The sequence below is a fragment of the Cucumis melo genome, chromosome 7 (assembly GCF_025177605.1).
Source record: "Cucumis melo cultivar AY chromosome 7, USDA_Cmelo_AY_1.0, whole genome shotgun sequence".
Lineage (NCBI taxonomy): Eukaryota > Viridiplantae > Streptophyta > Magnoliopsida > Cucurbitales > Cucurbitaceae > Cucumis > Cucumis melo.
In genome coordinates this window covers 8,915,664-9,059,842 of record NC_066863.1, presented here as the reverse complement: position 1 = coordinate 9,059,842, position 144,179 = coordinate 8,915,664, and the positions used below count along the sequence as shown (strand labels likewise).

Genomic DNA, 144,179 nt, shown 5'->3' with positions numbered 1-144,179 from the left:
TAACTGTACTGAATGGATTGATGCATGTTTGACTATTAAGTATCGTTGTTATGCTCTTGTCTGATGTAAAGGTAACGTGACCGCTAGTTGTAGCTTGTGTGCCATCGGGTGTAAGGAGTTGTTTGCGGATAGACACCGATGCCCATATGTTCGGTATATTGTAGTTATGTCAATGGGCTATGTTGTGGACTGGAATTGTATGTTGATGGACTTTACAAATCTTAAGGTTAGGTATGTGGTAGTCTATTGTCTGGATGTTGTTCATGGAGTGTTGTCGTGGAAGGACTATGAGTTCGATTCTGATTTGACTAGTTGACTGGACCTAAGAAATATCACAAAGGATGTGTAAATTGGAAACGCATATAGCAACTGAGGATGTAATTGTTTAAACCTATACTATCTGGTTGGCATAAATTAGTAATATGAATGTTGTCGGAGTGTGACTGTTGTAGACGGTGTAATATGGACTGGGGGTAACGGTTAGCTTCATCTATGGGGTAGTGTACCTTGTTAGATGCATCCTACGGGATCACTGGACTGACACGTGCATCCTTCGGGATCACTAGACTGATATGTGCATCCTTCGGGATCACTAGACTGATATGTGCATCCTTCGGGATCACTAGGCTGATAGGTGTATCCTTCGGGGTCACTAGACTGATACGTGCATCCTTCGAGATCACGAGACTGATGTGTGCGTTCTACGGAACTACTAGACTGTTTATGTAGGGTACCCCTACATAGGAAGTTAACTGTTGTTCCCTAACGGGCCCGGTAGTGGGTCCCTTACTGGGTATATTTATACTCACCCCTTTTCTCTTCTTTAACTTTTCAGGTAAGGGTACAGCGAGGGGCAGACCGACGAGAGGCAGGAAGGATGCGTGAAGGCCATATGGACGCGTCTGGTTTTCTTTATGCTTCCGCTGATGTATTTTGTTAGAATATTTGGTTTTCTGATTTTGAGTTGATGACCTGAGTATTTTATTTGAAACTTTTGTGACTATGATTTAAAATAGGGCCCGAAACTGTTTTTGTAATATTTCTAACGTTTTAATGAATCGTAACCGGTCCGTTATAAATTTTGTGTTTTGTGGTCGAGTCTTAGCATTGAGTAGTGACCTCAGCTTAGTCCGAAAAGTTGGGTCGTTACAGGTTTTTAGGTGAGCTATCGTTTACAAAGGTGAGCGATCGTTTAAGCGCTAGCAATACTCTTACCTTACGCGATCGCTTAACGGGTATACAATTGTTTCAGCGCTTAGTGTTACGCATACCTTACGTGATCGCTTAGTGGGTATACGATCGCTTCAGCGCTTAGCGTTATGTGTACCTTACGCGATCGTTTAGCGAATGAGTAATCGTTTAAGAGGTAAACGGTCGTTTAAATGCTATCACTGCACGTACCTTACGCAATCACTTAGCAGGTATACGATCGTTTCTTATGCAAAGGATACGCGTACCCTACGCGATCGTTTAGCATAAATGATGGAGTCACCTTCAAATGATAGGCGTACCATACGCGATCCTTTAGCTAGTAAGAGTGATGTTCACCGGCCCAAGCGATGCACATACCATATGCGATCGTTGAGTGGGGTGAACGATAGGCTTGATACATCTTCTTCTGAGCTTCAAAACAGCATCTTCTTCTTCCCGAATAAATTATTTACAGCCTTTTACGCAACTCTAATGACTCCAATAAATTACAGAATCTTTGTGAAAATAAATTAAGCCACCAAAAGGGCTAATTACAAAGATTAAAGCAAATAAACAACTTAATTTAGAGCCAAATCCAAAACTAATCCATTTTAGCTCAACCATAGCAATTTATCACATAAATTGTAAGAACCCACCATATGCATATGAGTAAAGCTATGCATGCTTTGATACCACATGATGGAAAAAAACAACAAGAGACATGTTGCAGCAGAAGGAAAAAGATCATGCTTTACTCTATATGCATCTAAAGAATTTAGAAATCAACATGCACATGCTATGCGATGGACCTAAACGAAGAGCCTAAAAGGTAAACGATGAACATACCTTTTATTGTTCTGTACTTCTTCTTCGATCCTTTTTTCTTCTTTGCCTGAATGTCATGAGCAAGGACAACCACTAAGTTGACCTACTAAGCTCAAGACCAAAAACGGAGTTGTGGGACTCGGTTTTGCGAAGTAAAGAAGAAGAAAGTAGTATATCGTTTAGGTGATTTTTCAGAAAACATCATCTTTTCTCATTCTGTAATGAGAAATGTTTTATATGAAATTTATATTCAAATTGCATGCAAATTATTTCATACATTTTCAACACCTAATTAATCCATTAATTCTTAATGGAATTAGTGGCTTCAAATTCACAATAACCTGCCACATTTCCTATTAACTGTTAATTAACAAAATAATTAGTCAAAGGGGCATTTTGATCTTTTAACCAATTAAGTCAAAGTTAAACTTTGACTTTTCATAGTCAAAAGACAACTTTTTGATTTTTTACTATTTTTCCCATCTTGACTAATTCTGACCTCCCGAGTATGAATCCTCATTTATTTTTCTAAAATTCCAAGCATATTTGAATATAAACCTGGTCAAAGTTTTCTTTCTCAAAGTTAAAAGTCAACATCTTGACTTTTACAACTTTGACCGTTTCAAAACATTTCAAGCTTTTATATATGAATCTATATTCATATTTATTTAAATCATATTTAAACACAAAGCTTTAAAGTTTATTTCTACCGACTTATATCTTATATATTTGTCGGTTTCTCTCTTGTTTTTCTTAATTCGAACAAGTCGAGTTACTTCAACATTTTGTTCTTAGTTGAATCCATATGAGCTAGTAGGGGAACCTAATGGACCTATAGATCATGGGCTTCAACGATTCGAGAGTAACTGGCTAAACTTTTTTAGACCAACCTTAATCAACATTCGTTAACTAAAGAGTCATACCACTAAAGACTCTTAGTTGCACTTCCCTCACTATAGATATATTTCTGTCCACCTGATATAACCTTGATGAGTAAGTTGATCATTCACAGGTTGTTCGTAATCTTGGCTGGGTCAAAATACCGTTTTACCCTTGAGATTACATCTTGCTCCTTAAGACCCACTGATCCACTATTGAACAATTGGTTTAAGATCCAACCTATAAACTTGAATCCTTCTCGAGCCAATGAGAAGGTGGGGCCCCTTGTTCAAGACTTGGATTCAATCCTTAAGGGAACAACCTATCTACTATCCCAGAAATGGATAGGAGTGAATTCCATCTTGCACTCTATGTCTCTAGCTATCCACTCAGTCTTATCCCTGAAATGGGAGGCTTATTGGGCCAGCGATGATGAACTGCCCTCACCTATGCAAATCTAAGGATACTACCGAATGAACAGAAGTTCATAGTTAGCTCAGGATTAAGATCAAGTTACCTAGGTCATTATAAATGAAATAGTCAGTTTATAGTTTACCGTGTTATAATAAAAAGTGACTATTTCATGGTTCCAGTCTTATGCAAACCATTTATATAGGATTACATCGTTTGTACTAACTACGGAGCAGGCCACATCCATAGTGTTTATCCAGAATAAGGCGCCCAACCTTATTCATACACTATAGACTATTTGGGCTATTAACTTGAACTTAATCCATGTTTATGTCTCTACATAAAGTTCAAGTGTATTTGACAAACTCAGTAAAATAGTCTAGGGACCTAAATTTATTTGTTTTAAGATTATAGCATTCAATAATAAAATTTATTGAATCAAATAACAAAGTACGAGTTTTAGGACACAAATTCCAACACTGTCAGCGAAAAATCTAGGAAAAAATTGAAGACAACAAGCACCAATAAAGACCAAGTCCAAGAGCTAAAATAAAATTATGTATTTCATAGAGTGTTCGACTACGTTTGATGGTCCCGATCGTAAGTCGCAATTATGAAGCGCGGTGAGTTCGTTAGTCAGTCAGTAATCTGTCGTAGAGAATACAATTAATGGATACATGATTTATTACTTGCAAGAAAGGACAACAAATATGGAAAAAGCTTCAATTTCTCAATGGATCAATGTCCGAAATTTTTTTAATTTAACATGTTTCTTCCAATTTATTATAAAGCTAATAATAATGATAATAATAAATGTATGAAAATAATAAATAGGTTAGTTGTTAATTAAGGACAATAATGTAATTATTAGGTTGTATATTAGGTGGAAGAAATTTCCACACTTTAGTTTAGTACGAAGATGGATTCTTATCCATCATTTATTAATTTTCTACTCTTATAAATAAATTTAGCTTTTAGGATTTGAAAATAAACGAGTATCTTATCAGATAAGGGGTCCTGTCCTGTCTGCTTCAATCTTATCTTCTTTTTAAAATGCTATCAGATAAGGGATCCTGTCCACCTAATATTCTTTATGATTTATGAGATTGTTTATGTTTATGATCTATAGTAAATTTCTTTATTATAGTTTTACCACGACAAGACTTACTAAATTAGAATTTCTAGATCTTGATATCAATGGTGATAATTATTTATTATGGGTGTTTGATGCTGAAATTCATTTGGATGCCATTAATCTTGGTGAAACTATTAAAGAAGGAAACACGATTTCAAGTCAAGAAAAGGCAAAGCCATAATTTTCCTTCGACATTATCTCCATGAGGGACCAAAGACTGAATATATTACGGTAAAAGATCCGTATGAATTATGACAAAGTTTAAACGAAAGTTACAATCATAAAAAAAGTGTGATTCTTCCTAAAGCTCGATATGATTGGATGCACTTAAGGCTACAAGATTTTAAATTAGTAAGTGATTATAATTTCACATTATTTAAAATGTGTTCAAAATTATTGTTATGCGGAGAAAAAATTACTAATGAAGATATGATAGAGAAAAAAGTTTCCACATTTTATGTATCGAATATGCTCTTTAGCAGCAATATTGAGAAAGAGATTTTAAAAGTATTATGAACTCATATCATGCCTTCTTGTGGCTGAACAAAATAATGAGTTATTAATGAAAAACCATGAATCTCGACCAACTGAAGCCAACACCATTCCTTGAAGCGAATGCTATATTTTCAAACAATAATGGTCCAGGTTGAGGTCGTGGTCGTCATCAAGATCGTGACCATGGTAGAGAAAGAAGTAATTATACTTTTAGTGGTAATAATTATTCAGATTTCAAGAAAACCACAAATGATAATCATAGAGGGAAGACTCCACAAAATAAGAAATTTAAAAGTGGTGAAAATCAATGCTTTCATTATGGTATGAATGGCTATTGGACTCGTACTTGTTGTACATCCAAACACTTAGTCAAACTCTATCAAGCCTCATTGCAGGAAAAAAAAAGAATGTGAAAGTAAACTTTGCCTATCAAGATGATGTATTTGACCCTTCCGACATGACACATTTGAATGTTGCTGACTTCTTTGAGTCTTCTGAAGAGAGAATTGATGTTAATGAAGAAGAATTAGCAAATACTTCCTTTCATTATGATAATGTCCAAAACCAATATTTGCATTATGTGTTAGTTTTTTTCCTCTATTCAACATTTACAAGTTTATTTAAATTATTTATATTTCAGGGTTAGTTTTATTTTTTTTAACCGAGAAACTTATTGTAATCGTTTTTTTTAATGAAGAGTTATGAGCATTTCTCATATTTTGGTTAACTAAAAAATGAATAATCAAGACTTATATGTTTGGAAAATAGTGCAACTACGCACACAATACTTAAAAATAAAAAATATTTTTCTACATCGACAATGCTTGAAACAAATGTGAATACAATATCAGATTCTACAAACTTGATTGAAGGTTTTGGAAAAGCAAACCTTATTTTTCCTAGAGGTTGAACAAAATTCACAATTAATAATGCTTTGTTCTTTAGTAAGTCAAAAAAAAAAAATTATTGAATTTAAAAAATATAAGTCAAAATGGTTATCATGTTGAAACTAACAATAATAATAATATAGAATATCTTTATATTATACTTATTGTTTCACATGAAAAGCATATATTGAAAACACGATCTGATTTTCTTCTGGATTATATTATACTCATATTCCAGTAATTGAAACATATGCAACCATGAACCCGAAGTTCATAAATTTAAATATATTTATTGTTTGGCATGAATCATTGAGTAATCCTGGGTCAATAATGATGAGAAGAATTATTCAAATTCTCATGGACATCTACTAAAGAACGAGAAGATTCTTCAATCCAATGAATTATCATGTGTTACTTGCTCAATTGATTATTAGGCCATCACCAACTAAAGTGGGAGTTGAGTCACCTATATTTTTTGAAGGAATTCATGGTAACGTATGTGGACACATTTGAGAAAACACACACTTAGTAATTGTTGTACTGTTTGTTGTGCCAAGAGTTAATAACTGAAGGAACAACTATGGAAGCACATAAAAGCATAGAGAACACAGCAAACTTTGGTAACCCAGTTTGATGACGAAACATCTACATTTGGAAGGTCTTACACCCATGATAAGAGAATATCTTGCTCGTGTAGTAATTGATAATTACATTGTTATGACTGAGGGTACAACAATCTAAACATGAACCATCGTGCTGCATAGATTGACTCAACAATTAGAACTATATTGTACAAAAACAATAATCAAAACATTAATAGGATTACTCCCCTTAATCAATGACCACTTGTAAGCCTAGCTTGAAGCATCCTTGAATACCTGATCGATCTCTTATGTTCAGTATGTTGTATCATCACACATTAGTTCTCAAAAGTACAGTCTGAACGTTTACCACTCATCATAATATATTTTCCAATAATGTAGAATCACACAAGAACTCTATTTTTTTTAATCACCATGCAACCATATATAAGATTTGAACAAAATTGAATGTGGTACTCCAAACCTCCCCAGAATAGTGGGATATCATAACAAACATCCAAACAATCTCAACAACCAAATCTCAACCAAATTAAATTAATTAAAACAAATAAAGAAAGTATGGTCACATAACTAACACCATTAATCCCCAAAGTGGACCATTTAGATACTTCATGGTTTTAATTGAAACATCAAGTAGATGGTCACATGCTTGTTCATTATCAAGTTGAGACCTTACATTTGTAAGATTACTTGCTCAAATAATCAAATTAAGAGCACAAATTTCCTGATTATACAATAAAAAGCATTCGACTTGATACTGCTAGTGAGTTTACATCTCAAGCATTTAATAATTATTGCATTTCAATTGGGATAAATATTGAACATCCTGTAGCTCGTGTTCATACACAAAATGGTTTAACATAATCATTTATAAAGCGTTTACAATTGATTGCCAAACCATTACTTATGAGAGCAAAACTTCCATTATCTATATGGGGTCATGCTATTTTGCATACAATGTCACTTATACGTAGAAGACGACATCTTATCATAAGTACTCTCCGGTACAATTAGCTTATGCCAGGAGTGAAATATTTCTCATTTACAAACTTTTGGTTGTGCAGTATATGTTTCAATTTTTCCACCACAACGTACTAAAATGGGACCTCAAAGAAGGTTAGGAATATATGTCAAATTTGGATCCTCATCAATTATTAGATATCTTGACCTTTGATGGGTGATGTACTGCACGATTTACTGGTTGTCATTTTAATGAGACAACTTTCCAACATTAGGGAGAGGAATTAAGAAGTTGAAAAATGAAATTGTCTGGAACGTGTCGTTATTGTCTTATTTAGATCTTCGTACAAAGCAATATGAACTCGAGGTTCAAAAGGTAATTCATTTACAAAGTGTAGCAAACCAAATGCAAGATCCATATATAGATATTAAGAAAGTGACCAAGTCATATATTCTAGCTGCAAATGTTCCATCTAGAATTAAAATCTCAACTCAACAAGTTGCTACAATTAATGAATCAGCGTTGTGCTAAAAGCGTGGTAGACCAATAGGTTCAAAGGATAAAAATCTTCGAAAAAGAAAAGTGATTAATATTCGAAATGACTTAATTGATAATAGGACCATTCAAGAAGAAGTCTTGGACACAACTAATGGTCAAAATGTTGAAGAGACTCAAGTATATGAAGATAACAATGAGCTCTCGATAAATTATACCATGACAGAAAAAGATGGAATAGAATTGATGTAATTGTGAACAACATTTTTGCTTATAATGTTGCAGATAATATCAGTCATGAAACGGAGGATTATGAACCTAAATCTGTTGACGAATGTCATAATAGAAAGGACCGTCCCAAGTGGAAAGAAGCCATCCAAGCAGAACTAAACTTACTTACGAAACGTGAAGTTTTTGGACCTGTAGTTCATACACCTAAAGGTGTAAAACTTGTGGGATTTAAATTGGTATTTGTGCATAAAAGAAATGAAAATAATGAGGTCACTAGATATAAAGTACGACTTGTTGCACAAGGATTTTCTTAAAGACCAGGTATTGATTATGAGAAAACATATTCTTCTTTGATGGATGCTATTACATTAAGATGTTTAATTAGTCTAACTGTGTGTGGAAAGCTTGATATGCATCTTATGAATGTAGTTACAACATATCTGTATGGATCTTTGGAAAATGAAATTTATATGAAAATCTCTGAATGATTTAAGATACGTGAATCATATAATTCAAAGTATTATGTTCAATCAAATATCAAAGTTCATTATCTGGATTGAAACAATAAGGACGAATGTGGTACAATCGCTTAAGTGAATATTTATTGAAATAAGGTTATCAAAATAATCCAATTTGTCCATGTGTTTTTATTAAGAAATCACAATCAAGATTTCCTATTATAGCTGTATATGTTGATGATTTAAATATAATTGGAACGCTTGAATAGCTTTCAAAGGCAATAGAATATCTCAAAAAAAGAATTTGAGATGAAATATCTTGGCAAAATAAAAATTTTTCTTGGCTTGCAAATCGAGCATTTAGCAGATGAAATTTTTATTCATCAATCAACATATATAGAAAAGATTTTTAAAAGATTCTACATGAACAAAGCTCACCCAATGAGCATTCCAATGGTGGTTTGATCATTAGATGTGAAAAATGATATCTTTCGACCTTGAAAAAATAATGAATAATTACTTGGTCTTGAAGTACCATACCTTAGTGCAATAGGTGCACTAATGTATCTTGCTAATAACACGAGACCAAATATAGTATTTTCAGTAAATTTATTATCAAGATACAGTTCTTCTCCAACAAAAAGTCATTGGAATGGAGTTAAGCAAGTACTTCATTATCTTTGAGGGATGATTGAGATATGAGTTTGTTTTATTCAAACAAATCAAACTTTGATCTAGTCGGTTATGCAGTTGCTGGACATTTATCTGACCCACAAAAAGCAAGATCTTAAACAGGTTATCTGTTTACATGTAGGGAAACTGTTATATCTTGCCGATGTAAGCAAACGATTACGACCACTTCATCGAATTATACATAAATTCTTACAATTCATGAAGCTAGTAGAAAATGTGTATGGTTGAGGTCAATGACTCATCATATTCAAGAAACATGTGGTTTGTCTTTTAATAAAAATTTAATAATATTATTACTTGAAGACAATACGCATGTATAGCACAAATCAAATGAGAGATATAAAAGGAGATAGAACAAAGCATATCTCATCAAAACTCTTCTATATACATGACTTTGAAGAAAATGGTGACATCAACGTTCAATAAATTTCTTCAAAAGACAACTTGGCAGACTCATTCACATAGGCAATACCCACATCAACATTTGAAAAGCTGGGGCACAGCATTGAAATGCGATGACTCATAGAACTCAAGTAATGTATTCATAAGGGAGAGAAGAAATATTGCCATCAAGGAATAAAAATATTACACTCTTTTTTCCTTGACTATGGTTTTCCCCATTGGGTTTTCTTAGCGAGGTTTTTAATGAGGTAGTTATTAATGTATAAAAATGATGTACTCTTTTTCTTTCACTAGGATTTTTTCCATCGGATTTTTTTGAGTTAAAGGTTTTAACGAGACATTTATTTATATAATATGGATATCTAGGGGGGTATTGTAAATATAATTATATATGTAGATATACATAGCCTACATACGTTACCAATCTTCATATAACTCTCCTTAGATTCCATGTTGTAAAATTCATCCTATTGAATTTCATAATGTAATTCATATCATGACATGTCCTATAAATAGAGGTGTGTGGTGCCTTTGTAAGATACACCAGAATTGAGTTCAATTGTTCTCTATTTCCTCTCTTCTCTAATCTTCTTTCGTGTTGTTTCATTGTTCTTATTTAGCTTCTTTGTTCTTTATTTTATAACATTTTTGGATTTTTGTTTTTATAACTTTTAAGAAATATCTATCGAAATAGAAAATTAAATCGATATTTTAATCAAAATTATATTTATGTAAAATCAAGGCTTTAATATATCTATCGAGATTGATATTTTAAACCTTGGTTAAAATGTAATATTCCATAAAATCTCACAAATTTCTAAACTAAAAATTCTCCTTAAAACATACTAAATTTGATTAGTTAAATAAAAAAATGTATCTGGCTATTAAACACAAACTAAACTATTAACATAAAACTTCATTAAAACATTTAAATCCTAAAATTCTTTGGTGTGTTTCAAATATTTTCTTTATTCTTATTAGAGTCGATATATACATTCACTAAAATGTGCAAATTTGTTTATTTATTTGTGCTGGAGTTATTTTGTCAAAAATAATTAAATAGATTTTTTTTATTTAAAAAGGAGATAAAAGTTTTTTAGTTAATTAAAGGAAAGATAAAAAGATCTTTTAATTAATTAAAGAAAAGATAAAAGATCTTTTAGTTAATTAAAGGAAAGATAAAAGATTTTCCTCATGTTTAGGAATCTTTTATTGTAAAAAAGGGGTTCTTCTATTTTTCTTCAAAGAAAAGGCTTTCTTGGCTCTTTAAAAGTAGAAGTTCTCTGAACGTAAAATCCATTTTTCGTAGCGGCTGTTTAGAAGTTTATATTTTTGTTGGTGAAGAATCTATATGAAGGTAAACTGGTTACCTTCTTTATTTTATGAAGAATTCTTGATATCTTCATTAGTGGTTCTATTGTATTCGGGATAAGAGATTTAAAGAAGACTTTTCTATAGGGAGAGCATGTCCATCTTCATTAGATTTAAATACAATTCAAGGGAGCTTGATTATTTTCAATTTCTATTTATAACTAAAAAGAGTACTAGATTTTAGGGGGAGTGTCTTCTAAATTGTTAAAGTGTTATACTCATTTGAATCTTAATAAAATTTGCTTATCTAAGCTAGAAAAGCTCTCCAGACATAGGTGAATACATCAAACTGGGTTAACAAAGCCTTTTGTGCTCTCTATGTTTTTTTTTTTTTTTTTTTTTTTTTTTATCTTTTTACTCCTCTAGCTATTCCTCTAGTTATTATAACTACAGTAACAACTATAGAAAAATTATTTAACTTTCTCAATTTGTATCGGTGCAAGTTAACTGTTGGTCCATTGAGTCTTCAATGGCGTTGATTAGGGAAGGTGGGTCAATAACTCGTCTTCCAGTATTAGATGGCACAAATTATGGTTCCAACAGCAGAGATCAGAACAACTTCAGAAAAAAGGATTAAACCTAATTTCAAATTAGGCAGGTCCTTCAAGTGTAGAGATTGTGAAGGCTATGGTCACTATCAAGCTGAATGTCCAAGTTATTTAAAAAGACATAAAAGAAGTAGTGCAAACATATCAGACGATGAATTAGATAATAACAGCAGTGAAGGTGAAAATAATCGAGCTTTTATCAGTATCCTCACTAAAAGCAACTCAGAGTCAAATGTTGAAGATTCTTCTGTCATCAATCAAGAAAATACTATAACGACCCAAACTTTTAAATTAAGTTAAGGTCATCACTTAAAGACAAATAACAATTTACACTTTCTTGAAAAGACGGATGAGTAAAATTCTTATAAAATCAATACCAAATAAATGTTCATCGAACATAAGATTATCAAAACCAACAAAAATAATTTAAAAACGTGACCTGCAGGTTCTTGACACTTTTTAAGGAAATAAAGATAAATAAACTAGACAAAACTTTAAATAAAATGTCTAGAAAATAAAAATACTGCAAAACTAAAAAAATAGACGTGGAAGCAGAATGTGGTCTCCATATGACATGTCACAGGTCTTTCTTATCACTCGCCAGCTTTCTAGATCCTCTACCCTTGCCTGAAATATTAAACATAGAAAAGAGTGAGTATATAAATATACCCAATAAAGGACCCACTACTGGTCCCACTAGGTGATCTATTAACTTCCCATTTGGAACATAATCATAACATCTTGTGTCCAATGAAGCACACCTGGGTGAGTGAGACCGTATAAAAACCCATAAATTGTTTGAGTGATACCGTGGGGATTGTTTACGTTTTTTACACGATAGTTTACATTTGGCTACTTCAATCTAAATGATTTTTTTTCAAGATTCTTTCTACACGATCTTTTAGATTTTGCTATTTTTTGTACAAGAGGTAAAAAAAAGGAAAGAAGAAAGACGATGGAAAGAAATCGTAGCGAAAAAAAGAAGAGGAAAAGTAGAAAGACGATGGAAAATGAAAAAAAAAAGAAGAAGTGGAAAAGAAGAAAAACGATGGAAGATGAAACGACGTAAATAAAGAATTGAAAAATAACAAAGATGATGGAAAGAAATTGCAGAAAAAAATAGGAAAGAAGAAAGACGAAATCGTAGGAGGAAGACGATGACAGAAATAGCAAGAGGAAGACGAATCGTGAGGAAAAAAAGAAAGATGGAAGGGCAAACCTGAAATATTTGAAAAATGGCTAACTTTATGTGCTTTGTTATACGGGCCGTAAATAGTTTGGTATTTTGTTACATTTACAAAATTATTATTATTATTTTCTTTTCTTATTTTCCTTATTTCAGAACAAAAGCCAAATCTTCTCTCCTTTCATTTAATACCAATCCAATCTCCTATTTATCTTTTTTTTTCTTAATCCTAAAAATAATATCAAATCTTTCTCTCTCCTCGATCACATCACTTTTATCTTTTCAAAATAATAAACCAATCTTTAATAATTATATTATACTTAATATAATTATTCCATCATTCCCTTTATATTAATTATATATATATCTATACATAATTACCCCCAAATCCACCAAAATTAAATCTACCAATAACATTCACTTAAATCAAATCTTTCCACCGAGAGTTCCAAATTTCAAACAATTAATTAAATATTTTCTCAAAAATATCTAATTAATTCTAATTTCTCCAAAATAAAATAATTTCAACAATTAATTCAAATAACACCCAAAATACATTCAACATGGTCAAAATTAAACTTAAAATTACCTTATTTTGGCGTTTTACATACCTATACTGACTAACTACATGAGTAGCTGATCTAGTTACACAAAATCGGTCTCTCCATCTGTATTAATAAAGTAAATTTCTGATTTTGATTTGATTATATCACTTATCTAGTATTAAATTATTTTTTGATATAAATTAAAATAAAATAGCATATCGTGAATCAAGTGCTTGTCCAGGTAGTAGATGAACGTTTGCATGTCTAAGTTGTGGAGCTATTGTGGGAAATCATTCCTAAGCCCATATTTGAAGAAGTATTACCAGCAATGTCACGAATATCTCGCTTTGATGCTTTGCATAGTTGTCTATACAACCATGCCAAGCATGCTCCACCCAATGAATATCGCACTGCCTCATGTAAATCACCAATAATGGCAGGAACAACAGATACACAAAACTACCTGATTTATCATAAAATAGACTTCTACCCATTAATTGTAAAATGTATGCTCTTGCATATCTGATCATGATTTCCTCTTCTGCATCATCATCAAATCCTAGAAATTGTGACACTAACCACGTGAGACTTAATTAGTAGGTGGGACACACTAAGTAACATCTGATATAAATTTATCCAGTCTTCATGCACTTGATTGATAACAGGTTCTCCATCGACCAGTATCCCTAATAATACTTCTACATCTTGCAAGGTGAAAGTGCACTTTTCAGTGGTCATATGAAACATATGTGTCTCTGATCTCCATCTCTCAACGAGTAGTAATAAGGTGCCAATTTAACTGATGAAACCCAATCTAGCCACCACATAAAATCAAGATGCTTGGAGTAGAGGCAACATGTTACGGTGAAGTGGGATATTGCATTAAACTACTGACTCTCTACGTATACAACCGAACTCACCCACCATTCTATTGTCTCACACGATTGAGGATCGATGAAAAGATTGATCATACAGAACATTAGAATCAAACGATCCTGGGTTTAAAGCCATAATCCACACAGAAAATATTAATTAGAAAGTAAACAAGTAGGTACAATAAAAAATGCTACATAATGGATTATATAAAATAAGTTTATCGAACCACTTAGTACACATAGAAAAAAATTAAGTATACAATTTCTTAATTATTGGGTGCTCGTCTCTATAGCAAAGGACATTTCCTTCGATTGTGACCTTGTTGACCACAAAATCCATATTGTACTTGAGAACTCATTCACTCAATTCCATCTCATTATGATATCATGAACTCTTCGATTGATCGAGTTTTCTCAACAATGATGGGTCAAGAGGTAAGACGGTCATAACATGTGTGATCTAGTAATCTTTATATGGTATAGGCTGAAATTGAGGAGAGTAACATGAAGCATACATGGAAAGTTTGTAGTAGTCCTCAATGAAATCTTCATAGTTCATGTTAAATCACGAACAAACTGTCATAAAATGCGAACTCTATATGCCAAAAGCTTGCCATTTGTTACATGAACAGTATTGTTCTGAAGCATTCAACCTCATTTTGCAGGTATGCACTTCATAAAATCTTGAAATGGGCTACATATCTAGTTAACATAAGATACAGTTTTATGATCGACACGAAGACGTGTTTCATGTGAAAACTGGACATCATAGCCTTAATGCGAAAGGAGAAATCCGATTTTCACATGAAACACGCCTTCATGTCTATCATAAGATTGTATCTTATGTTTACTAGATCCGTAGCCCATTTCAAGATTTTATAAAGTGCATACCTACAAAATGACTTCACTTAGTACCGTAAACTTATTTAAAACTAATTGCATGTTATATATTATTACCGTATGTATTTATCTCAGCTTTCCAATTTATAACTAATTTCATGTCATAAATTATTACCGAATGTATTTATCTCGACGTTCCAATGAAACTTTGATTTCTTCTCTTCTTTTCTCAAAATAATTAACGCATTTATAGAATGTTGCTTGAGCAAGCGCATTTATTGGCAATATTCGAGCTCCTTTTAGGACTCCATTCATGCACTTTAATAGATTTATCGTCATCTATTCATGTGCTTGAGTCCATTGTTCAATATCAACGTCGTCGAAAAGCTCAAACAGTTGCTGTTAATTTGTCTGATGTCTTCAATTGCTTTATTTAATTTTCAAATTTAGAATTGACATTCGGTACGATATATATAATTTTTCAATGTATTAAACTTAAACCTTTTATTGAAGTTGCTGACAAAACAGAACGTCCAATGGTGACATTGAGGTTCTGTCCATCCATTTGTTGGATTGTTTACGATCGATATAATGCCAGCATGTCGATCTGAAAGTAAACATACCTCTTCATGGAATACGATTTTTTTAAGGTGTTGCAAAAACCACCCCTAGGAATCTGCAGACTCCTCATCTACAATGGAAAACGCAAGTGTGAGAAGATGTTCGTTTGAGTCAATGGATGTGGCGATTAGCAACTTGTCCCAATATTTACCATATAGTGAGTGCCATCTATCTGAATAATCAACGGACATAGGCTGAAGACTTCGATACAAAGACCAAATGCCCAAAATACAGAAGTGAGAACGACATGCTCTTCAATGTTTGTGTCACACACTCTCCATTCCACACATATTCCAGGATTAGAGTGCTTAATTAACCATATACAGCCACTTGGGCAAAAGTTTATATGATTCGTCCTAATCACCGAACACTTTTGCCACCACTTTTCTTTTACCATCCCATGCTCTGTGATGCGGAACATGATATCCAAATTTTATTTTGATGTCAGATTATAGTTGTGTGATGTTGATCGATGCTTTTTCTTTTACAGCATCACAAAATTCTTCGACCATCATTGAAGAATCAAATTGCACATGACTCTGACTGAGTTTAGAATAAAAACACATATGTTGCTAAGGTAATTTAGTAATCTCGAACGTACCATGTGCTTTTTTTTTAATGCACGAAGCCTCCACGTGCAACCTTTTGCCCACTTCTTACATTAAATTGTCCAAATAATCGATGTCGATTCTACTACCTCATATGGTGCATGATTCTTAATGGCAAAACATTTTACCATATGTTGAAGTGTTTCTTTATCTTGACATATTATTCTCTTATGCAGTTCTGAATTGTCAACAACCACGGGGGCTACAATTGAGTCGTGCTCACAAATACTATCTATTACATCCATATCTATCTGAGTGAATGTATTTGATGGTAATTCATGTTCACGACCACCAAAGTCAAACTCTTTAAACTCATCATCTGTTTCTGTTCAGAAGTCCCTATATTCATTGTTAGCCACCATTTCTTCATCGTCATATACCAGCGATGCAACTAATTCAGGGTCAGGGGCAATAACTTGAGTTCGATCTTCGATCTTACCAAAAGGTTATAAATTCAGGTTTATAGCCAAACTCACTCTACTCACATTGACATATAGATGCACTATGTTCGGGATTAGCATTGCAATTGAAAACATAGTTTTCATTGCTTGTTCATTTGTATAGGGAATGGTGTAAACCTTATTAGTCCTAGGGGAGTTAGATTTGAATGTCTATATATAATTTCTATATGACTTATGCGTATATCTATACCAACTGATGATCCTACGATTTCAATAAATTGTTCAAAGACAATTCCACTATTCACACTTATCGTAAAACCTCCACAATCTGGTTGGTCATAATCGATTCCATCAATACCATCAATCATATTACCATTCATAAACAACATAAATCTCAAAATTTTGTCCGCTTTTTTCTAAAAAAAGAAAAACAACGAACAATATATTATAAAAATATAAAACAATCTTAGCTAATATTTATTTAGATAACTTTAGACATAAATTAAAATGTATTTTATATTTTCATTTCATACACAATAAGTTTATGCATAATAGAATAATAGATTATTTAGTTCAATTTTCAAATATTTAAGATTTGTAAAATCATTTATACTATTTAACATACAATAGTACATTCAAATGTAATAGTATAAAAAATTTTAAATTCTGATATTTGGGATTTTTTTAATAGTTATATAGATCTAATTTTAAAATTTGACTTAATATTAGCGTCTCTTTCTAACATTTACATAACCATAAATAATGTAGTAATATGCATATAACATAATCTTAGTATCAAAATTAAACCATAGATCACTAATAATATAGCTCCTTAATAATTTTCTTATAATAAAATTATAGATCAATATTAAATGAAAATAAACTTACAAATTGAAGAACGATTATACTTTTTCTTCAAGTTGACGATGATTCTTCCTTTTTTTGATATTAATCCAACCCAACAAAGCTATATATAAAAAAATATATATGTATATGTATATACACACACACACACTAGTTAACAACATGTGGTATGCACGTGAAAATGACACACAAAAAAATTATAATTTTAACTTAACTTTATAAAATTGAAACAATCATTCCAATATTCTCCAAATTTATCATCTTCTTCTCCTATATCTCTTTGTTTTTCAATGATCAAATGTTGAATTTGATTTGTTTGCACAGTTCAAATTCCATTTCTTAACATCTTGAGCATACACATTACAAACTTAACCATTTAATCTATATATATCCAAATAAGGTGGAAGATGGAAAGGTTGTTAGGTTGTGTAATAACATATAGCATTATATAATATCAGTTACGTTGTGGAAGATGGAAAAGTATATTATAACCCTAATAACATAGAACATTAACTAATAGCGGTTATGGAATCAAAACTTTTTTTTTTTAATAAGGAGATGAAAAGTTAACGAAGTTTAATTTCTATCTTGTTGAATGTGAAATGACTACAAACATTAAATCTATGTAAATGCGAAAATTGCCACTAAAGTAAGAATAAAAAAACGTTATAGTGAAATGGTAAAAACATCCACCAAAATCACATTACTTTAATATTTCCTGCTTTACACATTTTATTACTTTTATGTATATACTTTATAAATTCCAACAATATTTATATTGTCTTAACGAAATAAAAGTATAAGTCACTCAACCATTTCATTAATAAAATAGCTTTGATAAAAAAAAATTAAATGAAGAAAAAAACATGAGCAAGATTTCCATGGTTACATTAAAAAAGAGATTCTCAATATTATATGACTTAAACATAAAGAGCATATTAGACATATGTACATGCCCACCACGAAGTTGGTGGTTCAAGTTTCCCTAACTCCTATTGTGTACTAAAAAGAAACCTATAAATGAAGGAATATACAAACATAGGCTTATATATACAAAAAGAATAGGCAACAAAATAAAAAAATAAAAAAAAGAATTAGAAGAGAATAGAAAAGCATGATTTGATTTCTTCTTCACCCTTAGCATTTTGTTGTGACTTGTGAACATGATTGAAAAAAAACTGGGGTATTTATATCCAAAGATTTGAAAATGAAGAATTTGAAAGATTGCATACAAAAGAGTTAAATATGAGTGTAACAACCCAACTTTTCAGACTAAGCTGAGGTCGTTACGTTACCACCAAAACACATCATCAAAACTAAAAGTAATTTCATAAATTGCGTTTAAATTCCAACAACATCCAACTATAGAAAAAAACTGTTTTCGAGCCCTGTTTAAAACAAATTTCAAACGTTCATATAAACGTCTAGGAGACTATCAAACAAAACAAAACAAATAAATATCCTAAACTTGACTCACTTCCAACTTTTAAAACAATTTAAGATAACAAAACAAAATAAAAAACACCTAGCGGAAGCATTAAATTAGGCATTCCTATATGGCATTCACGAATCCTTCTTGCCCCTCGTCGGTCTGCCTCACCATGTTACCTTTACCTGAATAAGTTAAACATGAAAGGGTGAGTATAAAATATATCCAATAAAGGACCCACTACTAGTCCTAATAGGGGAAAAAAATAATGGTTAGCTTCCTATTAAAGGGTACCCTACAACATAACAGTCTAGTGATCCCGTAGGATGCACACATCAATCAATCTATTTATCCCAAAGGATACACATATCAATCTAGTGATCCCAAAAGATACATATATCAGTCTAGTGATCCTGAAGAATACACAACATATGGTGATCCCGTAGGACACCATGCCTGCAAGGTATGCTACCCCATAGATAAAGCTAACAGTTACCCCTACGTCCAGTCTAAGCAGTCCATGTCAGTCATATACAAAACATCTCAACTATTTGTTCAATCTCTATGCATAATCAGTCAAGCAAATCTAAGTTTAGTCACAGTACCCTTAATCAGTATATGCAACTAAACTATACCTCACAGTTACACCATCTAATTCCATTCCATAGTGTAAACCATCAATACGTAAGTACACCTGACAGTCAGATCATTATCTATATTCAACTAACAGTACGACCCACCAATATATCTATGTTACATATAACAATCGAATCCTCAACAGCACGACTCATCAATCAAAACAAATTACACATAACAGCCCAAACATCCATACTCCATCAACAACACAACCCTTCAATAATATGCATAAGACTACATATAACATCTCAAACACAAAATGTGAATTATACATAACAGTCAGATCGTCTGTAATCAGTCAAAGTGTATACTAGTAATGCTTTCTATATAAATGCACAACATTCAGTCCAATACAATCAATATAATGTAACTTTCATATCAGTCATTGTGTTCTACATCTCAAATGGAGTCCAGTAGTAGGAATTTCCTTACCTCGAGATTTAGCTACATTCCCTACTCAAACTAAAATCCAATGAACCACCTAAACATAAACAGAAAATCAATTACTTTTGCAAATACATTCATCCATTCACATAATGGAATTTTCATAGACTTACCCAATCCATGGAGACTTAAACCCCCTCCAACCTCAACGTGAACTCCAAGAACTTAAACATTACTCCTCTAGTAGAACAAAAGGATAATTAACCAATTAGATCCAACATTTACATTAAGCATCCAAAAATTTTCACTTAGAATGGTTATGAAAACAACTACCAAAATTCACAAATTTATCCTTATCAACACACCACAACGATTCACAAAAAGGGAGGTAGCGAGCACGAACGAAACTCGACGACGGTTACAGTTGGGCTTCGAACACAACTGACCAAGCGTGGCGGTGCACAAATAAAAAACAGAGTTAGCTATGATTTATTGGAATGGAGAAGATGAAAGGAAACAGGCGATCACTTGAGACGCGACGGCACCGGGTTATGCAGACGTTCTAAATTCGAACGACATAGCATGAAGGATGGATGACGACATTTGGTTGAAGGCTGAGGCGATCGACGACTAGGCTTCGTGTGAGTGTGGTGGACAAAGAAAGTGGCAGAGAAGGAGACCTATGGTTGGGCTTCGACGGACGGCGAAACGCGACAGCTGGAACGAAGAAGAAGGAAGAAGATTGAAATGGCGGCGACGACGGTCTGCTGGAACGAAGAAGAAGAATATGAAGATTGCGATGGGGGAGGGCACACCCAATGTTATAAAAATATATAATAATAATAATAATAATAATAATAATAATATATAATATATAATTTATATTATATTATATTATACTATTGTAAAACTTATATTCTTTTTTTTTTTCTTTTCTTTTCCTTTTCAAACTTGAATGACTTAACATCTAACAAAACTAAATTCTCAATATCATAAAGTAACTATGTTAAGAACATACCTCGAAACTTTGGGGTGTTACATTCTTCCCTCCTTAGGGAACTTTTGTCCTCGAAAGTTCAAATCCTCGAACAACTCTAGGAAACGAGCTCTCATGTCATCTTCTCTTTCCCACATAGCCTCTTCAACTTTGTGATTTCGCCATAAAACCTTGACTAAAGCAATTCTTCTGTTACGCAACATTTTTACTTCTCTAGCCAGAATCTGAACTGGTTGTTCTGCATAGCTAAAATTCTCATCAATTTCTAGTGGCTTGTAATCCACCACATGAGATGGATCTGTCACGTACTTTCTCAACATTGAAACATGAAACACATCATGGATAGCAGAGAGTGATGGTGGCAATGTAAACGATACACCACAGGGTCAATTGGCTTCAAAATCTCAAACGACCCAACAAAACGAGGACTCAACTTTCCTTTCTTTTCAAATCGTAAAACACCTTTCATAGGTGCTACTTTCAAGAACACTTTGTCTCCCACATGAAACACAAGATCTTTTTGTCGCACATCATCATAACTTTTCTGCCTACTCTGTGCTGCTTGCATACATGCTCTAATTTTCTGTATCGCTTCATTAGTAGACTAAACTAACCTCTGTTCACTAACCTCGTCCCAACAAACAGTGGATCTGCAATGTTTGCCATGCAGAGCCTCAAATGGTGGCATGCCAATGGTAGCCTGAAAACTGTTGTTATAAGAAAACTCCATCAATTACAAGTGAGAATCCCAGCTACCTGGAAACTCTAATGCACAAGCTCGCAACATATCCTCTAAAACTTGGTTTAAACGCTTAGTTTGACCATCAGGCTGAGGGTGAAAAGCTGTACTGAAATCTAACCTTGTGTCCATGGCAGTCTGAAGTCTCTTCTAGAACTTGGAAATGAAACGAGCATCTCTATTAGAAACAATCGATACTGGCACCGCATGCGGTCTCACAATTTCAATCAAGTATAATTGTGCCTACTTACTGGCAGTATAAGTGGATTTCCCTAGGAGGAAGTGTGCTGATTTTGTAAGTCTATCAACAACAACCCAAATCATTATAAAACCCTTCAGAGTTCTAGGCAGTCTTGTAATGAAATCCATAGACAAATTCTCCCAGTTTCATTCTGGCACACTCAAAGGTTGTAATAAACCTATTGGTTTCTATCTTGGTGCCTTAACCTGCTGGCACACCAAGTATTTATTGACCAATTCTGCCACCTCTCTCTTTATATTACGCCACCAATAAACTCGTTTCAAATCTTGATACATTTTTGTACTACCTAGGTGCATGGAAAATGGGAACTTTGAGCCTTAGTCAATAATTCTATTTTAACTGCTCTATCTGCTGGCACACACAAATGCCTCTCAAACAAAAGTCCATCAGCAGAGGATATGGAGAACTCATCAACTTGCCTTGTTTCAACTATGCGACACTTCTCAACTAGTTAAGGATCAATACGCTTAGCAACAACCCACATCAAAATCTAACAATAATTAAAATAATAATAGTAGCAAAATTATGTCTAATTATTTAACAACAAACTTTACCAAAATTATGTTTAACAGAACTAAAAAAAATTATCTTTAATTAATTAAACATAAATCTAAGCCCTTTAAATTTAACAAAATCTAACAACAATCAAAGTAATAATAACAAAATGATCTTTAATAGTTTAAAGAAAAAATCTAACAAAATTATATTTAACAAAACTAAAAAATTATGTTTAATTATTGAATAACAAAATCTAACATAATTAAGTTTAATGAAACTAACAAAATTTAACAAAATTATGTTTAATTAATTAAACATAAATTTAAACCCTTTAAATTTAACAAAATCTAACAAAAATTAAAATAATAATAAAAAAAACTAATTTTAATTATTTAACAAAAAAATCTAACAAACTTATGTTTAACAAAACTATGCTTAATTAATTAAATATAAATCTAAATCATGTAATGCCCCAAAAAATAAGATAATTTTGCAGTTAATTATCTTAGTTTTGTTTAATCAGATTTAATTTATTGGGGGTTATTTTAAATTCATTTAATAAGAAGTATTTGATTTTGTGGGAATTGAAATTAATTAAATATTTGTTGGATGAATATTTAATTAATTTAGAGGTTTTGGCATGTGCTGTTTATTGAGATTTTGATTAAATAGTAGGTTAAGAGGATTAAGTAAAGTTGTGGATTTTTAGTGTTGTTGAAATTGAATTAAATAATTATGGATATTATTTAATTAAATTGTAGAGTGTTTGTTGGAGATTTGATAATTATATGTATATATGGAAATATATATATATATATATATATAATTATTATGTTGAAGAAAAAGATAATTATATTTATTGAAATATAATTATTTAAGGAAAAGATAATTTGATTTTAGAGAAAATATATTTTTAAGGGAGAAAAAGGAAAATAATTATATTTTGGGTAAATATAATTATTTATAAAATGATTAATTATTGTGGAAGATAATTAATTATTTGGAAGAAAAATAAATAATAATTAATTATCTTCATTATCGTGGAAGATAATTAATTATTTTGGAGGAAAATAAATGATAATTAATTATTGTGGAAGATAATTAATTATTTTGGAAAAAATAAATAATAATTAATTATTGTGGAAGATAATTAATTATTTTGAAAGAAGATAAATAATAATTAAATATTGTGGAAGATAATTAATTATTTTGAAAAAAGATAAATAATAATTAATTATTGTAAAAGATAATTAATTATTTTGGGAAAAGATAATGGGAATAAAGATATATGTATATTTTGGTATTATATATATATATATATATATATATTCTAAAAGGAAAAGGAAATAATAATAATAATAAATATTATTATTATTATTTAGGTTTATAAATAGCATTGGAATGCTTAAGCTGAAAAGAAAAGGAAAAAAAATAAAGGTTCTTCATCTTCTTCACTAATATAACCTTCTGCCGCTGTCGTCTCACCAGTTTTAGTTATGATCGGTCCCTTTGGCAAAGCTTGAAGATTTAAGTGATGAATTTTCTCATCAAGGTTTAGATGATTTTTCAACCTCCATTTTGTTAAGCTTGGTAAGCCAAGGTAATTAAATTAATAAATTGTTAATTTAATTTTGGATCTAAATGGGATTTCTTTAAATGTTCAATCGGCTAATTTTTTTAGATTTAATCTTGGATTTTTTCCCAATCAAGGTTGAATTGGTTTCAACTTTAAAATTTTGGATAAGTTAAATTGGGAAATTTTATTAATTAAGTCATTGATTTTCCTTTTATGATTAGGATCAAATTAATTGGAGAATTTTTACTGTCAGCTAGGGAGTATCTTGTTTGGCTAAAATATCCAGGTAAGAGATTATACTACTGGACCTTCGAACTGAATTTAAGAGACTGCATCTATTTACGATTATGCATTGATGGTAGCTAAGACGAATAATGCGATGTTATAGATGATGATTGATATTTTGTTATTGATGATGACTGATATTATAATTGATCATAATGACTGATATTATGATTGTCGATGATGGCTGATATGATTATGATGTTTATGATACATGATATATTAATCACATGAATAAGAACGTTATGATTAATATTCATGATGATGTTACATGCTTTGGATTGTGGTATGTTTGTTAACTTTGTTTGTTAAGCTTTTTACCCCACCTGTATTGTGGTCCTATCTATGGGATCACTCGCACGACTAGGGTTGTTCGTATGGTCTCACTCACTCAGGTGTGCTCTATTGAACACACGACGTTATGATTATGTTTCTAACGAAAGTAAACAGATCACCTAGCGGGACTAGTAGTGGGTCCCTTACTGAGTATATTTATATACTCACTTTTTCCTATGTTTAATATTTCAGGCTAAGGTAAGGAACTTAAGAAGCTCGCGAGTGACAGCGAGGAATCTGTGGCATGCCATTTGGGGACACAGTTCAGCTTCTGCACTCATTTATATGTCTTTCAGTATTTTTAAATTTTAACCATTTTACTTAAGACTTTGTCCTATTTATTTGTTTTTAGTTCTTTAAAATTGTTAGAACCCGCGGGTCATGTTTTTAAATTATTTTTGTTAACTTTGATAATCTTATGTTTTTGTGAATGTTTTGATATTAATTTTATAAAGATTTTAGTTATCCTCTTTTCAAAAAGGTGTCTTTTGATGTTTATCTTTTGAGTAATAACCTTAACTTAGTTTAAAAGTTCGGGTCGTTACAAATCCTTTAAACTTAATAAAATCTACTAACAATTAAAATAATAATAACAAAGTTATCTTTAATTATTTAACAACAAAATCTAACAAAACTAAGTTTAATAAAACTAATAAAATTTAACAAAATTATTCTTAATAATTAAACACAAATTTAAACTCCTTAAATTTAATAAAATCTAATAACAATTAAAAGAATTATTACAAAATTATCTTTAATTATTTAACAACAAAACTAACCAAATTTAACAAAATTACATTTAATTAAACATAAATCTAAAACCATTCAATTTAACAAAAGACAACAATAATTAAAATAATAACGATAATAAAATTGGCCTTCTACGCTTTATTCTGCTTCGCTCCTGCACAGAACCTTTTGCTCGACTGAATCAATGAACAAAGGAAGCGACTGTTAAGGAGCAAAGAATTTGCGAACCTCCTTCGGGGTCGAAGGACGTAATCGCCGGCCAAGGAAAGAAAGAAGCCTAGGCTTGATTCTTTTTAGTAGGTTTCTTACTCTGATTTGGAAGACTCTTGAAATAGGATAAAAAAAAGGATCAAAGTCAAACTGGAATTTCTCATACTCACTTCTTTTGGAACAACTACAGCTACAACATTCTTCTGCGATAGCTGAAACCGTCATATTTCATTGATCCTCGTTCATGGAACTCAAACTTTTTCTTTCCGATTTCAGAAGTCATTTGTCCTTGTGGATCTGAGATTCATCCTCTCATACCTACTAATTCATTGGTCACCTCGTCAAAAATTCAGTCGCTTTGATCATTCTTTGAGCCTCTTTGAGTCGACAGAAGAAATGCTCTCTCAACACGCAATAACTCGGGACTGAACCGATCTGATGAAGGGCTAATAGATTTGACGAGGGCTCGTAGATAAATTCAGGTGCGAAGCCCTACCTAAACCAATCATCATATTGGTCCCTAAGCCCCATTGTTGGAAAGGCCCTTTTTTCGGGAATTTCCGATGTTAGCCCAAGTAAGTAAAAGCCATTCAGGCAGGGGTCATTGCCTTAGATTTTAGGTTCGATTTCAAAAGATATATTAGCTCGAGTTCTAGAACAGCGAGATCAATCGTCGTTCCAGATCGAAAGAGAAAGATCAAGCTTTCATAGTGGCTCTTGGCCCTAAGCCGAGAAAAAAGCCCACTCCTAGGTTTCATCCGTGCGTGGTCTGAGATCAGCGAATGAAAATAATAACGATAATAAAATTAGAAAAAACATACTTCGTTCATCGATGAGGTAGATCTAGTACTTCACTAGAAGGAAAAAGAAGAAAAAATTTTGTGGGGAAGAAGAAAATTTATGGGGAAGAAGAAGATTTGAAGGGGGATTTAAAAGGAAAGAAAAGGTTCATGGGCAACACATTATTTTTTATGGAACGACGGTGAAAGACTCTTTAGGTGGCGTGATATTCTCTGTATATGTTTGGTTTTGAAAACCAGACATTCATCCTTCTTTTTTTCTTTTTTTTAATAGGTCTGATTTTCAAGACCAGACATTTTTTTTTTATTTTTTTAAACATAGGTCGGGTGTTGAACACTCTACCTATTAAAATGTACAATATTATAATAAATATTTTTAAAACTACCATAGATTTCTAAATATTTTTTTCATTTACTATATTTAAATAAAACATCCGTAATTATACATATATGTATATATAATTATTTGAATTATTGAAGGTTAAGAATTATATTATGGGTTTTTTTATAGATAAAATAATTGATTTGATAGGAAGAGTTAATGAGGAGAGAAATTATTTGATTTTATTTTTGGACGAAGGAAATAAGATTTGATTTTTATTAAATGAAGAGAGAGAAGGGGTGATTGGTTTATTTAGAAAAAATTGAGGAAAAAGGAAAAAGGAAAAAAATTATTAATTTTATTTAAATAGGCATGCTCGGGAAACGTGCACTTTATCCTCTTCATTGAGAAACTCTAGCTTCATTTTTTCTTCAACAACACTACTACAAAATCTACTTTACTTGACACTAGGCACTTTTACATACTTGACGCTTTTGTTAAAAAAACGTCAAGTATTGACAATTTTAAAGGAAAAACGTCAAGTATAATCACAAAAAAGCGGAGATTTCACAGAGTTTTTTGGATAATTTTACGCTAACCTTTATTTGACGTTTTTTTCGCGTCAAGTATAAAGGACATTTTACTAGACATTGTATTCGTGTCAAGTATTGTGAAACGTTACTTGACACGAAAACAACGTCAAGTATAGTTTAAAGAAGACAAAATTTTCACCAAAATTTTCGAATTATTTTTACTTGACGTTTTGTGTCTCGTCAAGTATAGTTGAGATTGTACTTGACGGTTTTGTCGCGTCAAGTATAGTGCAGATTTTACCTGACGTTGATTCCACGTCAAGTATAGTTGACATTTACTTGACGTGGAAATAACGTCAAGTATAGTTAAAAATTTTATTTGATACTTTGAAAATTAATATTTTAAAAATGTCAACTATAAAAATATAAAAATATTTTTTATTTCTCTCATTTCATTAAATAAATTTATTAAAATAAAATTACTAAAATAAAATTATTACAATGTTATTAAAATAATCTTATTAAAACAAACTTATTAAAATAAATTCTCCAAAAGAAACTTATTAAAAATTAATTTAGTAGAAGAAATATATTAAACTAAATTTAATAAAAAGAAATGTATTAAAATAAATTTATTAAAAAGAAATTTATTAAAATAATAAAAAAATTTATTAAAAAATTCCCTCCAAAACAACTTTTCATTTTCCCCCTTTTCTCTCCCAAAACCCTTCGATCTCTCTATCTCCATCTCTTATCTCCACATCTCTCCAGCCTGCCGCCCGCCGCCCATATCCCAGCCGACGCAATCCCGAACACCCACCCGTGCGAAGCCTCCCGCCGCCCGAAAATACCCGTGCGAAGCCCCAGTCGTCGAAGACCACAAAGCTCGAACACCTAGCCGCTCGAACGCCCGCCGCCCGAACACCCGCCACCCGAAACGCCACCGCCCGAACACGCCGCCGCGCGAAACGTCTCTGCCCGAACCCGCCCACCGCTCGAACTCGCCTACCGCGCGAAGACCCGCGCTGACGACCTGTGAAGACCCGTGTCGACGTCCCGTTTTCACCCTCGTTATCTTGCAGCAACTTTTCGGTCACCAATCAGCAAGGTTTCAAGCCTTTTCGGTAAGAGTTGGTAAGGATTATTGCTATACTTTCTTTTTCGAATTGGATTTAAGTATTTGAATATTCATATGAGCCATTGGAATTCGTTTGTTGTTCTGTTTGGATATATTACTAACTGTCTGACTAAGATTCAGCAAGGTTTAACACATTTTGGACTAATTCGCACTTGATTAAAATGTCTTAGATTAGTTTTTGAACCGGAAAAGTTTGTTGGGCTTAGTTCTGAATTAATTTGGAGTGATTAATTAAGGTTTATGGTGGATTTTGGATAAGTATATTACTTTTTAAAATCCCATGGTGTTGATTAAGGTTGAGATTTATCATTTAGGCTTTCTAAAAGTTGGTATTTCTTCAAGTAAGTGGAATTTTGGATTGAGAATTATATGATGTTGAGCTAAATAGTTTCCACATCCCTTCTACAATGTAAATTTTGATAAAGATATGTTTTAGTTAGGTGTAGAGCACTTTTATGATTGCATCGGACGTGACTATTTTATTTTTTGGATCATCTTGAATTTCTGATAATTGGTGGGTATTGTAAACTTTTCTAGATTTAAAATATATCAATAGTTATATAATACCAACTTAAAAGTAGACATAAATGCCTTGTTTAACGAATCTTGCATTAGAAACTTAGATTAATAGGTGGTGTTGGAAGTAATAAGGATGAATTGGTTCTTGGCTTTTGATATGTTTATTTTTATAATTTCGTTTTTATTTTTATCTCCACTTTTGGTTTGAATTGGTTCTTTTTGTTTATTTAATTGGAACTTATTTTCTTAAGAAAATAAACCAAACCATTACAACACTTGTTAATTTGAGCTTGATTTCGAGTAGTAGAACACTTAGGCTAGATTAGGATTTGTTTGTTGATATGATAGTAAGTTGCATGAGTTACCTGATTTTGAATATTATAATTTTTTTTTGTAGATCCAAGATCATCATAGTATAAGTATGGATAAATCATGGATGTCAAAGAGTAGATTATCTAAAGAGTTTGAGTTGGGTGTAGAGAACTTCATCAGATTTGGATTTTCCAATACAACTAATACTTCTATACGTTGCCCTTGTTTAAAGTGTGGAAATTGTCAAAAACATAAAGCCAATGATATAAGAGATCATTTATATTTTAATGGCATTGATGAAAGTTATAAGACTTGGTTTTGGCATGGTGAAGATCTTCCTAATTCATCCTTTCATGGAGAATCCTCTAAGTGTATGTATGAGGAGAGTGATGTTGGAAATATCAAAGAAATGGTTGAAATTGCTCATGAGCAATATTCAAAGGATCCAAGTGGTTTTGAGAAATTGCTTAATGATGTTGAAAAGCCGTTATACGAAGATGCAAAAAATTCACCAAGTTGTCTACATTAGTGAAGTTATATAACTTAAAAGTTAGACATGGATGGAGTAACATTAGTTTCTTAGAACTACTGAAAGCGTTAAAATATATCTTACCTTCTCCTAATGACCTCCCTACATCAATGTATGAAGCAAATAAAATGTTAGGTGCATTGGGAATGGAATATGAAAAGATTCATGCATGCCCTAATGATTGTTGCTTGTATCGAAAGGAATATGCCAACGCAATTGTGTGTCCTGAATGCGGTGAGTCTAGGTGGAAATATGGTATAGTACTTTCCACCTATTCCACGATTTCAACAGATGTTTAGAAGTGTTGAATGTGCTAAAAACTAAACTTGGCATGCTACTGAAAGAGAAATTGATGATAAATTAAGGCACCCTGTGTCACACCCCCTCCCGGACTACCTGCTACCTTAGACCGAAAGATGGTGTGAAGCCGACGAACAACGTTATTCTGTACCTGTATCTGTCGACTCTGCTTAAAACTTTCATGTGATGAACTTGCCAATCTAGTATATAAACTATTGTACATGCCACAAAACACATCTGATCCTAGGCTAGTCAAACACAGCTAGTCAAAAACATACATGAAGTGTACCTCAAAATTTACCAATTTCACGAGTAAACCTAAAGACACCTTAATCAAAATATAACCAACAAAATTTACACAACTACAGCTCCTAAAGCTTATACAAACTGTGGAGTATCTATAACATACAAGGGTGTGAATACATCACAACACAACAGACTTTATGCCCAACTCAAAACACGTACTGGCAATCGATAATGAAGCTTCCGCAGACTAAGGCAGTCTATCAGGCACCGGGAAGTCGATCTCTACCTGGAAAATGGGTAAAACATTTTGGAAAGGGTGAGCTATGAAGCTCAGTGAGTGACTCAGTTTAAAACTATGAATTTAAAGATAAGAGCACGTGAAAACTTTACACATATAAATCTGTTTATACAAGTCGTAAATGTAAATGTGTAATAGTAAGAATAGCTTCCTTAAATACTCAGCATGTTCATCATTGAAATCTAGCAAGGCATATCAAGTATATCGAAGCATTTTAACTAACATGACGAATCTACGTTGTGTAGGGTACACCTAGTACCACAACGTTTACAAGCACTACGATGTAGTGGGGCCCGCCCAGCACTCCCATCGTCTTTGTCGTAGTGGGGCCCGCCCAGCACTCACGACAGCATCGTTGTTACGGAGTACACTCAACGTCAACAACGAAATCTAACCAGTGTGCACACGGTAATCTCTAGCCTCAGGCTCAAGATCTCAGTCATGTAGTTAATGAAAATTTCATAAATCATCATAAAATATTAAAACATGCCTGCTTATAAATTTTACACAAAGCTCGAACTTTACTCAGCTCTTTCGTGGAAAATTGTAGTTCTTAAAACAAAACTTCATACTAATTCATGCTTTGCTTAAAATATTGTGGTTTAAATACTTTCCAAACATTTAATATCTACGTGCTAGCATAAATTTCTTTAAGAAATCTAGTCTCCAAATGTATATTTGAAAATAGTCATGAAATTCAAATACCTTTCATGGCTTCTTAAATAAACATTTATCGCATTCAATCATAATAACAGTTATGGAAAATATTTCAAAGTTGGTTTTGTCACTCACAGTCTTGGGCTAGATCCTTGGTCTATAAGCTCGGTTTAATTCTTCTCGGCCTGCCAACAACCCAACCGAGTATTAAAACCTTAAACATTCTGGTTTCCTAAAGATATACATAACATGTCGCACCAAAGATGACGCTCACGAAAACAAAGCTTAAGAAATAAAATCCTATTTCAACAATTCTCTAAAATTTCCAGATTTCTAACATAAATTTCAAAGAACTATAAATTTCTCAATACTTAACCAAAATGAGTGTTCTTTATATCAAACTCTTCATTTTGAGATCCTCTAAAACTTACCTGAAGACATATAAATCTGATTCCCCGTGCATAAACACATATAACCCTCAAAACAGAACCACTTCCAGAATCGCGCGCACACGACCTCTTTAACTTGTTCCTTCAATTTAACCAAGTTTTAGTCATTTTTGGTTTACAGTGTCTTCATGAGAGTTGTAGTAAATTGAATAAGCTTTCCAACCATACCAAATAGAGATTCTAACTCCACCGATACACTCTGAAATACAAGAAAAACCAGAGACCTCCTGATTTCGAGTGAAAACCAACTGCCCTGTTTTCTTCATCAAAAAGCACCAAATGAATATCCGAATTTGCTCCAACATTCTTCATAAAGTTTGTTTAAAAATGAGTTAACTTTCAGTAAATGTAAATCGCACCTCTTAATTCCTTTTGAAGAGTTCAAACCGAATTAAAAACCAGTGATGTGCAGAATGAACTAAAATTCAGCCATTGATACACTTTGCTTGAGTTCTTCTCCTCTTCTTCAACCTAAAAATTCTAGTAAAATTTCTCTTCTTCTTCCAAACTCTCTCTTAGAAGTTCTCTGCAAATTGAAGAAGGAAAAAGAAAAGAAAAAAAATAAAGGAAACTTGGATGTCTTCAAACTTGGCGGTGAAGGGAAGAGAAGAAGAAGAAGAAAAGAGAAAATGAAATTTTCTTCTCCTTTTCTTCTTTTTGTCCTTTCTTTTCTTTCTTTTCTTTAATTAATTTAATAAAACTATTTAATATATAAATATATATATTTATATTTACACTTAATTTCCATTTTTTTTCCACATTTAAAGAAATTAAACCAAGAAAATATCGGGTTTACAACTTACCTTCCCTTTAGAAAATTTCGTCCTCGAAATTTAGAATGTCCTTAACTGAAAAGTATCGGATAGCTCTTCTTCATCTGATATTCTGGTTCCCAAGTTGCCTCCTCCGCTCCATGATGTCTCCACAAAACTTTTATGAGTGGAATCGTTTTGTTTCTCAAAACTTGTTCCTTTCTGTCGAGAATCTGAACTGGTTCTTCAACATAACTCAAATCTTCTTTTAATTCAACTGGTTGATCTTGCAACACATGCGATGGATCTGGTATATATTTTCTTAACATGGATACATGGAAAACATCATGTATTCGTGCAAGTTCTATTGGCAACTCAAGTCTATACGCTGCTGGTCCCACTCGTTCCGTTATCTGATATGGCCCAATATATCTAGGACTTAACTTACCTTTTCTTCCGAAACGAATAACACCTCGCCATGGAGATAATTTCAAGAAAACTTGATCTCCAACTTGGAATTCTAGGTTTCTTCGTCGCTTATCCGCATAACTTTTCTGTCGATCTTGGGTTTCCTCAGATTTTCTCTGATCAACTTAATATTGTTTGTCGTAATCTGAACCAACTCAGGACCTACTAACTTCCGCTCTCCCACTTCATTCCAGCACACAGGAGTTCTGCATGGTCTCCCGTATAAGGCTTCATATGGTGCCATACCGATACTAGACTGATAGTTATTATTATAAGCAAACTCCATAAGTGGCAAGTGGGTATCCCAACTTCCTTTAAGTTGTAGGACACATGCTCTCAACATGTCCTCTAAAGTTTGGATGGTCCTCTCGGACTGACCATCTGCTTGGGGATGAAATGATGTACTAAACTTTAGCCCTGTTCCCATTGCTTTCTGTAAACTAGGCCAAAATTTAGAAGTAAACCTCGGATCCCTATCTGAAACTATGGACACTGGTACTCCATACTGACTCACAATCTTATCAACATATAATCTCGCTAGATGGTCTAACGTAGATGTCATTTTAATCGGTATAAATCGTGTCGTCTTGGTGAGTCTGTCTACTATTACCCATATACCATCATGTCCACTGGATGTACGAGGTAATCCAAATAGAAAATCCATAGTAATATGCTCCCATTTCCACTCTGGCACTGGCAAAGAATTAAGAAATCCTCCTGGCCTCTGTCTTACTGGTTTAACCTGTTGACAAATCAAACATCTATCAACATATTCAGCTATCTCTTGCTTCATTCCAGACCACCAATAAGTCTTCTTTAAAGTTCTGTACATCTTGGTGCTACCTGGATGCATAGCGTAAGCTGAACTGTGAGCTTCTTCTAGAATAGCATTCTTAAGCTCACTGATATTCGGAACACATAATCTTCCTTGTTTAACAATGGCTCCATCTGTTCTCAGCTCAAACTCCACCTCTAAGCCTTTCTTGGATTTCTCAAACTTCTTCTGTAAATTACTGTCTTCTGACTGTCTTCTTACAATCTCAGTTACTAGAGAAGACCGAACCTGAAATTGAGCTAAGAGACTTCCTGAATCCTCTGTAGTTACTACTGCCTTGGAACCTCTTAACTCATTCAACAAAGCTACTCGAATACCACACAAGACACTCTTCGGAAATCTTGACTTCCTGCTTAATGCATCTGCTACTACGTTGGCCTTACCTGGATGATACTCTATAGTACAATCATAATCTTTAATCAGTTCTAGCCATCGCCTTTGTCTCAGATTTAGCTCTTTTTGATCAAAAATATACTTCAGACTTTTATGATCTGTGAAAATATGGCACTTTTCCCCGAACAAATAGTGTCTCCAGATTTTTAGTGCTAAAACAACTGCTGCTAGCTCAAGATCATGGGTAGGGTAATTACACTCATGCTCCTTCAACTGCCTTGAAGCATAAGCTATTACATTCCCATCTTGCATAAGCACACAACCTAATCCTAGCCTTGAAGCATCACAATAAATCACATAGTCCTTCCCTGTTACAGGAAGTGCCAAAATAGGTGCTGTAACTAGTCTTTTCTTCAATTCCTGAAAACTTTGCTCGCATTTATCTGACCACTCAAACTTAACATTCTTCCTTGTCAAAGCGGTCAAAGGCAATGCCAATCGAGAGAAATCCTCAATAAAACGCCTATAGTATCCTGCCAAACCCAGGAAACTACGTACTTCTGTCGCACTAATTGGTCTTTCCCAATTGACAACCGCTTCTACTTTTTGTGGATTGACACTAACTCCTTTTGCTGTAACTACATGCCCCAAAAATACTACTTGTTCCAACCAAAACTCACATTTGCTGAACTTAGCGTATAACTGTTTTTCACGTAGAGTCTGTAGAACAATCCTCAGATGTTCCTCATGAGATTCTCTGTCAACTGAGTAAACTAATATATCATCAATGAACACAATCACAAACTGATCTAAATACCGATGGAAGATCCTATTCATGAGATCCATGAAAACCGCTGGCGCATTCGTTAAACCGAATGGCATAACTCGAAACTCATAATGCCCATACCTCGTTCTAAATGCTGTCTTAGCAATATCTGATTCTCTAACCTTTAGCTGGTGGTATCCTGACCTTAAGTCAATCTTAGAGAACAACGTTACTCCCCTTAGTTGATCAAATAAGTCATCGATGCGTGGTAAAGGATACTTGTTACGTATTGTAACCTTGTTTAACTGTCTATAGTCAATACATAATCTGAGGGTACCATCTTTCTTTTTCACAAAAAGCACTGATGCTCCCCACGGCAAAACACTAGGCCTGATGTATCCCTTGTCAACTAGTTCTTGTAACTGCATCTTCAATTCTTTTAGCTCGCTTGGAGCCATTCTATACGGGGCCTGTGAAATAGGTGCTGTTCCTGGTAATAATTCAATGGTGAACTCAATCTCTCTATCAGGTGGCAAACCTGACAGATCATCTGGAAATACATCAAGAAACTCTTTCACCACAGGAACATCTTCTGGCTTTAGTTTTTCTCTCTGCACTACTACGATGTGTGCAAGAAACGCTGTGCAACCCTTCCTCAGTAATTTCTCAGCTTTCAAAACTGAGATTAGACTTCTAGAAACGGCCTTCCTCATACCTCTAAAAACAACTTCAGCAAAGCCTGGTTTTCTGAAAACCACTTCCTTCCTATGGCAATCCATAGATGCATAATGAGCAAATAAGAAATCCATTCCCAAAATTACATCTAACCTCTGCAACTCTAGTGGTAGCAAGTCCACTAGCAAACTGATACCTTATACTAAAACTTCACAATTACGTAACACCTCATTAACAAGTAAAACGTCACCAACTGGAGTAATATAGCTAACCCCTCAGATAAAGGCTCTAGCATCCTATTCAACTTAGTCAGAAATATACTAGAAACAAAGGAATGCGTAGCACCTGGATCAAATAAAACATCTGCAGGTACATTACAAATAAGAATCGTACCAGTAATAACGTCTGGTGCATCCTCTACTTCTTGTTGAGTCATAGCATAGACTTTTCCCTGTTGCCTCGGTCTTCCAACAACTCCCTTTTGCCTTGCACCACTGGTGCCCTCTGTTGGAACCACTGAAACTCTCGATTGCTCAATTGTCTGGGACCCAACTCCCTGATCTCTCTGAACTGTCATGTTCAACTGCGGACAATCTTTCTTGAAATGTCCTGGCTGTCCGCACTGGTAACATACACCGGCACCTACCAAACACTGACCCCGATGGTTCCTGCCACAACTCGTGCATGGTATTCGCCTGACGGTACTAGCAATGGACTCCTGACCTGGTTGCGATCTTACTGTTGATCTAATGGGTTGACTAGGTATTCTCTGGCTCTGTCTCTGAAAAACACTACCATAACTCACGTTCCTCGATGCTTGGCCTCCAGAGCGATTCTTAAAATCTTGACGGCTTGAAATATTTATCCCAGGCATGAACCTCCGCTGCTCACGGCCTCTAAATCCACTAGCTGTTGAAGTCCCACGACTAAGCTCCACTGCCGATTTCTCTTCTGTTATACTCTGCTCCACACGAAGGGCAGTCTCCACTAACTGAGAGAAATTCGTCCACTTAGCAATGGCTGTAACTGGGGTACGTATTTCAAAACGCAACCCTCTTTCAAACCTTCGGCACCTGTCACTCTCAGAAGCTATAATAACGTCAGCATACCGTGAAAGCTCGGTATACTTCCTCTCATACTCAGCCACTGAAAGTGATCCTTGTTTCAACCCCAGAAATTCATCCCTCTTGGCTTCGCAGTATGTGTTGGGATAATACTTATCTTCGAATATGCCTCTAAAAGTCTGCCAGTCTAAAGCACGTGCATCACTGCGTCTTGCTAATATAGATTTCCACCATCCTTCAGCCTCTTTTTGCAACAAAAATGTGGCCAATCTAACCTTTCGCTCCTCAGGACAATTCATCACATCAAAACACTTTTCAAGCATATTCAACCAGTTCTCTGCATCAGCTGGATCTGTGGAACCTTCAAACACTGTAGCCCCTAACTTCTTCAGCCGTTCAATTCCGTATGCCTTTTCTGGATCACTAGGCTCTGCTCTATTTGTCCTTCCTATTTCCTGTGTTGTTCTCGCAAACTGCTCGTTTCCTGCACCACCTCGAACTCCTAGGGTACTAGATTCCCCTACAGATGGACCTTCGGTAGGACCTTGCATCCCGTCCTGATTCTGCCGGCGTCGTCTACCAGTACGTGGTGGCATGACTCCTATAATATGTCAACACATTAGACATACTATAAATACTTAACTCAAATGCATGATACTAAATGTCTACTCACGTATTAATAATAATTGGACTCACTTCTACCCTTACCTAGACCATACTCCACTAGTTCCCTTTAAGCTAACTTGACGTTCAATTATTTACTTTCCAGTTTCTTCTTAGAGCTAACCGCTCTACCTAAATTCCCATGGAGCAAACTGCTCTGATACCAAGTTGTCACACCCCCTCCCGGACTACCTGCTACCTTAGACCGAAAGATGGTGTGAAGCCGACGAACAACGTTATTCTGTACCTGTATCTGTCGACTCTGCTTAAAACTTTCATGTGATGAACTTGCCAATCTAGTATATAAACTATTGTACATGCCACAAAACACATCGGATCCTAGGCTAGTCAAACACAGCTAGTCAAAAACATACATGAAGTGTACCTCAAAATTTACCAATTTCACGAGTAAACCTAAAGACACCTTAATCAAAATATAACCAACAAAATTTACACAACTACAGCTCCTAAAGCTTATACAAACTGTGGAGTATCTATAACATACAAGGGTGTGAATACATCACAACACAACAGACTTTATGCCCAACTCAAAACACGTACTGGCAATCGATAATGAAGCTTCCGCAGACTAAGGCAGTCTATCAGGCACCGGGAAGTCGATCTCTACCTGGAAAATGGGTAAAACATTTTGGAAAGGGTGAGCTATGAAGCTCAGTGAGTGACTCAGTTTAAAACTATGAATTTAAAGATAAGAGCACGTGAAAACTTTACACATATAAATCTGTTTATACAAGTCGTAAATGTAAATGTGTAATAGTAAGAATAGCTTCCTTAAATACTCAGCATGTTCATCATTGAAATCTAGCAAGGCATATCAAGTATATCGAAGCATTTTAACTAACATGACGAATCTACGTTGTGTAGGGTACACCTAGTACCACAACGTTTACAAGCACTACGATGTAGTGGGGCCCGCCCAGCACTCCCATCGTCTTTGTCGTAGTGGGGCCCGCCCAGCACTCACGACAGCATCGTTGTTACGGAGTACACTCAACGTCAACAACGAAATCTAACCAGTGTGCACACGGTAATCTCTAGCCTCAGGCTCAAGATCTCAGTCATGTAGTTAATGAAAATTTCATAAATCATCATAAAATATTAAAACATGCCTGCTTATAAATTTTACACAAAGCTCGAACTTTACTCAGCTCTTTCGTGGAAAATTGTAGTTCTTAAAACAAAACTTCATACTAATTCATGCTTTGCTTAAAATATTGTGGTTTAAATACTTTCCAAACATTTAATATCTACGTGCTAGCATAAATTTCTTTAAGAAATCTAGTCTCCAAATGTATATTTGAAAATAGTCATGAAATTCAAATACCTTTCATGGCTTCTTAAATAAACATTTATCGCATTCAATCATAATAACAGTTATGGAAAATATTTCAAAGTTGGTTTTGTCACTCACAGTCTTGGGCTAGATCCTTGGTCTATAAGCTTGGTTTAATTCTTCTCGGCCTGCCAACAACCCATCCGAGTATTAAAACCTTAAACATTCTGGTTTCCTAAAGATATACATAACATGTCGCACCAAAGATGACGCTCACGAAAACAAAGCTTAAGAAATAAAATCCTATTTCAACAATTCTCTAAACACTACAAGAATTTTGGCCTTTAATGTCGGTTTAAAACCGACATTAAAGGCCTTTAATGTCACTTGGCAACCGACATCTTTGTGAGCGTTATTAAAGGTCTTTAATGTCGGTTGGGCTTTAATGTCGGTTTAAAAACGACATTAAAGGCCTCTTTAATGTCGGTTTAAAAACGACATTAAAGGCCTTTAATGTCAGTTTTCAACCGACATCTTTGATGGTGTTATTGAAGCCCTTTAATGTCGGTTGGACTTTAATGTCGGTTTAAAAACGACATTAAAGCCCTCTTTAATGTCGGTTTGTCAGTTTTCAACCGACATCTTTGATAGTGTTATTGAAGCTCTTTAATGTCGGTTGAACTCTGATATGTCGGTTTAAAACCGACATTAAAGCCTAGTTTTTTTATTCATTTACAAATTTATTTTTATTTAATTGTTACATTATTGTCCTATAGACCGACATTGGGTCAATGTAGATAAATATGTTTTTCACACGCCAACAAATCAATGAAATTCATATTATGTTAGAAACTATAACATTTGTCTTTTACATTTGAATACACAAAATAAAATATTAATATTATGTTTATATATACATTCTACAATAGTACATGAAAAAAGATTCTAATACAAGAATTAAATAATTAAAAATCCTAAATGCCTTCTCAGTCTTCAATTTTCAACGGTCGCTTGACCATTTCTACACAATTGCTTAGCTTTCAACCCGATATCACTTCAATTATCTACAAACAATATCCAAATAAACCATTTATATGAATAACAAAGCTGTTTGAAGTACTGAAATTGCAGAAAAGGATGAAAAGTAAGAACAAAATAATTGGAAGAAAAAATGCATACCAAGACCAGAAGCACTGATTGCACAAGATAGGTAAACAAATATATCCCTGATTCAGTGAAAGTGAATAACAGATCCAGTTATGGTGCCTTCAACTGTTAGATCTTCAACTCGACAAATCTGCAGAAACAAGCCAAGCAAACAAATATCAGATTAGACAATGAAAAGCATGTTCAGTGTAATGAATAAATCTCAAAAATAATATTCTCCACACAAGATAACTACTTAGTGGTCAATCTGGCTAATGAGACACCTGAAGAGTGAAGGGCAATGTGGAATTCACGTTACAATCTTCAGGGGGGTGAAGTAGTTCCGCTGGACAATCAGAAAGTTCACAGTAGAGTCGTGGTCTCCTGCAAATTTATAGAAAAGTTAGGGAAACAAAAACGAAATTACTGATCTACGATCATACATTAGAAAACTTACGTCTTATTGGCTTTTGAATCGTCCAAAGGTCCTCGGAGGAATGACTTAGGCCCAACCTTAATATTATCAAGTAGATATTCAACACTTGGTACAAACAAACAATAAAAAAAATGTGCATGCTCTTATATGTACGGTTTAAGCGAATTCTAAACAGTAAAGAAAGTTAATTCAGCTTACATAGATACTGAAAAACAATGATAGTATAAGACGTTGTGCTTCAATAAGATTTCCTGGTCCAGTAAGATTCAAGTATCCTTGTCCATGAACACCTAAATTTGCATTCGAATGTATAGAAGATGACTCCTGACAAAAACAAACAGATAAATGAGCATGATTTACTACATCATAAATTTTAGTCAATAAGAAGTCTGTGAAGTATGAAATACCTTGAGAACCAATAAATTACTGGCCTCAAGCAGAGATGTTGCCACAACATATTAATCTATCAGACTCTATGTGATGAATAGATCATGCATACAGCAATGTCAACTCTCTCAATCTCTAATTCTACCTCAAATTTAAAGGAGGCTATTGACAACCCATTTCCTATAGAAACACAACCCTTACCAGAGATCGAACTAAAATTTCAAAATGTACAGCTTTCACCTAAGAGAAGACCCTTTAATGGGTCACGACTGAACAAGGAGCTCAAAGAAAGAGGTGCCTGCATTTTTAAATGTATTAGTAGTACAATAACAATGTTGAAAATGGATTATGATCAAAAATGGATTATGATCAAAAATGGACTTCAGAACAGTTTTAAATGTATTAGTAGTACAATAACAATGTTGAGCAGCTGATAGAAATGCTTTCTTGAGGAGCTGCTTACACTCAGCTGTTCTTCGTTGATGAAAACATCCTTTCCAGATGTTACAGAAACATTTACGGACGACGAACCTGTAAAACAGCAGTTGTCTTGATTCAGAAATGATTTGGAGGGAAATACTTCATGCATTACAACTTGGTCAAACTTACAGTCATAATTCGCCCATCCTATCCTTTGTCGAGCTAAGTCATAGACAATGATTTTATCTTTCAAAACAAGATCTACAAAATGAAAGGGTGGTCGTCATTGAAAATGAAGATGAAGTTCATTGAAAATGATGGTATGTTCGATTGTGGTTACTATTTCATTATCATTTCATGGCACAAAACCACAACTTAGTCAATTTCATTTGGTGGTGGTGATTTTTTAGTTTGAAATTAAATTTGAGAAAAATAATAGAAATCTGAGGCTATTGAGACTCTTTATTATTTTTTGTTACAGGAAATTTGAGATTAAATTCAGAATTTAACCTCCCAAAATGTTCAATCCATCCTCAGCTTTCTGAAAACCGATGCACCATAAAGCTGGTTCCTGCAAGATAAATTGTTTTGCATTATACAAATGCCATAATTCAACATACAAGTCTCAAAGAAGACAGGATGCATGAATGAAAATATTTGGCATGATGTGCAAGCAAAATTATAGCAGCTTACTATGGAGTCAAACTGAAGATATTCTTCAGGAGTCACCACCATGGATGCAATGCCCTCAAAATTAAAACTGAGGACAGGAAATATTTCTGCTACACTAAAGATAAAAACACGTAATCAGTTAGTTCCTGAAAAAATAAAAGAACAAAGGCTCATTTCTCATCGAAAATAAATCATAGTTTCCAACATTATTTGGTTCAGTCACACACCTCGTAGAGACATTCTTCCAATAATCATATATTACAATAAAAATGAAATAAAAAAAAAAAAAGGACTCCGCAGCACTGGACATGAAAGAACGACCTAAACAGAAATATAACTGGAGTTGCAACCAGCTATCATGACAAAATCATATTAATCGGCAGAATATCACCTTTCCACAAACTATTGCAAAAAGGGTAATCATGTTGAATCAACGCCAACTGATATCAGTTTAGTTGAATCATCCTTCCAATAATCATATATTACAATCATGAAGTTTATTGCAAGCAAGCATGGAACCCCAACCACTCCAAAGAAATCAAACCTAACCCTAAGAGACATACAGGAACACAAACAAACTTACCACACTGACAATCCAATCGTAAACTTCTTCCACAAGGTATGCCAAAGTTGTCCCAGAGTCGATAATAGTTTCTCCTGCATTTGATATTGGAAACATGGTGGGGTTTGGAAACAGTTGCCCACTGAGTGCAATACTCTGTAAATTTAATGTATAGTGCGGCCTGATTTCAATTAAGAAATAAATAAGTTGTGAATAAATGATAAAATTATAAACATATTTCTAACAAAAGAATAAATGAGGAAGGAAACAGGCAAAAGCAAAAATTAGTTGCCAGAGACGAACAACAACTTGTTGAAAGAGTGACACAATAGGCAAGAAGGGTTAAGAACAGTGCAATATTTCTATACAAGTTTCCTTGTTAAAGTAGAATTCATCCCCTGATGAAGGAAGAACAGCCATGAACCATGGAGTTCAAATACAAAATATGGCACAAATAATTAGAATGAAAAGAAAAAACTTTCATATTTTTGAGAATTAAGACAAACTTGGCATAACTCTTCTTTTCATGGAGGCTATCCCTCTTTTGATGTATAATGCCAGTCTTAAAATCTCAAATTATGGTTGGGTCACATAATTTGAGATTTTAAAGTCGTGGTTCCAAACTAGAGATTTTCAGGTGATCTTAAAAATACTGATCGTGAGAAAATAAAAGAACAAAGGCTCATTTCTCATTGAAAATAAATCATAGTTTCCAACATTATTTGGTTCAGTCACACACCTCGTAGAGACTCTGAAGCATTGGCTACCCCTCGAAATTGTGGGAGTGGCTGATTGAGAAACAGCAGAAGTTATCTGCAAGTAAGTGAGATTAGAATCAGAACCAGTTCATATAGATGAAAGCATTATCAAAATTTCCACGGCCACTACACAGCTTGCAAACAGTAGATCAGAAGGAGAGATATATAGCTAATAATGTTATGACAGAAACAAGAACAAGCAAAGAGAGTGAAAAACCGTAAAGATCGACACAAAGATTTACGTGTCATTAACAGTGTGTTAGCTATGTCCACGAGCAAAGAGAGCTAACAATTTTACTACTAGAGAGAAATATCAAACAGTGCAGATACAGAGGTGCCAGATAATAGACTAAAGGCATTCCTACAAATGAAATAAAAAAAAAAAAAAAAGAAAGAAAAGGACTCCGCAGCACTGGACATGAAAGAACGGCCTAAACAGAAATATAACTGGAGTTGCAACTAGCTTCTTATCTTACAAAAAAAGTGAAGGAAACTCACTAGAATTTTTCACAACCCAAAGAATTTTTCTACTGTACTTCACATTTCAACTACTCTGAATCTGACAAAGAGTTAAATACAATATGCAGTTAGCTAAAACAATCCCTTGAGCAAAAAACCCCCCAAAATTTCAAACCATACAAAGTAAATAAAACTAAAAAGAGAGACAAATGGGAAATCAGAAACTTCACCAAATTAAACTTTAGGTCAGCGATGCTCTTTCGAGGAAAATGTGAAATTAGATGGATCTCTGAATCTGGTGTCGGAAATGAAGCGGAAGATTTAGAGAAAGATGAAAAGGACAACGACGGAAGAGATAGAGATGTGGTTTATGCGTCGTCTTCCATGCCATCGTCGCCAAAAAATGCTCTCATTCCGACAAGGTGTAGATTTACACCAAATCATTCGTCGTTTAACGATAACCGGTACCAGAGTTCTTCGATTACAAGTGACAGAACTATCGAAGAAGAAGAGAAAATAGAGCGGTGATTCGACCCTAAACCCTAATGTGAGATTGAGAAGAGAGGGAAGAAAGGCGTGAGAGAGTGAACTAAGGGCTGAGAAGAAATCGAGAAATAGGAAGAGCAAATGAGTTTTAATTTGACTTCTAATTTTATTGATTTAATTTAACAAAATTAAAAAATAATTAAAGAAATTAACTATAGCTTTAATGTCGGTTTAAAACCGACATTAAAGCTCTTTCTTTGATGTCGGTTTAAAACCGACATTAAACATCCGCGTTTTGAAAAACGACATTAAAGATCCGTTTTCATTTTTTCCAACCGACATCAAAGCCCATATTTCTTGTAGTGAAAATTTCCAGATTTCTAACATAAACTTCAAAGAACTATAACTTTCTCAATACTTAACCAAAATGAGTGTTCTTTATATCAAACTCTTCATTTTGAGATCCTCTAAAACTTACCTGAAGACATATAAATCTGATTCCCCGTGCATAAACACATATAACCCTCAAAACAGAACCACTTCCAGAATCGCGCGCACACGACCTCTTTAACTTGTTCCTACAATTTAACCAACTTTTAGTCATTTTTGGTTTACAGTGTCTTCATGAAAGTTGTAGTAAATTGAATAAGATTTCCAACCATACCAAATAGAGATTCTAACTCCACCGATACACTCTGAAATACAAGAAAAATCAGAGACCTCCTGATTTCGAGTGAAAACCAACTGCCCTGTTTTCTTCATCAAAAAGCACCAAATGAATATCCGAATTTGCTCCAACATTCTTCATAAAGTTTGTTTAAAAATGAGTTGACTTTCAGTAAATGTAAATCTCACCTCTTAATTCCTTTTGAAGAGTTCAAACCGAATTAAAAACCAGTGATGTGCAGAATGAACTAAAATTCAGCCATTGATACACTTTGCTTGAGTTCTTCTCCTCTTCTTCAACCTAAAAATTCTAGTAAAATTTCTCTTCTTCTTCCAAACTCTCTCTTAGAAGTTCTCTGCAAATTGAAGAAGGAAAAAGAAAAAAAAAATTAAAGGAAACTTGGATGTCTTCAAACTTGGCGGTGAAGGGAAGAGAAGAAGAAGAAGAAAAGAGAAAATGAAATTTTCTTCTCCTTTTCTTCTTTTTGTCCTTTCTTTTCTTTCTTTTCTTTAATTAATTTAATAAAACTATTTAATATATAAATATATATATTTATATTTACACTTAATTTCCATTTTTTTTCCACATTTAAAGAAATTAAACCAAGAAAATATCGGGTTTACACCCTGCTAACTCTCCAGCTTGGAAGTTAGTCGACACCATGTGACCAAATTGTAGTTCTGAACTCAGGAATCTTCATTTAGCATTGTCAACTGATGGAATAAATCCTTATAGTGATATGAGCTCCAAGTACAATTGTTGGCCAGTTGTGATGGTGATTTATAATCTTCCCCCATGGTTATGTATGAAACGAAAGTTCATGATGTTATCAATTTTGATTTCAGGTCCAAAGCAACCAGGAGATGACATTGGGATATACTTAGAACCATTGATTGATGATTTAAAACTTTTGTGGGAAAGTGGTGTGCAATGTTATGATATCTATAATGAGGAACTATTCAACCTAAGAACAGTTTTACTATGGACGATTAATGATTTTCCAGCCTATGGAAACCTTAGTGGATGTAGTGTGAAAGGGTATAAGGCATGTCCAATTTGTAAAGATAACACATCTTCAATACGATTGAAATATGGAAAAAAAATGACATACCTTGGGCATCGAAAATTTCTACAACATAATCATCCTTTTCGTCGTCAAAAGAAATCGTTTAATGGTCAGCGAGAACTTGGAAGTATTCCTGAACCTTTTTCTGGGGAGGTTGTATTTGAAAAAACTAAAGATCTTGACTTTCAAAGAGGAAAAATAAACAAAAAAAAAAAAACACTCTAAAGGAAGCACCAAGAGTTGTTGGAATAGGAAGTCTGCTTTTTTTGAGCTCCCCTATTGGAAGCATCTTCATGTTAGACATTGTTTAGATGTGATGCATATTGAGAAAAATGTTTGTATGAATATTTTAGGTACACTTCTCGATATTCCAGGAAAAACTAAGGACGGTTTGAATGTTAGACGTGATTTAGCTGATTTGAAGATTCGACCTGAGCTTACTCCTATTAATGGGGAGAAAAAAATTTTCATTCCCCCTGCTTGTTATACACTTACTAAGAAAGAAAAGCGGTTTCTTTTGAAGTCGTTATCAAAAATGAAAGTTCCTCGGGGTTACTCATCCAATGTCACGAATCTTATGTCAATAGAAGATTCAAAACTGATTGGTCTAAAATCTCATGATTGTCATGTCCTCTTACAACAATTTCTCCCTGTTGCCATCAGATCTGTGCTTCCAAAACATGTTCGATATGCTATAACTTGTTTGTGTCTTTTTTTTAATTCTATATGTAACAAAGTTATAGATGTTACACAAGTAGAGAAGCTGCAAGAAGACATTGTGATTACATTATGTTTACTAGAGAAGTACTTCCCTCCTTCATTCTTCACGATAATGGTCCATCTCATTGTACACCTTGTTAGAGAAGTAAAACTTTGTGGGCCCATTTATTTGCGATGGATGTATCCATTTGAAAGGTTCATGAAGGTTATAAAAAATGCTGTGAGAAATCGAAATTGTCTAGAGGGTTGTATTGCTGAAGGTTATATATTAGAAGAAGCTGTTGAATTTTGTTCAGAATTTTTATGTGGAGTAGATCCTATTGGACTTGGTTGTCAAAAGTTAAGAGACAATTCTGACTATTCAGAACTTGGTAGACCATTGTCAAGTGGAGTTACTAGCATACCTGAACGAGAGCTGTTATATCAAGCTCATCGATATGTTTTGGAGAATACCGTTGATGTGCAACCATATATAGAGTAAGTTCTTCTGTCTATAATCCATTTATTTCATTGAAATTCATGAAACTAAAAGTAATTACATTCTTGTTGTACTTCATAAGGAAACATTTGATTGCATTGCAACAACAACACTGAAGTAGATCAAAAAAATCAGAAATGGATTCAAGATGAACACAATCGAACCTTCATATCTTGGTTACGAGAGAAGGTATAACTTGAAATTAGTTATTTAACATTATCCGTTCTCATTTATATTCTAATTCTTTCAGTCGCTGTCACTCAGGTTGAAACAGAACTTGCAACAGAAGATGTTGAGGTTTCAGATAACTTGCGGTGAATTGCTCATGGCCCTCATCCAGTTGTTACTACTTACAATAGTTATGCTATTAATGGATGCCACTACCACACAAAGTCGCATGACAAGAATAAAATTGTACAAAATAGTAGAGTTAGTTTAGTTGCAAAAACAATGCAAGTATGTAGCTCGAAAGATAAAAATCCTATAATCGGAGAAATGTCCTTTTATGGTGTGATAGAAGAGATTTGGGAACTTAATTATAATTCATTTAAGGTTGCCATTTTTAAATGTGATTGGGTTGAAAATAGTGGTGGTATCAAAACTGATGATCTTGGGTTTGTGTTAGTTGACTTAAGTAGAGTAGGGCATAAGAATGATTCTTTTATATTCGCAACTCAAGCAAAACAAGTGTTTTTTGTTGAGGATCCAAGTGATAGTCGGTGGTCTATTGTTCTTACTCCACCACAAAGAGATTTTGCGGATCAATATAATGATGACGAACTTGGAGATACAGTTTTAAATTGTCAAGGAATGCCTAAAACTACAATAGATATTGAATCTAGACTTGATTTTGATGAAAATACTCCAACATATGTACGAGCTAATTGTGAAGGCACATGGATTGCTAATGAGTAAATGTTTGGGTAGGTTTTTACTTATTAGTTTGTATGAATATGTTGCATCTTATACTTGGCTAACTAAACTTTATTTTTTTTCTCAGATTCATTCTTATACAATGGAGCTACCAACTGGTGAGGACTTAACACTTAGATTGGACGAGGTTGAAATAGGTTTGGATAATGCACATACGGATCACTTAGAACAAGTTGATGCATCAAAGAACAAGAAGAAGAAAACAAGAGGACTAACATTGATGCATGATGTTACAAGAATTAAGAGTACGAGGGAGAAAACAGTAGTTGAATACAATGAAAATGGAATACCTATTGGGGAGAATGGGCACAAGCTTCAATCTTTCATTGGATCTTGTGTGCGTCATCATATATCCCCATCACACATGCATCTTGGAAGGTAGTGCCGACTGAATTAAAAGAAAAAATATGCAGCATGGTTGAGGTATGTAATAATCCTTTCTCTTTTTAAAATCGTGCAAATATTACACTATGTTGTGGCTATCCTGCAGCTATGGTAGCCAATCATGTATAGATTGATACACTTATTGTATAGTTTAAGTTGTAGTATGTTGTGGCTATAATGCAGCTATGGTAGCCAATCATGCATTGACACACTTATTGTATAGTTTAAGTTGTACTATGTTGTGGCTATCCTGCAGCTATGGTAGCCAATCATGCATAGATTGATACAATTATTGTATAGTTTAAGTCGTAGTATGTTGTGGCTATCCTGTAGCTATGGTAGCCAATCATGCATTGACACACTTATTGTATAGTTTAAGTTGTACTATGTTGTGGCTATCCTGCAGCTATGGTAGCCAATCATGCATACATTGACACACTTGTAGTTGTGCTATGGTAGCCAATCATGCATATATTAGTTGTAGTTGTTCTAAATGAACGCATTGTTTGGTTTGTCTAGGGAGCATTCATAGTTGATGGTCGAAGTAAGAAGGTCATTATGAAAACGGCTGGAGTTTCATTTCGTCAATTCAAGAGTTGGTTGACAACTCAATATATTATCCCTTTTATGGATGAACTACAACTCTTGATAGATCCACCTTCGTTGTATGCTCACATAATTGATAAACCTGTTTGGCAAGAGTTTGTTAGGTCAAGAATGTCTTCAGAATTTCAGGTATTAACCTTTTGTCTTGTAATCAAATCAATCATAGTATAAAGCACATGTTTTTTATTTTAATCTTTTTACGTAAAATTTGTATAGAAACTGAGAAGAGAACAGCAAGATCGAAGAAAGAGGAGTAAATATACTCATAATATGTCAAGACGTGGCTATGCTAATCTTGCCAAGAATATGGTAATTAAGAATGTTATTGTATTTTACAAATATATCCTAAAATTTAACTATGGTGTGCTTAATGATATACAGAAAAAGGGTTCTTTCGAAGAACAAGATTTTGGACGAGCTAATATGTGGAAAAAAGCTCGGACAAAAAAAGATGGAGGATACATAAACGAAGATGTACAACAAGTTGCCAATGAAATAGTAAGATTCTCAATGCTACATTTGCACCAAATCACATGAATATATACTTCTAACGTATTACTGGTCATATTTAATCTTTTTTAGGATGAGATTTTGGATAAAGCACCCAATGAGGAATCACCTAATGATGCATTGACTCAAGCGTTGGGTACTCCAGAATATGGCGGACGAGAACGTGGTGTGGGTGGTTTCATTACACCTACTGTTTATTTTCATCAAGCAAAGCCAAGAAAGTCAAAGAAGGTGGATACAACCCAACAAATTATTGATGAAAATGAAGCACTTCGTAAACGTATTCGAGAGTTAGAACAAAAAGTTCAAAGCATCCCAACATCGGAACATGGTAGTTGCTCCAAGAGCAAAATCCAAGAGAAGGTAAAATGTTTGTTTCTAAAGTAAAGTTACAATATTAATTATTTATGAAAGTGAAGCTATCATTTACTTGTGCTTTGAAAATATCGATGGTTTTAGGAGAAAGTTTTAGAAAATGTAGTAAAAGAGAAGAAAGGGATTGCTACTAGTGTACCACTGGTATCTCTTACATCAAAGAAGAAGGTCGTAGAGAAAGAGGAAGTGAAAGAGGAGGAAGTGATTGCTACAACGCCGATGACAAAGAATGAGGTAAATGTGAAGGTGGATTGTAAGCAAACAATTTTATGTATATGAGTTCTTAGATTGTTACTTACTTGTGTTAGGTAAAATCTTCAAGGCCGATGACAAAGGAGGTGGAAGTTACTAGTGAACCATCAAATCTACCAATACAATTGAAGTATATTCTTAGATATGCTGAAAGGGTAATGGTTGATGGGTCTAGTTTTTCATTTCAACTACCTCTTGAGTTATTTGGTATATCTCGAAAGAGTTATGTTTTGCGAGAAGATGTTATTGATTTTTGCAACATGCAAAAAGTTAAGACTTTATCAATGGTGGCTTATATTACGTAAGTAAATGTTACTTCTTCATGATATATATATATTCACACTTTTTAGTTAGTAGTAAGTTGATGTATGCAATTAAATGTTACTTCTTCATGATATATATATTCACAATTTATTGTAGGTACTTATACTCACTCATTATTGATTTAAAGAAGGTTACAAAGTACGTTTTTGTAGATCCATCTCTTATTTCAGCTGGCCATAGTACTCGAGAGACTAGAGCTCGAAACCTTTGTAGTAGATTAATGACTTCCAAACAAGATCAATTGGTTGCTGCTCCTTATAATCCTGAATAAGTATAATTTTTATCAATTTAAACTTGCATTAGTATGAAAATACTAATTACTTGCATATTTATTTCATTTAGGGATCATTGGTCATTAGTAATTATTAATCCATAGGATGATGTGGTGTACCATCTTGATTCCTTGAGAACGAGCTCCCGATATGATATTAAATACGTAACGAATATGTAAGCTAACTATATTTATGTTTCTTTATTTTTAATCACTAAAGAAATTAGTTCATTTTAATTTATACTATACTTTGGGAAATGTAGGGCCTTGACGATTTTCCAATCTCAGAAGAATTTGAAAAAGACCAGAAAAACAACATTCTGGAAAGCGGTAAAGGTAAATATATTTATAAATTTATTTACAATTTAATTTAGCACATAATCTAATATGCATTGTTATTTGGTTTTGTGTTATAGTGTCATTTACAGGTAGGAACTGTTGAATGTGGATATTATGTCATGAGATACATGCACGAAATCTTGAGCAAGGACACAAGCATTATTACTGATGCGGTATGTTTTTAAACTACTTACATTGTAACGTTATAAATACTATAATATGACTATTTTTTTAACAAAGTGTCTACTTGACTTTTTATGTTTTATAGATTGATACAAGAAACTCGTACTCACAGCTTGAATTGGATGAAGTACGAGTGGAGTGGGCTAAATTTTTATCCCGGTACATATGATAGATACACCTAGATATGATCTTATTCTTAATTTTGTAAATGGCTAACATAGGAGAATGCCCATGACATTTTTTGCGTAAACGTTTTGTTCATAGCCATTATACTTATAGATGATGCAATAGATGCAAGGGGATAGAGACTTTAGTTTTGGTATACAAGATAGCTATTATTATTGGTTATATAAGAGGTAGCTATATTATTGTTGATTTTGGAATAGGCCACAAATAGGAAATTTTAGTTGGCTATATTTGGATAGGAATTATGTAATCGTTTATGACACTAGTGAGAACAAATGAAATTATTGTTGGTTTACTTAATTATTTTGTCATTTTCTTGTTGCGTAACTATACTGATTCTGAAAATTTTATTTTATTGATGAATATGTTTTATTCAAACAAATGACCTAATGCAAGAACCAGAAAATGAAAAATTTGTATATTTAATATATATTAATAAACAGTACTATACATAACGTTAAATATATGTCAAGTATATGATATTCCTTTACATGTAAAAACGTCAAGTATATGTTTACCTGACATGTATAAGGCGTCAACTATACAACATTACTTGACACATAAAAGGTGAACTTTAATGGATTACTTGACGTTAATACAGTGTCAAGTAAACGTATACTTGATGGTTTTTTAGTGTCAAGTAAATGGATACTTGACGGTAGTTTAGTGTCAAGTAAACGTATACTTGACGATGTTTTAGTGTCACGTAGACGTATACTTGATGGTTTTTAAGGGTCAAGTATACTTATACTTGACGGTGTTGTAGTGTCAAGTATACGTATACTTGACGGTTTTTTTTGTGTCAAGTAATCAGACTATACTTGACAGTTGATTACTTGTTGCTTTTAAAAACGTCAAGTAAACGTTTACTTGACACCGTCTTAAAGTCAAGTAATCCGATTTTTGTAGTAGTGCAAACTGAAGGCGCCACCACTACCGCCTTTGTAAATCCCTCTGTCCTCGGCGTCTGTGTCTCCGTCCACCTCTTCGTCGAGCCGATTATTCCAACACCATCGTCCACGTTGTCTTCCCTTTGTTAGCCCATCAGAAAAGTCATCGCAAGCATTCGTCGGGCTTCTTTGTCTTCCTCCGTCAATGCCACCGATCGCATCTCCTCTATCATCGTCGATTATTCGCTTGAGTCTAAGCCAATTCTTCGTAAGCACTGCAACTCGAGTTGCACATGTCTCTTACGAGCCACACACGAACTCCAAGCCATCTTCAAGCCACATGCCCAAGTCGGCCTTCCTTCCAAACTATGCATCCAGCCATCCAAGTCGTGACCCAAATTTAAGCCTATTGTCGAGCCGTGTGAGCCACCTTCTTCCTAGTGAGCCAAGTTGAGCCACTTTCCTAATTTTGGGTAAGTTTTGGTGAGTATTTGATTGGGTTTTAGGTATGCCAAACAAATATTAATTTTGGACTCTAAATAATTTAATTTTGGATTAAATTGGGTTTTTTTTTAATGAAGGCTTGGTTGGATCTAATTGGAAGAACTGAAAGCTTTGATTTTTCCCCAATTAAGGTTGAATTGGAATTCAACCTCAACTTTGCGTAAGTTGAATTAATTGAATTTTTGGGATTTTAGTCAGCTAAAAAGTTTATTAATTTAGTTTCATTTATGTTTAGGACTTGTTTGTTTGGAAAGCTTGACTGTGCTGTTAGGAATATTTTTGGTTAAGCTAATCTCGAGGTAAAAGATTCTTCTACTAGATCCTCGTACTGAAGTTAAGAGTTTGCATGTGATTTCTTGATTATGCATTGATGTAGCTAAAATGCATAATGTATTCATGAGGTATATTGATGACTGATAGTTATGACTGAGTTATGTTGACGATGATGACTGATTTATGTTAATGATGATGCATGAAATATTAATCTCATGATTGAGAGCGTTATGATTAATATTCATGCCATGTTTATGATGTTATGATGTGCTACATGCTATGGATTGAGTATTCTGTTAACTTTATCTATTAGGGTCATCTCATATGGGTATCCCTTGGGATCACCACCTTTTTTGATTGTGTGGTTCGACGGGATCACCAGTCTATCATGAGATGTTATGTATATAAGTGGTCCGACGGGGTCACTTACAACCTAATTGTCTTAAGTGTTCCTTCGAGTTTACTGAAGACCAGTTAGTCCTAGGTGTTCTTTTGGGTTCACCGAAGACCAGAGGTGTTCCTACGGAATCATTAGATTGCGTGTGTTCGAGAACGTGCCAGTTTAGGTGTACTTCTTTACAGGCAGGAATCTAATGGAAAGTTAACAGACACCTAGCGGGACTAGTAGTAGGTCTCTTATTGAGTATATGTTTATACTGACTTTTTCTATATTTAATTTTTCAAGTAAAGGTAGAGGAAGAGGTAGAAAGAAGCTAGCAAATGACAAGAAATGACCGCAACTAGCCATAAGGGAACGTTTTGCTTCTACCTTTATGTTATCGTCTTGATTTTAGCATTTTTTATTCTTTGACTATTTTTCTATAAAAGTAGAGAGGGTCCAAATTAGGAGTTTATTTTAGATCTTATTTTTACATACTTTTATTTATTTATAATTTTCATGAGCATTTGAGGTTTTCAGTTAAAGTTAGTGTTATTTTCTCATTTTGGTAAGAAAGTTTTATTATTTTCTTTTAGTAATAATGACCTCAGCTTAGTATCAAGAGTTGGGTCATTATAGTTTAAGTCAATCTTTAATTATTAAAAGAAACTTATGAAAAAACCACAACATTTGTCAAAGTAATAAAACCTAACACTAAACATCAATGACCTTAACAACTAAACTCTAGAAAATGCTTAAAGGCCATACACATCATCAAAGTTTAAAATCTTAAAGAATCAGCTCAAAGCAATCAAAGCATTCAAAAAAAAAATAACTACATAATATAGAAGTACTGTCACAAAATTATTCAGAGTACTTTACTTATACTTGTACATCTTCAAGCTTCAACCATATAAATAACAGAATCAAAACTAGAAAATGGCAATAAATAAATTAGTTACCTTCTTCCCTCTCTCAATGTACTTGACTACAACAAGTTTTCAAATTCAATTTATGTCAACCATAACCAACCCAAATAAAATTATTGTATGTGCTAGGATCAAGATCAATGCTTCAACTTTTCATGTCTAAGTTTTGTATCCATTATCCAATACCGATCCTAAAATTTATTATGAGAGACACAACTTGCTTTAGAGCATAAGATTCTTTTAAAAAATAATTACAAACCTACAAATAACAAAGCAGAGGTTTGTTAGAACTTCCAAGATAGAAACTAACTAACCAAACTTAAACGAGTTTGAAAGTCATGAAAACAAATCCTTACCCGTTGATTAATGTAAAAAAAGCTTAACTACCTGTTGGTTTGTGTTTGAATGGGTTCCAAACTGATACGAATGCGCAACCAATGTGCTTAATCTTGCTAGATAGAATGCTAAGCACATTTGAACTCTTGATTCAAAAAAAAAAAAACAAAGTGGGAAACCCAAATAGAAACCACTTAGATCTTGGGTAATAAGAACAAACAATATAAACATGAAGAAACCATTGTTCCTTATCTGCTTGTCGCAAAAACATTTTCAGACAAGGGCACGACAATCACAACTGGGCTGCGTCGAAGATCAAGTTAAGATTAAGGGTGAACGGTGGATGAGGGAATCTCGCACTTAAAAGAGAAAAAGATGGAGACGCTCACCTGTGTTTACTGATGCTTAAAGAACAATGGCAGACATGCGGCGGTATATATCGACAAGGGCAGAACAATGGCACACGAGCTAGTGGAAACAAGATCGAATAATTACTCTAATTGTAATTAATTAACAAAATAACCCTAAACCGAAAATGTTAAAAATAGGGTTTTTAGGAAAAACTTACGTTCGAAGCTCCGATTGATGCTTGAACCACCAATAGGGTTGACCTACTATCCTTTAGAGAATCGGGTTGTAGAACCTATTAGATAAAGGAAATCGAGAGAGAGAGAAAAATGGAAAAATATGGAAATGGGTTGTGTTTGATTTTTTTTGGAAAAATCAGCCCAATTTTGTTCTTTAGAAAATAAGCCAACCTTTTTCCTTAAGGCCCTAAGAGCCCAATTTACAGAGGCTTTTCATGCAAGGTTGCAGATTTGAACCTGAGTTGAAAGGGGGGCTGACAGTCAGAATAACCACTAAGTTAACTATAAATATTAAAAATTAAGTAGTTTTCTTTATATATATTATATAAAGACAATAAAGTTGAGGGGGGGCTCGAGCCCCCTCTGGGCGTATGCTAAATCCGTCGGTGCCAACAACACATAACCCACTAACCATTAGTGAGCTTAATGTCTTTATAGTTTGCTAACATCTAGCCCATTATAGTTAGTGGGATTATCCAACAAAATATTGGATTTTCCCACTAACTTTAGTCAAAGGGTAAAATTGTCATTTGGTCAAAGTCAAACTTTGACTTTTCAAACCAAAAAGTCAACATTTTGACTTTTTACAACTTTGTCCGTCTTGACTAATTTTGACCTTCCGAGCATGAATCCGCATTTATTTTCTCAAGATTCAAATCCATCTTTTTCGAGCTTCTGGGGATGAATCAACATTCATATATTTAGTATTTAAATCCCATTTAAACATAAAGCTCTATTACTAATCTAAAACGGATGGCTATATCACATATACTTTTCAGTTTCTCTCCCCTCTCCTAGTTCAAACAATTCGACTCATTTCATCATACTGTTCTAAATTTATTCCATATGAGCTAGCAGGGGAACCTAATGAACCTATAGATCATGGGCTCCAACGATTTGAGATTAACAGGCTAAACTCTTTTATACCGAGCTAATCAACATTCGTTAACTAACGGGTCTTTCCACTAAAGTCTCGTAGTTACACTCCCTTCACTATAGATATATTTGTGTTCATTTGATATAACCATGATCAATAAGTTAATCCTTCACAGGTTGTTCATAACCTCGGTTGGGTCAAAATATCGTTTTACCCCCAAGGCTACATCTTGTTCCTTAAGTTCCACTGATCCATTATTGAACAATTGGTTTAAGGTCCAACCTGTAAACCAAATCCCTCTTGGGCCAATAAGAGGGTGAGGCCCATTTGTTCAAGACTTGGATTCAGTCTTTAAGGGAACAATCTACCTACTAACCCTAAAGCGGTAAGAGTGGATTTCGCCTTGCACCTTATGTTTCCAACTATCCACCCAATCTTACCCCTGAAATGGAAGGCTTATTGGACCAACGCTAATGAGTTGCCCTCACCTATGCAGATCTAAGGATAATCTCGTGTGAACAGGAGTTCACAGTTAGCTCATGATTAAGATTAAGTTACCTAGGTCATCAGTAATCAAGATAGTCAGTTTTAAACAGCAAACGACGTTATAACGTAAAAGTGACTATCTCATGGTTTTGTCTTATGTAAACCTTTTACATAGGATGCCCCCACTTTCATGTCTCTACATGAACGATTCAGGATTACATCATTTGTATTAACTACAAAGCGGGCCACATCCATAGTATCTCTAAATAAGGGGCCCAACCTTTATTTATATACTATAGACTATTTAGGCTATTTACTCGAACTTAATCCATATTTATGTCTCTACATAAAGTTCAAGTTTACTCAAAATAGCCTTGGAACTTAGTTTATTGGATTTAAGATTATAGTATTCAATTTCTCAATGACGACTTTATTGAATAGAATATGATTACAAACTACGAATTTTAGGACATAAATTCCAACAATCGGCACATCATATCTTTGTCCACATTTTTTTTTCGTCTCTAGAAAAAACTGTCGGCAGAGCCCAAATGTAACGCCCCAAAAATTAAGATAATTTATTGGGCGTTATTTTGAATCCATTTAATGAGAATTATTTGTTTTAGGTGGGAATCGAAATTAATTAAATATTTCTTGGATGAATATTTAATTAATTAGAGGTTTTGGCACGTGGTGTTTGTTAAGTTTTTGTTTAAATGGTGGGTTAAGAGAATTAAGTAAAGTTGTGGATTTTTAGTGTTGTTGAAGTTGAATTTAATTAAATAATTATGGATGTTATTTAATTAAATTGTGGGGTGGAAAGTTTGTTGGAGATTGAATAATTATATGTATATGTGGAAATATATATATATAATTATTATGTTAAAGGAAACGATAATTATATTTGTTGAAATATAATTATTTAAGGAAAAAATAGTTGTGTTTTGGAGAAAGGATATTTATTAAAGGAGAAAAAGTAAAATAATTATATTTTGGGAAAATATAATTATTTGTAAAAGGATAATTAATTACTTTGGAGAAAGATAAAGAATAATTAATTATTTGTAAAAGGATAATTACTTTGGAGAAAGATAAACAATAATTAATTATTGTGGAAGATAATTAATTATTTTGGAGAAAGATAAATAATAATTAATTATGGTGGAAGATAATTAATTATTTTGGAGAAAGATAAATAATAATTAATTTTTTTTGTGGAAGATAATTAATTATTTTGTAGAAAGATAAATAATAATTAATTATTGTAGAAGATAATTAATTATTTTGGAAGAAAGGTAAATAATAATTAATTATTGTGGATGATAATTAATTATTCTGCAGAAAGATAAATCTTGATTATGGAGTGAAGTTGTTATGGTTGGTTTAAGACAATTCATGTTGTGGAAGTTATAAGTGATTTATTGGAAAAGATTTGATTGATTAAATTAATTGAGGACTTAAGTTAATTTGAGATTTTGGAGGGAAAAGTTAGTTTTGGTGGAATTGTAATTAATTGAGTATACATATATGGATATATATATTTAATTAATAGTATGGAAAAGTGAAGTTAATTATATGATGGAATATAATTATATTTGTTTGGAAAAGAAGATAATCCATAAGGAGAGAGATGGTTGATTTGATTGGACAAAAAAGATATATATTTATTTGCAAGAGAGAATAATGGTTTAAATAAATATATATTTATTGTAGATTTTGGTGAGAGAAAAATAATAATAATAAAGAAGTATTATTATTATTACTAATAGTTGTAAATGCCTAAGATTAAGGCATTGATTTAGGAAAGATAATGGGAATAAAGATATATGTATATTTTTTGGTATTATATATATATCCTAAAAGGAAAAGGAAAAGAAAATAATAATAATAAATATTATTGTTATTATATATATCCTAAAAGGAAAAGGAAAAGGAAATAATAATTATTATTATTATTGTTATTATGTGAGTCTATAAATAGCATTAGAATGCTTAAGATGGAAATAAAGGAAAAAGAAAAAGGTTCTTTATCTTCTTCTCTAAGATAACCCTCTGCTGTCGCCGCCTCAGTTGAAGTTAAGATTGGTCTCTTTGGAAGCTTGAGGATTTAAAGTGATGAATTTTTCATCAAGGATAAGAGGATTTTTCAACCTCCATTTGAGTAACCTTGGTAAGCAAATAAAATTAAATTAATATTTTATTAATTTAATTTTGGATCTATTTGAGGTTTCTTTAAAGGTTCAATTGGCTAAACTTTTTAAGATTTAAATCTTGGATTTTTCCCAATGAAGGTTGAATTGGTTTCAACCCTTTTTTTTAGAAAGTTAATTAATTTGGGAGAATTTTTGGATGTTAGCCAATTGCTAATTTCATTAATTAAGATACTAAGTTTTCCTTTTATGATTAGGATCAAGTTAATTGGAGAATTTTACTGTCAACTAGGGAGTACCTTGTTTGGCTAAAATCTCCAGGTAAGAGATTCTCCTACTAGACCTTCGAACTGAATTCAAGAGACCGCATGTAATTATGATTATGCATTGATGGTAGCTAAAATGCATAATTTGATGATAATGATTATACTGAGATTATGATGATAGTTGATGTTGATGATGATGACTGAGATTATTATGTTGATGATTGATGATGATGACCGATGTTATGTTAATGACCGGTAGTATGCTGTTGATGACTGTTGATGATTGTTAATGCATGATATATTAATCACATGATTAAGGACGTTAAGATTAATACTCATGCCATGTTATGATGTTATGTTATGCTACATGCTATGGATAGGGTGTTCTGTTAACTTTGTCTATTAGAGTCGTACCTGCATGGGTGTCCTTCGGGATCACCACCTATTTAGGACTGAGTGGTCCGACGGGACGCCAGTCTAGCATGGATATAGATATGATTCGAGTGATTCGACGGGGTCCTCGCATCCCGATTGTCTTAGTGTTACCCCCGGGTTCACTACAGACCAGCATGTCCTAGGTGCTCCCTCGGGACACCGAAGACCAGATTTTCGTTCCTATGGGAGCGCATGTTGCACGTGTTCGGGAACGTGCCAGAGATTGGGTACCATTTTCAGGACTCTAATGGGAAGTTAACAGACACCTAGCGGGACTAGTAGTAGGTCCCTTACTGAGTATATGTTTATACTCACTCTTTCTATGTTTAACATTTCAGGCGAAGGTAAAGGTAGAGGAAAGCTGGCGAGCGACAGAGAAGGATCTGTGACATGCCATATGGGGACTCAATTTTGCTTCCGCGTTTATGTTTCAGTGTTTTAATATTCCGTTTTTAATGAAAAATTTATTCTTCCCTCGTTTCAAAAGTGTCTCTTGTTGTCGTTCCGTTTTAGTAACGACCTCAGCTTAGTATAAAGAGTTGGGTCGTTACAGTTGGTATCAGAGCGTCAGCTTTTAGGTTCTGTAGACTAACTTACGATGTGAGTCTCTGATTTTGTCTCTATATATGGCTATTACGGTCCTTCGTCACTCGCCAGGTATGTATTTTATGATACATGATTATGAATATGCACGTGACCTTGCCTGTATTAAACTAGAACTGCATGAATGTTATGATTTAAATGGTGATGGTTTTGGTGTTGAAGTTTAAGAAAAATGTTGCCACGTAGAGGTGCTCAATGAGGTGGTTGAGTAGGCAAAAGAGTAGAACGTGTTCAGCCTGATGAACTGCTTTGTGACTGGATATCTAAGACATTAGTTATGTTGGTGGTTTTAAAGGAAACTAAAGGCATGGTTAAGTTCAAGTATATCAAACACATTTGACGGTGTTTAGAATTGAGTTGCTGGAGAAGGAACAAAGTAAACTTTAGTGCATAGTTATTTTGGTGAGATTTCAAGAAATTGTTTTGAGTTTACCATGAAGGATAAGTTACATCTAGTTTAAAGTACAAGTGATGAAATAACGAATTTCTTTAGAATAACTAGTTAAGTTGATGTCATTAAAGAAAGCAATAGTTGGACATGAGTTTGAACTTTATCAAACAAGAAAAGAGAAATTAGTGACTTCTAAAGATTGCTAAATGGTGGAGAATGCCTTACTAAGGGTGGAAGTCCGAAGTTGGAAAATAGAATGTAGTTTTTGAAGAGTTGTGAATTAAGTTTTACTTGGATAAGTGTAAAGAGAAGAAAAGTATTTGAGAAAAGTAATATTTTGTCAAGTAAGGTAGAGCATTGCGCAACATGAGTGTTGCACTTAAGAAAATTTTATGGCAGAGTTACCAAGTTGAGAAGGCTACTTAGGAACAAGAGTATGACAAGGGAGCTCGATACTCGAAATTGTTCGAGGACTAAAACTTTCGAGGACGAAAGTTTCTTAGCGAGGGAAGATTGTAACACACCATAAGTTTAAGGAACTTATTATGGGTGTTACATTAAGTGGAATTAGAAGTTAAGGAATGTATTTGGTGTTTTGTGTTAGATTAATTAAATATATATACATGGGTGTGTATATTTAATTAAAGATTTTGGAATTTGGTAGAATTTGTTATTAATTAAGACGTGAGAGCCAAGTATCCCAAGCTGTTCAAAGATTAGAACTTTCGAGGACGAAAGTTGTTAAAGGAGGGAAGATTGTAACGCCCCAAAAATTAAGATAATTTATTGGGCGTTATTTTGAATCCATTTAATGAGAATTATTTGTTTTAGGTGGGAATCGAAATTAATTAAATATTTCTTGGATGAATATTTAATTAATTAGAGGTTTTGGCACGTGGTGTTTGTTAAGTTTTTGTTTAAATGGTGGGTTAAGAGAATTAAGTAAAGTTGTGGATTTTTAGTGTTGTTGAAGTTGAATTTAATTAAATAATTATGGATGTTATTTAATTAAATTGTGGGGTGGAAAGTTTGTTGGAGATTGAATAATTATATGTATATGTGGAAATATATATATATAATTATTATGTTAAAGGAAACGATAATTATATTTGTTGAAATATAATTATTTAAGGAAAAAATAGTTGTGTTTTGGAGAAAGGATATTTATTAAAGGAGAAAAAGTAAAATAATTATATTTTGGGAAAATATAATTATTTGTAAAAGGATAATTAATTACTTTGGAGAAAGATAAAGAATAATTAATTATTTGTAAAAGGATAATTACTTTGGAGAAAGATAAACAATAATTAATTATTGTGGAAGATAATTAATTATTTTGGAGAAAGATAAATAATAATTAATTATGGTGGAAGATAATTAATTATTTTGGAGAAAGATAAATAATAATTAATTTTTTTTGTGGAAGATAATTAATTATTTTGTAGAAAGATAAATAATAATTAATTATTGTAGAAGATAATTAATTATTTTGGAAGAAAGGTAAATAATAATTAATTATTGTGGATGATAATTAATTATTCTGCAGAAAGATAAATCTTGATTATGGAGTGAAGTTGTTATGGTTGGTTTAAGACAATTCATGTTGTGGAAGTTATAAGTGATTTATTGGAAAAGATTTGATTGATTAAATTAATTGAGGACTTAAGTTAATTTGAGATTTTGGAGGGAAAAGTTAGTTTTGGTGGAATTGTAATTAATTGAGTATACATATATGGATATATATATTTAATTAATAGTATGGAAAAGTGAAGTTAATTATATGATGGAATATAATTATATTTGTTTGGAAAAGAAGATAATCCATAAGGAGAGAGATGGTTGATTTGATTGGACAAAAAAGATATATATTTATTTGCAAGAGAGAATAATGGTTTAAATAAATATATATTTATTGTAGATTTTGGTGAGAGAAAAATAATAATAATAAAGAAGTATTATTATTATTACTAATAGTTGTAAATGCCTAAGATTAAGGCATTGATTTAGGAAAGATAATGGGAATAAAGATATATGTATATTTTTTGGTATTATATATATATCCTAAAAGGAAAAGGAAAAGAAAATAATAATAATAAATATTATTGTTATTATATATATCCTAAAAGGAAAAGGAAAAGGAAATAATAATTATTATTATTATTGTTATTATGTGAGTCTATAAATAGCATTAGAATGCTTAAGATGGAAATAAAGGAAAAAGAAAAAGGTTCTTTATCTTCTTCTCTAAGATAACCCTCTGCTGTCGCCGCCTCAGTTGAAGTTAAGATTGGTCTCTTTGGAAGCTTGAGGATTTAAAGTGATGAATTTTTCATCAAGGATAAGAGGATTTTTCAACCTCCATTTGAGTAACCTTGGTAAGCAAATAAAATTAAATTAATATTTTATTAATTTAATTTTGGATCTATTTGAGGTTTCTTTAAAGGTTCAATTGGCTAAACTTTTTAAGATTTAAATCTTGGATTTTTCCCAATGAAGGTTGAATTGGTTTCAACCCTTTTTTTTAGAAAGTTAATTAATTTGGGAGAATTTTTGGATGTTAGCCAATTGCTAATTTCATTAATTAAGATACTAAGTTTTCCTTTTATGATTAGGATCAAGTTAATTGGAGAATTTTACTGTCAACTAGGGAGTACCTTGTTTGGCTAAAATCTCCAGGTAAGAGATTCTCCTACTAGACCTTCGAACTGAATTCAAGAGACCGCATGTAATTATGATTATGCATTGATGGTAGCTAAAATGCATAATTTGATGATAATGATTATACTGAGATTATGATGATAGTTGATGTTGATGATGATGACTGAGATTATTATGTTGATGATTGATGATGATGACCGATGTTATGTTAATGACCGGTAGTATGCTGTTGATGACTGTTGATGATTGTTAATGCATGATATATTAATCACATGATTAAGGACGTTAAGATTAATACTCATGCCATGTTATGATGTTATGTTATGCTACATGCTATGGATAGGGTGTTCTGTTAACTTTGTCTATTAGAGTCGTACCTGCATGGGTGTCCTTCGGGATCACCACCTATTTAGGACTGAGTGGTCCGACGGGACGCCAGTCTAGCATGGATATAGATATGATTCGAGTGATTCGACGGGGTCCTCGCATCCCGATTGTCTTAGTGTTACCCCCGGGTTCACTACAGACCAGCATGTCCTAGGTGCTCCCTCGGGACACCGAAGACCAGATTTTCGTTCCTATGGGAGCGCATGTTGCACGTGTTCGGGAACGTGCCAGAGATTGGGTACCATTTTCAGGACTCTAATGGGAAGTTAACAGACACCTAGCGGGACTAGTAGTAGGTCCCTTACTGAGTATATGTTTATACTCACTCTTTCTATGTTTAACATTTCAGGCGAAGGTAAAGGTAGAGGAAAGCTGGCGAGCGACAGAGAAGGATCTGTGACATGCCATATGGGGACTCAATTTTGCTTCCGCGTTTATGTTTCAGTGTTTTAATATTCCGTTTTTAATGAAAAATTTATTCTTCCCTCGTTTCAAAAGTGTCTCTTGTCATTGTTCCTTTTAGTAACGACTTCAGCTTAGTATAAAGAGTTGGGTCGTTACACCAAAATTCTTGTAGTGTATCTTTCATCTTCTTTCCACAATGCAATATTTATTCTTTAAATAATTATATTTTAACAAATATAATTAAAAAAAATTCTATAATAATTATATGTATATATGTCCATTTATACATATAATTATCAAATCTCCAACAAAATTTTCACTCTACAGTTTAATTAAATAATATCCAAAGTATTTAATTAAATATAATTTCCATAAAACCATAAATTCCATTAGATGAAAATTGAAAATGACGCCCAACAAATTAAACCTAATTAAACAAAACTAAAATAGTTAACTCCAAAATTATCTTAATTTTGGAGGCATTATAAATACTTTGTCTTATGATCAGCTTTACCAACAATGACAGGAAGACTACGAAAAAACAATGTGAGATATTCAAATAAATGTTTAGTTAATTCTCAAGTTAATAACTGTTGTAATAACTAGAGGGACATCAGAAGTGAATAACACAAGAGAAACTTTGGTAACCCAGTTCAGCCAATGTTGCCTATGTTTTGGGAGTTACGCATAGCCCTTGAATGCATGAGTAATCCCTTTGAATGCATATGATCTCTGTTCAACTATATGACTAATTAACATGCTCATTAGCTTCGGACTTTAGGCTCCCCTTGAATGCATGAGTAATCCTTCTCAATGATTGTTACGCCCCAAAAATTAAGATAATTAACTCCAAAATTATCTTAATTTTTTAGGACGTTACAATAAGAGTTGGGTCGTTACAATTGGTATAAGAGCGTCAGCTTTTAGGTTCTGTAGACTAACTTACGATGTGAGTCTTTGATTTTCTCCCTATGGCTATTAGGTCCTTCGTCACTCGCCAGATATGTATTTTATGATGCATGATTATGAATATGCACGTGACCTTGCCTGTATTAAACTAGAACTACATGAATGCTATGATTTAATGATGATGGATTTGGTGGTGAAATTTAAGAAAAATGTCGCCACGTAGAGGTGCTCAACGGGGTGGTTGAGTAGGTAAAAGAGTAGAACGTGATCAGCGTGATGAACTGTTTTGTGGCTGAAAATTCAAGAAATAAGTTATGTTGCTTGTTTTAAAGGGAACTAAATGCATGGTTAAGTTCAAGTATATGAAGCACATTGAATTGTGTTTAGAATTGAGATACTGGAGGAGGAACAAAGCAAACTTTTGTTCATAGTTATTTTGATGAGACTTCAAGAAACTGTTTTGAGTTTACCATGAAAGATAAGTTACAACTAGTTTAAAGTATAAGAGATGAAATAATGAACTCCTTTAGAATAACTAGCTAAGTTGATGTCATTAAAGAAAGCCAATTGTTGGACATGAGTTTGGACTTTAACAAGAAAAAGTAAAACTAGTGAGTTCTAAAGAATGCTAAATGGTGGAAAATACCTTATTAAGGGTGGAAGTTCGAAGTTGGAAAATAGAACGTAGTTTTTGAAGGGTTATGAATTAAGTTTCACTTGGATGAGTGAAAAAAAAAAGGAGAGAAGGAATTTTCCATGGATTTAGTGGTTCCACAAAATTAAGTGTAAAGGAAAGAAAAGTATTTGAGAAAAGTAATATCTTGTCAAGTGAAGTGAAGCGTTATGCAACATGAGAGTTGCACTTAGGAAAATTTCATGATAGAATTACCAAGTTGAGAAGGCTACTTAGAAACAAGAGGATGATAAGAGAGCTCGATACCCAAAATTGTTCAAGAACTAAAACTTTCAAGGACGAAAGTTTCTTAGCGAGGGAAGATTGTAACATCCCATAAATTTAAGGAACTTATTATGGGTATTACATTAAGTGGAATTGGAAGTTAAGGAATGTATTCGGTTGTTTTGTGTTGGATTAATTAAATAGATATACGTGGGTGTGTATATTTAATTAAAGATTATGGAGTTTGATAGAAATTGTTGTTATTAATTAAGACATGAGAGCCTAGTATCCCAAGTTGTTGAAAGATTAGAACTTTCGAGGATGAAAGTTTCTTAAAGGAGGGAAGATTGTAACGCCCCAAAAAAATTATCTTAATTTTGGGATGTTACAATAAGAGTTGGGTCGTTACAATGATGTCTAACTTCAGGCTCCCCCTAAATGCATGGATGAATCTCTTCGACGATGTCTTCATCCTCTACTGGAGTTTACTATGACCACTTGAATCACGCTTCGTCATTTTCCTTACTCATCATCACAATCATCTTAGATCAACGCGTTGAGACCATAAATAGATAATCGCACTACCTTCTTTTGCTCATAGTTATTGCAATACAGATTCAACTAACAGCTCCAAAAAGCTTTCTTCGTTCGTCAATCGTACCATAACCCACAAGTTCCGTAGTGTGTATATATATTTTCTCAAGGATAATCTAAAAAATATAATAATATAAGATTCCTAAGATAAAGGAGGATCTTTTATCTTTTTGGAATTAAAATAACTCATTAATAAAATATAATCTCATAAAATCTTTTTGACAAAATCGCAACAGACTAGCCAGTAACTGTAATTCAAAAGAAAGGATTCAAGAGTTAATTGAAGATAATCAACGTCTATTATCTATTATATCTTCATTAAAACATGGTCGGAAGGAAACAAAGACTAAGTATGAAAATATATCTAAATCAGTTAGAATGTTAAACTCTGGTATTGATAATTTCCATCAAATTCTTAGAATAGGAAATTCCAGACCAAACAAAGAAGGTATTTGATATAATTATCAAGATAAAAGGGTAAGCAGAACAATTTGACTATGTCTATTTCTGCCAAGAACAAGAAAGAAAATGAGTTATCAAGAAATGTTGTTTTGTTTGTTCCGACCATAAATAAGAAAGAAAGTGAGTTACCAAGGAAGATGGTTACTGCTAAAGGAAATCAAGCCCAAAATAAACTTGTTCACAGAAAGTTAAAAGTCTGGGTTTGTCACTATTGTGGTAAACATGGACATATCATATCATTCTGTTATAAATTACAAAAGAATATATTCTCTCGTCAAAAGGTCTCTTCCAAGCAAATATCTACCTCTTCTTATCAAAAACTAAATATTCCTAGTTACAAGTCAAAACAATAAAAGATGGAGTGGAGGATAAAACATTCTTCTATTAAAATCAAAGTTTACCTTAAAGGCTATCCTTCCTTCATCAAGTTTAGCACCTGAAGGCCAAGATTGATTCTTTTATGTTCAAAAGAGGAGAAACTGTGGTTGATGACGACTGTGGTTGATGATGATTATTTTTTTGAAGGATTGGCGTATTATATTCTTAGAGAATTTATGTGAAGTTTTTATTGCCTTATATTTTTTGGCTATGCTATTCTGGATGAACTGTGATTTATTCATTATCTTTTCTAGAAGATACGTGATTAAGTTGAACATAAAAAGAGATCTATTTATTTTGATAAAAAGGGAGAGTTTGTTAGAGTTAATTTGTCAAAAAGAATTAAATAGATTCTTTTTATTTAAAAAGAAGATAAAAGTTTTTTTAGTTAATTAAAGGAAAGATAAAAGATCTTTATTTAAAGAAGAAGATAAAAGATTTTCCTCATATTTAGGAATCTTTTATTGTAACGAAGGGGTTCTTTCGTTTTTATTCAAAGAGAAGGCTTTCTTGGCTCTTTAAAAGCAGAAGTTTGAATGTAAAATCCATTCTTCGTAGCTGGTTTTTAGAAGTTTATATTTTTGTTGGTGAAGAATTTGTATGAAGGTAAACTGGTTACCATCTTTATTTTATGAAGAATTCTTGATATCTTCAATAGTGGTTCTATTGTATTCGGGATAAGAGATTTAAAGAAGACTTTTTTTACAGGGGGAGCCTGGTCATCTTCATTAGATTCAAATATAATTCAAGGGAACCTGATATTTGTAGTTTCTGTTTATAACTAAAAAGAGCACCTGATCTAGGGGAGTGTTTTTTAGATTGTTAAAGTATTTTACTTATTTGAATCTTAATCAAATCTGCTTATCTGAGCTAGAAAAGCTCTCTAGACGTAGGGACGTAGGTGGGTTCATCGAACTGGGTTAACAAAAACTTCTATGCTTTGTATGCTTTTTTTAAAAATCTTTTTGCTCCTCTACCAATTCCTCTAGGTATTATAACTACAGTAACAACTACAGAAAAATTATTTCACTTTCTCAATTTGTATGGAAGAAGAAAGGGGAGGAAACTAGAAATACAGAAGTAAGATGGTATAAATAGCTTGTGCAATACTAAAGTGTGACATATTTATTTATTTATTTGATTAGTTACTGTTTTAGTGTGTTTTAAGGAGAAATTTTTATTTTATAATCTTTTGATATTTTGGAAAATTTTATGTTTTAACTTAAATTTTTTGGTTTTTTTACTTTAGTTAGTTAGAAAAATTGGCGTCACACTTTAGTATTGCACAAGAGTATTTTTGAACTTTTTAAACTGTATTTATGAAACTTCTCAATAGTTCAAACATATTTTGGAAACTTTAAGGGGGCGTTTGGGGGAAGGAAAGGAATAAAGAGAGGGGGGCATTATGAAAAGGAAAGGATTATAATAATCCTTGTTTAAGGGAAGGAATAAGTGAAAGGATTATGAGGGATTATTTATAATCCATGTTTGGGGGAAGAAATAAGTGGGAGATTATGGGAGATTATTTATAATCCTTGTTTGACAGAAGAAATAAGTGGGAAGGAATATAACAATTTTTTTTTTTAAATTAGTACAAATGTTATTTTTTAAAATTCATATTGTAAATCCAATATACAAATATTCGTATTTTATTTACCAAAATTTAAATTTTTTTATCGCAAAATATGTTTCATTAGCGTTCGTAAATACGATGTCAATTTTGAACATTTTGTACGCAAATTTTCCGTGCAAAAAAATTAATTGATGTGTTACATGTGAAAGAAATTACATGTATTTTCTTTAAATTGATGTAGTAAGTGCAATATCGGGAAGTTGTGTATCGTTAACAATCGATTTAAAAAATTTTATTATTTTTTTTAATTCATACAAATGTATATTTTTTAAATTCGTATTGTAAATCAAATACACTAATATTCATATTGTAACCAAATAAAACGATAGAATTGAAAAGATAAATTGTAACAATATCTAAACGATCGCGTATAAATTGTAGCCATATTTGACTGGTTGCAAATATATTATGTGTGCGATATTAATGGCGTGATTGATGGGGCATTTTTTGTATTTTACACGGTGGGCCTCTGAGCTTTTTCCGTTTTTGTCGCTTTTTTATATTTTTGAAAAGACCCTTATTTTTAATTTCCATTTTTAGAAAAAATTGAATTTATGTTTGTTCAGCATGTGACGTGAATTTTTTTTTAAATGTGTAATTGGTAGCATAATGCACGTGCAATTACTATAATTCACTAAGGACATTATTTTCAACCGTATATTGATATGTGTTATGCGATAATTCCATAAACTCTTTGTTACATTTACAAGAGTTTCTTTATAATAATAATAATAATGATGATGATGATGATGATGATGACGACGACGACGACGACGAGGATGATGATGTCACACCTTTTGAGGAAGAAAGAGAATGAATAAGAGGGGATTTAGAGGAAGAAAGAGAATGATTAAGAAGGAATAACGGGAATTGAATATATTCCTTTCCCTCCCCTTATTCTTTGTTCCAAACATGGAAAGGACTATAGTCTTTTCCTTTTCTTTTCCTTTCCTTCCTCGAAACAGCCCATGATGGTTTTCATCTAAAACTAAGGTCAAATGTATTTTTGAATTTTTTTGAATGCTTAAGGATATTTTTTAAACTTTTGAAAGTTTAGGAGTATTTTTAACTAAAAATACAAAGTTAAGAGATATTTTTATGATTAACCATTATATAATCTAAACTTTTATAAATGAATCAATTTAGAATTTGAATTAGATTACTTTTAAACTTGTCTATGTAAATTACGTTTTATTAAATCAATATTTGAAGAAGCCTACCTATGATTTTGAAATTAGATTGATTTTTAAAAGTTTAGATGTTTTGCATGATTATTTCAAACTAAACCTGAAAAAGAAGATAATTGATAACTATCTTGAAATTTCACCAACAGTTATTTAAACATGAAAATGTTCAAAATTCTAAACATTTATGAAATCAAGTTTGGAAAAGGTTCTTTTTTTTAGCTAAACATCTCTGGAAAATAACAACAACAACATAGTTTAGGTTTTACATTTCAAAAGTAGTGCACTTTTAAAAAACTTACATTTTTGTTTTTCTCAGACAATCTCGGTTGGAATCGACCTCGAGATATAATGTAATTTTGTGTGCCAGAGATTTTTCCAAGTTTTGTGAACATAGTAAAATTCATCTCGGGATTAACATTTTAGTTGTGACAAAAATGGCCTCATAATCGAAAATATTATTATTTTATTAAAAGATGAAATGACATGCTCAAGAAGTTTCAACACCAACTCCCGAGAAACCTTTTACAATTGTTTGGGCTTTCTCTAGTTTTTTTCCTCCCATGTTTCATATCTTTCGAAGCCATCAAGAAAAATAAGGCATAGCTTATTGTTGTTTACAAATTACGTTTTTATTGTTATTTGCATACTTATTAGGCTAGTAATACTTTCGTTTAGGTATTTTTGTACGTAATTGATTCTTATTTAAGGATCTCAGTTAAGTTGTTTTATATTTGCCCCCAAATTAGTATAGGGTTTCAAATCTCGATCGAGTTTTAATGATTTCACCCCCAAGATTTTAGTTGTATTTTTAATTTTTCTTTGCATATTTGTAAGATGCCTAGTGTATTTGTTTTTTTTGGTGGGGAATGGAAAGAGACTGAGAAAGAATACGTAGGAGGTTAAATGAAAGGGTTGAATGTCGACGTTAGTACAAAATTTGAGGAGTTTTTCGGAGAATTTATATAATTAATGGGATAAATTTTGCTGAGTATGAGATGCTTATGAGGTGCTTGTATAACGTGAAATCCCTTATATCTGCTTTTGTTATTAGTAATCAAGAAGATCTTTAATTTTTTTAACTGGTGAAGATGTGTCTCAAGCAGCGGTTTTAGTTTCGAAGGTATTAATACCATCCTGTCAATCTAGGAGTACTTCAACGTCATTTACTATTCCAATGGCCCTAAATAACATTAAATTATCGTCACCTAAGCCCAACGTTCAATTAATCCCAGAGTATAATGGTGTCTTGAATGAGGTCCAGGATTTAAGTCCATTGACTACTAACATACGTCCCTTAGAGTTGGAAGATAATACGAATGGATTAGTTAGCAAGGTACATGTAGACATGTCGAAAAATTATTATGCTGATGTGGATATTGAGGCGTTTGAAGTATCTGAGGTGGATGTCAGTACTTATTCTGCAAATCATATTCAACTGATAAATGATCATATACCGATTGCAATAGAGGTTGGATGTACATTTAGTATAGAATCACGTGAAGAAAGATGACATGTAGGTGATAGAAACCCGACACGTGATGAGAAGTCAGAGTGTCTAATGGACAGTGACAACAAACAACCAGTCAGTGTTAAGAAGCGAAAGCGTCTGAAAAGATTGATGGATCAAACTATTTTTGTCTCAGGCGAGTCATACCTTGAAGATATTCAGGTTGGTTATTTGAGTAAGAAAGACTTAGTGAAGAAACTGTTGGTATTTGCCATTAGGAAAAAGTTTCAGTATCATATTCATAGATTAATAAGAAATTATATGTTATAAGATGCATTGATTCACCTTGTTTGTGGATACTAAGGGCCATTAAAATGAAAGATTTTGATATGTTTTAAGTTTCTAAGTATGCTAGTACTCATACATGTTAAAAGATTTTACAAAAGCAGAATTACAAGCAAGCCAAGAGTTGGGTAATAACAAAATAATTAAGTAGAAGTACCAAGATGTTAGTTGTAGTTATAGGCCGAAGAAAATAATTTAAGATTTTTGGAAAGAATACGAGGTAGACATTACTTATGTGAAGGCATGAAGGGCTCGAGAAGTTGCATTGTCCATGGTCAGAGGTTCCCATAGAGAATCTTACACTTTATTAGCTCAATATGGAAAAGTGTTGAACGTTTGTTTGTAACCTTGGCACTTATTACACTTTGGAGACGAAACCCGATAGTAATTTTAAGTACGTGTATATGGAACTTGGGGCATCTATTGGAGGTTTTTAAAATTGAATTAGGCTAGTCATCGTGGTTGACGTTGCACGTTGCAAGGGAAAGTATAAGGATATCATGCTCGTAGCGGTGTCCATTAACGTTAATAAGCAAGTATATCCGGTGGATTTTGGGTTGGGTCATAAGGAAAATAATGAATGATAGATGCAGTTCATGAGAAGATTATGAACAACTATCGACACTATCTTTTCAAATAATTTCCATGCAATATGTATCCATTATTTGAGCTTGAACCCGATGATGAAATTCAACAATGAAAACATGTGTGAGAATTTTAAGTTAGTCACTAAAGCATGTCGTGTGTCGGTGTTGCAGTATTATTGGAACAAGCTGGCATCGTATAGGGGAGTTTAAAGATATCTTACCGAAGTAGAGTTGTCGAGGTGGACCCGTATATACCAGGGTGGTATTGATAAGTGTCCATTATGATTTTTAGATATAAAGATAGAAGTCTTTCTAGGATCCTTGCAAACACCCACAAAGAAAGCTACTGAGATAAAGGCTAGAATCTATGATGGCCACTCTTAGATCCTAAGGCAACTTACTCCAGGAATAGTTTGATCAAAACTAATCCAATGAATTGATTTTTAACATCAAATCTAAAGCAAGTTTTGAAAAGATAACAACAAAAAGGTTAAATAAGCACAAACTTTTCAATATTGATATTTTGCCTTTTCAAGTGCATTACAAGCCATTTTATAGGCTAAATGGTCATGCATGGGGTGGAAACCCAATAGTCATCCAAATACACCTAAATGCTAATTGACAAAAAACATGCATAGGGTGGAAGCCTAATAGTCATCCAAATGCACTTAAATGTCATTCGAAAAAAAAATAAGACCTAGGAATTTAAAATAAGATTGCATATTAAATTAAAGGTCAAATTAAAAAACTCAAAAAATGTAGAAGGTCTTCAAAATGCCTTAAATAACACCTCTAGAAAGTGTCAACATTCATATGCATGTTTAACATGGTTTGACATCACGTTTTACCATGTAGTGCACAATTGAACTTTTTCCATGCCATCTTTAATCCTTTCTCATCTTGAATCATTGAACTAACATTGTATATAATTTTTGGCTCAAAATTATTTGTCGCTTGATATGAATTTGCTAGGTTTTGAAGGTGTAGTGTAAATCTCTCTTGAAACTTCTTCGCCTTGCTTTTTGTAATTGGTCCTTTGAGCACATGGAATGGTTATATTGTTGAATTCACATCATCCCCCCTTTCTTTTAGTGGATTTGTCCCCGAATCAAAGTCTTCATCCCCTACATCAAAAAGAGTTAAATAAACCTCATTAAAAGTAGAACTTACATTATACTTACCTCAAAGATCAAGTTTGTAAGCATTGTCATTGATCTACTCTATCACTTGAAATGGTCCATCTCCCTTTGGGTAAAGCTTAGACTTTCGTTGATCTGAAAATTTTTCTTTTCTTAGATGAACCCAAACACAATCGTAGAGTTTAAGAATCAATTTTTTCTCCCTTGGTTCTTTCTTTGGACAAACTTTGGATTCTTCTTCACTTCTTTCTTTGATTTCCTTATGCATGGTGTTTATGTATTCCGCCCTTCAAACACTACATCACTGGTAAGCATATTAGGTGGCAAAGGCGTCAATTCAAAAGGTAAAGTATTTTCCCAAGACTTGAGAGTTTTAGAAATTAATGTCCTAAGAAAAGCCCCTAATGTTCTATTAACCACTTCAGTTTGTCTATTAGTTTGTGAGTGGTAACTTTTTGAAAACAAAAGCTTAGTTCCCAATTTTTCCCACAAAACATTCCAGAAATAACTTAAAAACTTAGAATCTCTATCACTAATAATAGCTTTTAGAATACCATGCATTCTAACCACTTCTCTAAAGAATAGATTAGCTATGCTAGTTGTAACGCCCCAAAAATTAAGATAATTTTGAAGTTAATTATCTTAATGTTGTTTAATTAGATTTAATTTATTCGGCGTTATTTTGAATTCATTTAATGAGAATTATTTGATTTATGTAGGAATTGAAATTAATTAAATATTTGTTGGATGAATAATTAATTAATTAGAGGTTTTGGCATGTGGTGTTTGTTGAGTTTTTGATTAAATGGTAGGTTAAGAGGATTAAGTAAAATTCTGGATTTTTAGTGTTGTTGAAGTTGAATTTAATTGAATAATTATGGATGTTATTTAATTAAATTGTGGGGTGGAAAAATTGTTGGAGATTTAATAATTATATGTATATGTGGAAATATATATAATTATTATGTTAAAGGAAAACATAATTATATTTGTTGGAATATAATTATTTAAAGAAAAAATAATTGTATTTTGAAGAAAGATAAATAATAATAATTTATTGTAGAAGATAATTAATTATTCTGCAGAAAGATAAATATTGATTATGGAGTGGAGTTGTTATGGTTGGGTTAAGATAATCCATGTTGGAAGTTATAAGTGATTTATTGGAAAAGATTTGATTGATTAAATTAATTGAGGATTTAAGTTAATTTGAGATTTTGGAGAGAAAAGTTAGTTTTGGTGGAATTGGATTTAATTGATTATATATATATATATAATTAATAATTTGGAAAATTGAAGTTAATTATATGATGAAATATAATTATATTTGTTTGGAAAAGAAGATAATCCATGAAGAGAGAGATGGTTGATTTGATTGGATGAAAAAGATATATATTTATTTAAAAGAGATAATAATGGTTTAAATAAATATATATGTTTATTGTAGATTTTGGTGAGAGAAAATACTAATAATAAAGAAGTATTATTATTATTAATGGTTATAAATGCCTAAGATTTTATGCATTTAAGGCATTTATTTGGGAAAGATAATGGAAATAAAGATATATGTATATATTTGGTATTATATATATATATCATAAAAGGAAAAGAAAATAATAATAATAAATATTATTGTTATTATTTGGGTTTATAAATAGCATTGGAATGCTTAAGTTAAAAAGTAAAGGAAAAAAAAAAAAGGTTCTTCATCTTCTTCTCTAAGATAACCTTCTGCCGCCGTCGCTTCACCAATTTTAGTTGGTCCCTTTGGCAAAGCTTGAAGAATAATTGATGAATTTTCTCATCAAGGTTTAGATAATTTTTTCAACCTCAATTTGGTCAAGTTTGGTAAGTCAAGGTAGTTAAATTAATAATTTATTAATTTAATTTTGGATCTAATTGGAGTTTCTTTAAAGGTTCAGTTGGTTAAATATTTAGATTTAATCTTGGATTTTTCCCAATCAAGGTTGAATTGGTTTCAACCTTAAATTTTGGATAAGTTAAATTGAAAAATTTGAGATACTAACCATTGGCAAATTTTATTAATTAAGTTATTGATTTTCCCTTATTGTTTAGGATCTACTTTAATTGAGAAATTACTGTCAGCAAAGAAATATTTTTAGACAATCTCAAGGTAAGAGATTTTACTACTAGACCTTCGAACTAAATTTAAGAGACTGCATGTATTTACGATTATGCATTGATGGTACCTAAGATGCATAATGTGATGCTATAGATGATTATTGATATTATGTTGATGATGATTGATATTGTAATTAATGATGATGACTGATACTATGATTGAGGATGATGACTGTTATGTTTATGATGTTTATGATACATGATATATTAATCACATGAATAAGGATGTTATGATTAATATTCATGTCATGTTATGATGATGATGTTACATGCCTGGGATTGTGGCGTGTCCGTTAACTTTGTCTGTTAAGCTTTTTACCCCGCCTGTATTGTGGTCCTATCTATGGGGTCACTCGCACGACTAGAGGTGTTCCTACGGGATCACTCGCACTATTTAGGGGTGTACCTACGGATCACATGCACGGTTAGGGGATAGTCATATTGTGTATACGGGGTCGCTCGCACGACTAGGGGTGTTCCGACGGGACCACTCACACGATTAGGGGTGTACCTACGTATTTGATATATGTTTATGGAGTGTATACGGGGTCACTCGCACGACTAAGGGTGTTCCGATGGGACCACTCGCACGATTAGGAGTGTACCTACGTATTACATATATGTTTATGTTGTGTGTACCTACGATCACTCGCACGACTAGGGGTGTTCCTTCGAGATCACTCGCACGATTTAGGGGTGTTCGTACGGTCTCACTCACTCAGGTATTCTCTATTGGACACACAACCTTATGATTATGTTTCTAACGGAAAGTTAATAGATCACCTAGCGGAACTAGTCGTGGGTCCCTTACTGAGTATATTTATATACTCACTATTTCCTATGTTTAATATTTCAGGCTAAGGTAAAGAACTTAAGAAGCTGCGAGCGACAGCGAGGGATCCGTGGCATGCCATATGGGGACACAGTTCAGCTTCCGCACTCATTTTTATGTCTTTCATTATTTTTAAATTTTAACCATTTTACTTAAAGATTTTATTCTATTTATTTGTTTTTAGTTCTTTAAAATTGTTAGAACCTGCGGGTCACGTTTTAAAATTATTTTTGTTAATTTTGAAAATCTTATGTTTTTCGTGAACGTTTTGATATTAATTTTATAAAGATTTTAGTTATCCTCTTTTCAAAAAGGTGTCTTTTGATGTTTATCTTTTTAGTAATGTCCTTAACTTAGTTTAAAAGTTTGGGCCTTTACACTAGTAGCATCATCTGTTTTGCTACATGGAATGAAATGTGCTCTCTTACTAAACCTATCAACTACCACAAAAATGCTATCATGACGCCTCTTAGTTTTTCGCAATCAAAGAACAATAGTTTTTCATTTGTGTTCTCATTGCAAGGTTGTAGGTCACAATCAGAAAATATGTAGAGTTAAACTTGTGGACAATGCATAGTTGTATTGTTTGTATTTTGAATTTGTAAATAAATCTACATTCAATACATTTAATTGTGTTTTGGTAAATAAAATAAATATCATGATGCACATATAGTCGGTATGTTTTTCACTTCATTCAGAGACATTTCCCAGTTGATCACGAGCAAGAATACAATGAAAGTCTCTTTCGGTATGTTTTACATGTGTTTTTGTTTAAATTTCGAGCAAACATTATTCCTAAATCAATCGAGATTTTAAATTGAGGAAATTCTATTCTAAAACTCTATAAGGCCTCGATCACATGTAGCCAATGCGACGAAAATCCTTGCGATAAGAATGATATGTGAGGAGATTTCTTAATTGTGAAAGTGTTAGATATGGCTAAATCGCGGTAAGAACCCAAACCCAATCACTTGTCAGAGGCATATGGTAGTTTCGAATTGGGCCACTTTTCCCTGCCAATTAGAGAAATCATTTCAATATAAAGAGACTCACTTGGAAAGATCTATAAATAAAGAGCACGAGTCATCTTGAAAGTATTTCTTACTCTAAACTTATTAAGAGAGAAAATTAGAAGGTCTTAAAGATTTGAGGCGGGGGCAAGCTCATTCCATTCAGAATTCTAGAACTAGCAAAGGGACCTTGGTCGAAGAAGCAAAAAGGTTGACCGTAACAGTGAGTTGTTTTCTTACTAAAACTATTTGAAATAAGAAAAGAGTTTCAAACTCTTATTTAATGCTTTACTGGCTCCTTCTGAGTTTATTGGCGATGTGAAATTTTTTGCATGTTTTTCCACCACTGTCGTAAGTAAGTTCACTGAGGAAAAGAATGTGTAACAATATACTATCTGAATAACTTTGTGCTGAAATGGGGTGGTTTAACGTTCTAAATATTGTATTATCACATGTTGAATGTTGAGATCTAATGTTATGTTTTGAGGTAAGCTAATCTTATACCTTGATGATGTGATGTCTTACCCTTGTCGTGTGATCTGAGGTAAGATGCTCTATTCTTGTTGTGTGATCTCGAATAGAATGCCCTATTCATGCTGTGTGATCTTGAATAGGATGATGCGTACTTGCTCTGTGATTTGGTATGAGATGCCCTTTTCCTGTTGTATGATCTAGCATTGGAAGATATGTAACCCGTAGTGGAATTGATGGGCATTTCTAATGCGTCGAGTTTACTCGGCATGGCCGCAACTGGACAAAAGAGTCTAGTAAACGGTTGAGCTAAGGAAAAAGAGTACAATTGTGTAAACCAAATGTGTAGAATGATTATATAAAATGAATATTTTGCATGCTTAAGACAGAATATATGAAGAATTGTGAAATGATAAAGTTACTTTTTTCTTTAGATAACTGATTTTCTCATGTTCGATTATGAGGCCACTCAACAACTTAATTTGTTTAATGGTAAAAGATAAAAGACCCCACTCACTAGACTTCTTTTAACCTTTCAAAAAAAATTTTTATCCCCCTTCAAGCAAGGAAGGATATCTAAGGTTGAACTTACAGTCGTAATCGCCTTCTGTGCCCTGAAATTGCATCGTTTTGGTAGTGGCCACTGCCTTTTCATGTAGGGGTTACGCAAGCAAGTCGAGTTAGTTGTATTTCATTTCTTTTAAAGGGACTTAAGTACCCATGGTCACGTGTACTATAATAACTACATTAATGAAGTATTCTCCTTTCTTCAAAGTTTACCTTCTACATATAAATTTTAAAGTAATAATTTGTTTCGCTTACTAGACGATTGGCGTGTCATCCCAAAAAAGGAAGAAGCATTGAGCATCTAGGCGCCATGCGCTCCATTTGGTCATGGGGCACAACATTTGGGGTGGAGCGTGACAAACTCAATCTAACTTAGGGTAGCATTTGACGATGATTTAAGCATAAAATCATTTGTTTTTAATCCTAAGGATCTCTGAAGGAGTTTTAATAACCAAAAGCCTTTTGTTTTTCATCTCGGAGGATCTTGGGAGAAATTTGACCTAAGTTTTAATAACCTAAAGCCTTTCACTTTTCATCCCGAACGATCTCGGGGGAACTTTATCTTGAATCACTACTACAAAATCTACTTTACTTGACACTAGCTACTTTTACATACTTGACGTTTTTATTAAAAAAACGATAATTGACAATTTTAAAGGAAAAATGTCAAGTATAGCCTCAAAAAAGTGGATTTTTCATGAAAATTTTCGAACTATTTTACATTAGCTTTTACTTGATGTTTTTTTCGCGTCAAGTATAAATGATTGTTTACTTGACGTTTTATTTGTGTCAAGTATAGCGGACATTTACTTGACGCGAAAAACGCGTCAAGTATAGTTTAAAGAAAATAAAATTTTCAAATTATTTTATGTTAGCTTTTATTTGACGTTTTGTTAACATCAAGTATAGTGCAGAGTTTACTTGACATTTTTTTTTTGCGTCAAGTATAACTAACATTTACTTGACGTGGAAATAACGTCAAGTATAATTAACGACATATGTTATATAAATATAGACTTCTGTGACATGTGCTTCATTAGTGAATGTACAATATGTAAAGATCTGCATTTAGTACATTTAGTGCAATTAGTACAAATGTAATAAAAATTTGTTGATTCTCTTATCTTGACTTTTCAGTGTGATTGGTTTTCAATTGCAAGCTTTGGAAATGCTTTTATTTTGAGTTGAAGCTTCGTTTTGGGGTTCTGCTCGTAAGCTGAGCAAAACTCACATTCTAGTGTGTGGAATGAAGGGGGTTGTTGCTGAGGTAACATTGAGTTGTTAATTGAGCTAAGTATTGGCTTGTCCTTCCATTTTGTTTATATTTAAAATAAGGCCTTGTTGAATTTGATAAGAAGTGCTTGTTCGTGTATCTCGTTCTCTGGGTTGTTAGTTTTAATTTCATGGATCTTAATTTTCTGCTCATGCTGCATAAAGTTGTTTTTTAGGCCTTCAACTATGATTGTTATCTAATATGGAAATATTTATTTTATGAAGAAGAAAAAGAAAACGAATGCACTAGCTTCCCCATTATTGGTAGTTTGATTTTAGACAATAAGTTTAATTATTAAAACTACCATGAAAGGTTTGGAAATGCTAGTATAAGTTTAAACTATAACAATAAGTTTGAATCGAAAGAGATGTCTATGGTTCTGTTCTCAATGAAGGTAGCCAAAAATAGGGGGCAACAGTTATTGATCAAGTTTACTGGAGGTTTCCATCAAATTAATGTTCTCCGTTCTAATTTCTTGTACATTTTGTAACATCAATTTTTTTTCTTCATTGCTTATAGTTTATTTGATTCTTTAAGTTGGGATATCCTAAATCTTGCATGAAGTTCAAGTACGATCCTACCTTCCCCATTAGAGGCCTTTACTATGATAAACTTAAAGGTTGCCTCTTGAAGTTATGAGGAGTTTTCTACGGTTCTACAAGAGTATGATATTATATATCCTAGATTGTGGCTCATGATTAGGTTTTAGATAAAACTACATTTTTTTTTATCATTCAAGAACTCCCTCACTAACCTTATAATGTTTTCTATGTAATATCAACTTTGAATATGAACTCACAGTACACTGACAATAGTAAATTCATTTTGCTTATTAACCAAATGAGTTTGTAATATGTATGTTTGCTGAGAAATGTACTCACGACCTTTTCATTTACAGAATATCCAATTTTTGGAGTAGTGATTTTAAATTGAAGCTTAGTAGTTGAGGATAACACATGTTTGCAGTTTGTATCTTTTATTTTTTTCCCTTAGAAAATTGATGATTAATATAACCTACATTTTTTGTTGTTTGACTTGTTAAATACTTAGTTTATGATTGTCCTTGTCTTTCTTTGGTACTTCCTAATATTGTCGTTCTTAAATACTTGAGGGATGGTTGTTCTAATGGTTGACTGGAGGATTTCTTATAGTGTGAAGGTTAGTACAACATGTACATTCTCAATGTGCAACCCTTTCATAGTATCGTTTTATATGAGTATGTGTTTAGATGCTCGGACTACAAACTTTTAAAGATGAATTGTTTTCCTTTTTTGCTAAAACTTGCTAAATTTTATTGTAGGTTGTTGCTTCAAGAATTAATTGGTGAAATTTACTATGAGGTTTCATGAAGTATTAATACTCGAAAAGACGTAATTATTGAGGGTCAGAACATAATTTAATGTTTTGGAGTCTTATAGTTGTAATTTTATTTATCAGTGTAAATTGACAGTAGTTTGTGGAGAGACATGAATAGTCATACTGCTTGTATGATATTATTGTAAATTATATATACATATGACTTATTGTTGAAGAATTAATGAAATTATTGTTGATTTGAAGGTTTATTTTGTTGATAAATCTATCTTTATTTGAATGAATGTAAAGCAAGAAATGAGAAGTGTAAAAAAGTGTCAAGTATACTGCCTTACTTGACATATAAAAAGAATCAAGTAAATTATCTTACTTGATGTGTAAAAACCGTCAAGTAAAATATCAAGGGAACTTTGGTCCTAGTTTTTATTGAAAGCAATAAACACAAACCCGAGGCTTAAGTGAAAACCCAAGAACCAAGAGAAAACCACGATGTTGTTAATTTTATTATTTTCTAAGGAGTGAATACAATAGGTACAAAGAGAGAGAATAAATAGAGTACACCAAAAAATAAAAAAGGAAAAGATTTAAGAAATAGGGTAAATCTTCCCATAATCTTTCCATAAATACTCAAAGGGCCAAGCCCACTAATTTTAACAATGCCCCTTAAGTTGGGACGTGAATATCAATTAGACCCAATTTTCTAACACAAAAATCGAAGTTTGGCCTGAGAAGCCCCTTGGTTAGAACATCGGCAACCTGTTGGCTTGAAGGAATGTACAGAATGCATATGCTCCCATTGTCAAGTTTTCCTTTGATGAAACGTCGATCAATCTCAACATGTTTAGTTCTATAGCATGTTGAACTGGGTTGTTGGCAATACTAATAGTTGCTTTATTACCACAAAAAAGCTTCAATGGTGTCTCACAATCCTTATGAAGATCAGACAAGACTTTCTGGAGCCAAATTTCCTCACATATTCCCAAACTCATAGCTTGGTATTCAGCCTCAGCTCTACACATGGCTACAACACTTTGCTTATTACTCCTTACTCCTCTAAGTTTCAAGATTGTCCCAAATAAAGGTACAATAAATGGAGGTAGCTTTCTGTCAACAAATGATCTTGTCTAATTTGAGTCAGTATATACGCCTCACTAGTTTTTTTGTTTGTCTTTTTAAACATTAACCCTTTACCAGGTGTTGTAAGACTCTTAGTTAAGATAAGAAGTAAAAATAGTTGTAAGACCCGTAGTTAAGATAAGAAATAAAAATAGTTGTAAGACTCGTAGTTAAGATAAGAAGTAAAAATTTGGCTAAGTGTCCTGAAACAAGTGTTTTGGGTGGGCTACGCGATAAGAGGTTGATTAGTCCTCGAGAAAGGTTATACAACAAGACTTTTGAAAAGGTTAGGCAATTAAAGTTATTCGTGAAATGGAAATTTGTTAGAAGAAACAAGGAAACTTCTAAAAATTTTCCTAAATTTACTTAATGGGCCACGTGTAAAGTTTAAGTTAAGCAATGATTAAGTTAAATCTTAAAGATCACACGTGTACCATTAAAAAGTAGGAGATGGTGAATTACCAAGAGCTTAAGGGTGACTAAGCTTGTTTAAGGAGTAGTATAGTTAGAGGATGAAATCATAATGTTAAGGAGTATTATTCTGGAGTTTTAAGAAGAAAAGATTAAGTGTAGAAGTTTTTTCAAAGTGTCTTTGTGAGAAGAAGAAGAGAAGCCTTTGAAGTTTAAGTAGCTAAGTAGTGTGAGTGTTTTCTTCAAAGTATTTATATGATTTCAAGCTTTCTTTATAAATTTTTTGGTGATATCAATACGGAAAATTTCTAAAAATGAATAATGTAAAAAGTTTATGCTATGATTTCAAGCATGTTTTATGCATTTCAATGATTATGAAATGGTGTTCAAACCATTAGTCAATTTCCTATCAATGAGCTAACTTTTATGGGCACATAAGGAGTAAAGGAAACCATGTAGAAAACGACTACATGGTGGAGTGAAGATGGCTAATGTAGAAATGGACTACATTGTGTTTAGCGGCTTGAGCAATAAGATCGAATTAGAATATTCTCGAATGTTGTTGTTACAGTAGTCTAAACGTGATATAATGAGACTTAGCATAAAGAATGATTCAACATTCTTGGCGAAAAGGAATGATGGTTGACTAAGGAGTGTTTATGCGAAATGTTGAACATAAATGATTTGTTATGCGAACTAGTATGTTTTTATGAAAAGATGAATTTATGCAATTAAATGTTTGGCGAAATAATGATGTTTACAAAAGGTATTTCGCAAAACGGATTTCATAAAGCCTCACTGAGTCTTTTAGACTTATGTTTTAAAGTTTTACCTTTCTGGTTCCAGGCGTTAAGGCCAAGTAGGGGAAAAGTGAAAGGGCTTGCTAGGCAAGAAGAGGCCACCAAGGTGATTAGGTTAACCTTAAGTGTTGTACTTATGTAATTTAGATAAAGAGTTGTGGAACACTTTTCTTAAGTTAATAAAAGTGTTTGTTTGCCTTATTCCTCTTTGTTACGTTGTTTTATCGCCTAAGTTATGAATGTAGTTAAGAAAGAAAAGAGTAGGTAATTAAGCAAAGCCTCATTGGAACTTGATCATTAGAGTTTTCTACTTTACAGTTGAATTCAATAGGAGCGCAGCAGAATGACATCTCAACATACTTGTCTCACTTAGCAAATTAAATTAAGGGTGTATTTTCTCTGAGTCACGGAGATGCCTTCTTTAGTTCTTGCCACCTCCATTCCAAGAAAATATTTCATATTTCCCAAATCCTTGATTTCAAATTCATCACCCGTTCTTTGCTTTGGTTGGCTAATTTTTACTTGATCATCTCCAGACAAAACAATGTTATCCATATAAACTATTAGAACTACAATCTTTCTTGTCTTGGAAACCTTTGTAAATACAGTATGATCAAAGTGTCTCTGATTGTACCATTGGGACTTGACAAAGATAGTGAATCTACCAAACCATGCTCTGGGTGGATGTTTCAGACCATATAGGGATTTTTAAAATTTACATACCTACTGACCATACTTGGCTTCAAGTCCAGGCAGGGGCTCATGTAGACTTCCTCCACAAGGTCTCAATTTAAAAAAGCATTATTCAGAAAAGCATTATTAATATCTAGTTGGTATAAAGTTCGATCTTTGTTCATTCAACTTAGCAACTGGGAAAAAAGTTTCTAAATAGTCAACGCCATAGGTTTGAGTAAATCCCTTTGCAACTAACCTTGCCTTGTGTCTTTCAAGAGTTTTATTTGTTTGTATTTGAGAGAGAACACATATTTGCATCCCATAGTTTTGTGTCCCTTGGGTAAAGCACAAAACTCCAAAGTTCTATTCTTTTCAAGAGCCTTCATCTTTTCCATGATAGCATTCTTCCATTTAGGACACTATAAAAGCTCTAAACTATGGAGAGAGATTATCATAGGAAACATAGTTGCAAATGGGATGTTTAGTACATGAACTAGTACCTTTTCGAAAAGCAATGGGGATGCCAAGAGAAGGATCATTCTCATCAAGTTTTCCTATATGACCATGTTCAAGTTCATTATTACTGGTTTCTACTATAACGTCAGTCTCATCACCATTGTTGTTTTCTTCTATATTTTCAGGAATAACAACATCAGACCTGTCATTCTGAATCATCTTATTATTAGTACAAGGTTCAGTAGGATTTTTCATACCTTGATCTCGAGGAGGTTCAGAGTCTTTGACTGGAGCCAGCAGCTGATTACTAGAGTACTCAACTTCTTTTTTGAGATTCCTCCTATAATACGTTTTCCAGGAAACTTGGTTTGTGCGTAGAAATACGGGATGAGGATCGACGTTAGACATGATACTTATATTAGGTTTGATAAATTCGAAGGTGATGTTAGACCTTTCACTCACACTCTCCCCTAAAGATGGCTAGTAGGAAAGTAGGGTCGATCCTCACAGAAAGTAACATACATAGTGACAAAGTATTTCCTGGACGGTGAGTGAAAACATTTATAATTGCACTAATGAAGGGGATACCCAACAAACACACATGTCTAAGCTCGATGGGTGAATTTGGTCTGATTAAGGCCAAAATTATGGACATAAGTGGTACACCAAAATACACAAAGAGGAACCTCATAAATTAGATTAGTAGAGGGTAGAACTTCTTAAGATAATCTAAGGGAGTCTGAAGGTGGAGGATATGAGAAGGCTTTCTATTGATTAAATAAGCTATATTTCTATTGATTAAATAAGCTCTACACTATTATAAAAAAGTGTTTAATTGACGTTTTTTACCTGTCAACTATTTGTTTACTTGATGCATTTCAATGCATCAAGCAATCCAATGTCAAGCATAAGGGAGGTTTACTTGATAGCTTTTAAGCGTCAAGTATAATTATACTTGACAGGTAAAAAGCATAAACTATATGAGATTACTTGACAGGTTTTATGCGTCAAGTAATCTGGTGTTAAGAAAAAGGGTTTTTTTTTTACAGTTTTTACGTGTCAAGTAAAATTATACTTGACAGTTTATGAACATCAAATATATAATGTTTGTTGGCATTTTCTATATATAACGAATTTGTTTACTCTTGACATGCTTTGCTTGTCAAGTTTTTTTTTTTTTTCAAATGAAAATTTATATATTTTAAAATATCCATATAATTTATCTTGCACCTGTTTTGAAGTCGAGCAATGATGACATAAGTAAAACAAGAGAGTTCACAAATGTGCTACATATTAATTGAACAATTGAAATCAACTCAAACTTTCCATTAAAGAAATTGCATTATATATCAATGAACCATACAAGTTGGTCATTACATACTTAATTACAACATATATATGTGCAATTGAAACTTCTAACAATAGCCTAAGCTTTCCATCTATGTCTATATAAACAAAATATATGTGTAGCCTAAACGTGTATACCATACCAAAACTTGTCTTTCACTTATATATATCTTGTAAGAATAACATCTCACCACAAGTATGAAAGAAGAGAAGTAGATAGCAAAAGGGAACGAGCTACTTCAAAAGATGATGATTTTTTTGCTCGACCACCCATTTTATTGAGGAGTGTAGGCATACGAGTTTTGGTGAACAGACTCCTTGGAGGCTAAAAATTCACTAAGGTTATGGTTTAAGAATTCCCGACCATTGTCACTCTAAAGAATTGCAATTTTTGTCACACCCCCTCCCGGACTACCTGCTACCTTAGACCGAAAGATGGCGTGAAGCCGACGAACAACGTTATTCTGTACCTGTATCTGTCGACTCTGCTTAAAACTTTCACGTGATGAACTTGCCAATCTAGTATATAAACTATTGTACATGCCACAAAACACATCGGATCCTAGGCTAGTCAAACACAGCTAGTCAAACACATACATGAAGTGTACCTCAAAATTTACCAATTTCACGAGTAAACCTAAAGACACCTTAATCAAAATATAACCAACAAAATTTACACAACTACAGCTCCTAAAGCTTATACAAACTGTGGAGTATCTATAACATACAAGGGTGTGAATACATCACAACACAACAGACTTTATGCCCAACTCAAAACACGTACTGGCAATCGATAATGAAGCTTCCGCAGACTAAGGCAGTCTATCAGGCACCGGGAAGTCGATCTCTACCTGGAAAATGGGTAAAACATTTTGGAAAGGGTGAGCTATGGAGCTCAGTGAGTGACTCAGTTTAAAACTATGAATTTAAAGATAAGAGCACGTGAAAACTTTACACATATAAATCTGTTTATACAAGTCGTAAATGTAAATGTGTAATAGTAAGAATAGCTTTCTTAAATACTCAGCATGTTCATCATTGAAATCTAGCAAGGCATATCAAGTATATCGAAGAATTTTAACTAACATGACGAATCTACGTTGTGTAGGGTACACCTAGTACAACAACGTTTACAAGCACTACGATGTAGTGGGGCCCGCCCAGCACTCCCATCGTCTTTGTCATAGTGGGGCCCGCCCAGCACTCACGACAGCATCGTTGTTACGGAGTACACTCAACGTCAACAACGAAATCTAACCAGTGTGCACACGGTAATCTCTAGCCTCAGGCTCAAGATCTCAGTCATGTAGTTAATGAAAATTTCATAAATCATCATAAAATATTAAAACATGCCTGCTTATAAATTTTACACAAAGCTCGAACTTTACTCAGCTCTTTCGTGGAAAATTGTAGTTCTTAAAACAAAACTTCATACTAATTCATGCTTTGCTTAAAATATTGTGGTTTAAATACTTTCCAAACATTTAATATCTACGTGCTAGCATAAATTTCTTTAAGAAATCTAGTCTCCAAATGTATACTTGAAAATAGTCATGAAATTCAAATACCTTTCATGGCTTCGTAAATAAACATTTATCGCATTCAATCATAATAACAATTATGGAAAATATTTCAAAGTTGGTTTTGTCACTCACAGTCTTGGGCTAGATCCTTGGTCTATAAGCTCGGTTTAATTCTTCTCGGCCTGCCAACAACCCAACCGAGTATTAAAACCTTAAACATTCTGGTTTCCTAAAGATATACATAACATGTCGCACCAAAGATGACGCTCACGAAAACAAAGCTTAAGAAATAAAATCCTATTTCAACAATTCTCTAAAATTTCCAGATTTCTAACATAAACTTCAAAGAACTATAACTTTCTCAATATTTAACCAAAATGAGTGTTCTTTATATTAAACTCTTCATTTTGAGATCCTCTAAAACTTACCTGAAGACATATAAATCTGATTCCCCGTGCATAAACACATATAATCCTCAAAACATAACCACTTCCAGAATCGCGCGCACACGACCTCTTTAACTTGTTCCTACAATTTAACCAATTTTTAGTCGTTTTTGGTTTACAATTTCTTCATGAAAGTTGTAGTAAATTGAATAAGCTTTCCAACCATACCAAATAGAAATTCTAACTCCACCGATACACTCTGAAATACAAGAAAAACCAGAGACCTCCTGATTTCGAGTGAAAACCAACTGCCCTGTTTTCTTCATCAAAAAGCACCAAATGAAAATCCGAATTTGCTCCAACGTTCTTCATAAAGTTTGTTTAAAAATGAGTTAACTTTCAGTAAATGTAATTCTCACCTCTTAATTCCTTTTGAAGAGTTCAAACCGAATTAAAAACCAGTGATGTGCAGAATGAACTAAAATTCAGCCATTGATACACTTTGCTTGAGTTCTCCTCCTCTTCTTCAACCTAAAAATTCTAGTAAAATTTCTCTTCTTCTTCCAAACTCTCTCTTAGAAGTTCTCTGCAAATTGAAGAAGGAAAAAGAAAAAAAATAAAGGGAACTTGGATGTCTTCAAACTTGGCGGTGAAGGGAAGAGAAGAAGAAGAAGAAAAGAGAAAATGAAATTTTCTTCTCCTTTTCTTCTTTTTGTCCTTTCTTTTCTTTCTTTTCTTTAATTAATTTAATAAAACTATTTAATATATAAATATATATATTTATATTTACACTTAATTTCCATTTTTTTTTCTTTTTTTTTCCACATTTAAAGAAATTAAACCAAGAAAATATCGGGTTTACAATTTTTGTATGGAATTGTATTTCAATAGTGTGATAGAAATTTTAGAAAATAGAGGAAACCTCAAATTTATCAGTGATAATGTAGATCTAGGTAAGACGGGTATGATCATCAATGAAGGTTACAAACCACTGCTTCCCAAATGAGGTGGTGACTTTAGAAGGATCCTAAACCTCACTATGGATAAGGATAGACGGTTGTGTGAATTTATATGGTTGTGAGGGAAATGAAATGTCACACCCGTTCTAGGTTTTCCCCTCTAACCTAAATCATGATGTGAATCTACTCTTTAAAAACGTTCCTTTTCAAATGTAAGATTGATAAAATACTTTTTAAGAAATTCTATAAATATCTCAACAACATTTCCCCTAAAATATGGGTTAGCTAAACCTAAAAAGGGAAGAAATTTTCACTTATATATAAATATGTCAACTTTAGACTCAAAATCACATTAAGTGTGTCTCACCACACACTCATCCAGACTATTCCGCTCCAGAGTCTCAAACAGAGTTTATATCCAAACTAGATATTAGTTACAAAATAATCATAGTCTAATAAGGAATCTCTCAAAACATAAGTCCTTAAAGTGACCCTCACTACTTATAACCACCCCATGATGCAATACAAAACTTTTATGTTATATAAATACAAAAACAAGAATCTACAAATGGTGATGGGGAGCTCAATGAATACTTGGATCTTGACTGCTACCTGAGGGAAGAAAAACATTGAAAATGTGAGCTAGAACTCAGTTAGTGGCAAGTTTTTAGAATTAAAAGCTCGTAAAACGTGCTCCAAAAAGGTGTAAATATGCATCGATAATGAAATAATAATTAAAATATTATCATCACATATTACTACAAATCACAAGTAATGCCAACAAACCTATACCGTATAAGGGTCTACCATAGTAAAGCGCCTAAATATACGACCAAGAATAACTTGTACATGATCAAGGAATCATGCGAGCAAACTGAGCTAACGCATATTTAGTACCAACAACAATAGTAACCTCAATCCAACCATGGTAGAATACTAAATATACGGCTGAGATAACTCATACGTTATCCATATCCATAAGAAAACACATGGCCAAACTGGGCTCACGCATATTTAATACCTGCCATGGTAAAAACCTCAACCCAAACATGGTAGAATACTAAATACACAACTGAGAATAGCTGAGACATGATCCTTATCCACAAGAAAACACGCAACTAGACGAGCTCACGCATAATTAGTATCTGCCACAACAGCAACCTCCATCAAATCCAACCATGGTAGAATACTAAATACACGACCAGGAATAGCCCACATGTGATCCATATCCACAAGGAAACACGTAGCCAGACTAAGTTCACGCATATTTAGTACATGCCACAGTAGCAACCTCCATCCAACCAAGGTTAGGCCCCCTTGCAGCTTAGAAAGCGTCTTGAGTCGGGAGTCGGAAAGCCCTTCCCTTGTTCATTGAGGCATCCTTCTATGTGCAAAGAAAGCCACCCACTATGGGTTAAGCTAGGCTCGAAGCCAAATCACAATACTCAATCCATATCCTCACCTAGGCCCAGGTTCTCGAATCTCTAGTCACGACCTTTTTCAGTCCTAAAACCCCTTAACAAGTGGCTCTATGAAAACACAATCATGTAGCCTTAAGGAAATCACCTTTTCATTTATTATAAATATTAGATAGTCATATTTTAAAACAAAGTACAATAAAGAACTTGAAACACATTTTTATAAAATTCAAGCCATATACATTCTTACAATCATGTGAGGAAACACATCGTTTAAGAATAAATGAAAGCATAGTTATGAAAAGTTTAAGCCACTACTGTTTTCAAGCAGTATCATAAAATAACATGTATATGTACAAAGAAATCTTAAAAATGAACCACTCACAATAAAAAACTTGATCTCCTAAGATTATATGCTTTCCCCACTTCGATTTTGCCTAATACAAAGATTAAAGCCACATCAATTGTCTTCACATGTCATGAGGCTACAACTATTTTCAAAACACTTCATAAGGCCAACTAAATCTATTTTATGTTTCTAAGATCCTTGAATTTTCAAAGCACCTTGAATTAGACTAAGCTTGTTATCCTACAAGCCTTTAGACTTGAAATCGAGATACTTAACCTAATAAACATCTGACTTAGTTCAAATTCAATGAGTGTTTTAAATAGATACACTTTTATTCCTATTATCGATGATGTTTAGGATTTATATCCATTATATCAACATGAGTCAATTAACCTTAAACACCTCATAAGATCACCTAAACCATTTATTTCGAACCTTATAGAAATAACACCCAAACGAACTCTAAATTAATGAAAAGCTCATTTTCAACCTCTAACATTCAACTCTAGGACCTAAGTATCATGGGTAATTCAATTTTAATGCTTTAAGTTAATAGGCATTTCAAGAACTCAAAGAAAACTCAATAAAGTTACTCCAAACCTTACCAAGAACTTAGCAAAGTACTTTTAACTTCAATCGGCAACATCCTAACCACCTACTAAGTTTGAAATTAATCATTCACCACCACGGGTTACCCAATGCTATCATTAAGATTAGATTGTTACTCAAGAATGCCTAGTTTTGATCTTCTAAATGGCTAGATAGCAACTCAAACTCTTCTAAAATTCAAATCTAGCATCAAATGTAATGGGTAAAGTGATCTAATCGCCAAAGGTGTGCGAGATCTTTCGGTTCCACCCACTTATTCCGGGATTGAATCCATTCCTTATCGTTCATGAAATCTTTCTATGCATAATAGCTTTTCAGCAACTTCCCCAGCAACGAAAGCTGAAATGAAAGAGGTGGTATGGGCCCTTGTTGGCTTTCGACGAAACAACCTTTTGATTGGGAAAGAGAATGGGGTGGATCCCGTGCATGCCATGAGTTAGGGAAAATGAACAATTCACTAACATAGGCAGAATGGAAGAAAGAACCTACCCCTCACGTGTCAAATCCTGGTAGGATTCCATGGGGTTCACATCCTTGGGTCACAATTGAAATTTAAAAGGGTGATACAAAATCTTCAAGAAAAGGCTAGCAATGAAATGACTTGGAGAATCACAGTGAAAGTTAATTCCTTGTTTAATGGACGATAAGGTCGGGGCGCGGTGTTTGTGGGTCGATCTATGGCTCAAGGGAGCTGCGACTAGGCAATATTGAGTAAGGTGGCTAAGAGTGGTGGCAGTTTTATCATTGCCATTGTTGAAGAGGTTTGTCAACGGCGACATGAAGGATTGAGAGAGTGTATGATGGTCGTGGAAGAGAAGTATCAAGAGAAGAGGGAGCGTGCTCACAAAGAAGAAGAAATAAATGAAGATTTTTCTTTTCTTTATTTTTTTCATTTATTTAAAAATAATAATACTAATAATATAAAAAATGCTCGTATTGCCCCCCACTTCAAATTAAGCTTCAACTTTGGCCATTTCTTAGTTTTTCCATCACTTATTAATTTTCTAATCATTACCAAAATAAAATTGATTCTAAAATTTTCTCATCAAATTGCTTCAACCCATTAGGAATTTACAATTGGATTTAAACTTGTACTTCACAACTTAAAAAAAATTAATATAAATAAGAGGGGACTGGAATGAGAGTTTACATGAAACTCGATGTTGTTTTGCTCGAATACACACGTCACAAGATAGAGAGGAGACATCAATTTTAGAAAAAGATTAGGAAACCAATATTTCATATAATTAAAAATCGAGTGGCCCAACAAAAAATGCCATAACATACAGTCATGTTCAAAAGTGCTAAAATAGGAAGATAGTAAACTAGCCCTAGAGATACTACTATAGAAGGTATCATCATCAAGAATGTAAAGTCCCCTACTATGCTAGGTAGTGGCAATCGTCCTCTCTGAACTCGTGTCCTAAAAACAAACAGATTCAGAAAAGAAGGTAGCTTTATAATGCAACTCACAAGTAATCTTGCTTATAAATAGCAAATTGTAAGATAGTTTAGGAACATGCAAAACATTCTTGAAAGCAAGACCGTCAAAAGGAACTATTTGTCCTTTGATAGCAATCGGCGATAAGAAGCCATACGCTATCCATATTTTTTTATTAGGGCATAAGGGGCATAAGAGATAAAGTGCTCTGAAGAACCTGTCAAGTGATTTGTAGCCCTCGAGTTTGAAATTTAGGAGTTCTTCCTATCAACAAATAATCCCAAGGAATTGAGGCATACTTGACTGAGCAATGGCACCTAGAGTAGGAGTCTTGGTTTGGCTTGCAATAAAGCCAATTTCCTGAGAGGTTCTGGCAGTGGTAGTCTCACTAACATGGGCACGCCTAATTTTGGTTTCTCATTGGAGGACCACTTCTAACCTCCTAGGGGACAACCATGGAGTTCACAGCATTGATCCTTGGAATGCCACTATTTCTTGCAATGCTTACAAACAGGGATTGGTTTCCCATTATTCTTGTCACTATCATAATTTGAGGGTCGGACACTAAAGGCAACAGAGTCGGTGGTAGGGTAGTTAGTACATCCAAGCCATTAGTACGATATTCTTCAAGACGGACTTTAAAACACATTTTTATTAGAGAGGGAAGAAATCCTTATCCAACTATACGACCATGAACATTATCAAATTTTGGATTAAGCCCTACAAAAAAGTCGTAAATACGGTCAACGTTCTCAATTTACAATATTGTATACCATCAGTTTGTGTGTCCCAACTATCTCCCTACACAAATCCATCTCTTGCAAGAGAAGGTAAAGCTTTATGAAATAGAAAGTCACGTCCAGGGTCCCTTGTTTGCAATCATGGACCTGTTTTCATAGTGTACAAAATCGAGAGGCATTCTAACACTTTGAGTAAAAGGTCTGAGTTGTACCTTTGACAAAGGAAATTTTGTATGTGTAAAGAATTATGCAATGTAGGTACGATCGTTATTAAACACAAGTACGTTCAAAAATTAAAATTGTTGAAAAAGGATGCTTGCCTAGATTCGCTTTGACTTAAAAAACATTTGTAATTTACTCTTACTCTTACCATACACAGGTGCAAGCACGGGTGTTGAACCGAAGAGAGTGAGGCTAAGAAATATTTCCTAAATAAAATCTTCAAAAAGATGAGATTAGTAATAAAAAGAAAAGAAAAACATTGAAAACAATTTGGGGGAAATCAATAAGGACCAAGAATTAAGAAACTTTAAATTGCAAGTCAATTCACAAGAAAAAGAAATTAAAAATTGAAACCCAATAAGAAAAATGAGGAATGGGCTTAGGCTATTAATCTATTAGGAGCTGTATGGGGGAAGGATTGGGTTATGGAAGAGTTAGTGTTATGATAAACCTAGTTTTATCATAACCCTTGTTTGGGGGAAGGGTTTAGAAAGATAGTTTTATGATAAGAGGTGTTTGAGGGAATGGTTATGTGGGAAGGGTTAAGATAGTGTTATGAATAAGATGTGTTTGGGGGAAGGATTATGCGGGTAGGTTTCTGAGAATTTTATGATAAGATGTGCTTAGGGGAAGGGCTATGTAGGTAGTGTTATATTAATGTTATGATAAGATGTGTTTGGGGGAAAGGTTATGTTGGTAGGTTTATGATTTTTTTTTTTTTTTACTTATTAAATTCTTTTTTTCCAATTCACATTCTACTAATTCACATTGTACATGTAAAAAAAAAATCTTATTGCATATTGTTTTATTCCAAAAGCGTCGAGTATTTGCTGTAACAGTTTAGCTTACTCTCTCTAACATCGATATCCATCTCTAATCTTATAAAATTAATAAAAAAACTTGACCAATTTTCCAATAATGTCTTTACAAATTCTACTAATTTTATTATAAGTCATTTTCAACAAATAAAAACTAGTTATTGCATGTTTGTAATTATCGATCACGTCCTACATTTGTTTTTAACATCTTTACTTACGTAGTCTAACGCATACGTCCATATTTATATTGGTAAATTCAATTACTTATTACGTAGCACTTAAACACCATATTTTTTGAATTCTTACACATACAATGTACAAATTACCTTCATTTCAACCAACGCTTCTTAAACCGAATTTTGATACTAGAACATTAAAAAAATAGATGCATAAAATAGTAGAAATCATATACACATCAAATTACCATACGTACAAAAGTAGTTTGATAAAATAAAATTATGAACAACAGTAAAAATCATATACGTAGTGAAGTAAGAAAACATCAAGTAAGCCAGTGGAAATACAGAAACTATCTCGAGCAGTCTTGTAGGAGGACTCTACAGTAGTTCTTCCTCTTTTTGTCAATCATCTCCACGAAACCGCGCATGTCGTTCATACTACACATGAGTACCCTTTGGCATATTACCTTGTCCAAACTACTTAGGTCGGGCATCTCACGTAATACGTGTAGGAATTTCTTGCAAACTGCAGTATCATTAGTAAGGGCGCACGCGGGCCACTCGACAATGGCCCATAGTTGGTTATTCGCACAGTCTAGGGTCACATGCATCATCTCGATCTCACCCTCCCACTGGCTTCCCTATCGTCGCTTGAATCTGCTTTATCCAGTTTTACCGTCGAATGGGTGAGTAGGTCGTGAGGCACGTACATCATCTTGGGACATGTCAATCCCCTGACTATACATGGATGGAAACTCCATATTGTTTCCATCCGACATCTCAAACCCCTCGTACCCTGTAGGCACATTAGGCCCGACATTGACGAACATCTTTGCAAAGCTACTCGTCGCCCTATCCCTCCCGTATACATATTCAAGTTCGTCGTAATTTGAAAAGGATTTGTCAAGGAGACCCTTCGCTGCAGGATACAACTGTATAAAAAATATGAGTACTTCAAACTATCGTTTCAACAAATCGTCAATCAAAGTACACTATGTAAGTATTGTCACGTTTTTATTAGTTTCCTTACCCTAACCCAATTGTCAAACAGTTGCTTCTCGGTAATGATGCACTTTGCCTTATCGCTCCATTTAAACCCACTGCACAATGGCCCACACATTTTTATGATAGCTAAGAAGGTCCGCTTTAGTGTCTTAATATTGCAGTCTATTACAGTGGTGGCTTGGACACAACATCCATGCAACTTTTTTGACATCATGCGGACAAGTTGGGCCAAATAACATGGCTGAAACGTAGCATTGTCTGACTTTCATCCACCGGCGGATACCAACTTCACTAAACACTCAACTAGAGTGTCCTCCTCCTCCTTTGTTCATACATGTTTGGGGGCATGGGACGAGGTTGTCATACTGACAATGACAAATGACAACAAATACATGAAAACACGTTAGCAATTTGGAATTTCCACATTAAAGAGGCACAATAAATGTCAAACAATATTATGACATATCATTATAATTTCTATTTTTCCATTGCTGTAAAGCATGCACTCATACATTCGATATTCAAATTAAAAAGTATAGGTAATTGAAATTGTCATACAATCCAGGGGTTCTAATTTGAAATGGTTTTAGTTATGCGTTACGCAATGGAACATCACTTCAACTAATGCATCCCACCACTAAGACCACTCATTCGTGGTCTCAATGTACTGAATGTCGTCTTCTACAGTGGTCGTCGCGTATGCGAAGTCTCCCTTGTCAATGTCGTTTATGTCTTTGTCATTTTTCATTTCTCTATTAATTAAATTGTGCAGTAGGCAACATGCTAGGATGGTGCGACACTAAACTTGGAGAGGATAGTATGACTTCCCACGAAGTATTGCCCAGCGACCTTTTAGAAGACCGAACGCACGTTCAATGACATTTATTGCGGATGAGTGTTTCATGTTGAAGTATTCTTTTGTAGTGGTTGGTGCATTTCTAAAGTCATGCCACTCTTGCAAGTGGTACCTCTAGCCTCTGTATGGGAGGAGAAATCCCTCCGCGTTTGGATAACCCGCATTGCACAAATAGTAATATTTTATTGCGAGAACCAATGGTTTATGCATGGTCAATTTAGAATTTCAAAACAATGGTGGGATTAAAAATTGTAAATATCCTTTGGCACTTGCAATTCATTTGGTCGTTCAAGCGCATCCCAGAGAATGTGTGAGTCTGCTGCAAATCCTTCCCAACCAGTTAGTACATATAAGAAATCCCCTTTTGTGTTGCAAACGCCGAGTACATTAGTGGAAGTTTTCCCTTATGCATTCTAAACATAGGGGGATCTATTACAGGCACGTTGACCATTATGTATGTCTCGTCCAACGCCCTAAGGCAATTCTGCAGGTTTAAACAAACTGGCATATATTAGTATTGAAGGGATGAAAACGCTTTACAACGGAATATTTACAGAAAACCAATTTTAATTGGAACCTTAAAAATACCCATACATTGGCAAAAAAATTACAAAAACAATTTTTATAGTTAAACATGCTTTGAATAAAAATACAGAGAAGAAAACTTACGCTCGTTGACGACTCTGAATCTACCAATCACCAATTTGGGCACCACCACTTGGGATAAGTTGACGACCCAGATGGTTTGTGGGAACCAAAATTGGAATAAGGGAATTTTTCTTAGAGAGAAAATTTTGCTCAGAGAGAAATGGGAGAGCAATTCATTTTTACAGAATTCATCACCAATTTTTTTACGCAAAGTATTTCCACTTCTTTAGACAGAAGAAGTGAGAAGTTGGAGATAATAAATGGGAACGTGGGAAAAACACCCACGTTCCCTATTAACTTAATAATAATTATTAAATTAATATATATCAAACTAATTAATTAATTTAATTAATTAATTAATTAATTTAATAATTAATTAAATCATATTTAATTAATATTTTCATTTAAATCATATTTAAATGAATATCTCTCGCATAACCTATAGTTTTAATTTAATTAATTTAATTAAATCAAATTAAATTAAACTATTAATTAATTCTCCAATTAATTAATTTCTAAATTAAATATCTTATATTTAATTTAATTCATAATTTGAATCATATTCAAATATAAATTTCTCTCATAACCTATAGTTTTAATATGTATCATATACACATTAAATTTTAACTTATAGTTTTAATATGAATCTAATTCACATTAAACTAATATTTGAACTTATTCAAATATTTTATTCTCTCGTAATTTAATTATGAATCATATCCAAAATTAAATTTATATACTAAAGTCTAATTAAAATTAAACTTTATATTATAATGTATCAATATACATTATATTAATTCCCAAAGTAAATTTGAACATTTCAAATTACAACCAATATAAATAAATCTCATTACTCTTTATGAGCTAGGAAGGGGACCTAATGGACCTACAGATCAGAAGCTACAACGATATGAGATTAATTAGCTAAACTCATTAACTACATTAATCAATATTCATTAACTATGTGTACACTCCACTAAAGACTCACAGCTAAACTCTTCTCACTGTAGATATATTTCTGTGTCCACGGATATAGAAGAATATTAGTAAGTTAGTCCTTCACAAGTGTTCGTAACACCAGCTGGGTCAAATTACCGTTTTACCCCTGGGTTACCTCTAGTCCTTAAATACCAGTGCTTCTCTAATGAACAACCTGTTTATGGTCCAACCACTAAACAGAAACCTCTCACGGACCATAGAGAGGGTAGGGCCCTTTGTTCAAGTCCCATAGACACCATTTAAGGGAACACTTATCTACTTACCTTAAAGGTGAGAAGGAGTGAATTCCATCTTGTGTGATTATGTTCTCAGCTCCCCACTCGGTCTTGTCCCCAAAATGATAAGCATATTGAGTCGACAATTTGGCCACTCTCACCCGTATAAATCAAAGGACAATCCCTCGCAAACAGGAGTTCATAATACACTCAGGATTAAGACTAAGTCACCTAGGTCATCCTAATGAAATAGAAATCCAACTAGTTAACGGAGTTACATCTAGTGATTACTATGTCGTGGTCCAGTCTTATGCAAACTCATTGCATAGGATACCCTCACTCGCATGTCGCATACATGAACACATTGGATCAATGTGTTTGTATCAAATACAAAGTGAGCCGTATGCATAGTGTTAACAGGATAAAGTACCCAATCTTAACCCTATACTATAGACCCTTTAAGCTGATCTTGAACATTGATCCCATATGTCTCTACATACTGTTCAAGACTCATCAAACAGCTTAGGATGTTAGTTTATTGGATTTAGGTTATTAAGACAAAATTAATAATATAATCAATAACACTTATTGAAATTATAATAATAAAACACTTTATTAATGGCAGTCAATTGATTATATTACTATCTACGAGTTTTAGGACATAAAACCCAACGAACTTCCACTTGGACTAAAACTCTAGTCCTTATGGGATGTACATAATAAAGTAATCCTCAAACATTAAAAATGGTAAAATGTACAAGTATATTACATAAAACATATATATACAAATACAATAAATTATGGCATCATCATACCCATTACACATCTCCCACTTGCCCTAGGTTACCTAATGTACATATCTCGTAGACCTAGACTTTCTAGACGACCCTCGAACACTTTAGCCGTGAAAGTCTTCATAAATGGATCAGCAATGTTATGCTCTGAAGCGATCTTGGTGACAATCACATCCCTCGTTGCACAATCTCTCGTATCAGGTGATACTTCCTCTCTATGTGTTTCCCTCGTTTATGGCTGTGAGGTTCTTTAGAATTGGCTACTGCCCCACTGTTATCACAATATAGAGTGATGGGCCAGTTCATGTTTGGAAAAACTTCCAAATCATGTAGGAACTTCCTAAACCAAACTGCTTTTTTTGCTGCTTCACAAGCAGCGACGTATTCAGCCTCCATTGTAGAGTCTGCAATGCATCCTTGCTTGATGTTACGCCATACTACAGCTCCCCCATTTAGGGTAAACACTGATCCTGATGTGGATTTCCTAGAATCCTTATCGGTTTGGAAATCAGAATCAGTGTATCCTGTAAGGATCAAATCCTTAGCTCCATACACAAGCATGTAGTCTTTCGTTCTCCTAAGATACTTGAGAATAATTTTAACCGTCGTCCAATGGTCTAACCCTGGGTTGGACTGATACCTACTGACTATTCCCACTGCATAACAAATGTCTAGCCTAGTGCAGAGCATAACATACATTAAGCTGCCCACAGCTGAGGCATAGGGAATACGTCTCATATCCTCAACTTCTTGAGGTGTCTTAGGACACTGTTCCTTAAACAAGTGAACCCCATGCTTGAAAGGTAATAAACCCTTCTTAGAGTTCTGCATCGAATATCGAACCAACATTTTGTCGATATAGGTTGCTTGAGACAATGCTAGCATTTTGTTCTTACGATCCCTTATGATTTGGATTCCAAGAACATATTGTGCCTCTCCTAAATCTTTCATTTGGAATTGGGCTGCTAGCTAAGCTTTAACGTCAGTAAGGTATCCCACATCATTCTTAATGAGGAGGATATCGTCCACATAAAGTACTAAGAAAGCTACTTTTCCTTTGTTGATTTTCTTATATACACAAGGTTCATCAACGTTTTGGTCAAAACCATAGGATTTGATCGCAGTATCAAACCTAATGTTCCAAGATCTAGATGCTTGTTTCAACCCATAAATGGATCGATTCAGCTTACAAACTTTTTGCTCTTGACCTTGGGTTATGAACCCCTCGGGCTGAGACATAAAGATACTCTCTTCAAGATTTCCATTCAAAAAAGGAGTTTTTACATCCATTTGCCATATTTCATAATCATAAAATGTGGCAATGGACAAGAGAATCCTTATAGACTTTAACATAGCAACAGGAGAAAAAGTTTCCTCATAGTCAACCCCTTCCCTTTGGGTATACCCTTTTTGTACAAGTCTAGCTTTGAAGGTTTGTACCTTCCAAGCTGAATTTCTCTTTCTCTTATAGATCCACTTACACCCTATAGGTTTTACCCCTTCAGGTAGATCTACAAGCTCCCACACTGAATTGAAGTACATAGACTCCATTTCAAGGTCCATGGCTTTGACCCATTGGTTCTTATCTACATCATTCATTGCCTGTTTATAGGACAATGGATCCTCAACACCATCATCTGGTATGACAACCTGAGTTTCAGTTACTAAATAACGGTTAGGTTGTGATACAACCCTCCCACTACGTCGAGGCATTCTCAACGATTGAGAAGGATGAGATTGGCCTGATGTGGTGGTTTCATCAACTCTTGATGAGGGACCAACTTCATCAACAACCCTTGTTGCTTCATCAGTAGCTTCATTTAATACGAATTTGCTTCGTGGTTTATGATCTCTCATGTGCTCTTCTTCCAACAAAGTAGCATTTGTCAATACAAATACTCTATTTTCTTGTGGATCAAAGAATAGACCACCTCTTGTCTCTTTAGGGTAACCAACAAATTGGCATAACCTTAAACGAGGTTCCAACTTCTTGGGATTTATCACTAACACGTGTGCTGGACAACCCCAAATTCTAAAATGATTTAAACCAGATGTACGTCCTCTCCATAACTCAAAAGGTGTTTCAGAAACACTCTTCGAGGGAACATTGTTCAAGATATGAACTGTAGTCTCTACTGCATACCCCCAAAACGAGCTAGGCAATTGAGCGTAACTCATCATTGAACGAACCATGTCTAACAAGGTTCTACTTCTCCTTTCTGATACACCATTTTGTTGAGGTGTACCAGGTGCTGAGAGTTGGGATTGGATTCCATGTTCTATCATATAGTCCTAGAATCTCAAATCCATGTACTCTCCACCTCGATCAGATCGAAGTATTTTAATCTTTTTACTTAATAGATTTTCAACTTCAGCCTTATACTCCTTGAACTTTTCAAGAGCTTCAGACTTATGCACCATTAAGTATAAATAACCATACCTTGAATAATCATCTGTAAAAGAGATGAAGTATTCAAAACCCCCTCTAGCTTTTACATTCATCGGACCACAGAGGTCTGAATGTATAAGTTCTAAAGACTCTTTGGCTCTATAACCTTTTCCAGTAAAATGTCTCTTTGTCATTTTTCCTTCAAGAAAAGATTCACATGGAGGTAATGAACCATCTTCTAACTTGTTTAGAAGTCCATTCTTACCAATCTCCCGATCCGATCGAGATTTATGTGACCTAATCTTAAATGCCAAAGATAGGTATTGTTATTTGGAGAAATTCTTTGCCTTTTATTTTGAGTATTAGCAATTCTAAACATCTCATGATTTAAAACTGCTTTTGATTCATTAGGTCTTAATACATAGAAGTTGTTTTCAAGGTTAGCCGAACAAATATGTACACCATTCTTAGAAATGAACGCTTCATTCATAGAAAAATTAATTGAGTACATATGTTCAATAAGACAAGAAACGGAAACTAAGTTCCTTTTAATTTTAGGAACTATGTACAAGTTTTCCAAAAACATGAATTTATTTCCAAAAAACAACTTAGCATCTCCCATTGCACGAGCTGAAATGACATCTCCCGTTCCAACCTTGAGTGTCATCTCACTCTCCTCAAACTGCTTGAAGGAACTAGTTTCTTGTAAAGAAGAACAAACATGGTTAGTGGTCCCTGAATCAAGTATCCAGGCATTTTGGTCATTTTCCACTAGACATGTTTCCAAGACAAGTAAATCATATTTACCTTCCTTTTTTTTCTTCTTAACAAGGTACTTAGGGCAATTTGTTTTCCAATGCTCATCAACATTGCAGTGGAAACATTTCCCCTTGATGACTACCTTAGTCTTCCCTTTGCCCTCAACAGCAATAGTAGGACCTTTCCCCTTCCCTTCTTTCCTCTTCTGAATTTTCTGAGATCCAAAAGATGAAGGTACAAACCTCCTAGAATGGGCAACATTTGCCTCTTGTTTGATCTGAATGGACGGTTGCCCAAACATCTCTCTAAGAGAGTCTATGATCTGACGTGCAGTGACCATGATCTCATGTTTCTTGCTTAATATGTCAGACATACTAGCCAAGATGTGGAGGCGAGCCTTGTCATTGGCTTTTGTCCAACGGTCATATGCATCCCTAACACTTTGGGATGCATATTTAGTGGGGAAAGGAGGACATTCCTCCATTAAGACGAAGCATAGATCTGCGATAATTAAATCATATTCAGTTTTGATTTCCACGTCGCATAATTTTCACCGATTAATTGATCTTTTTTAAGCAATGCAATAATTGAGGAAGACATGCTGGAATAGCAAACAATTGACCGTATTAGTTATCTTTGTCTTAACCCATTACATAAAACAATCTAATCAATTTAGCAAAAAACAAGCAATCAAAGAACCCTAATAAAACTAATGATTTAATTTTTGCAATGATACTTCAAAAGTTTAGAGCAACAATTACCGAAGGGTGATCAATTACTCCTCTTCTTAATTGAGACAATCTCAACTAATTACTAATACCAGAATAACTCTCGTTCCTATAGTTCTTAACTATCATTGTTCGATCAAGGATTCATTAACTAACTTAATTCATCCTGTAAGTGTGACCCTACCATTTTCAGATCCCAGAGGTACGCTTCAACAGGCTACCGTTAGGAAAGACAATTGTTGAAGATTAACCTAAGAAATCGTATCCATTTCTGGAGTTTGCGATGTTTCGACTTATATGATCAAGACCGCCGAAGGGATGGTCGCCCCTGGACGACACGCAGGCGGATCATAGAAATCTAACGGTGCAACCTAATGGAGGAGACCATAGGATACGTTGACACACGTCCTTCTTCCACTTACTATGAACATTTCCCATATTCACCTTGTTATTAATCCATACAAACACTTTTCGAAGGGAGGCCGTGCCCAGGGCGACATGAAGCCGAGTATGGATCTCACGTGTAAACTCTTAGGGACGTTAGAGCAAAAAATTGATATATCATATATACCATTTTTCTCCCACTAAAATGTCCTATTAATTTAGGGTTTAGTTGCACTTAGCTAAATTCTGGCTAAATTAATCTAACTAAGTCTATTCTTATTATAACACTTATAATAAAACTTTACACTAAAGTTTCTTGGTGTATTAAACCATTTAATTTACCTAGTGACATCTTATGCTAATAGGAATAAGGTTAATTCAACACCGGTTCCAGGTCAGTTCCCAGGTAGGAGGTGTTCCGTAAACCGTCAACTTAAGTACCCCCAGCCTTAGACAGAACTTTACCGGTGGAGTTCCCTTATAACCTTAAATCTTATTTGTCTTATTTAGTTTCATTAAACTAAAAATAAGACTTAATTCTAATCCTATTAGAATTAATGTGATCTTAGGTCTATTTAATTTTAAACAATTTAAAATTAAACCAAATTAATCCTAAGATCCTATGTTTGCATGCAACTCTTTATTATAGGTTGACGATTTCTAATAATCAAATTTTATAACTATTATAAAGTTAGTTAATTAGCACTATAATCATGCATACTATGGTTTAAATAATTTAAATCAAATTATAATTAAATAAAACCATATTACATGCATACATTATATTAATATAACAATTATATTAAACTATGGATGTAATATGCAAACAATGCAAATTAATTTTCATCTTTATTAATATAACAATTATATTAAATAAAATATGAAAATCAATGAAGCATACACAAGACATTAATTTAAATATAACAAATTATATTTAACTAAGTAATGTCATGCATCATGCTTATTCAATTTCATATATTTAAAATATCAACATATTTTAAATTACTCATGAAATTCACAATCATGCATTAAACTCATACATTATAACATTTATAATATATAAAAATGCATGAACATGCTTAACCTAAGGTGGGATTTATCTAAATGACATCCATAAAGCATTTAAATAACAATTGAACCTGTAAAATTGGCCCCTTGGATAAAATAAAGCAATAGTTACAATAATAAAGCCTTAAAATATCCTAAAAGTGCTTTCAAAGCTCCAAAACCGGCCTCAAAACCTTCAAAAAGCTTCAAACCGGGTCCAAAAACCTTGAACTAGTAAAAAAAACCGCTCCAAACCAACCGAAAATTGCTTGAACCTACCCAAAATAAGAAGAACCAGCTCAAAAACAGCCTGAACCGATGCCAGATGGAAAACCGGAGCCGACCGAGCCGAACCGAGCTGACCGGAGCCGATCGTCACTGAACCAAGCCGTCGAGCCAAGCCGCGCCTATTCCAACAGTGGCTGCTTACGTCACGCTGATGCACTGCCAACGTCATCCCTTCTTCAACCTTCAGCCGCGGTTTTTCTTTTCTTTTTTTTTTTTTTTGCTTCGATTTTCGTACAGAATCGAAAAACTCTCCGTTGATGGCCTTCCGGTTGTCCGTTTTGGGCAAATTTGGTGTCGAAAAACTCATAAAAACACCCCAAAACCAAAAATTGGACTCCAAATTATAGATTTACAAATTAAAATGCCCAAAAACGCAGGGGCCTTTACATTTTGATCTTATCAAAACAGTAAATCTATGGCCAAAATTACAGAAACATTCAGTTGCAAAAACCACATTCATAATGCAAAGATCCCACCTAACCAATGCAAATTTTTAAAATTCTCAATTAAAATTGAGATGACTCTTATACCAATTGAAGGGATGAAAACCCCTTACAGCGGAATAATTACAGAAAACCAATTTTAATTGGAACCTTAAAAATACCCATACATTGGCAAAAAAATTATAAAAACAATTTTTATGATTAAACATGCTTTGAATAAAAATACAGAGAAGAAAACTTACGCTCGTTGACGACTTCGAATCTACCAATCACCAATTTGGGCACCATCACTTGGAAACCTTCCTATACTTTGATTGAGATGGTTTGTGGGAACCAAAATTGGAATAAGGGAATTTTTCTTAGAGAGAAAATTTTGCTCAGAGAGAAATGGGAGAGCAATTCATTTTTACAGAATTCATCACCAATTTTTTTACGCAAAGCATTCCCGCTTCTTCAGACAGAAGAAATGAGAAGTTGGAGATAATAAATGTATTAAATCATATTTAATTAATTATTTTCTTTTAAATCATATTTAAATGAATATATCTCGCGTAACCTATAGTTTTAATTTAATTAATTTAATTAAATCAAATTAAACTAAACTATTAATTAATTCTCCAATTAATTAATTTCTAAATTAAATATCTTATATTTAATTTAATTCATAATTTGAATCATATTCAAATATAAATTTCTCTCACAACCTATAGTTTTAATATGTATCATATACACATTAAATTTTAACTTATAGTTTTAATATGAATCTAATTCACATTAAACTAATATTTGAATTTATTCAAATATTTTATGCTCTCGTAATTTAATTTTGAATCATATCCAAAATTAAATTTATACAATAAAGTTTAATTAAAATATAAACGTTATATTATAATGTATCAATATACATTATATTAATTCCCAAAGTAAATTTGAACATTTCAAATTACAACCAATATAAATAAATCTCATTACTCTTTATGAGCTAGGAAGGGGACCTAATGGACCTACAGATCAGAAACTACAACGACATGAGATTAATTAGCTAAACTCATTAACTACATTAATCAATATTCGTTAACTGTGTGTCACTCCACTAAAGACTCACAGCTGAACTCTTCTCACTGTATATATATTTCTGTGTCCACGGATATAGACTAATACTAGTATGTTAGTCCTTCACAAGTGTTCGTAACACCAGCTAGGTCAAATTACTGTTTTACCTTTGGGTTACGTCTACTCCTTAAATACCAGTGCTCCTCTAATGAACAACCTGTTTATGGTCCAGCCACTAAACAGAAACCCCTCTCGTGCCATAGAGAGGGTAGGTCCCTTTGTTCAAGGTGGAGAGGGAATTCCATCTTGTGTAATTATGTTCCCAACTCCCCACTCGGTCTTGTCCCCAAAATGATAAGCATATTGAGTCGACAATTTGACCACTCTCACCCGTACAAATCAAAGGACAATCCCTCGCAAACAGGAGTTCATAATACACTCAGGATTAAGACTAAGTCACCTAGGTCATCCTAATGAAATAGAAATCCAACTAGTTAACGGAGTTACATCTAGTGATTATTATGTCGTGGTCCAGTCTTATGCAAACTCATTGCATAGGATACCCTCACTCGCATGTCGCATACATGAACACATTGCATCAATGTGTTTGTATCAAATACAAAGTGAGCCATATCCATAGTGTTAACAGGATAAGGTACCCCCTTAACCTATACTATAGACCCTTTAAGCTGATCTTGAACATTGATCCCCGTATGTCTCTACATACTGTTCAAAACTCATCAAACAGCTTAGGATGTTAGTTTATTGGATTTAGGTTATTAAGACAAAACTAATAATATAATGAATAACACTTATTGAAATTATAATAATAAAACACTTTATTAATAGCACTCAATTAATTATATTTACTATCTACGAGTTTTTTGACATAAAACCCAACAAGTAGGGCGTACTGATACCTGACATATAGATGACTTCAACTACGTGCACCTCAAAACACTCTACCATGGATTCGTGCAGTTGTTTGTTGTTGACACTGATTTCTTTATCAACTCGTCGTGGAGTCGTACTATAGCTAACAACACGAGGCTGAAATGTCACGATTTAGTCTCACCAGACTGTATAAATTTACTATGAATAACGTGTTTCTTCACGTCATGGGCAAGGACGTGAAAAAACATGGCAACCATTGTCTCAACATTGACAATCTTTGTTAATGAAAGGTCAGCGACAGTCTGTAGTAAATGACATAGAATAGAAAATGTTCACCTGTACATTCATGTGCTTTGTCGACATACTAGATCAGACTCCTGTATCATGCGAAAGTACGAAAGCTTCCTAATTCTATGTGTAGTATCGTACGATGTATTTGGTAGCTGCTTATTGTCAATCATGAGTGCCTCTGGCGTTAGCAACATCTAACACCGGGACACTGTGAATGGAGTTAGGACTACAACGAGGGTTTGTGGATCCATTTCAAAGTACCAAAATTTCGTAAAAATGATTATGTAAGTGTGTTATTACGATGTCTATATACATAGTAAAAAAATCCCTAATGAACATAAAGTTAGTATATGGAAGCTACCTACAACTATTTAAAAAAATGTTCAAACGATGTGGACTTGTGGTACATGTCATATTTGAAAGAAAGAATGAAAAACTAGAGACATGTTTTTAAAAGTGTAATACGACAATTAGTAACATGTGTGATGAAACGAAATGTGAAGAAACTTTTTGTTTTTTAACTTGTGGAAAATGTTTACTTTTAGTGCGTCATTATAGAAATGAAAACTTGTAAAAACAAATGAAAAAAGTTTACTTTTACTGAGTCATTTTTTTAACATGTGATGAAAAGTTACACTAAAAAGTGTTTTGGAACAAATTAGGGGTGAAAATTAAAAAAAATGTTAGCATTGTTTCACTAATTATTTCAATTTTAAGGGGATTCAATTTTAAAACGTGAACATTGAGATTACACATTTGTTTCCTAGTGTGAAATAATTGTGCAAAGACTACACGTGTTAATATGTTATCATTTGTACTTGTGTGAAATTCCTATACATGAGTTCATCTTTTTTCCTAATGTAAAATAATTTTTTCGTAGTTATTATGTTTTATTAAATCGTATATGCATTTCTTTTTTATTCTGTTTATGGTTGTTTTAAATATATATTACGCGATTATTGCTCTATAATTACGTTCACTATTCTTATACTACTATCCTGATTAAATTGTGAAATGCTTACTATTGGGATATTACATTTTCAAAAGTACGTATTCAACGTGCATGGAAAGAAAAGGTATTCAACTTAAACTGAAATATAGAGTGCATAATAGAAGCAAAACAAAAAATGTTTATGCAATTGAGCACAATTTAAATACAAAATGAAGGAGAAGAGAAATAAGAAAACCAAAACTGTTTTTAAAACAAGTGAAATTACATTACAAACGGTTTAATGATAAAGGAATGAAAATCAGAAAATGAAAAAAAAAATACTACTAACGTCTAATCAGAAGTACCTCGTACAAAGTTATTGTGAAGGGCCACGTCCTGCATAAGAGAAAGGAAAATAGTAAGGACACGATATATATGCACAATGACTTGCAAATAGTAAAATGTATGGAATAAATGAATGGAAGAAATAATACGTATACATACCTTCTACGTGCATGAATACCACCCGAAAGCAATAATGATAATGTAATGCATTAATAAAGAAAATAGAAAGTGAACATTTTTAAGATGAAAATAAATAGGTAGTCTCAAAGTTTTGAAATATGTTCAAAAGAATGAATGGAATTTCATAGTTGTTGAAACATCAATAAAAATGCACAACGGGATGGACAATGCTACTATATTACAAACAAGGAATAAAGTAAGAAAAGACAGAAGAATCATATAAAGAAAGATGAAGAAGTATTGTTGGAAAAGTGGTGTAATGTGAAGAAAGTGAGTACAAAATACATAACTACCAAAAAGGAAATATGGAATGCACCTAGAAAACAAGGTAGAAACAAACAACTAAGACAAAGGTATGGAAACAGAAAATAAGTTACCTACGAATGAGAAAACACCAAAACAAAGGAAGAAGCCAGTCAATCACAAATCCAAGTGCTAAATGAAAAGAGGCAATGGGGTTTATATAGGGGGAGATGGGGGAGTAAATGATTACTTTAATGACCACACACCAACAAAGTAGAGAGAATCTCTGTCTCTCTACAATATCAGGATAAAGGAAGAGAAAAGTCCAAGCATAGTCAAATGGTAGCTATTGGAAGCTACACGAAAAGTACAACAAGAAAAGATAACCAAATATCTTGAAGGGACAAAAGAATCTGCACATCTACCCACATTTTTTTCCCAATGAGATCAGTGAGTAAAGAAAACATAGAAATAAACTTTTGTATGACAGTGAAGCATACAGTACAAGCAGCCAAAACAATTGATAGTCAATCAATTTTGAGAGCAAACAAAGAAGTTCTACAAGGGACCAAATCACCCAACAGAAACATTACAAACAAATTACTAAATTAAGTGCATAAAGAAAGGATCAATTAGAACAATGGATATCCAAACTACCGAAATCATTACACCCAAACTACAAAAGAAATCGGTGAATGGAAAATAGTAAACAAATTACATATATGTAACAAAATGATTCAGATGTAATGGAAAAAAGAGAAATGTACTCATCATCGACTTTTTTTGAAAAAATAGGATTTAAACAAAAGAATACCTCCCGATCATGCTCGATTTTGACCCATTGCAAGGCAAGGTTATGAAGTTTCTGTTATAAATCAGTGAAGGGCAACCTGATACGACAACTTTAACATCGAGTGGTAGGGGGTTTTGTCGAGCGACCAGGAAACCATTCTAAGGGGAAACGAAGATGCATGTTCATGGAGAACACCCAAAAAAGAGAAAACTGAAAGAAGTTTGGAGGCAACACCATCTTCAACAAACCTATAGTCGATTTTCAGGGAGTGAGAGACAAGGATGAGAGAGATGTAGATCGACGTTGGGCATCACTGTAGGAAACTCCTTGTCCATGGAAATGGGGAAATGGATTTGTCGATGAAAAAAATGTCAACGGCCAAACCTCACACACAAATGGATGCAAAACAAGAATGGAAGAGAATAGGGAGAAGAAGGAACAACAGAAATTGAAAGTGGAAGAAGAAGACGGATTGAAAAATGGAAACACGAATTGAGGGAAGTGATGAACACGGGTTTAAGTGAAAGGAATGAGAGGGAAATCGACAGAGTGCAAATGGAAGGGTTGAGGGCTAAAATGGGTATTATGGAAACCTTAAAATTAGGGTTTTCATAGCCCTTGTTCCAAACGAGGGTTAGGATTGGGATAACCTAACCCCACAACGATACTCCTACTACCAAACAACCCCTTAAATTGTAAATTGTGAAGGGAACTTCACTTTTCTTTAAAGAACAAGTTAAGAGCTTGAGTTAATATTACAAGAATTAAACTAATTTCCTATGGAAATTATCTCTTTTCTTTTCTTGATCAAAATTCTTCTAAGATCAAGCAAGTTGATCTTACGAAGAATCTTGAATCAAGAACCCCTCTTAATTAAGCATGATTCAATTCTTTTATTCAATGATAAGAATAGATTAATAACCTATGCCCATTTCTCACTTTTCTTATTGAGTTTCAATTTTTAATTTCTTTTTCTTATAAATTGACTTGCAATTTAAAGTTTCCTTTAATTCTTGGTCCTCATTGATTTCCCCCAAATTGTTTTCAATGCTTTTCTTTTCTTTTTGTTACTAATCTCATCTCTTTGAAACTTTTAATTCAAGAACTTTTACTTAGTCTTGCTCTCTTGGGTTTGACACTCGTGCTTGCACCTATCTACGATAAGAGTAAGGGTAAACTACCCATATTTTTTTTCTCAAAGTGAATCTAGGTAAGCACCCTTTTTCAACAATTTTAATTTTCAAACATACCTATTTTAATAATGATCTTACCTGCATTGCATAATTCTTTATGCATACAAAATCACCTTTGTCAAAAATGGCGCCATTGTTGGGGAGTGGCAGGGCATAACATATTAATTGAATCTCTGTTTACATATTTTTTGTTAATATTTTTAGAAAAGCATATTAGATTTTTAGTCTTTCTTTGATATAAAAAAAAAAATTGTATGCTATTTTCTTTTTCTTTGCTTTCTTTAGTACATGACTAGGTTGTCCAATGCATCTATATTAGAATTTGTTGAAGACATAACCTTGCATGAAAGAAGACTAAGGAAAGAAAAGAAAAAGCTAGTTAGTTCATCTTTATAACCTCACATTTACAAATTTGAACCATCCTTTGAAGAACCTTTAGAGCATTCCTTAGAGAACAATTTGAACAATCCAATGGGAGAAGAGGCACCTGAAAAAACCCTTAGAAAACTATATGAGCCCGATGTCCAACAAAGGCCAATAGGTATAGTGATTCCACCTACCACAGCCAACTTTCACCTTAGGTCGAATTTAATCTCAAATTTATCTATCTTTAGAGGATCCAATGGAGAAGACCCACATAAACACCTTAGAGACTTTTCTTGGACATGTGATCTCTTTAGACCTCATGGGGTAACCGAGTAACAATTGAACCTTAGGGCATTTTCCTTTTCCCTTGTCGATAGTGCCAAAAAATGGCTTATAAACGTAGAGCCTCAAACCATAACCACTTGGGAACAACTTAAAAAGAGATTTTTAGAAAAAATCTTCCCAATTACTAGAGCTCAAACAATTTTAAAAGAAACCTATAGTGCTAGGAAATCTCATGATGAAACATTATTTGAATTTTGGGAGAGGTATAATGAACTTTGTGCTAAGTTGCCTTATAATCAATTGATCGAGAGGGACATTGTGCAATTTTTTTACTCGGGCTTGTTGCTATCGGTTAAAGACTTAATATATGTTACTTCGGGAAGGGCCTTGATAGATAAAACCCCCTCGGAAGCTAGGAGATTAGCCTTTAGGATGGCCAAAAACTTTAAAAACTTTTCTAGTAAAACACTTGATGCCAATTATTCTTCATTTTGTGATAATTATGTTAGAGAGAAAATTAATCTAATGACTGAACTTCTTACTTCTTTTGTGAAAAGGGAAGTGCCTAAGGTGGTATCTTGTGGAGTATGTGGCATGCTAGGCCATCATAATGATAATGTTTTGAGATTAGAGAAGTAAGTGCCATGGAAGGATAATGAAGAAACGATTCGCAGAGTAACATCTACAACTCTAGATGGATGGACGATCCAAGTCTTAGATGAGGCCCTCAAGAACCCAAACTAAACAATACTTCTCCTTCCTCATCATCATCAAAAGGTACATATTTAGAAGACATAGTCTCCAAGTTAGCTTTTAGCTTAAATAGTTTTAAAACTAATTTTGAACAGAACATACCTAAATTTAGTGAATATACTATTAGTTCAGCTAGAGTCATGAAAAGTGATATGGAAACCATGAAAGCATCCGTCTCTGAGTTAGGAAATAAGCTTGATCAATTAGCAATACATGTTCTTAAAATGGAAGAGAAAGGAAAACTTCTAGCCCATCCTAACCAGCTAATGTAAGTGTTATTACTTTAAGAAGTGGCAAGGTTTTGAATGAAATGATGATGTTTCTTTGCCTCAAAATGATCATAACTTAGAAATAAATGATTCAAATATCAAAGAAGAAAAGAAGGTATATGCTAACCCCTCTTTTTCTAATGCTTCTTCTTCTAATGATGATTCAAAGAATATTGTTGATTATCCTCTACTTTCTTTTCTTTCTAGGTTATGTAAACCAAGGAAAGAATTGAAGAACTCCTTGAAGTTTTCAAGAAGGTAGAACTGAACCTACCTCTCTTGATGGCCATCAAAAGCATACCAAGGTACGTAAAATTTCTTAAGGAGTTATGTACTCACAAGAAGAGGAGTAAAAGCCAAGAAAAGATAATGGTTAGTAAAAATGTCTTTTCACTCATAAAGAAGAATCTTCCAAAAAAAATGTGTTGATCTAGGTATGGTTTCACTTCCTTGCACTTCAGGAAATAGAGACACATCTAGTGCCATGATTGATTTAGGTGCTTCAATTAATGTCATGCCTCTTAGTATTTTCAAAGACTTAGGATTGAATGGATTTGAAAAGACTAGCATTTATATTCAACTTTCTAATAGGTCTTTTATTTTACCATTAGGGGTTGTAGAACACATTCTAGTTAAAGTAGAAAATCTAATATTTCCCGTCGATTTTTACATAATTGAAATTAACAATGAATTTTCATGTACATCTCTTACCATACTTTTAGGACCATTCTTGAAAACCACTAAAGCCATAATTAATGTTGATAAAGGTCTTCTTAGTGTTAAGTTTGACAGCGATGTTGTGTCTTTCAATATTTTTTATAATGTAAAGTTCTCTGATAATCATGTTTCATTGTGTGCACTTGATATTTTAGAATTATTAGAGACATTGGAAGTGCATGATAAATTCAATGAGCATATAGATCAAGCAGCTTTAGAATATGTTGATAATGAATTTGCTAATAAAAAGTCTAGTGATGATGATCTTTCTATCTTCCTTGACAATGTTACTAGTATAAATGATGAGCATGTTTTGGTTGATAATGCTACAACACATGAACAACATGCTTTAGGTAATAATTTTGCATCTAGTAATGAACATGATCTAGGAAGAGACATTAAAGATGATGATGAACAAATTTTGAAAAGTATAGGCATTGGTAATGATCATGACATAAGCACCCACATAGAAAACTTTGAAAAAGAAAATGATTTAGAGAATGATTCTAGTAAGGTTTTTTTGCATAAAGAATGTGAGAATTCTAATTCTAATGAACTTACTTTACCTTTGCAGGAAAAAGGGATAGAGCTTAAGGTTCTTCCTTCTCACCTCAAATATGTGTTTTTAGGAGAAAAGAACACATATCCTATCATAATTTCGAAGGAACTTACTAAAGAACAAAAAACAAGGTTTCTTAAAACCTTGAAAAGACATAGGTAAGCCATTGGTTGGAGTCTTGAAGACTTGAAAGATATCGATTCATCCTTTCGCACACACCGTATCCATATTGAGAAAGGGGCAAAGAACATGGTTTAACCACAAAGGTGCCTTAATCATACCTTGAAGGAAGTTGTCAAGAAAGAGGTCTTGAAGCTTAAAGACGTCGGTATCATCTATTTGGGTATCATATAGCATTTGGATAAGGCCTATTCATGTAGTACCCAAGAAGATCGGTATGACCATTATGGAAAATAGCCAAGGTGAGTTTGTTCCTACTTGTGTTTCAAATAGTTGATGCATGTGTATTGATTATAGAATGTTAAATGAGGTAACTCTTAAAGATCACTTCCCTTTATCCTTTCTAGATCAAATGATTGAACAACTAGGAGGGAAATCTTACTTTTGCTTTCTAGATGGATTTTCTAGATTTTATCAAATACCTATTGCATGTGTACACCAACATAAGACCACCTTTACAAGTGAATTTGGAACTTTTGCTTTTAAAAGAATGCCTTTTGAACTTGTAATGCTCCTGCAACATTTCAAAGAGGCATGTTAAGCATATTTACTGATTTCATAGGAAAATGCATAGAAGTGTTCATGAATGATTTCACAGTTTATGGGAACGATTTTGATTCTTGATTGAATAGTTAAGAGTTGATTTTAAAGATATGCATTGATACTAACTTAGTGCATAACTTTGAAAAGTGTCAGTTCATGGCTTCTTACAGTATAGTACTAGGACAGTTAGTATCATCTAAGGGAATAGAAGTTGACAAAGCTAAAATTGATGTAATTCAAAACTTATTCTACCTTACTTGTTTAAAAGATGTTAGATCATTTTTTGGCAATGCCGGATTTTATAGAAAGTTCGTAAAAGGCTTTTCTAAGATAGCTTTACCTTTGACAAATTTACTTCAAAAAGGTGTTCCTTTTGTAATTGATGATAAATGCATGAATGTTTTTTTATACTTTGAAAGATAAATTGACTTTTTCTCCTATCTTGCAAACACCTAATTGGAACTTACCATTTGAAATAATGTAAGAAGTGATTATGCATTAAGTATAGTGCTAAGACAAATAATAGATAACAAATTGCATGGTATATATTTTGTATCTCGAACTCTAAGTTCTACTGAAGCTAATTAAATTCCACAATTGAAAAAGAGTTTTTGTCCATAATCTTTTCTCTTGATAAGTTTCATAACTACATAATTGTATAAAAAATAACTACGTATACTGATCATGCAGCTTATAAAATATCTTCGAAGCAAAAAAGGAGCAAGGTATGGATTATTAGATAGGAACTCTTACTTTTAGAGTTCAACTTGATAATCAAAGATGGAAGGTATGGACAATCCCGTTGCCGATCACCTAAGTAGAATTGTTTAAAAACAAGAAAAAGTTAGGTAAGGAAATATTTCTTTGATGAATATCTCTTTAAGTTAGATTTGCACACTCCATGGTATGCTGACATTGTTAATTACCTTCTAATTGGTAAACTTACTTTCCTCCTAAGTAGAATTGTCAAAAACAAGACGAAAATCCAAGTTTTATCCCTTAGAGTATATTTTGCTCATCAAGTTCGACTGATCCACTATTGAACAATTGATTTTATGTCACTGAGAGGCTAGGTCCCCTTGCTAAAGATTTGGATTTACTCTTTAAGGGAACAACCTATCTACTAACCCTAAAATAGGTATAAGTGAATTTTGTCTTGCACCCTATGTCTTTAGCCATCCATCCGATCTTAACCATTAAATGGTAGGTTTATTGGGTCAGTTTGATACAGTTAATGATGTTATAACTTCAAGTAACTGTTTTATAGTTCCATACTTATGTAAACTCTTTACATAGGATGCTCGTATTTCCATGTCTCTATATGAACAATTCAGGATCACATTGATTGTACTAACTAGAAAGTGAGTCGCACCACATCGAACAAAACACCCAACCTTATTCATACAATGTAGATTGTTTGGACTATATATTGTCTATGTATTATATATTGCACATAAGTTATATATGGTATATATATTATATAAAATGTATATATTATATATATTGTGTTATATAGTTAATGTTTGTTTGCCTTTTCTTTCAATATCAAATTGCTTAAACCTTTGTTCATACGAGATTTCTAGAGAAATATAATTTGAATTTAAAACTTAGGCATATTTTCGAATTTCAATTTGAGTTAAGGTGGTATATATTGCCCAATTAAACTTATTTATTTATTTTGGTTAATTTTTAATGTCTTAAATACCCAAATTCAATTTAAATTAGAAGATTTGGTCTCATTTAAAATTTAAATTTGCTACACATTAACAATCAATCATAAATCGTTGGGATAGTGAACAAAAATAAAAGATCTTGGTATACGATCTTGAACAAAAATCATTGAGATATAGGGGTTCATTTTGTGCGTTCAGCTGACTGCGTGAAGAATTGCAACTGTGACATTCTAGTGGGATTTTGTTGAGTGTTAGCCTTGGGTATTGAAGTATTCGTTGGTGCGATTGATTATTTACGACTAACGGTGGGATTAAAGACAAACATCACCTCTTGATCCAACAAAAGACGTCGACATTCAATTTTATTTCGTGATGAGATCCGATTAGGCTACCCCAATTTTTATGATGAGATCTGATTAATTTAACCTTGTCTTAGTGTGAAAATTGATCTATGGTGGAGGTTCTTCGATGATTTATTTAAACATTAAATTGGGGTGATCTACAAATCCAATCTGTGACAAGCTATTCTGTTTACTAGAGGGGATCCGATTTTGCTTGATTTTGTTCTTCAGATGAGAAATCTTAGATAAAATATTTGAATCCCGAAGAGATGATGCCAAAACACGATGAAGTTTTGATCGGAGATGTGTCTAAGGTGAGGAAACGTGCATTGGCCAATTTGTAGAAGATCCATGAGGTAGCAACGAGAGAGAGGAAGATGACTGACCTGATATTAGTTCAAGAACTCTAGAAGAACTCAACAAAATTACTCCAAAACTTATCAAGAAGTTAACTAAGTAACCCAAACTTCAATGGACAACATCAATACTACCTTCTAACTTCGAAATCTATCTTACAACACCAAGGGCTATTCAATTTTAACACTAGAAATAAGCGAGTGTTCAAGACCTACTCCATAATGCTTAGAAACATACCAAAGTTGTGTCAAAACGCCTAATTCCAAGCTTTCGAATTGCTAGACAGCGGCCCAAACTCCTCTAGCAAACAAATCTAGCATTAAAATGTAATGGGTATCGTGAAAACCAAGTCAAAACTTAATGGGTAATTGAAACTCATCAAGAAATTCAACTAAAATAAAAAAGAGTTACCTAAAAACGTAGATCCAACGATAAGGAGTTGGAAAAGAACGAGGTTAGTAATGATTCGACTTATCAAATGACGACGAACGATGGTTAGGTAATGCACAGCTTACCTAATGATGAAACACAAGGAGGAAACTCGAATAGATTGTACTGATCAATTGACAACTTCGAAACGTCGTGGTTCGAAGGTTGTACGTGGCATGGGTGGTCGTCGTCCGGCGACTTTGGCAGTGCAACAACGGTGAGGCAACATGTCAGCGTGAAGGAGCAAGAGAGAGATGTAGCGGCGGTAGAGATTTTCGAGAAAGAAGGGGGGCGATCGTTTGTGAGGAAGGAGAATAAGAAGAAGAAGAAGAAAAAAAGAAAGAAAATATCCTCCTTTTTTTCTCTTTTTTTTTCTCCCTTCTTTTTCTTTATACTTTTTATACAAAAAAGAAGAAATTACTATGATGCCCCTTAGATAATTATTTTCAAAAACTAACAAAATTTAAGCCTAAACCCAACTAAAATGGTTCTAAATTTTCCTTAAAAGACAAATCACCTTAAAAAGTATAAAAGAAAATATTCCAAATTGTTTTTCACCATTTGAGAAATATTAAATAAATAGATAAAATAAAAGAGAATGGAATGGAGGCTTACAATGATGATGGAAATTCTCTCTCGTATGCTAAATAAGCCTTCTAGAGTTTCCAATTTCATTAACGATGTGAGAAGGTTAGTTTAACTCATCTTACCTTTGTTGACGACCTTATGATATTTTGTGCTGCTGATGAGCCCTCTTTGAGTTTTGTTCGTGAGGCTCTTTAGAAGTTTGGTGAGATTTCGGATTTGTTTGCAAATCTATGGAAAAACTCTATTTTTGTTGCGAGGGTTAGTAATTAGGTTGTTTCTCATTTAGTTGCTAGTTTGGGTTTTATCCTTGGAAACCTCCCCATTCGTTATCTTAGGCTTCATTTACTTTTTGGTAGGTTACAACCTAATGATTGTGCTCCTCTTATTCAGCGTATTACTAGCCGAATTCGTTCTTGGACTGCTAGAGTTCTATCTGTTGTTGGTAGATTGCAGCTTGTTCGTTCTGTGCTTCACAATCTTCAGATTTACTGGGCTAGTATATATGTTTTGTCTGTGAGTGTGCATCATGAGGGGACAAGTTACTGAGGTCTTATCTTTGCAAGGATAAGGAGGAAGGAGGAAGGTAGAGAGGGTGTTAAAGTGGCGTGGGCCGGAATGTATCTTCCTTTTGAGAAGGGTAGACTTGCAATCCATGATGGGCATTCTTGGAATATTGCAAATACTATAAAGATTCTTTGGTTGCTACTAACAAGTTCGGGCTCTCTTTGGATGGCTTGGGTGGAGGCTTACATTCTTAAAGGGAGGTTGTTGTGGGCGGTCGAGAGCGGAGTGGATCGGTCTTGGTGTCTTTTGGCTATCTTGCGTAAGTGAGATAGTTTGAAACAACTTGTCCAGATGAAGGTTATGGATCGAAGGAGATGTAGAGTATGGCTTAATCCGTGGTTGCAAGGGGTCCCATTCTTGAGCAGGTTGGGGAGAGGGTGCTTTATGATGAGAAAAGTCAGAGGGAGGCTAGACTTTCTAAGTTTATTAGGCTCGATGGGAAGTGGTAGTGGCCACAGATGTCTATGGAGTTGATTGACTTATGGGATAGGATTTAGACTGTATGTTTGTGTCTTATTGTCAGGGATAGATGGGTCTGGGTTCCTGGTCATCAGCGTGGTTTCTCGATCGCGAGTGCATGGGATGTTATTCATCCTTAGGATGGTCGGGTTCGTTGGGCTGGTTTATTGTGGGGTGGGGGAATGTCCCAAAGCATTCCTTTTGTGCGTGGTTGGCCATTAAAAATATGTTGAGCACTAGAGATAGGTTTTATAAGTGGGATAGTTTGGTTTCGCTGTCATGCATTCTTTGTCAAGGGGGTATTGAGTCTCGCGATTATTTGTTCTTTTTGTGTCCTTTCAGAGGGATGTTTGGTCTTGGGTCCTACAAGTCATGGTTTCCTCTCACAAGATTGGGTATTCGGGAGTTGATTTGTCTAGAATTTGTCATTAGGGTATTGGGAAGGGTGTGAGGAGGAAGTTGTGACACGTTCTTTGGTGCGTAACTATCTATTTTATTTGGAAGGAGTGTAATTATCGTCCCATAGTGGTCAGGCTCGTGATCCCATTGTCCTATTATAGCTTATTTGTACCTGTAGTCATGCTCGTGCTGTTTCTTGGCATGAAGATGCTCAAGTTCTTATTTAGATTATTTTATTTTCAGTTTTTATCTGCTTGTCCCAGGGCTGTAGGGTTTTTCTTATTCTTTCTTTTGTTGTTTTCCCTTGTTTGGTGGGATTGTTTTGAGTTTGTTGTCTTCGTGTCTTTTTATGACTTTTATATACTTTCTTTTTGTGCTTTTGTTATGCTTTTTGTTTCTTCTTGTTTTTGTGAACGTTATCTACTCTATTGCCTTGGCCTCAGGCTGTGAGGTCCTTCTTCTTCTTGTATAATAATTACCTTTTCAAAAAAACGATTCTTGGGATATTGGTACATGATCCTTTAGATAATCATAATTTGATTGAGTTTCGGTAATTAAATTTTCTCATACCCAACCCAATTCAGGCCCTAATATAAAAATTGTGTTGAACAAGTAAATGGGCCTAATCTCACCTATAGCCAATGGAAATTCTCTATAAATAGAGACCTTCCCATTCATTTTGGAGATCATTGGTTGAAGGAAAAGCTGAAGGTTTGAAGAATTGAAGTTTCAAACTTCTAAAAGCTCTCAAGACATGCAAGTTCTTATCAGCATCAATCATAATCTTCTGAAAGATTGAAGACTTAAAAAATTAAACTTTCCTTGAATTCCAGAAGATTGAAGCTTAAATAGACTCGGAACCTCACAACTTCCTAAAGATCGAAGATAAAAAAGTTCTAAGTTTTAATATGTATTTGAGACAAAACATCAAATGAGTAAATATTGAGATTGTATCTACAACACCATATAAATCAACATACAAAGTTCAATTCCATGAATTACATTTCTCTAGAAATCTTGTGTGAACAGTTTGGCACGCTCAGTGGGACCGTTTCTACCTTTCAGCTGCTAGAGAAGCAACTTATTCAACTCTCAGAATGCAAATGACCAGAACTAGAGTGCATAAGTAAAAACAATATCTAGAGTGCATAAGTTGTAAGATTATCACACATAATAGGATTTGTAAAAGTTGTTAGAGATCTAGAGTGAGCAATATCTCCATGGAGGAATTAAAAAACAAAACTATGTGGACTTAGGTTAGGTTTACGAGCAAATCCATATTAACTTTAATTCTTAGTGAGCAATATTTTAATATTGTGAAGATGCACTTTAAGACTCATATTTAAAACAAACTCAACACTTCAAATGGAATACTCCAAGTGGTACAAAGGACACTTTCATATAAATAATTAAAGAGAAGACAATGTCCTGAACAGAAAATATGATACCTGTTTATTGTGTTAAATGAACAGAAAATAAAAGTCCTTTGCTTGTTGCAATTTCAACACTAGTTGCAATTGAAAATCCCACCATTGTAAACCGCCCAAACCAAACATCCAGATTACTCTATTGGGTACTTTGCTCACATCTTATAGAAACAAAATTTTGTTTCACTGCTTAGTTGGCCTGCTTAACACAAACCAACAAGGTCCACCCAATATGGATACTAGAAAGGAAACAAAAAGAGAGAAATAAATCACAAAAAAAGAGGCCAATCTATTGGTATGACTAGTTTACTTGGAGATTTTTTTTATAAGAATCTTAGCCTTCAGTGACGTGGCTTTGGAATCACCAGTTGCATCACTATTAACGTGGCTTTGGAATCAACCATTGAACTAAACAATCAACCATACGAATCGAATCACGAACACGATGAGACTATATAACAAAATCATGAATAAAAAAAATCACCGTTCCAATCCGAGCCACATTAATGGAAGCTTTGTTCCAAAATAAAAAGAAAAAAAAATCCACATATCACTTTAATAAAATGTTATTTACTATCAACTATAAACATACGTCACTACAATGGGAAAATACTAATTTAATTTCCATTCGTAACATCCCAGCAAGGAAAGGAAAACATTAAGGTATTCCAAGAAATCAACAAGTGATTAAGTATGGTATCCGCTATCTGAAATTCCAAGATGGTGACAAAACCTATGCAATAGAACAAATGACAAAAGAGTTTCTAGATCCTAGCTCGGATGTAAATTTGCATTCAATTCATATTTATAGAAGGTTTATATCAATTACCATTTACCCAAACAATTAACCAAGATTTATGCTAAGTACAATACAAAGTTTCATAGCAAGACCCAAACAAACAAAAATGCAAAACCTTAGTGAGCAAATCCTCAGTCGTGCGTGGTGGAACGGAGTTGGTAGAGCAAGAAGGTTTATAGTCGTCCTTAGCCATACATGGTGGAGTGAAGTTGAGGCGTCCTAGATGTTTGGAAACCACTCGTGCGAGAACGGTCGGTGACCGACCGTGGGGGAACGTCTACGGTGCGTAAACGACTATCTTTTGGAGCTTGGTGGAGCAAGGACTCGCACAGTGGTGGATGATATGGAGTGCGTATGATTGGAAAAAATTGGGGAAGAGGAAGAAGATAGGATTTGAGAGAAAAAATTGGGGAAGAGGAAGAAGGTATTTTCGTGGGTATTGTGAGAGAAGAAAGGAAATTTAGGGGAAAAAAACGGGGAAAAGATTTGTTTAGAAAAGGGGGAAATAAAAAAATTAAGATGGGGAGAAAGTATGAGAGAATGATTTTTTTATTAATTATTTAATGAGAAATGGTTGGAGGGAAATTAGAAATAAAAGGGGGAAAATTTTTGGTGTTTTGTAAATTTTTAAAGAAATTATGTTTTTTTTTAAAAAAAAAACTTATGCCTATGTTATTTTCATTGTCATATGTATAAATTTTGTGTCGCCATAAATACATATAAAAAACGTCACGTAAATTACGTCGGCATAAGTATGTGTAAAAAACGTGAGCTCTTTCACCACGTAAATTACGTCGGCAAGTATTTAAAATATCTGCCCACGCACCATACGTGGCCATAAACTAAAATAAACGTCCGCATAAATACAACTTAAAAAATTTCCTTAAAACCACGGAACTTTTTGCCCACGTATCTATTTTCGTGGGCCAACGATGAGTGCCCACGCAATACACAACTTTTGTCCACGTACATATTTTCATCGGCAGAACAGAAGATGTGCCCACACAATAAAAACTGCGTCGACACATCATATCTTTGCCCACATTTTTTTTTTGCATTTCCATAAAAACTGTCCGTAGAAACCAAAATTCTTGTAGTGAGTACTGTGGAGAGACATTAGAAGATGGTAAGGGTTTTTAGAAGACAAAGGGGGAGATGAAGGGATTGGAGGGAAAGTTTTAATAAAATAATTTATTTTAATAAATTTTTTTATTAAATAATTTTTAATAAGTTTATTTTAATAAATCTATTTTAGTAAGCTTATTTTATTAAGTTTATTTTAATAAATTTATTTAATGAAAGGATGGAATAAAAAGTATTTTTATACTTTATATTTTTATATTTTTATATTTTTTATACTTGACATTTCCAAAACATTTTTAAATAAAAATGTTAACTATACTTGACGTTATTTCCATGTCAAGTAAATGTTAACTATACTTGATGCGAAAAAAACGTTAAGTAAACTTTGCACTACACTTAACGTTAAAAAACCGTCAAGTAAAATCTCTACTATACTTGACGCGAAACAAAACGTCAAGTAAAAGCTAATGTAAAATAATTCAAAAATTTTGTTTTCTTCAAACTATACATGACACGTTTTTCGCGTCAAGTAAAGATCCACTATACTTGACACGAATAAAATGTCAAGTAAACTCTCCTTTATACTTGACATGTCATGTAAAAGCTAATGTAAAATACTTCGAAAATTTATGTGAAAACTTCGCTTTTTTTTTTAGACTATACTTGACGTTTTTCCTTTAAAATTGTCAATACTTGAGGTTTTTTAATAAAAACGTTAAGTATGTAAAAGTAGCTAGTGTCAAGTAAAGTACATTTTGTAGTAGTGAAGCAAGAAAAATAGATGATCCTAGATACTGTAAGTACCATCGGGTCATTAGTCACCCTGTTGAAAAATGTTTCATGTTGAACGAGTTGATTCTAAAGTTGGCTCGTGAAAAGAAGATCAAGTTGGATATTGATGAAGTAGCTTAGATGAATCATGTTGCGGTCAAGATGACTTCAAGTGTTCCACCCTTAATGCAATTTTATGATTAAAGGAAAAGCTTAATTTAGTTTGGGACTTTCGAACCTATAATTGTCCAATTCCAACAAAGGATTATGACGATAGACTCCCAAAACAAAGAAGAGTATGTTAAGGATGACGGCAAAGGATGGATAGTCATGACTCGTCGAAAAGGAAGACAATCAAATTCCATTCAATAGAAGTCTTCATTCCATCAAAAGCATGCAAAAGGAAGCACCTCCCATAAAAAGAAGGGAAAAAGGAACAAGAAGATGTGGAAGCCTAAGTTTATCAAAGGAAAAGACGAGGACTTCCTCCGACCTTGACGGTCGATAACTTTGACAAAATTCCTCCCAAGGAGCTTCCTTGATGATCATCTAGAAGTAGTATTAGAAGTCACTACATGTTATGTTGTCAGCATAGTAGAAGTTGATAACAATTATGCATCTTTTGAAGAAGTCAACAATTCAAATAAAATTAAGCAAATGACTTTTGTCTTCGGTCATATCAAGCCTCCAACCTTAGTCATCTTATCTGACTTGTTGACAAGATCGAATCAGGTGAGCCTTTTATAACCAGTTTTACAAGATATTAGTCTAATTATATGAAAAGAGGTAGATATGTTTAACCTAAGCGAGCATACAACTTATCATTGTTATAGGTTTTAAAAGTCTACTTGATTTTATAACACTTATAAAACTAAGGGGTCTTTTCAAAAATATAAAAAAGCGGCAAAATATTTACACTATAAAATAATTCCAAAATGAAAAAAGCCCAGAGGCCCACCGTGTAAAATACCAAAAATGTCCCGTCAACTACGTTGTCAATAACGCGCGCGTAATATATTTGTGATTTATACGCGATCGTTTAGATATGATTTAATATATACACGATCGTTTAGATATGGTTCAATATATATGCGATCATTTAAATATAGCTATAATTTATACGTGATCGTTTAGATATGGCTACAAGGCGATCGTTTAGATATGTGTTAGGGCTATTTTAGACCTAACATTATTAGACTAATTTTTCCTAACCTTTATCCATTTATTCACTAAAATGTCATTTTTATGCAGAATATGAAACTTCACCCTGATACGAGTCATACGCCATTGAAATCATTTAAACGGAGTTATAACGAAGAAAAACGGTAAAAAAAAAGTTCAAGGGCAAAATCGAAAAATTGGAAAAGATCAGACGAACCAGATCGCACCATGTGGCATCACCAGATCACACCACGCGTCTGCCTCAAAGTCGCGTGTTTGAACCACAGGCGCATCCCTATTTTTCCTTTCATTTTTTCACACAACTCGATCCGACAACCCGATCCACGAACTGGTTCGCGACCTGTGCCTAGTCTGCCACGTGTCGAGCCCTTGTCCGCGCGCGCCTCTCCCTTGTCTTAAGTTTGAATTTTAGCAACCGCGTTTCCTTTTTTTATTTTTCTCTTCAATTGGGTCAACCCAAGACCCGACCCAAGCCCATATGTGACCCAGTTCATCATCTTCCCCAAAATTAACTACAAAATGGCAGTTTTTAACCTAGTTCCATTTTTTTCTTCCATTTTCTCTTCTATAAAATCCCTCATATTTTTTTGGGAGAAAAGAGAGAAATTCGAATGTAAAAAAAAAAAAAAAAATCTTCTTTCTCATTCAATTCTTGTAGCAAAATTCTTGAAACTTTATCAATAAAAGATTACTTTTGTCAAATAAATGGATTCTTTCCTTAACAACTCTTCAAGAATTTCATCAATCTTCATGGGCTAAGGTAATCTTTTGAGACTTTTTCTCGGGTTAAATTACCATGTTTTCTTTGAGAATTAAATTCTTTTCTATATCTTTTTAATTTTTTATTTGATTTCTTGTTTCCCTTTGCAATTTCTTTTGAGATTTCAATAAAATAAATAAGTTTTTCCCATCAACTTTTCATTGAAAATTTATTTACAAACTCTTAAAGTGCTGAACTTAAATTTTGATTTGCAATGGTTTGTTATGACGAACTAATTGTTGAGATTGTTTTTAATTTTCTACTAATTGATTCTTGCATAACAAGTTTGAAGTGACATTAATTTTGCTAAGGGTAGTGGCTATCCCCTCCTTAGCATATCTTGAATAGGATGAATTTTGCCTCAATTTGAACATGCTTTGGTTGCTGAGATTGATCATGTTTTAATAGAGATTTGGTTACTTTTTTTTTTTTTTTGTAAAAATTCCATTTTTGCATATTCAAGAAAAAATTAATTGATCTTCTTTCTTTTTCAATGATAAGAAACATGGTAATTGCCCAAGAAAAAGTCCATCTACTAAACTTGGAAGAAAAACTTTACTTGAATTACTTGTTGTCACTAATCATCCCTTAATGCTTGTTCTTTACTATAGTTCAAGAATTACTTCCACAAACCCCCCTCCCCCTTTCTGTGTTTCTAATTTTCTTTTAGATCCTAAAGCTACTAATCGACCTTGTTTGTAAATTTTGAAGTTTTGAATCCTAAGTGCTCTCTAGGGTTCGACACTCTTCTTCCCCATTACTACTCTCAATTTCCACAAAAGTAAGAAGGGTTAAAAAGATAACTTTGAAAGGTAATTGAGGTAATCCCTAACCCCTCATATTTCATCTAGTCTTTCTCTATTCTTGTATTCTTTTATTTTAGACTAGGAATAAATTCTTGTTTTGCATACTTACATCCATAACAACCCATCATTTCGATAATGACTTACCTTAAGAAAAATTTCATAATACCAAAAATGGTTCAATATATACGCGATCGTTTAGATATGGCTACAATTTATACGCGATCGTTTAGATATGACTACAATTTATACGCGATCGTTTAGATATGACTATAATTTATCTTTTCAATTCCATCGTTTAATTTCGTTACACGATCCTTTAGATTTGGGGACCCAAATTTAAATGATTTTTTTTTTAATTTAGTACACGATTTTTTGAATTCTTTTGGTACATGATCGTTTAGATTTATTTACACGATCGTTTACATTTGTCTACTCCAATTCAAATGATTTTTTTCAAAATTATTTATACATGATCATTTACTTTTTTAAAGGATCGTTTACATTTGGTTACTCAAATCTCAATGATTTGTTTCTTCAAGATTCTTTATACACAATCTTTTATTTTTTTTACACAATCGTTTACAGTTGGCTACTCCAATCTAAATAATTTTTTTTCAAGATTCTCGATCTTTTAGATTTTGCTATTTTTTTGTACACATTCTTATACACAGTCGTTTAGATTTGGTTACCAAATGTAAACGCGTAAAAAAAAGGAAAAGAAGAAAGACGATAGAAAGAACTCGCAGCAAAGTAGAAAAACGATGGAAAGAAATTGAAGCGAAAAAAAAAAACTAAGAGGAAAAGAAGAAAAACGATGGAAAGATTAAATGACATAAATAAAGAATTGAAAAATAAGAAAGATGATGGAAAGAAATCGCAGAAAAGAAAAAGAGAAAAGAAGAAAGACGAAATCGCAGGGGAAGACGGGAAAGACGAAATAAACGGAGGAAGACGAATCACGAGGAAGAATAGAAAGATGGAAGGGTAAACCTGGAATATTTAAAAAATGGCTAACCTTATGAGTTTTGTTACACGGGCCGTAAATAGTTTACAGTTTTGTTACATTTATGTAAGTTTCCTTAAAACTAAAGACTAACTTAGACAAACAAGCAATATATAACCATTATAGAAATTAATTAGTATGAATTTTAATTTATTTAACTTTTAATTAAATCATATTTAATTAAATTAATTAAATTAATAATTAATTTTATTAAAAAGAAAATTTCATAAATATAACAAACTAGTAAAATATTTACAGCCCACGTAACAAATCCCATGAAGTTAACCATTTTCTAAATATTCTAGGTTTGTTATTCTTTTTTATCGTGTTTCTTCTCTTATTCGTCTACGATTTGATTTTTTTCTTTACATAATCTTTCTTCTTTTTCTTTTCTTTTTTCCAAACTATTATTTGTTCAAAATCGTGTATCAAATGTAAAAGATCTATTTTTTTCAAACTTTTATTTGGTTGTTTAAGATCATGTACTAAATATAAAAGACTTGAAAAAAACGTCGTTTAGATTTGGGTCGCCAAATCTAAAAAACCCAAATCTATACAATCGTGTACAAAAAATAGCTAAATCTAAGCGATTCTAAAAAAATTCGTTTAGATTAGGTTAGCCAAATCTAAATAATTGTGTACAAGAAAATAAACGATCGTGTAGAAAAATCTAAATGATTGTGTACCAAAAGAATCTTACAAATGGTTTAGCCAAATCTAAATGATCATGTACCAAAAAGAATCTTGAAAAAATTGTTTGGCCAAATATAAATGATTGTGTACTAAATTTTGAAAAAAGAATCGTTTAAATTTTAGTAGCCAAATCTAAAAGATCAAATCCAAACGATCTTGTAACCAAATCTAAACGATCGTGTAACCAAATCTAAACGATCGTATAACCAAATCTAAACGAATGTGTAATCAAATCTAAATGAATGTGTAACCAAATCTAAACGAATGTGTAACTAAATCTAAACGAATGTGTAACTAAATTTAAATGATCGTCTAATTAAATTCAACGATCGTGCAATCAAATTAAACGATCGTGTTCAAAAATATCAAACAATAGCCAAATCCCAACAATCGTGTACCAAATATATTACGCGCGTTGTTGACAGTGTCCTTCGAAATTGTTTTATACAGTGTAAATATTTTGCCACTTTGTCATATTTTTTAAAAGACCCCTTTATTAAATCATATTTAATAAAAATTAATTTAATTAATTAAAGAATTAATTAATTAACATGCATACTATATATTATAACAAGTATAACATACTTTAAATGCATTAACCTATGGAGGGATTTTAAATCTATATGGCATACTCTACGTACATACAATTTAAACTTAATTAAAATATATATCACATGCATAATTAATTAAAACACCCTAAAATAGACTGGTTTTGTCTCCTAAATTAAACTAAGAACTAAATTATTATAATAATAATTTGTTGAAGTACATAAAACACTCCCAAACGCTTCAAACTAGCTAAAAAAAACTTAAAAATTGCACCTAACCGACCCAAAAAAAACCCTTGAATTGACCCAAGACCCAACAATTGGGATTGAACCGACCTGAAACCACCAAGTCAACTACTAGGCATGTGGGTAAAACCCGAGTTGAGCATAGGTGTAGGGGTCAAACGCATGGGTCGCAGGCGAGAAAGGCCACACACGAGAGACTAGGTCGCTTTAGGTGGGTCGCATGCGAGGCATTTCAGACACGGGCAGACTACCTAAGTCGGTGAAAATCAGGTGCAAGATGTGTGCCACGTGATGGAGTGTTCCAGGTTGTTAAAGGTGGGCATGCGTAAAGAAATGATTTGCGGATTGGGTCACAGGTCGGCTGATCGGGTCTAAAAGGTCTTCTCGAGTTTGTCCTCCATTTTTCTCCAAAACTCTCTCTCGGTTGAAGAAATTACAACCTAATTTCAACTCTAATGATTGTAAAAAATTACATACCTTAAAAACAAAAAATTAAGTCACAAACCAAGCCAATTACATAATTATTACAAATTGAAACTTAATTTAGGGTCAAAACCATAATATATTCATTTTAGTTCAACACATAATTTATCTAATAAATTGACACCCACCATATGCAAATGAGTAAAATTAAGCATGCTCTAATACCACATGATGGAAAACAATACACATGAGAAGCAAAATACGGAATGGATTCTACTCTAATTACAATTGACATTTTAGTAATTACATACATAACTACCCTAATCGAAACAAAAAAGATTAATAGAAAAACTCACCTTTGAAGCTTTCCAATCCTCGTAATCTCCTCACAAACTTGAAGTTGGGACCATCACTAGTGTTGACCCGCTATTCTCTGGACTTAGAACTAGATTGTAGGATCCGTAAGGTGAAGGAGATAAAGAGAGAGATGAAATTTGGATGAAGAACTTAGGTTTGAGATTATGGAGACAAAAAGAGTGCTTGGTTTATTTTTACAATTCTAAATTACAAAAATTAACAAAAAACTTTTTTTTTACCCATTTTTAACAAACCTACTTATAAGCAAATTACATGCAAAATTGTATGTAATGAGTTTCACAAATCTCAACACCTAGCATTCTGCTAACTATTGATGGTCTAGGTGTCTTCATCTCATGAAGCCACTTAGCCCGCTAAGTGTTAGTGGGATTATCAAACAAAAATGTAACGATCTAACTTTTTAGGCTAAATTGAGGTCATTACTTTACCGCTAAGACACTTCTTCAAAACAGAAAATAATTTCATAAATCCTGTTTAAATTTTATAAACATCCAAAAATAAAGAAAAATGTCTTTAGGCCCTATTTAAAACAATTTCAACGTTCACAACATCATCTAGGAAATCATAAAAAACAAAGAAAAATAAATAAATGTCCTAAACCTAACTCATTTTCAATCCTCAAAACAAATTAAAAAAAAGAAAACATTTAGCGACAACATTTAAAATAGACGTTCCCATATGGCATTGATGAATCCTTTTTGTAGAGCCATTTGAGATAATTGAGCAGATTTGCCCCAGCTTACCGTTTGGCATTGCCTCCCGCGTTTTCTGCAGTTCATGATGTATTCCATGTCTCTATGCTGAGGAAGTATGTCGCAGACCCGACACATGTAGTTAACTTTGAGCCATTGCAAATTAATGAGAACTTGAGCTATGAGGAGTAACCCATTGAGATTTTGGTAAGAAAGGTCAAGATGCTTCGTAATAGAGGGATTGCAATGGTCAAAGTTCTTTGGCGAAACCACGAAGCTGAAGAGGCCACATAGGAGAGAGAGGATGACATGAGAGCCCAATACCCTAAGTTGTTCGTGGATTAGAACTTTCGAGGACGAAAGTTTCTCAAAGAAGAGAAGATTGTAACACCCTAAATCTAAGGTAATTTAGTTGTAATTATTTTAAATTAAATTTTGACTTTTGGGTGTTATTTGGTTCATTGGTTGAATTAATTGATTTATGAAGATTGAAATTTATTAGATAATTGGAAAATATTTATTTGTTTTAATGTTTGGAATTTATGATTAAATTGGTTGTGTTAAGTGATTTGGTATTTGGAAGAAGTTTGGTTAATTATATAAATGATTATATAATTAATTGTTTATGAAGTTAAAATAATTATATTATAAGGATAATGTAATTATTTAGGGTTAGTATATTTTGGGATAATATAATTAGGTAAGGATAGTTATTTTTAGATAAAGGTGATTTGATTGAAGAGAGAGAGAATTTTGTTTTAAAGAAAAGATTTTGGTGGGTTTTAAATGATGAAAGAGAGTGTAAAGATTTTGGGGAAGATGAAAAGGGAAAAAGAAATAAAAGGAGTTATTAGTATTAAATAGGGCATGAGATGCGTGGAAACCTATTCACGTTCTTCTTCCATAAACAAAACCCTAAAATTTCAACCTAAAAAAAACCTAGCCGCCGCTCACCTCCGCCGTCGCCACTTTTCCGTTCTCAGTCACCGCGTCCGTCACTTTCGTAAGATTCGCGTCGCGTAGCAACAACTCGAGCCAATCTACCGCCTCCAAGCGTTCCATTCGTAGACTCGAGGCGAGTTTCATCGTCATCTGTAAACCGCCTTCGTTTATCGTTTCGTGTGTCACGGTCGTCGTTCACATTTCGTCACCCACCGCAAGTTGATCCGTCAAGTCGAACGTCATTGCGTAGCATGTTGTCTCTGTCGGTCTGCGTGTGCCATTGTCAGAGCTCCACCCAATCGCGTCTGAAAATGCCGCAAACCCGAGCCACACATTTGCCTGAGTCATCCAAAGTCGTACCCGAGTTGTACCCGCACCCGCATCCATCAGCTGAGCCACTCCCTCCCGCTTGTCTGAGTCGTTTCACCTGCTCCTAGCCGAGCCGCCATCTATTCTTGAGCCGCCAAGCCTATTTTCGGTCCTTTTTCACTTGTTGGTAAGATTTGATTGGGTCTTGGCATACCCAACTAAGATTAAAATTTTTGGATCTTAAATAATTTAACGTTGGATTAAATTAAATTATTTTCTTAAAGGACCGGTTGGGCCAATTGGAGTTTGGAGTGTGGGATTTCTCCAGTTAAGGCTCACTTGTGCAACATCGACCTTGGTTAGGTTATTTCGATTGAATTCTTGAGCCCTTGGTCATTTAGATGGTTAAGTTATTTAGATTTCGTGCTTTCTGTTTATTAGGACCTTGTTGCTTGAAAAGCGTGATATTTTGCTATTAGTTTTCGACTAAGTTAATCTCCAGGTAAGAGATTCTACTACTAGACCCTCGAGTTTAATTTAAAAAGAACACATGTATGAATTGTTATGTACCGATGACAGCTAGCTACAGAACTTGAGGTTACAGATAGAAACTGATATTGTAATTTTGGCTGTGGGATGATTATGTATTAGAGCTGATAATGCATAGATGTCATCACCTACGTTTTATTGATACAGTATTGTGAGTAACGATGATATGACATGATATGATAGGATATGTATGGTATGACACGTTATGGCATGATATGTTATGATGTGATTTGATGATGTGTTTTGTGCATGCTATGGATAGCGTGTATGTTAGCTTTACCTATTAGAGTTCTACCCATATGAGTGTCCTTCCGGATCACCATTCTTTTTGACGATTGGGTAGTCTGACGGGATCACCAGTCTGACATTGACATTAACACAGACATTATTTGAGAGATCCGTCGGGATCGCTCACATTTATGACTGCGTGGTCTGACGGGACCACCGGTCTGACATTGATATTAACATAGACATGATTTGAGTGATTTGACGGGATCACTCATAGCCCGATCGTCTTAGGTGTTCCCTTAGGTTCACCAAAGACCATTTGGTTCCTACGGGATCACAGATTGCACGTGTTCATGAACGTGCCAGTTCAGAGGTACCACTCTTCAAGGCTCTAGTAGAAAGTTAACGGGCACCTAACAGGATTAGTAGCGGGTCCCTTACTGAGTATATTTTTATACTCGCTCTTTCTATTTCTATTTTTGAGGTAGAGGCATAGGTAAGAGCAAAGGCAAGTTGGCGAATGACCAAAAGTGACCGTGGCGAGCCATATGGACCTGTTTGCTTCCGCTTTATGTCATAGTTCAGATTTTAGTATTTTTATTTTTATTTTATTCTTTATTTATTATTCTATTTCTTTAAAATTAGATAGGGCCCGGGTTAGGATTTTATTTTTTTTACTTATTTCTAATTACATTTGTTTATGCTTTTAAATAAAAAAAAATTCAAGGTTTTTTTTTATTTTTCTATTTTAATTTTACAAATTTTATATATCTTTTAAATTAGTAATGACTTCGGCTTAGTATACGGAGTTGGGTTGTTACATTTGGTACCAGAGCCTATGTTCTAGGTTCTAGAGACTGACTTACGATGTAAGTCTTTGTTTTGTTTTGTTTTACTCCTATGGCTATACAGTCTTTCGTCACTCGCCAGATATGTTTTAAGACTTTGCTAATGTTATGCTTATAACCTTGCTTGAATAAAATAAATATAGATAGTATTAATGTTATGACTGTTTTGTGAAAAGTTTCTGCTAGTGAAACTTTAAGAAAGATGTCGCCACGTAGAGGTGCACGTTGAGGGGGTGGTAGAGGAGGCAGAGAAGCTGGACGTATCCAGCCTAAGGAGCAACCTGTTGTGCAGGCAGCCAACCCTATCGCATCTGTCACTCAGGCAGATCTCGTCGTGATGGAGCAGCGATACCAGGACATGCTACGTTCTGCTTTGGCACCTTTTCATGCTATCCAGCAGGCCCAGACCACCCCTGTTCAGACCCAGGCTGCCCCTGCTCAGACCCAGGCCACCCCTGCCCAGGCCCCAGTGGTACCTTATATCGAGTCAGACCAGCCGTCAACCAAGACTAAACATCTTAGGAACTTTAGGAAGTATAATCCTAAAACTTTTGACGGGTCCATGGACAACCCCACCAAGGCCCAGATGTGGTTGACCTCTATAGAGAAAATCTTCAGGTACATGAAATGCCCTAATGACTAGAAGGTTCAGTGCGTAATTTTCTTCCTTGAAGATAGAGGTACCGCCTGGTGGGAAACTGCAGAGAGGATGCGGTGTGGCGACACCAGTAAGATAACCTGGGAGCAGTTCAAGGAGAGTTTCTATGCTAAGTTCTTCTCCGCCAACGTGAAGTACGCTAAGCAGCAAGAGTTCCTGAAACTGGAGCAAGGTGACATGATTGTGGAGCAGTATGACGCCGAGTTCGATATGCTATCCCGTTTCACCCCTAATGTAGTGACGGATGAGGAGGCCAGGACCGAGAAGTTCGTTAAAGGTCTTAGACTAGACCTTCAGGGTATCGTTCGAGCCCTTAGACCAACCACCTATGCTGATGCGCTACACCTGGCACTAGACTTCAATCTGTATGAGAGAGCTAATCTGTCCAAGGCTGCAGGCAGAGGGTCAACCCTTGGTCAGAAGAGGAAGGTTGAGTCGCAGCCTGCCTTAGCACCGCAGCGAAACCTGAGGTCAGGAGGTGTCTTCTAGCGGCATCGTCAGGAGCTTGCTACAGCTGAAGAACATTAAGAGAACTACCTGCTTGTCGTAGGTGTGGGAGAGTTCATGGAGGTCATTGCTTGGAAGGGAGCGGAGTTCGCTTTAGGTGCAAGCAACCAGGGCATAGCGCTGACGTTTGTCCTTAGAAACTCATTGAGACTACCTTGCACCAGTCTCTCGCTTCCCAGTAGGGAAGAGTTTTTGCCACTACTCGTGAGGAGGCCGAGCGAGCTGGTACTGTGGCCCTCGATAATTGATACAGTATTGTGAGTAACGATGTCATCACCTACGTTTTATTGATACAGTATTGTGAGTAACGATGATATGACATGATATGATAGGATATGTATGGTATGACACGTTATGGCATGATATGTTATTATGTGATTTGATGATGTGTTTTGTGCATGCTATGGATAGCGTGTATGTTAGCTTTACCTATTAGAGTTGTACCCATATGAGTGTCCTTCCGGATCACCATTCTTTTTGACGACTGGGTAGTCTGACGGGATCACCAGTCTGACATTGACATTGACACAGACATTATTTGAGAGCTCCGACGGGATCGCTCACATTTATGACTGCGTAGTCCGACGGAACCACGAGTCTTACATTGACTTTAACATAAACATGATTTGAATGATCCGACGGGATCACTCACAGCCCGATCTGTTGGGTTTTATGTTCTAAAACTCGTAGATAGTAAATATAATCAATTGACCGTCATTAATAAAGTGTTTTATTATTATAATTTCAATAAGTGTTATTGATTATATTATTAGTTTTGTCTTAATAACCTAAATCCAATAAACTAACATCCTAAGCTGTTTGATGAGTCTTGAACAATATGTAAAGACATACGGGGATTAATGTTTAAGATCAACTTAAAGGGTCTATAGTATAGGGTTAAGGTTGTGTACCTTATCCTGTTAACATCCAATGTGTTCATGTATGCGACATGCGAGTGAAGGTATCCTATGCAATGAGTTTGCATAAGACTGGACCACGACATAGTAATCACTAGATGTAACTCCGTTAACTAGTTGGATTTCTATTTCATTAAGATGACGTAGGTGACTTAGTCTTAATCCTGAGTGTATTTGAACTCCTGTTTGCGAGGGATTGTCCTTTGATTTGTACGGACGAGAGTGGCCAAATTGCCGACTCAATATGCTTATCATTTTGGGGACAGGACTGAGTGGAGAGCTCGAAACATAATCACACAAGATGGAATTCACTCATTCCCACCTTTAGGGTAAGTAGATAAGTGTTCCCTTAAATGGTGTCTCCGAGACTTGAACAAAGGGCCCTACCCTCTCTATGCCATGAGAGGGGTTTCTATTTAGTGGTTGGACCATAAACAGGTTGTTCATTAGAGGAGTACTGGTATTTAAGGACTAGAAGTAACCAACGGGTAAAACGGTAATTTGACCCAACTGGTGTTACGAACACTTGTGAAGGACTAACTTACTGGTATTGGTCTATATCCATGGCACAAAAATATATTTATAGTGAGAAGAGTTCAACTGTGAGTCTTTAGTGGAGTGTACACACAGTTAACGAATATTGATTAATGTGGTTAATGAGTTTAGCTAATTAATCTCATATCGTTGTAGCTTCTGATCTGTAGGTCCATTAGGTCCCCTTCCTAGCTCATAAAGAGTAATGAGATTTATTTATATTGGTTGTCATTTGAAATGTTCAAATTTACTTTGGGAATTAATATAATGTATATTGATACATTATAATATAAAGTTTATATTTTAATTAGACTTTATTATATAAATTTAATTTTGGATATGATTCAAAATTAAATTACGAGAGAATAAAATATTTGAATGAGTTCAAATATTAGTTTAATGTGAATTAGATTCATATTAAAACTATAGGTTAAAATTTAATGTGTATGTGATGCATATTAAAACTATAGGTTATGAGAGAAATTTATGTTTGAATATGATTCAAATTTTGGATTAAATTAAATATAAGATATTTAATTTAGAAATTAATTAATTGGAGAATTAATTAATAGTTTAGTTTAATTTCGTTTAATTAAATTTGATTTATTTAAATTAATTAAATTAATAGAATATGTGAGAGATATTCATTTAAATATGATTTAAATGAAATATTAATTAAATATGATTTAATTTATTAATTAATATAATTAATTAGTTAATTTAATATTTATTAATTTAATATTTATTAATTTAATATTTATTTATTAAATTAATAAGGAACGTGGGTGGTTTTCCCACTTTCCCATTTATTCTCTCTGACCTCTTCTTCCAACTGAAGAAGAAGGAATTTTTTGCGTAACAAATATCACAGGTATGAGTTCTGCGAAGTTTGAATTGCTTTCCCATTCTCTCTGAACAAATTTTCTCTCTAAAGAAAAATTTCCTTATTCCAATTTTGGTTCCCACAAACCATCTCAATCAGAGAATAGGAAGGTTTTTAAGTGGCGGTGTCCAAATTGGTGATTGGTAGATTTAGAGTCGTCAACGAGCGTAAGTTTTCTTCTCTGTATTTTTCTTCAAAGCATGTTTAACCATAAAAATGTTTTTTTTTTGTAATTTTTGCCAATGTATTGGTATTTTTTAAGGTTCCAATTAAAATTGGATTTCTGTAATTCTTCCGTTGTAAAGGGTTTTCATCTCTTCACGATCGTCTTAGGTATTCCCCTGGGTTCACCAAAGACTAGCTGGTTCCTATGGGATCACAGATTGCACGTGTTCGGAAACGTGCCAGTTCAAGGGTACCACTCTTCAGGGCTTTAATAGGAAGTTAACAGGCACTTAGCAGGACTAGTAGTGGGTCCCTTATTGAGTATATTTTTATACTCACTCTTTCTGTCACACCCTCTTCTGGACTACATACTATCTTAGACCGAAAGATGGCGTGAAGTCGACGAACAACACTTTTGTTTACCTGTATCTGTTGACTCTGCTTAAAAATTTAATGTGATGAACTTTCTAATCTAGTATATAAACTATTATACATGCAACAAAACACAGCGGATCCTAGGCTAGTCAAACACATACATGATGTGTACCTTGGAATTAACTGATTTCACGAGTAAACCTAAAGACAACTTAATCAAAATATAACCAACAAAAATTTACACACCTAGAGCTTCTAAAGCTTATACAAACTGTGGAGTATCTATAACATACAAGGGTGTACATACATCATAACACAACAGACTCTATGCCCAACTCGAAACATGTACTGGAAATCGATAACGGAGCTTCGGCAAACTAAGGCAGTCTATCAGGCACCGGGAACTCAATCTCTACATGGAAAATAGGTAAAACATTTTGGAAAGGGTGAGCTATAAAGCTCAATGAGTGACTCAGTTTAAAACTATAAATTTAAAGATAAGAGCACGTGAAAACTTTGCACATATAAATCTGTTTATAAAAGTCGTAAATGTAAACGTGTAGTAGTAAGAATAGCTTTCTCAAATACTCAGCATGTTCGTCATTGAAATTTAGCAAGGCATATCAAGTATATCGAAGCATTTTAACTAACATGACAAATCTACGTTGTATAGGGTACACCTAGTACAACAACGTTTACAAGCTCTACGATGTAGTGGGGCCCGTCCAGCACTCCCATTGTCTTTGTCGTAGTGGGGCTTACCCAGCACTCACGACAGCATCATTGTTACGGAGTACACTCAACGTCAACAACGGAATCTAACCAGTGTGCACACGGTAATCTCTATCCTCAGGCTCAAGATCTCAGTCATGTAGTTAATGAAAATTTCATAAATCATCTAAAAATATTAAAACATGCTTATAAATCTTACACAGAGCTCAAACTTTACTCGGCTCTCTCTTAGAAAACTGTAGTTCTTAAAACAAAACTTCTTACTAATTCATGCTTTGCTCAAAACATGGTGGCTTAAATACTTTCCAACATTTAATATCCACTTGCTAGCATAAATTTCATTAAGAAATCTAGTTTCCAAACGTATACTTGAAAATAGTCATGAAATTCAAATACCTTTCATGGCTTCAGAAATAAACATTCATCGCATTCAATCATAAATAACAGTTATGGAAAATATTTCAAAATTTGTTTTGTCACTCACAGTCTTGGGCTAGATCCTTGGTCTATAAGCTCCGTTTAATTCTTCTCGGCCTGCCAACAACCCAACCCGAGTATTAGAACTCTAAACATTCTGGTTTTCTAAAGATATACATAACATGTCGCACTAAAGATGACGCTCACGAAAACAAAGCTTAAGAAATAAAATCCTATTTCAACAACTCTTTGAAATTTACAGATTTCTAACATAAACTTCAAATGACTATAACTTCCTCAATAGTTAACCAAAATGAGTGTTCTTTATATCAAAATCTTCATTTTGAGCCTGAAGACATGTAAATCTGATTCCCTGTGAATAAACTCATATAACCCTCGAAAAAGAACAACTTCCAGAATCGCACACACATGATCTCTTTACCTTGTCCCTACAATTTAACTTATTTTTAGTTGTTTTTGGTTCACGATTTCTTCATGAAAGTTGTAATAAATTGAATAAGCTTTCCAACCATACCAAGTAGAGATCCTAACTCCACTGGTACACTCTGAAATACAAGAAAAACCAGAGACCTCTTGAATTCGCGTGAAAACCAACTGCCCTGTTTTCTTCATCAAAAAGCACCCAATGAAAATCAGCATTTGCTCCAACTTTCTTCATAAAATTTGTTTGAAAATGAGTTAACTTTCAGTAGATGTAAACCTCACCTCTTAATTCCTTTTGAAGAGTTCAAACCGAATTAAAAACCAGTGATGTGTAGAATGAACCAAGATTCAGCCATGGATACACTTTGCTTGAGTTCTCCTTCTCTGTAAATTGAAGAAGGAAAAATGGAAGATGGATGAGAACTTTTTCTTCAAAAAGTTTGGTGGTGAAGGGAAGAGAAGAAGAAGAAAAGAAAAAAATGAAATTTTCTTCTCTTTTTTTTTTTTCCTTTTATCCTTTCTTTTCTTTTTTTTTATTTATTTTACCTAATAAAACCATTAAATATATAAATATATATATATATTTACACTTAATTTCCATTTTCTTTTCTTTTTTTCCACAATTAAAGAAAGTAAACTATGAAAATATCGGGTTTACAACTTACCTTCCCCTTAGAAAATTTCATCCTCGAAATCTAGAATGTCCTTAACTGAAGAGTATCGGGTATCTCTTCTTCATCTGATCTTCCGGTTCCCAATTTGCCTCCTCCACTCCATGATGTATCCACACAACCTTTATGAGTTGAATCATTTTGTTTCTCAAAACTTGTTCCTTTCTATCGAGAATCTGAACTGGTTCTTCCACATAACTCAAATCTTCTTTTAATTCAACTGGTTGCTCTTGCAACATATGTGATGGATCTGGTATATATTTTCTTAACATGGATACATGGAAAACATCATGTATTCGTGCATGTTCTATTGGCAAATCAAGTCTGTACGCTGCTGGTACCACTCGTTCCGTTATCTGATATGGCCCAATATATCTAGGACTTAACTTACCTTTTCTTCCGAAACGAATAACACCTTGTCATGGAGATAATTTCAAGAAAACTTGATCTCCAACTTGGAATTCTAAGTTTCTTCATTGCTTATCCACATAACTTTTCTGCCGATCTTGGGCTATCTTCAAGTTTTCTCTGATTAACTTAATATTGTTTGTCGTAGTCTGAACCAACTCAGGATACTAACTTCCACTCTCCCACTTCATTCCAGCACACAGGAGTTCTGCATGGTCTTCCGTATAAGGCCTCATATGGTGCCTTACCGATACTAAACTGATAGCCATTATTATAAGCAAACTCCATAAGTGGCAAGTGGGTATCCCAACTTTCTTTAAGTTGAAGGACACATGCTCTCAACATGTCCTCTAAAGTTTGGATGGTCCTCTCGGACTGACCATCTGTTTGGGGATGAAATGATGTACTAAACTTTAGTCCTGTTCCCATTGCTTTCTGTAAACTAGGCCAAAATTTAGAAGTAAACCTCGGATCCCTATTTGAAACTATGGACACTGGTACTCCATACTGACTCACAATCTTATCGACATATAATCTAGCTATATGGTCTAACGTAGATGTTGCTTTAACCGGTATAAATCGTATCGTCTTGGTGAGTCTGTCTACTATTACCCATATACAATCATGTTCACTAGATGTACGAGGTAATCCAAACAGAAAATCTATAGTAATATGCTTCCACTTCCACTCTGGCACTGGCAAAGGATTAAGAAATCCTCCTAGCCTCTGTCTTACTGGTTTAACCTGTTGACAAATCAAACATCTATCAACATATTCAGCTATCTCTTTCTTCATTCCAGGCCACCAATAAGTCTTCTTTAAAGTTCTATACATCTTGGTGCAACCTGGATGCATAGCGTAAGCTGAACTGTGAGCTTCTTCTAGAATAGCATCTTAAGCTCACTGATATTCGGAACACATAATATTCCTTGTTTAACAATTAGTCCATCTTTTCTCAGCTCAAACTCCACCTCTAAGCCTTTCTTGGATTTCTCAAGCTTCTTTTGTAAATTACTATCCTCTAACTGTCTTCTTACAATCTCAGTTACTAGAGAAGACCGAACTTGAAATTGAGCTAAGAGAGACCGAACTTGAAATTGAGCTAAGAGACTTCCTGAATCCTCTATAGTTACTTCTGCCTTGGAACCTCTTAACTCATTCAACAAAGCTACTCGAATACCACACAAGGCACTCTTCGAAAGTCTTGACTTCCTACTTAATGCATCCACTACTACATTAGCCTTACCTGGATGATACTCTATAGTACAATCATAATCTTTAATCAGTTCTAGCCATCGCCTTTGTCTCAAATTTAGCTCTTTCTAATAAAAAATATACTTCATGCTCTTATGATCTGTGAAAATATGACACTTTTCCCCGAACAAATAGTGTCTCCAGATTTTTAATGCTAAAACAACTGCTGCTAGCTCAAGATCATGGGTAGGGTAATTACACTCATGCTCCTTCAACTGCCTTGAATAATAAGCTATTACATTCCCATCTTGCATAAGCACAGAACCTAATCCTAGCCTTGAAGCGTCACAATAAATCACATAGTCCTTCCCTGTTACAGAAAGTGCCAGAATAGGTGCTGTGACTAGTCTTTTCTTCAATTCCTGAAAACTTTGCTCGCATTTATCTGACCACTCAAACTTAGCATTCTTCCTTGTCAAAGCGGTCAAAGGCAATTCCAATCGTGAGAAATCCTCAATAAAACTCCTATAATATCCTGCCAAACCCAGGAAACTACATACTTATGTCGCACTAGTTGGTCTTTCCCAATTGACAACCGCTTCCACTTTTTGTGGATTGACACTAACTTCTTTTGTTGAAACTACATGCCTAAAAAATACTACTTGTTCCAACCAGAACTCACATTTGCTGAACTTAGTGTACAACTGTTTATCACGTACAGCCTGTAGAACAATCCTCAGATGTTCCTCATGGGCTTCTCTGTCAACCGAGTAAACTAATATATCATCGATGAACACAATCACAAACTGATCTAAATACTGATGGAAGATCCTGTCCATGAGATCCATGAAAACCGCTGGCGCATTCGTTAAACCGAATGACATAACTCGAAACTCATAATGCCTATACCTCATTCTGAATGTTGTCTTAGCAATATCTGATTCTTTAACCTTCAACTGGTGGTATCCTGACCTTAAGTCAATCTTAGAGAACAATGTCGCTCCCCTTAATTGATCAAATAAGTCATCGATGCGTAGTAAAGGATACTTGTTACGTATTGTAATCTTATTTAATTGTCTATAGTCAATACATAATCTGAGGGTACCATCTTTCTTTTTCACAAATAGCACTGGTGCTCCCCAAGGCGATACACTAGGCCTGATGTATCCCTTGTCAACCAGTTCTTGTAACTGTATCTTCAATTCTTTAAGCTCGCTTGGAGCCGTTCTATACGGTGCCTGTGAAATAGGTACTGTTCCTAGTAATAATTCAATGGTGAACTCAATCTCTTTATTAGGTGGCAAACCTGACAAATCAACTGGAAATACATCAAGTAACTCTTTCACCACAGGAACATCTTCTGGCTTAAACTTTTCTCTCTGCACTACTACGATGTGTGCAAGAAACGACGTGCAACCCTTCCTCAGCAATTTCTCAGCTTTCAAAATTGAGATTAAACTTCTAGAAACGACCTTCCTCATACCTCTAAAAAGCACTTCAGCAAAGCCTGGTTTTCTGAAAACCACTTCTTTCCTATGGCAATCCATAGATGCATAGTGAGCAAATAAGAAATCCATTCCCAAAATTACATCTAACCTCTGCAACTCTAGTGGTAGCAAGTCCACTAGCATACTGATACCTTCTACTAAAATTTCATAATTACGCAACACCTCATTGACAAGTAAAACGTCACCAACTGAAGTGTATATAGTTAACCCCTCAGATAAAGGCTCTAGCATCCTATTTAGCTTAGTCAAAATATACTAGAAACAAAGGAATGCGTAGCACCTGGATCAAATAAAACATCTGTAGGTACATTACAAATAAGAATCGTACCAGTAATAACGTCTGGTGCATCCTCCGCTTCTTGTTGAGTCATAGCATAGACTTTTCCCTATTGTCTAGGTCTTCCAACAATTCCCTTTTGTCTTGCACCATTGGTGCCCTCTGTGGGAACCACTGAAACTCTCGATTCCTCAACTGTCTGGGATCTGACTCCCTGATCTCTCTCTACTTTCATGTTCAACTGCGAACAATCTTTCTTGAAATGTCCTGGCTATCCGCATCGGTAACATACACCGGCACCCACCAAACACTGATCTCGATGGTTCTTGCCACAAACTCGTGCATGGTGTTCTCCTAACTGTACTAGCAATGGACTCCTGACCTGGCTGCGATCTTACTGTTAATCTAGTGGGTTGACTAGGTATTCTCTGGCTTTGTCTCTGAAAAACACTACCATAACTCACGTTCCTCGATGCTTGGCCTCCAGACTGATTCTTAAAGTCTTAACGGCTTGAAATATTTATCCCAAGCATGAACCTCCGCTGCTCACGGCCTCTAAATCCACTAGTTGTTGAAGTCCCACGACTACGCTCCACTGTTGATTTCTCTTCTGTTATACTCTGCTCCACACAAAGGGCAATCTCCACTAACTGAGAAAAATTCGTCCACTTAGCAATGGCTGTAACTGGGGTACGTATTTCAAAATCGAACCCTCTTTCAAACCTTTGGCACCTATCACTCTCAGAAGCCATAATAACGTCAGCATACCGTGAAAGCTCGGTATACTTCCTCTCATACTTAGCCACTGAAAGTGATCCTTGTTTCAACCCCAGAAATTCATCCCTCTTGGCTTCGCAGTATGTGCTAGGATAATACTTATCTTCGAATATGCCTCTAAAAGTCTGTCAGTTTAAAGCACGTGCATCACTGCGCCTAGCTAATATAGATTTCCACCATCCTTCAGCCTCTTTTTGCAACAAAAATATGGCCAACCTAACCTTTCGCTCCTTAGGACAATTCATCACATCAAAACACTTTTCAAGCATGTTCAACTAGTTCTCTGCATCAGCTGGATTTGTGGAACCCTAAAACACTGTAGCCCCTAACTTCTTCAGTCGTTCAATTCTGTATGCCTTTTCTGAATCACTAGGCCAGTACGTGGTGGCATGACTCTTATAATATGTCAGCACATTAGACATGATATAGATACTTAACTCAAATGCATGATACTAAATGTCTGCTCACATATTAATAGTAATTGGACTCACTTCTACCCTTACCTAAACCATACTCCACTAGTTCCCTTTAAGCTAACTTGACTTTCAATTATTTACTTTCTAGTTTCTTTTAGAGCTAACCGCTCTATCTTAATTCCCATGGAGCAAACTGCTCCAATACTAAGTTGTCACACCCTCTTACTAATTCATGCTTTGTTTAAAACATGGTGGTTTAA

General features: G+C 33.8%; 2 protein-coding genes across 17 annotated transcripts; both read right to left on the bottom strand.

Annotated features, from left to right (window-relative positions):
• Window positions 1-35,742: 35,742 nt before the first annotated feature.
• Window positions 35,743-138,979, bottom strand: LOC127150220 (uncharacterized). 16 transcript variants are annotated; one of them, XR_007822364.1, is made up of 7 exons: window positions 87,697-88,065; window positions 87,401-87,450; window positions 44,758-44,924; window positions 44,567-44,651; window positions 44,381-44,480; window positions 38,715-38,764; window positions 37,654-37,910 (listed from the first exon to the last, which is right to left on the bottom strand). XR_007822364.1 is itself a non-coding variant. In XM_051087552.1 (6 exons), exon 6 carries the CDS (start codon window positions 37,213-37,215, stop codon window positions 35,758-35,760), a length of 1,458 nt encoding a protein of 485 aa, XP_050943509.1. In that variant the 5' UTR covers window positions 37,216-37,220; window positions 37,844-37,910; window positions 38,715-38,764; window positions 44,381-44,480; window positions 87,883-87,967; window positions 138,951-138,979; the 3' UTR covers window positions 35,743-35,757. The 16 variants fall into 16 exon arrangements, 13 of the variants coding, with proteins under 13 accessions (XP_050943509.1, XP_050943507.1, XP_050943511.1 ...); XM_051087552.1 differs by lacking the exons at window positions 44,567-44,651; window positions 44,758-44,924; window positions 87,401-87,450 and adding exons at window positions 35,743-37,220; window positions 138,951-138,979 and having other exon boundaries at window positions 37,844-37,910; window positions 87,883-87,967; XM_051087550.1 differs by lacking the exons at window positions 44,567-44,651; window positions 44,758-44,924; window positions 87,401-87,450 and adding exons at window positions 35,743-37,220; window positions 88,074-88,476 and having other exon boundaries at window positions 37,844-37,910; window positions 87,878-87,967.
• Window positions 40,623-43,316, bottom strand: LOC127150357 (aspartic proteinase 39-like). The gene is made up of 6 exons (XM_051088057.1): window positions 43,248-43,316; window positions 42,939-43,012; window positions 41,659-41,752; window positions 41,476-41,536; window positions 41,155-41,226; window positions 40,623-41,076 (listed from the first exon to the last, which is right to left on the bottom strand). The coding sequence occupies exons 1-6, from the start codon at window positions 43,314-43,316 to the stop codon at window positions 40,928-40,930; spliced, it is 519 nt and encodes a 172-aa protein (XP_050944014.1). The 3' UTR covers window positions 40,623-40,927.
• Window positions 138,980-144,179: the final 5,200 nt, after the last annotated feature.

What these genes read in the sequence shown, in the direction of transcription:
- LOC127150220 (XM_051087552.1), bottom strand. Translation starts at nt 37,215, where the DNA reads ATGCCACCACGTACTGGTAGACGACGCCGGCAGAATCAGGACGGGATG.
- LOC127150357 (XM_051088057.1), bottom strand. Translation starts at nt 43,316, where the DNA reads ATGCCTTTAGTCTATTATCTGGCACCTCTGTATCTGCACTGTTTGATA. An exon ending in ATCTTCAGTTTGACTCCATA is followed by an intron (nt 41,537 to 41,658) that starts GTAAGCTGCTAT and finishes TTTATCTTGCAG; the next exon opens with GAACCAGCTTTATGGTGCAT. An exon ending in AGGATGGGCGAATTATGACT is followed by an intron (nt 41,077 to 41,154) that starts GTAAGTTTGACC and finishes GCTGTTTTACAG; the next exon opens with GTTCGTCGTCCGTAAATGTT.